Raw genomic sequence first — 144179 nt, forward strand, 5'->3', positions numbered from 1 at the left:
TTATCCTTTTAAATCGCGCGTTCTCCGAACCGACTACACGTCTAGTGGCAAAATCAGCAAATATCAGCCCTCTTCGGCTATCCACGTTGTCGTGGCTTCCCAGTTATTTAAAGTCTCTTCGCCTCCGGACCAACGTAGCTGGAGATCACCGTGTTAGTTGGACCAGTTCGCTCCGGCTAACGCGGCACATCCGAGATTACTTTGAGCTCCAAGCCAGCGCCAAAACCCGGGATATCCCCTCCTTCTTTAATCTATCGCGGCAGATTAGCAACGAGTCTGGTCGAATTACTCCTGTCGCTGCCTTCTACACCCCTATCGCTACCTCGGTTTGCCCCAACACCTACCTGGTAAATGGCGCTCCAGCTCCCGGACTCATCGATTTCCCGAAACTCGGCTTCCACTGCCGTGCTCATGCCGCCCTCTCTCCCAGCTCCCTCCCGGTAAAAAAGATTAAATTGACAGCCGATGCCTAACTAATTACAAACCCCGATCGCTCCTTTTTCTTGTCCAGCCTATAGATTTAATGTATTCTTTTCAGTTGTTTCCTGGCCTGTTCTAACCGGAAACACGCCGCTTGCGCCTCCCCGCACCGAGACTGTCCCTCCGCATTCACGGGACACGCCCACACCGCCGCTACATGGCCAATCGTGTCGCAGGAAGCGCGGAACTGTGAGGGGGGGAGCCAATCAGCGTTTCCCGGAGGGGCGGGGTTCCCAACGGGCCAAACAGGAGGCGAGGAGTGAGGGCTCTAGTTTTTCTGGGACTTGTAGTTCATATATAAGAAACAATACGGATTTGCAGCTACAATAAACTGTTGTAGCTGTCAAGTTGGTGGAAACATCACAGAAACGGAGATGATACTCCTAGGACCTTACCGACGATCTTTAAGGTCTTGATAATATTGCAGGACACCGATATATTATATACAGCACTCGCATACTTTGTTTTATTCAAACACGTTGAGTATATATATATACACGTAACATAGCGTATAGCGTAGACACCAAATGCTGTTAAAGTTCTTCAAAAATAAAAAAAAGTTAAAAGGTAGCAATATTTGACTACTAGGCTAATCCGGCAATTGTCAACTCGTGCCTGATTCTTTACCCATCGTCTTTAAAATGTCCAGAAAGAATATTAGCTTTTATTAGGTTTTAATTATTTTGTGACACTGGATGGGTGTTTTTACGAGTTTTAAAAACATCCGTGCAGCCCAGACCACGTGACTGACTCCGACCCGCTGTGAGGGTTGTAGTATACTGGTATGCTAGTAGGTTGTAGTATAAAATAATGCCGAGCTTCAAAATTTTTTTTTACAAAATATGTTCTCCTAAAGTAAAAATAACACTTAAAACAATTTCAGTTTCATTTTAATTAAAGTTAGTCTTTATTCGCTTTATAATGCGACACTACTACTACTGTTTCTGATCCGCATCCGATCATTCTAAAATCAAATTAGCATCGGTCTTGTTGGACCTGTTGTTGAGAATAATATTTGTAAACGTCTAGATTAAATCCAGTTTCCCGTCCCTCATTCGCTCGCTTAATGTTTAATCCCTTTCGCAACGATTAGAAAAAAATGAAACTCGTACAAACAAAAGGATTTTGACACCTGAAGAAGGCTCCACGGCCGAAACGTTGTGTTCTCTTTCTTCTTTTTTTCAGCATGGAATAAACCTATTACTTGTTCCTTTGCAAACAAAAGGATATTGCCTTAAGCAAAAGGGATTTGTCATCTATTTCAAACGTCCTTTTTCATGTTGATTTATGTCCCCTGGAGCAAAATGAACGGGCTTTTATAGTGTGAAATAATAAGAAAAGGGAAAATACCTTTAAAGATTCTACAACGAGGGATCTCATTTGTCAAAACTACAGTCTGGTCCAGGCAGTTTATAATGAATAATATATATCCTGCAGGCTTGTGACTCTCAGGGCTGGAAAGCCTGGGACTCGAGCAAAGGCAGTCGACCGAGAAGAGTGCAATCTTTAGCAAGATGACATGACCTCCTGCAGACCCTCCAGCTCGATTGATTGAACTGGAACCAGCTCCTTAATTATTGTATTGACAATCGTCAGGATCACTCAAGTAATTAAGGAGCCTGATTGCATCAAGCCCCGATTTAGTAAAATAGAGAGCAAATCTGGGGCAGTGGGATCAACATAGCTGAAATACTACCCAAATGTCCTCACGTAGACTCAAGTAAAATGGCAAAGGGAACCTTTTTAGAATGACTGAGGTCAAGTGGACCTGAAACATGAAGTGTGTAGTTTTTTTTTACTTTGACCAATGTAAAATAAAGTTGCTTTCAATACCTTCTTTGGACAGTGTCAGATATGATATTTCCTGTTTTAACTTACAAAGATGAAAATTGCAGAAGGTACTATCATTTTTTAAAAAGCCAAATTGTTGCAAACGCACAGTAATTTATTGCAGATCTCAAGATTACAACATAAAGTGGCATTTACTTTATTGTAGAGAAAAAAAAAACAATTAGCCATTACATTGATATAAAAGTAGTCTTCATTTTAAAATGCTTATTATTCTCTGCAAAGAAATGCAATTGGTTAAAATGAGTTGCTTGTCTGCATGTTGTTTTTTTTAAATGAGTACAGCTACACATGCTATAAAATATATTGGAAGCAAAAGTGTGACGGGCTTGTTGCTGATGCTACTGTGCACAAACACAAAGCTCAGGCACAGTGCCACTGGATAAGGACGACATGACCCCCAACCATAAGGAAGGTCATTTTAAGGGAATGCACAATAGGTTTTCAGCACAGAAATGTGATATTAAATAGGGTTATAAACTTAACTTGGTTATTCGAATAATTGTGCACTGTGGATTAGTGAATCAATTAAATCTGGTAAACACTACCTTCAGAGGTGACTACCAATAGATGTGCAAGCCATCAAAGATGCAAATGGTTGGAAAAGCTGACATAGTGCCCTCTGGTGTTTTATACTATGAACACATTCGTTTGTATATCAAATTGTATCTGTTAACAATGTATAGTTAACATAGTACAGGTGTTCAAAAAGGCCACATAATTTAAAATCTGCACAGCTCCATTAGAAGTCAGTTTACGGACTATACTTGCTTTTCAGAACCGTATCTAATGCCACAGAAAGGAATTTGTACACAGTAGTAAACTCCCAGTGCAAAATGCCTGCTGCATGCCACCACAGAGATGGATATGAAGTTCCCTCTTATCTGTGGAGTACTTAGTAATCTATTGGGCTGAAAAGCATTGTTTATATGCAAGACATTCTTGTTGAAAGTATTACACGTTGTTGATAATATCTCACCCAAACACCAGTTCATTCCTGTTCACTGGGATAAGTCTCTTCCAGTAACCATTATTTCTCCAAGACAAAACATTGTACCATCATAGTTTCCTTTAGGAAAAAAAGAGCAATAACGATATTGCAGCAGTGGCAAAATACATTGGTATATTAAATCATGATCTTAACATGATGTCAAGTTCAGTTTTAATTAACAGGAAAAGTAATAAAAATTTGCCTGCTTGACCAGATCCACAATAACTCTCTTTACTGTGTGCAGGACACACATACTGCCAGACTTTTATTTGATTCCCATATCTATATAATAATACATTATTCATGTAGTAAATGATTTACTGAAAAATGTGGCATGATTGTGCCGTGGGTAGCATTGCTGTTTCACAGCACTGGGTTCAATGCCAGATCCAAAGTGCTATTTGAGTGGAGTTTGCTTGTTCTCTCTCTGTGCAAGATTGCTTGACTGCTATGGTTTCCTCCCAGAATCCAGCAACATGCTGGTGGGTTAACTGGCTCCTGTAAAATAGGCTGAACCTGGTGTGAGTGTGTGCATCTTTGTGTAGGCTCTGCAACATATTTGCGTTCTGTGGATAGGCTCTCAGGATAGTAATCGATGAAACAGTGGTGTTTTATCAATTTTTCTTGAACTCTGCTTTATCCTTAGTTACTCCTTATGAGTTAACTAATTTTAGAGACGTGGTTCCAATAGTTGTTCAACAGTGCTGTTCATTGATATAAGCCTATCTAGTTCTGCCTGGACTGAGAAACGGCGCAGCTAGGCTTCAGCACAAGCCAGACGCTGTTGTAACCTGCTCTGCCTATCGCACTCTGTCCGAATTCAGCAAGTGGACACATAAGCTGCCCACGTGCTCAGTGAATTTAGGAGGGTCCCACCTTCGAACTGGAAGCCAACGTGCTGGGCTCCTGTAGATGACACTTGGGATTTTCGCCGTGCAGATAATTTGATCCGACAGCCAGCATGAAAAGAAAAAAGCCTAAGCCGAAAGGCAAAGCACATTTCTTCCCCTTTTCCTTATGATAAGTATTTCTGTCGCCATTGCAATTTGGAGGGAATAGATTGCAGTAAAATTGGATGTAAATTCGTAGCCTGAAGGCTCACCTAGCCTAGTTCATCGATTTCTTTCTCAGTTTTAGAAAAAGTGCCCGTCAAAAACACAACCTGTCTTTAGAAAGACAAAGACAAAGAATCTAATCACATCTTTAAATTTATTGCTATAATGTGTGTTTTCTCTTAACAATATGACCGGTCTTAGAGGTGTTACTGCTTGAGTTCTCTACGGGGCAGTACAGTGGTAGCACATGTAAATTAGAGCCCTACATTTACTACAAGACAATGCATGACTGAACCTGTAAAGTGTTTCAAGATACGTTACTGTAATTATGCTGGAAGCCTAGAATACGGATGATTAACATATTTGAGGAAGACATGCCAAAAATCAACTTTTATGTATCTCTTAGCATACACTTTCTCTGTGGCCTGTGTAAGATTTTAAATGATCATGCATACAAAACCAATAAGACTTTGAGCTTAAATAAAAAAATATAGGACAACCACCTTTCTCGAAAACCGCCTTTATGAAAAAGGTGATTGTTTAAAAAAAGTCTTCCTCACTCACAATTTCCACAGTTGTCAATGAGAATATCAAGACTTGCAATACATTAATAATCATGGCCCTATCCAACAGTGATTATAAAATACAGGAGAATTTCTGCTAAACGTGCTCCAGAAAGTATAGAGGCATCTTGTTTGTGGATTTCTCCAGATGTGAATTAAAACAGATCAGTGAAACACCCAGCTCTCACACACACATGCACATACAGATTCAAATGAGGATCTTAAAATGTATTGGAAAACAGTAAATATTTCCTCTCCAGCTATTTAAGGGAAACCCAAATCCTATAGATTAACTAAGAAAGCAAATTAGGTAGGATAGTTGAGTCAATCCTGCAGAAAATCTTAAAAGGATTTTTTGACATGGGTATCAGTGGAGGGATTGCTCTCAGATGCCTATGTATTTATAATAAAGTTGGGCCAGAAGGCTCAAAAGGTCTGGCTGAAGGCCTTTGTTATGAGAGAGAATAAAGACTCCAAGGCATGAGGGCACTGCTTGCCAGGAAATAACACCTATTTTAAGAACCTGATTTACAGCGAGAGGCTTGAAAAGCTCTCAGGATAAAATATAAAGAGAAAGAAACCCATCAGAAAATAGATGTACAACCATTATGATATTCTTATTCATCAAAATCTGTCAAAAAATAATTTAGTGAACCTTTTCTCAAGACATACCGAATAACAGATTATTGTCCTGAAAGATCAGGATGATGAGGTTAAGAGGGAGAAGACCTATTTTAGTTGAAAACCATAAGTAGCAGGCTTCCTAACATTTCTACCATCAGCTTTCTGGTCTAACACTGCTCAAAATTATTTCCTGAATGTTTATTCAAAAGGTCTCATTTACCCTTGGTCTGTGTTGTATTAAAGAATCTATAATCATTCTCAGACATTAAAATGACAAGTTGTCCGATGAGACCTGGTCATCTTCCCCCACAATTTAATTGTCTTTCACATCTTAGGAGACCTTTCAGAGTTTAGCCCTTCAGCATGTGTTTGTTTTGAGATCTGGATATCCATCCATCCATTTTCTAACTACTTCTCCAAATCAGGGTCATGGGTCCTATCCCAGCAAGCAATGGGTAGGGTACACCCTGGCCAGGACGACAGTCCATCGCAGGACAGACACAGTCACAAACACTCACACCAGGGCCAGTTTTCCCAGAAGCCAATTCATCTACTTGTATGTCTTTGGACTATGGGAGGAAACCCATACAAACGTGGGAAGAACATACAAACTCCACACAGATACCACCCAGGTCCAGAATTGTGCCACTGTGCCACCTACATCTATATATTCTTAGCTGATGTTAAATGTGATTATGAGATTTAAAAGGTACTATACAAGTAATTGCAGTGTTTTTCAGCCTATGACTTTGGTGATCTCTTTGGGGATCTGTCACGCAAGAATAATGAATAACAAAGAAAAGAATAATGAAACATAAAATGTTAATGAAACATAAAATTCCCATATATGTGTTTTCCCAAAGAGTTGCTTATCAGCCACTCAGTACACAGTACCCAGATGAGATGTTAGTTTTAGGGGCTCAAAACAGCAGTTAGAATTCTGATAATAACCTTCAACTATTTCACATTAAAGTATGAAAAGTATTTTAATTCATTTGCCAGGGAGCCGAGAATGAGGGCACAACAATTGATTGATACAATGGAAACAGAGTCGACATTAACAATTAAAAGTGTCTTGAAAACAAAAATCATTACATACATAACTTCCTGCCTTATTCATTCAAGCTAATGGGATCCGTTCATGCTCTTACCTGCCCACAGACAAGCCTTTCAGAAAGAGGCTTAGCTGCATAGAACACTGAATCCAAAACTCTTAAGAAGGAAAATCTGAGCAGCTCTTCTTTAGGCAAAACGTATTCCTGATAGGCATTTGCTACAAAGATGACAATTTAACAGGCCACTGTGTCTAAGTGATGCATTACAGCTGCAGACATAAGTACATGTACTGTACAGGAGCCCTGTATCTTGAATCTCACTCATAAGAATGAGTCTTCTATATGAGGTCTTACTGATAAAAAGAAAGAGATACACGTTTATAACTGATGAACATACAAAAAGGAAGTGAATAACCTGGGCTCTTATGACTGCCACTCCATGTGTAGAAGTTTTATGTCGCAGTGTGTGAGGGGTCAGAGACTTATGCAATGGCTTTGTATGGCACATGTGTTAATGAGACAGACTCCTGCTGAAACGCCAGCTCCCCAGGCAGCACTCCACATAAAACCTGCACGAAGAGTGTAAATACGGCATTAAAACAAACAGGCTCAAGAGTAGGTTTGCTGCCCTATTAACAGTATTTGCAAAATACAGATTTGCAACTGTAAAAGTCACCCCCCCCTCAAAAAATGGAAAGCTTTAATTAAGCAGAGTTCTGTGGTGGTTCTTTTGCATAATGTTTACAAAAAAGAAAGAAAAACTTGTCTTAGCAGGGCCACTTCCTGGCATTCATTGGCATTTATAATTCGTACCATGGAGGGTGAACTAGTCTACACCCTAATCTGAGAGTACCAGTAAGTCCACCAGAGTGACCTCTGACCCCAACTTACTGGGTGCCCCCAGAAGAAACTAACAATATCTTTACATTGAACATAACTAGAACCTCCTCTCAGTGTCGCCTAGTGAACGAGGCTGTAAGAAAGTCAAGAGTAATAAAAATACACTATATACACTGACAACAGTACAAAAAAAATTTTTCATTGGCAAAAGAAAAAGAATGCAGCAGGTTCCTGGTCTCAGGAGAGACGGTGATCAGTAGTTTTCGAACCGTTCGAGAAGACACCACATGTGTAGACAGAGCCGGAGATTCTGATTCTCTCTCTCGTAGGTTATTGCAGTCCTTAGACTCGCTCTGCATTGTGGAATTGCTCTTTTTTTCCCCGCACAGTACTCTCCTCCCTGCCAGCCTGCTTTCTCCACGACACTCACTCCAAAATACAGGCGTACCCCTCCAGTTAGCTGTAATAACGGCAGCTCAGTTCTTTATCTCTGCTGCAAGTGCACAAATACAGCATCCTAGGTTTCGGCGTGTTAAATTCCAGTTGATCCAGGTAAAAATATACATATATCTGAAAAAACTGGGTAACAAACTCCCAGTTCAAAACAATAATATCCCCCAAATTAGTCGGTTTATGAGTCTTTCCTGCAAAGAAAAGAAATAGGCTGGACCCCTAACATGGCCATATTTCTCAACCTAAAAAACCCCATTAAATCACAAGTTTGGAACCCAGGCGTACAAATTTCCCATTGCTGGAAGCTCTCTAAATTCCAAACCACATAAAAAAACACAGTCCTATTTGCCTTCCATGAATTCTGTCCTTTTGGAAGGGACAGAGATAAACAACCAGATCCAAGTCTATCCCCTTCGCTACCAGAGGAGTACTTTTGTACTGATCTGTGCCCTTTCCCAAGGAAAGATCATGGAAATGGCACCTTTTTTTGGGAGCCCCCTTCCTCCTCCCACACCCTAGGTAGGGGGCTGCTGTCTCCCTTGAACATCCAATATGGTAGAAGTGAGTGAAGAAGGGCGATTTGTCTTGGAAGACGTGGGCCTTAGGAAACTCTACAAGATCAACAAGATCAATGACCTTCTCAGGCTGCCCAGAGAAACTAAAAGGAGTTCAGTATTTCTTAGCCTCCAGGGAGCAAATCCTGGTTTAAAAGTGTGGTGAACTACAGAAGTGGACTATGGTTCACATTTTATTTGAAAGGGTTAAAAGCGAACAATGTCTTAAGAGTGGAATATGGCTCCTCTTGATAAACTTCCAAAGGGCACATAGCCAGCGGCACAGAATGGCCTTGAAAATTCAAAATACTATAGCGTAATAATAATAATAATAATAATAATAATAATAATAATAATAATAATAATAATAATGATGATGATGAACTGTTGTAGGCCCAGGTGAGTAAGATATTAATTGACCCTTGAACTGGACATGCAGTAGGAGATATTGGGGTACAGCAGCTGTTGGGGTTGGCGAGGGGGAAGGCTGACACTTTGGCAGCTCCAGCCTGCGCGGGGGCTGAGGCTCGCTGAAAGAGCAGTCCCTGACTGAGGGGGTACCGGGAGTCCACCCCGAGCCCCACCATAGGCCCTTCTATAGGTTCTCCCCAGGCTGGTACTGAGGCTCGGTGGAGGTGAAGTAGTCCTCCAGGAAGCTCTGCAGGTACTCGAAGGTGGGCCGCTCCTCCGGCTCCTTGCGCCAGCAGGTGAGCATCAGCTCGTGCAGGGACTCGGGGCACTCCGCCGGGCACGGCATCCGATATCCCCGCTCCACCTGGTCCAGAACCTCCCGATTCACCATCCCTGCAGAGGCGAGAGAGGGTGACACGCTGGTACAAGGGGGAATGAACACTAAGCACAGGGCCACGCTCGGAAGAGTTCCCCTACATCTAAGCTCGAGTAATTCAAGTAGGGAGCTGCGTCGGCATGTGTAGGCTGCAAAGGAACAAGTAAAGGTTTATTCCAGGCTGAAAAGAGAAGAAAAGAAACACAACGTTTCGGCTGTGGATTCCGAGGCTCCACAGCCTAAACATTGTTTTTGTTTTCTTCTCTTTTCAGCATGGAATAAATCATTACTTGTTCCTTTACATCTAAGCTTGTCTTCTTGTATGCAGTGATCGTAATGCTAAAGGAATGCGCAATTTGTCATGCTTGAGGGACCTGGAGCAGTCATAATACAACAACTACAACAAGAACAATAATTTGTTCTAGGCCCAGGTGTGTAAGATGCTACTGGAGCTGCGAAAATGTCCACATGGAGTGAAAGATACAATCTAGAAGAGTCTGACTTCTCCAGTATTCAAACCAGCAGTGAGACATGATACTGTAGAAATAATTCTAGTCAAATGTTGACTGATGATGGATGGCACAGCAGTTTAAAACAAGCAGCATCTAGGTCTCGGGAGAAAAGGAAATCCAGAGGAAATGAAAGAGAAAACAACCCCTACATCATGCCGACACTTAATTTCCTGAGCGTCCAGCAGTGTGCCTTGCTCCCGCAGAGTCACAACGGAGATGAATCCCAAACATGTCATCACTGACAGCATTTGAGATCCTCATTATCCACGACAGCAAGGAAGGCATCGCCCTCTAGTGTTCAGTCTACCTGGGTAGGGCACTCTGCCCTTTGTGGCCAGTTCTGTCAGCAGGATGCCGAACGACCAGACATCTGATTTGATTGTGAAGCGACCGTACAGCGCAGCCTCTGGCGCTGTCCATTTGATGGGAAACTTGGCACCTGTGGGGGAACAAGAGATGTCACCTTTCAACCAAGACTGCTGCCAGCCCTGTTCTCCTTGAGTCCTCCAGCTGCCATTCCAGTTTCACTAGAAACAGCACATCTGCACTGGACTGGGTTTTACCATAATCATGACTTCATTTCTCTATTGGTGCTGAAATTATTTCCTTTTTTTAAGCCTGGACTGGCCTTAGTGAAGAGAAATTTGACTCTGGCTCTCTTGAGAGGCTCTTTTGAAATCTAAACTTAAAACTCACCTTTTTACTACGGTCTCTGTTTGATTGTCTTACGGTTTGTCCATGCATGTTCTTCGTGCATTTTAATTTCTTTTTCTTTATTTTTTCCCCCATTATCATTATGTACAACATCCTTTGGTTGGGAAGGCACTTTATAACCGAAATTATGACTTTTTAACATTCAGAGACGGAAAGTCCAGGAGTCAGATACTTCCAACAGATACTTCCACACAGTCATTAGCTGACCCTGTTAAGCATTGGTTCACCATCTTTTCCATGTTTTCAGGAGCAGAATACTCTGTACATTAGCCATTGCTAGGTACAAAACCCCAGTAACCTTTACTGATCGAATGAAATGGCACTTCCACACTGAGGCGTCCAAACAGATATCAGCCTTTTGGAAGCTCACTTGCAGCGGACGATGCAATCTAGAAAACTCTGACGTCGCCCGTATGCAATCTGGGGCATGGTGTTGGAGGAAGAACCGCAGTAATGGCCTTGCAAAACCACAGGCCAGCTGCACCCCTGCAATGCTCACCCTGCCTGGCTGTGTACTCGTTGTCCTCGATGAGACGTGCTAATCCGAAGTCAGCCACCTTGCAGACCAGATTGTCGCCCACCAGAATGTTAGCGGCCCTCAGGTCTCGATGCACGTAGTTCATCCTCTCCACATAGGCCATCCCAGCTGCAATCTGCAGAAGGGAAACCGGTTGAAAGTCCAGGGCTAACCGCATCGAACATTATGTATTATGACACTAGTATGACAATGGGTGCCACTTCCTTTAAGTAAAGCTGTGCCTTAAATTTGCCCAACAGCTTTAAACAACGCCCTTAAACTGAAAGGAGAAAAACAGAAGACTTTTAGGAGGAGCTGAGTTACAGTGAAGTCCTCGATTCTGGGCATTTTGGATGTTGCTGCAGTACCAACCTGTTTTAATGCACTGCACATAACATAAGACAGAGCAGATAACTTTCACAAGACAACTTTTTAAGTATTTTGCTCCAGTGCAACAAAAACGGTTTGTTTCTTGTGGCAAACTAAATCGTTTTCACCTCTCTGCCTAAAGATGCTTTGTTCTTGAACAAAAAATAACAATGAAATGCCTGCAAAGGTCTTTTGTGATTCGTTTAATCCGACTAAGTCTTCAGTTGAAAATGTTCAGTTGAAAATTATTATACATTGTGACAGTGTTGTGGGGGAGGTGCAGCGGCCAGCACACCGGAAAACGTCAACGCCCCGGGTGAGGGGATGGGAGCACCGCTGTGAGGCTAGCAGGGACCAAAAATAACACAAACAGGGGTGAAAAAATAAACAAAAGGCAAAAAGAAAGTGTACCGCTGTGTCTCGTGACCTCCAGGCTGGAGTTACCCTATTTAACGGGGTCCAGTATGGTAGAGCAGGGTGCGTAAGGCCAAAAATAAAATACAAACTTGTGGAAAAAGAGCAGCCTGCCCCCGTGGTACTACACAGTAGGACAGGCAATGTGAAAATGGAAGAGCCTGCCCCAGTAATAATAATAATAATAATAATAATAATAATAATAATAATAATAATAATAATAACAATAATAATAGCTTACACTTATATAGCGCTTTTCTGGACACTCCACTCAAAGCACTTTACAGGTAATGGGGATCCCCTCCACCACCACCAGTGTGCAGCCCCACCTGGATGATGCGACGGCAGCCATAGTGCGCCAGAACGCTCACCACACATCAGCTATTAGTGGGGAGGAGAGCAGAGAGTAATGAAGCCAATTCATAGATGGGGATTATTAGGAGGCCATGATTGGTAAGGACCAATGGGAAATTTGGCCAGGGCACCGGGGTAACACCCCTACTCTTTTCGAGAAACACCCTGGGATTTTTAATGACCACAGAGAGTCAGGACCTTGGTTTTAAGTCTCATCCGAATGACGGCGCCTGTTTACAGTATAGTGTCCCCATCACTATACTGGGGCATTAGGACCCACATGGACCGCAGGGTGAGCGCCCCCAGCTGGCCCCACTAACACCTCTTCCAGCAGCAACCAGTGGTACTGCACAGCAGGTCAGGTGGAAAAAAAAAGACGGTCCTCTGGGACTGTCGGTGTAAACTCCCACTTCCAGGGGGGTTCCCTGCTCATCCCATTGGAGGATGCCTTTATAGGACCTGCCCAGGTGTGGCTCATCATCTAGAAGCCGGGACAGCTGGGACTACAAAGGCGAGGCTCTGCCCTTCTACCAGGGCTCTGCCTCCCCACTGGACACGCCCCAGCGTCATGCCACAATATTCATATTCAGATAAAGGGCGATAATACACAAGTCTACAACTGCAAGCAGAAAATAAAGAACTGAGTAGGGGACCTAGTAAAATGTAACATAAAAATCTAAGGAAAAGGTAAAATAAATTAGAAGTCAATATTTCAGTCTCTGGGGGAGTGTATAAGCACAAGCATGCATGAGCAAATCTCTCGATGTGCCCCATACTCTACACTAAGGAAGGGTCAAAAGGGCACAACAGCCAATCTTGACAAGGAAAGGAAGGAGCTGAGTTATCCTGCTCCCTGAATCAAAGTCTGGGAAGGACAATTTAACACAGCCAAACCCGACCTGCATGTCTTTGAGAAGAAAGCCGAGTACCCAGAAAACACTACTGTAAACTCGGGAAGGAAAAGCCATCTCCACATGGGTGCCCCAAGTCTCGAGTCGAACCCAGAACCCGCGGCCCAATCATAACCACTCTGGGCCACTTGTACTGTATATCGCGCCACCGTGAATCAGCGATTCTTGACGTCACCCATCTGCTCACCTGGGAGGCCATGTCCACGAGCTGAGGGAGGCGTAGTATTTTGCCCATGTCGCCCTTGAGGAAGTCCAGCAGACTGCCTGTAGAGGAAAGAATATCAGCACTACATTGTCTCCTATCCCCTTCCCGCTCCTCCTTACGTTCTTGCCTGCTGCAATGCTCTGCTGCTGCTCCGTAACACTGTCCTGGCATACACAACTGCAGGCTCTTTTAAACTTCATCCGCTGCAGTTGTGCAAAGTGTCCTGCATCGTTTGAACTATTGCACCTTCTATACCCTACAAAATGTATTACATTCTTCAGGCTAGCAAAGTTTAGCAATATAGCAGGTGTAAAATGCATTGCATTATCAATATAGGGAGTTGTTTGTATTGATCTGGTCTGTTCAGCAATGAACACAGGTGAGAGAATCACTGTAATTATAATATGGTGGTCTTTAAAGAATACTTTGAAACTGTCCAGACCGAGTTAAAATCAATTATAGAACTGCAGAAGGGAGACAGAACTTATAAGAATATATATTTAATACATTATACATAAGTACACATTAAGGAATGAATATACATGGAACTGGTATGAATGAATAGCAACAGTATAAAACAATTCCACTTGAACCACAAAACTGATTTATAACAAGTGAGAAAAAAAAGCAGCCCCTGGTGCTATCTCTCATAGCCACGCTAAAGATTCAATCAGAAAAGCCTGTTGCAGATGTGAGCCCAGGAAGCTGTGAAACTCCTAAGGTTTGCTCATCAATCAAAACGAAACAGGTTTTGGTCTCAAGTTCCTCTCTAGGTTGAGTGTGTTTCAGAGTGCAAGGCAGTGAACTAATTTCAGGAGGAAGTCTCTACAGTGAGAGGGACAGAAACGAAAGTCAGTGAGATGGAGGCAGGTGTTCAAAAGAGATGAAGTGGAAGGAAACCAGGTACCACAAGTCCAGTCTACACTAGTCTTGTACTAGAATGTACTTCAGGAGGGTGTTGAGAAGAGACAAAACAAGGACTTGCTGTTAACCCTAAACATCGACTTTGGAAATGTTTTCAAGAACAACGGGCTTACTTTTCCTCATGGCCATTCAAGTATAAATGCAGGAAATTAACTCTTCCTTCCAACGGAGTGGTGGATAGCTTCAGCCTCGTAATCAGCACAAGGCTATCGGACACCCGTGTTGGAAAGAACGTTAATTACTGGACAGTAGTTGTGGCGTTTCTGTCAGGAACTCTGTTTGACATGGTGACATATTCTGACAGGAAACCTGTACCACCTGCAAGCAATTATACCATGGCAACTGCAGGTAACACTTAAGATATGCTCTCTGACTACTTGGGAAGTCTGCTTTTTGGCGTGTGCTTTGAATCTCGGCTATCTAGCCATGCATTCCCTTCTCAGATATCACCCTGATTTATCCCGACTGTGACTCTTGGACTTCTCAAGTGCTCTGCTTCTAGTTACGAACTTAGCTTGTTTCTAGACCTCAGCTTGGATTCTCTCGGTGCTTCACTGCAGTGTCTTCCCAGTTAAGACTTTCACTAGTTAGAATAATAACCCTGGACTGTATTGGTCTTCTCCACGCCCGGCCTATATTTTCCGCCTGCAACCACAACACTTCTGACTGCATACTCAGCACAGCTCAGACCCTCTCACTGTGCTGCCTGCAGCTTCCCTGTTCTGTCTCTCTCTCCCAGCGCGTGGTTTCGCCTTGCGTCTCACAGCCGCTGCTCAGTTCCACTTTAAGCAGTGGAACACGACAGTTTCCCTGTGAATCTGAATGTTTTTTGTGGACACTTCGGGTTACCGAATTACCCAAGGAACCACTGCTCAAGGTTATACTACAATCTACATGAACTGTGCACCTAACGTAATGGCATAGAGCAATTAATTATGACAGACATGGTGATATGTTCAGCGCCGTTGTTAAGGAGCACTACTCTGAATAAGTACACCAGCAGTGCCCCCTGGAGGCAATCTGCAGTGTGACTGGTGCCTGACCTTGGCCCATAAACTCCGTCACGATGTAGATGGGCTCCTCTGAGACGACCGCATACAGCTGGACCAGCTTCTCGTGTCGCAGCTTCTTCATCACCTGGGCCTCCTGGAGGAAGGCTTCCGTAGACATGGTTCCTGGCTTCAGGGTCTTGATCGCCACCCGTGTTGTTCCGTTCCATGTTCCTGAGAGGGAAAGGGACGCAGGACCATGAGGAAGTGGAAGCAAGACTGAACTTGGTCCTTGCGGAATGCAGAATTTTTGGGAGGAACCTCACCAGGCAACAATTCTCTCGTCTCCTGAGTGCATTTAATAGTTACCATCTCTATTCCTGCCAGGCTGGCTCGAGTTCCAAGGACTTCACATCCTACATTAGGGGACTGAGCCTTTTCTCTCTTTCTCACCATATTACTAACACGCCCTCTGCTGCGGTTTTCAAATCTCGCCTCCAAGCTTACTTCTTTTAGACGCCTTTCAATTCTTAACCTATTTCTTTCTTTTAATTTCACATATATCCCTGTATATTTATTGTACTTGTACTTATTACCATTCTTTCCCATTAACTCTAATTCTTTTTTTTAGATTTATGTACATAGCTTTGAGAATGCACTGGAATGAAAGGCGCCACATGGAAATAAAATATTAGTTGATTAATTGATCGATAAGATGCTCTGATGCTCTGATGTTTTCAGTATGCTTTAAAGCATGTCACGCTACAGATGAAGAACTGGAGTATCATCACAGTGCAGTTTTAAACAAGATTATTCACCAATTTAATAAGTACATTAAATCTCACAATCAACGGTGAAACACAAACCAGAGGGACATGCATTTTCAACTGAGAATAGGAAGCACTTCTTTACCCAGAGGACTATGCGTGTCTGGAACACGTTTAACATCCAGGAAACCTATACTTAGGTCTGTAAATATATTTGTTTCCACCCAGTTTATTTTAGTTCTCAGCATATTTTAGGGCTGAGAGACTGAATTAAAGAGTGAAAGTCTTTAATTCTGCTTTATCTGTGCCTGTTGTTCACAGAGAAAGCCCACATTACAAGTTATAGTACAGTACAATGCTAGAAGGTTGTATGCAGAGGACAGAGAAAGGGGGAAGAACACGGAAGATTTTAATGAGCATAAGAGCAGCACAGAGTGTTTGTTTTGAGGTGGATAACAACTGGAAATGGAAAGCGAAGTGCAGCTGAGAGAGCCACTGTAATCATAATATGATGTGCTTTAAAGAATACTTAGAAAACTGTTCAGATGCTTTGAAGAAATGAGACATGGCTTAAGAGAAGTAAAATGGGATTTAATATACATGGGTGAGTGGATGGCAGCACTATAAAACGATTCTGCTTGAGTGAGTGGGATTTTCCTTCAGCTACCAGAGGATAATTGAGGTTTCATCATAGAAAATATTTATGTAATTGATCATCACTGTACTGCTGTAGAACTGTGTGAATATAACAATGACCCCCAGCCAGCCACAAAAGAAAGCTTCAGTAATCATAATATGGTTTCACAACCCTTTGTGTAAAATCTGACACACAAAATAACCCAATAAGAGAAACCCAGACATGAAACAATACAACATCCAAGTTAAAATGTTCAAGCGGGGAACTGTACCTTTGTGCATCGACTGCAAAGAAACAAATGTTAACTCTATACTGCAAAACAGAAAGAAGAAACACCACATTTCGACTGTAGAGCCTTCTTCAGGTGTCACACCAGTGTAGAATAACCTTTACCTGCTCCAAGTTAAAATGTGCCACCTTGAGCAAAAAAGGATTGGTCAGTTTCATACATTCTTAAAAATAAACAGCACTTTGTGCTTTCAACAGTGACAGAAAAAAGAAACCTTGAAGAAATCTAACATTTGCGGACATAACTGTAATATTCCCTTTGCCTTCGATTACTCTATACCTAACCTAAAACCAGCTGTGGATGCGTCTTGTTTTCTAAAGGAAATTGGTAGATACAGCAATGTCTTACCCATCCAGACCTCCCCGAAACAGCCCTGGCCCAGCTTGACGTCTAGTCTCAGAGACTCCCGGGGGATCTCCCAGGCGTCCCGGGCCAGCCCCTGCGTCTGCGGCTTGATAACGGGGCACACCTCGGTCAGAGGGTGACACAGGCCGTCCGCGTGCTCTGCACGGGCAGGAACAGGGAGAGAGAGGGAAATGGGTTAGCAGAGGCAGGGACGCTGCTCTCCGGCTGGCTGCTCAACGCTTCAATCTCGCTTCCACTCTTGTGTTGTAATACAGCGGCCTCTTTTAAAAACAAGCCACTTCTGACTCGATTCATCCATCCATTTTCTAACTGCTGCATCCGGTTTAGGGTTACGGGGGGGGGGGAGTTGAAGCTAGGAACAGGCACAAGGCAGGATAAATTCTGCACAGGATGCCAGTCCATCACAGGGCAGACACACAGACTCACACCAGGGCTAATTTTCCCAGAAGTCAATGACCCTACTAGCATGCCTTTGGACTGTGGGAGGAAACTGGAGCACCCAGAGGAAACCCATATGAACACAGGGAAAACATATAAACCCCATGCAGATAAGAGCTGTAGGGCTGAAATTGCACCCAGGGCCCCAGCACTGTAAGGCAGCAATGCTAACCCCTGTGCCACCCCTCTTCTGACTCATTTAGCATAATTTCTGTTGAGTTTTTCCACTGCGCATTCCCTCATGTGCTCCTCCTTTTTTGCCTAAAGCAAAACCTATCCACAGAACTCTTTAACTCACAAAAGACAGAGATGTTTGAGTACGGAAAAATGTAAAGTGGAAGAGCTGCCTTTCAAAGCTTTTCAGAACGACACATTCGATGAGCCCCTTCACAAAAAACACTGGAGGCAGGAAGAGGAAAAATAAATTGCCAAAAAATGCTGTGGTCTAAATTAAACGGATTGAAGTCTTAATGGAAATGCAGCTCTATCGGGAGCTTCTCTCCGGTCTCTCTACTCACTGCGGTAGTGGCTGACGAGCTGCTGCAGATTGCTGAACTGCGTGCGGGATGTGATGTAGAAGCCTCCGCTGTCCAGCTTGCGGATTTTGTAGTGTTTGACGTTGAGGCCTTTTGTGTTGTCGTAGTCGAGGACTGACAGGCAGTAGGCACCTTTACAAAGAGAAGAAAGAAGTCTGTTGTTAAGGTATTCTCACAATGAGCCAAATCACCAGGGCCTGCACTACAGCAGAGGACCATGGAGACTAAGATATTGTACAGAAAACAACTTACATGAGATAGTGGGGAGACCCATGTCAGCGTTAGTTTTGATAGATGACTGCTGTGTTATAATGGGGCGCTTGGAAGTGTATCATTCAATAATGGTATTCGCTGGCAATTCAGACTGAGCTCTCTGGCTAATTTAAACCTGGGTCACGTTACTATCGGCCTTAAACGGGGATTTCTCAAGCAGGCAGAGTGCTACAAGGGTTGGAGTAAGGTTGGAGTAAGGTTGGATTTAGTCAGTGAGAGTCCTCCCTGCTCTTGGTCATACAGTAAGTCTATTGGAAGCCTTAAAACAGAATAATTATAAGAAGTGAGATGTTCATAAGATGAGATCCCAGATAAGATGCCCCTACTGAACTACAAAAAAGCACATGGACACCGATGGTGCTTTCAGTTCTTAAAGCCACAGCGACTCGTGTGACAGGCTGACCACCTGCAGGTTTATACTCTTGGTTTATACTCTACTAGCCTTACTGCAGAAAAGCCTGCGTCTGAATTGTGTCTCACTCTCCTCCTATCAGTCAGGTACTAGAATCGCTGCCGGAGAGTGTGTTTTAAATAACTGATGAATCCAGATAGGGTGGCTATAAAATAGAAACATAATTAGCAAAACCAATTTAAAAAATGATTTCGGATTTTAAAGGATTAAAGGGAAAAAAACTGACTGTGACTCTGATAAAAGAGTTTATGGGTTTTTACTAAATTCTTTAGCTTTGTACGCATTTGATAACAGTGACGTTCAGGACCGCAAGCTGCCAGTATTTTCATCTCTTATCCATTTTTTTCCCCTCTGCTCTCAGCAAGTGCTTCAGTGAGTTTATTTCTCATCCTGCTTGGCAGACGCTCGTCTTATCAGAGAACGATCTTTTCTTTCTGAGCATATTCCAATGAAGAAAGACATCCAATTGGGTTGCCAAGGAAGGTCGGTTAATGTGTTTTCTTCACTAATTAAAAGGAAATTGTTATTGGGGAGTATAGCCTTCTCGAATTGAAAAGAAACTTGGATTTGTCCACAACTGTAAAAGAATTGCACACAATTCTAAAAATAAAATATTCATAATCTCATACGTCCAGAGTGATATACAAAAGTATACAACACTGAACCACTAAAAGCTTTGTTAAAGGACATCACAGCCCTTTTATAGAGTTAGAAAATGAGTGTTCTGTCCAATAAACAAAACAAATAATTAAGACGGATACTAAATCTAAAGACAGGGTGAGCAGAGCTCTTTCAAAAGCGAATGATCCACACTAACAGCTAGTGTGATTCCTGAAGCTCGGAGCATTCTCTTCAATTTTTTACTGCTAAGAAGCTCCTGCTGAAATCAACACCTGCGTCACCAGGGGGCGCTGCTGGCAGCTGATTTCAGGACCGCCTCCCTCTCCTCCATCCCCCCACGACCACCACCACCACCATCCCTGAAACAGTGAGATGCAGCCTCTGGTTATCCGGCACAGGCTACGCAGTGACCTACATTTGTCTGTTTCCTTTACCCACTGTCCCTCAGCCCCACATCCCCTGCTTTGCCACAGCACTGTCTCCACCGATTTCCAAATTCCCTTCTCTCCGATCATCCTTCTGGCCTTCACGGAGCACAAAGAAGGGAAAACAAAATAATACACTTGTGTCCCAAAAAACACACAGAGCCACTGCACAGCTGAAGCCTGGTCTCTCTCCAAGCCAGCTGGAGTGATCTCCCCTGTTTTCATCTTCCTTTCACTTTATCATTGCCCCTCCCTACTTTCCCTAAGGAACTGACATCACCCCATTGCCCTCTGAGCTTCACTGCGAACCAGATTACTGGTTACAGATTGACGAGAGAAACACAACTGTGAGATGGTTGTAGGTGATTGGATTTGCGTGCGTTTTCCTTTCTAAGGAGATAAAGAGACTGAAGCAGTATTTAACAGCAAGGAGGCATTAAGAAGCCAGCAAGGAGGCATAAACAACTGTTCCTGCTTAAATGAAAAAAAAAAAGCAGAGTGGTCCTCTGTTCTGTGAATAATTTTTAGCTCGCACCTGAAGAAGGCTCCACGGCCGAAACGTTGTGTTTTCTTTCTTCTTTTTGACAGCAAGGAATAAACCTATTACTTGATCCTTTGCAGCCTACGCATGCTGACGCAGCTACCCACCTGAATATTTTTTATTGTTTTGCTTGAAAATCTTGGGTTTGCAGTAGGTCCAATACCAGCAAGAAGCAGGGTACGAGTTACACATGGCTACTGAGGGCAGCTTAGATCTTATATCAACCATTCCGCCTCAGTCTTTATCTCAAAACAGCTCTATCCATACAGTAGGTTTTAGATGCAGGCTACACTTCTGCTTATGACCAATCAAGATTGCCAAGACCGTGCAACTTCATCCGCCCATTTGAACATGAATTGACGTGTTTGCTCCGGAACTGCCTTCTATAAAATATTTTTCTGCATTTCAAAACATATTTTTCTTCCATATCATTTAATATTTAGTTCCTGAGTTTCAAAGGCCATACCGCGTCTAAACCCTTTCAAAATGCAAATCATCCCTCCCACCATTTTCGAACTGCCTCCTCCAGTTCAGGGTCCAGTTCAGCTCCAGTTCATGGGGGAGCTAGACTAGCTAACATGCAATCATAAGCCATTCCTTTTTTTTGGTGGAATTTCCAGTTATTTTTTTTTGTTATACCCTCAAATTCAGACCGCCCGATGTGTTTCGCTTCTCGCAGCTCACGGCTTCAACCGCGCGTGGGGGGGCGAATGAGGAAGTGTGGGCGGATTCCTCTGGGCCTCGCAACTTCAAGCCACAGGCAGCTGGGCCCTGTACTGGAGGTTTGGCATGATTGGAGGAGAGGTACGTCCCTCACTGACAGCGCCCAGGAGGTCGCAGTGTTGCCAGGAGCTGAGAGAGCACCAGGCACATTTATCTCTTAGCTCTACTCTCAGCAGAGCTCTGTCAGTTGTGCATCACCGCTTGAGGAATCCTGGTCACAGTGGGCTAGTAACATGACCCAGGCTCAAACCTGCAGCACCTAGATCACTGTGCTTCCTGCAGTGCAACACGGCACTAGGCACCAGCCCTCCTCTCTACAGTATGCAGTTCCAGGATCACTCACCCTTGGTTGTCTCGCTCTCCCTGACCAGGAAAGTTCCTCTCCTGTTCTCCAGGTTTAGCAGGAGCCTCTCGGAGTCCCGTCGCGTGATCTTCCCAAAGTACCACCTGTGGCGCATGAGAGATTTATTAGGGGACAGAGCAGCTGGAGGTGAGAGAGGCTAGTGGTGGGATGGAGCTTTGACAGATGACGGGGTGGAGGCTGTAATGGGCTAACCCATTCAGGGAGAGAATGCAGTATTGTTGTGCCTCAGTCAAAGCACAGTACAAATTACATAGGAGCAAGTTAAAGGTTTATTCCAGGCTGAAAAGGGAGGAAAAGCAACACAACGTTTCTGCTATGGAGCCTTCTTCAGATGTGAAAACCTGAAGAAGGCTCCACAGCCAAAAAGTTGGGTTTCTTTTCTTCTCCTTTCAGCCTGGAATAAACCTCTCCTTGTTCCTTTGCAGCCTACGCACTCTGACGCAGCTTGTACATATTACATGCTGTGTCTGGTCAGCATGAAACTGGATTCTTCTGACTGGTAATCCCTCTACACTGCAGACAGGCAGTGCACCAACCTAGACTGGCACAAGAAGGAGAGAGGGGGCAGAGGAGGAGGGAATGGGGGACAGACAAGCAAAAAACGACGGCACAAACAAAAGGAATGATTTACTCTTCAGCCTGGATGGAGTCCGAAGGGGCAACATAATTGCTGGGAATGTAACCGCTCTCGCCAGTCGTCAGGGAGCGTGCCAGCCACCAGTCCCCCTCTCTGCAACACACACAGAACAATCCAGGGCAAACCGTCACAGAGCGCACCTCTGTGAAAATCACCAAAGGAAAAAACAGACCAACACTTAAAGGTCCTTTTTTTTGTTGCCTTGTTTGGTTTCCCCTGCGCTGACAGATTGTTTTTTTGTATTATTCTGCATTTTCAAATCAGGAAATAGACGCTAAATGACAGCTTCAGGTGACCTGCTTTCGAGAGACGAGAAATCTACTCGACGAGCTGGAGAACACCCAGGAACAAAAATGACTCCTATAAGGAGAGCTGGAGCTTGGCATGTCTCTGCCAGATATTCCAGGCTACATTCACTATACCCGGCGAAACAGCTGTATTTTTTCCCCACACATTTATAATTTAAGTGCCCACCTCTTCACTTACCACATTCTAAGACAGTGAACAAAACAAGCGAAGCAGTTTTTGTTCCCTCACTGCCATGAGCCTGTGGCATAATTATCAGTATCAGAAAGATGCTTGCTTAATGAAGTTAAATGTCCAACCCCAATTCCATACTAATTAATGCCACTCTTACAGTACATCTAATTTGCTGTCTCCTCATAATGAGGTTTTCATCACATTAACTCTTTTAATCCAGGGGTCTCTACAAAGCCTTGGTCATAAATTAAGCAGCTGTTTCATTTTATGAACAAACAATAACCTAAATTCTATTTTCAGGTATACAGCAAACATACCAGACTTATTTTCATTAAAAACAAAGTGGAGAGTCAAGTCAACACATTTAACTACAGACAAGTCCTAAAAAACAGCAAGTCTTGAATAATTATACAAAAACAAACATTTTCACAAAACTTATCTTTGGTAGTTGTGATTTGCTATATGCAAGACAATTACTTTTGAAACTGAAAACACAGAAAATTTATAAAATAGGTAAACTGTCAGTCTACTTAACTGTATTATTGTCTTTAACAGGACACACAAGCATTCTTTTAAAAGCAAAAGGAACGTGTATCAATAAACAGTAAAAATGTGCAAGACGTTTCACAAGAAACAGAAATCAGACTGCACCATAGATTGTGAGGAAGTACATAGATTTGGTGATGGAAAAGACAGACCCGTGAAATATTAGAATGAAAATCTATTGACATGCATTTTTAAAAATCACCAAAGCTTTGTTTTTTCTGCTCCTCAATATAGAATAGTTCATTCATGGCAACAAACTTCAAGAGGAGTGAACATACAGTATAGTTTGTGTGATATGTACAGTCCTCTGCTTTTGTTTTTTCAGAACGCAGTTCACAGGACATCAGCTGGAAGACCTAAGCAGCTCTCTCATCACGCTGCCACCTCACAGGTGCTGGATGAATGGAATCCACCTGATCTTGACCTCAACTGGTCACTTCAAAGATCACAGTAGAGCCACAGTCCCAGGTTCTGACCAGTAATGGCTACTCTCTAGAACACAGCCTATACTTCAAATGGGAGCCTCGATAAATTGAGCCACTCATTTCTCTTACTCTTCTGGTCGACCAATATTATAACTTTTTTTTTGTGCATCATCTCAGGCACAGTCTTAAATTGCTTGTGGCAGAGCAGAGTCTGAATCTGGTGCTGATCTGACAAAAATCCGCCTGAGACAGCAAGCGCCCATATTTAAGTTACATACAACGGGCACCTTCCCCAGACTGCGAATGCTACATCTGGAGGAGGCTTATAATCTGACTCCAGATTCAGAGAAGCAATGCCTGCAACCAAAGCATCATCGATTCTGACAAAGTGCATATCAATATGCATGCATGCGCAGTGATCATGCCATAGTAAAGCTACTGTGTCTATGCAACACGTTACTATGCAAAGAAAAAAAAACAAGCCAAGCAGAATATTCAATACCCAATGCAACTTCAAGACTAAAGTCTCTATAACAGAGAGAAAGCTTTTTTTGCAGCAGATTAGAAGCAGGTTAAGAGCTTATGTTGTAGGACATAAAGTGAAGCATAAAGTCAATGTGTTGAAAAAACAAAGACAATGTGCTCCTGAGAATAGTTCTAACACAAAGTGTAGGTCAACTAGGACAGTGATCTTTTTTGAAGCATCTGTATGTGTTTAGGGGTGATGTAAACACTAGGCAAACAAATCATTTTCATAGTGGTGCGCCGCAGCACTCAAGAAACTGATACACTTAATTTGCTATAAGCCATGTGGCAATTACATGGTTACACCCTTTCTTTATGTCTTTCTGATACAACAGAACAATGTGATTCACGGATGATTCAGAATATCATCATTCCTTAATTAAAAAGTAATTCATCACTAAAAGCCAATGGCTCTTAATTTACATATTTACAAAGACATTAACACCTCTGTACATGTTTAAATATACGATTGGCAGATTTTGCACACGTACAAAAAACCTAAAGAGACATTTATCTTATTGTATTCTACCCTGACCTCTCAAGTTGAAGCTGGAGAACAAAAACAAAAAATAAAGAAGAAAGTCTAAATAGTGAAATGAGAATCAGGGCAATATTGTTCCTAATGCTCTGAGGCATCTGGAAGAAGTAAAGACAATTACATAAATTGGATATTGTATCAAACTATTTAGAAAGCTGAAACAATACAGTCAGAAAGTAAATGAAAAGTTACTTTCCGGACATAAAAAACTCACGCAGCCTTAGGGTCTGTCAAAGCAAAGCCAAAAGGAAGAAGAAGAGATGACTGTTTCTAGTCTAAAAAAAGCTCCGGCTCTGCGCGGGCCTTAGTCTATTCATGTTTGGACATCAACCAACTTCTGCAGTGTTTCCCAGCCTGTTTTTTTTTTTGTTTTTTCCACACACAGAACACAACACCGGACAATAAGGAAATTGAAAAGTTGTTTTACTAACCTGCAGTTCAACTTTCTCCTAAAATTAAATTATGAAGCATGTGGAGGGGGGGGGGGGGGGGGAGGAGGGAGGGGGGGGGTGTTGGGTTCAGAAAACACAAACAGCAAGCATTAGAGCACAAGCACAGACATCCAGAGACTATCAGATCATCAGGACAAGCTGCCATTTGAAGGAAGCAGAGACGAATCAATTCAAATGCTGCCCCCAGCGAACAGAAGCAGTACAGTCACCTTTTCAAAGCAGCTATGCAGCCGTTATCTATATATTACCAGCTTACATCTGTCACCAGAAAAATCCCCTTCGAATTCTCACTAAAGACAGGAGAGCAGTGTTTTCAGAACTGCAAACACTAAAGGTTCAGATTTGTGTTCCTGTGGTTTGGGCACGATAAAAAAAGGCTTTACTCTGCACTGACAAAGATGTGTCTTAGAAGAAGAATGCCTTAATCGAGAATGCCTTGTGGCCAGGAGGAGAAAATGGGATGAAACGGGATGACAAAAAAAAAAACGCTTAGTAGCCTGAAATAAAAAGATGTGTGGCTTGGACAACCTAAAACTGGGGAAGATAATCACTTTCCATTAAGATCAGACACACAATCTTAGCAGAGCTACTGTAGGTCACAAATAAAGTTGGGTGAGCTATTAGCTGATGTATTCCCTTCAATAAATTATAAGGGATGAGTGTTTGAGATAACGAGGGATAGCTGAAGCTCTTTTGTGCCACGAGCATTCAAGAAAAGAGACTTACATCATTGGACACTGCTGTAGAAAGATCTGCAGAGGGAACAGCAGTAACTGGTGCAAGAGAAAGCCAGGTTGTGGGTTTCAGATGAAACCTGGTTCTTTTGAATGTCATACCATTTTAGTGCCCTTCTTGATATACTTCATAAAGTGGACCTGAACTGGGTAGATTGTGTAATTGCTTGTATTCTGTAGCATGCAAATTTATCATATGCATTGCACACAAAGGTAAACTTATCATATGCATTGCACACAAAGGTAATTTTTTAATAGTTTTTAGGAGGTGGAAGTGGTCTTTAACAGAACAGGGAGCAAAAATAACCTAAGCAGGTGTTCAGCTGCTTCGTTCTTGAGCTCAACTATATAAAAAAGAAAATGTTCAACACTTCTGTATTAGTTTTGGTACAATACAAATACTGTACCTTTAGGTTTGCAGTTTTCTAGATAGCAAATGCATGTGCTGGCAGTGCCACCTTTTCACAAACACCCATGCTCTGTAACAAACATGCATTTCATTCTGAATGTGTAGGCATGCGCAAAAGGGTCTTGCAAATGTATGCTCAAGTGCTAGCACTTGGGCTAGCACGAAAAACCAAAAAAGGTTTGGTATCCCATAAGTCCCATGAAAACAACTGGCATTTTTCATTGTGGAAAACACGTTCCTATGGTTACGACTTTTCAGCAAGCGGCTCAGGAACTCTATGTGAGAGACAGTTTGATTGGAGAGCTTGGAATGCCAGAGGGAAAGCAGGCCAGAGACTGTGACTGGCACGGCTAATTAGTGAGATGTGGAATGTTAGCCGGTGCATGTGTAGGTGTGTCACTGTGTGTGCGTTTGTGAGAAAGAGAGAGTGAGCAAGCCCCTCCTTACGTGTTGTTGACGATCTGCAGTCGCTCGCCCTTCTTGAAAGACAGGTCTGAAGCCGTCCGTGATTCATAGTCGTAAAGTGCTACAAATGTGGTAACACCTCCTGTGACAGAGAAAAGGAAAATTAAAACTGGGGGGAGGACTTGATACATTCCATAGACTTTTTTCCAAACGTATCGGATCTGAAACTTTTCCTTTTCATTTATCCAACTATTTTGTAACTGCTTCTTCCCATTCAGGGTCACGGGGGAGTTGGAGCCTATCCCATCAAGCCGTGGGTGCAAGGCAGGGTACATCCTACTCAGGAAGGCCAGTCAGCCAGGCAGAAACACACACCCTCACTCACACTCACACTTACAGGTGGGGCCACTTTTCCCAGAAGCCCCTTTTCATTTGACACAAAAGAAAAGTTCTAAAAATACCCAACAAAATGGGCAAACTGCCCCTTTCTCTGACAGGACGGAATGCCTTTAACCTTTAACCTTTGACCTTTGCACTGGCTCCCTCGTACCTCTTTGCGGGGAGGTGATGCCGATGGAGGAGTCCACCCCGCCGAAGAGCACAAGCTCTGCGTTGCTGGTCAGGGAGTGGTTGCCACGCCGGGAGCCCTCTGCAGCGGGGCTGCGATTGGGCGTGAGCGTCTGCTGGACAGGGCTGTGGCTGGGGTGGTAGGAGCCTACGATGCCTATAGTACCATCCAGACTCCGGGACCGCTGGCCAGGGTCCTTGGGCTTGCTCTTCGTCGCCCCCATCACTGGGCCTGCCACACAAAGAGGAGCGTCAGTCTAGCACCCTGAAAAACGCATTCGATCGCGAGGTAGCTCTCTTCACGAAATAGGCCCAATTGAAAACAATGCTCCATGTGAACTGTTCCTAGAACCGCCTTTCTTTGAGCTTTTGACTGGACGTGCATCTCAGTGCGTGAGGAGGCGCCAAGATACGAACGCAATTTTGAGACCGACTCGGCACAAAGGCCAAGAGAACGGCGGAGAGTGGAATTTCAAGTGCTTTGCACTGCGCTCAAACCGAAAGCAGCGTCGCCACGCTGAAGGCAACCTTGCTCACTGGGCAGCAAGGGTCCGTCAGAACACAAGCTATTCCAGTGCAGGATCTGAGCACAACCGGCTCTTTTAATAGTCGGATTAGCATACCCACGTATTCGCTTCCTATAATTAGACCGCTGGTCGTATCAAAGTGCTGTACCGGGATGGGAGGGCTGGTGTTTGACTTCCACTGTTCTAAGCTGAGAGAATGACAGCCAACAAAATAAAACAAAGATCCTCAACTTTGGACACTTTCATACCTCAATCAGGGCTTTCTGTGCTGCTTCTGTCCACCTGGAGATACAACCCAGACACCTGAACTCTGAAATTCACTCACAATATTTCAATTACTGCAACCAGGATTCTGCTACAGTCAGTCTGCCCTGTCAGCCCAGCCACTCCCTGCATTTTATTTAAAATATTTTTTTCTGTAGGTATTAGGCATACCGTCTCCACCTTTTGTCACTAATTATGATGTATTCTCTCATTACGTGTAATTTACAGACTGTACTAAAAGGTGTGTGTTTTTTAGCTCAAGAGGACTTCTCACAGACTAACCCTGTTATTTCATGCATTTCACCAGTTTTGTTTCAGCTGACTTTGGCTCTGCAGCGTGGGGCACAATCCTTTTGCTCCTTCTTAAAAGCAACTTGGCGTTTGTTCTCTTTAAGCGCCGTTTCCACAAAGCCTTGCTTTTTTGGCCTGTGAGAAGTTGAGGCAGCGAGAGAAAAATCAATGAAGGGTTTTAAAATAAACGATGTAAATCTAGCCTAGAAGGCCTAAAGACTAGAAAAGCTGATGCTCACAGATTTAAGCCCTCAGGTTATATGATCTTCTCGCACATTGTGCTGCTAGAAAATCAGTGAGCTCATGTTTACACAACAAAGTATTATACCCCCAGATTAAAAAAATCACTTGAAGTCGGAACCAGTGTCTCCATGACAACAGTGGTCCAGTCTGTGTGCCGCCCCCCTGTTTTAAGAAGCTTCCTGTACTTCTACCTTCTGTGATGGAACTTTCAACAAGAGACAGGTGAGGAGACCGATGCCTGACCCTCAAAATGAGAACCCAATCAGAGTGTTTCCCCCTCTGCTCTCACATCATCTTTCTATCAACTCCGAAACAGGCATCAGGCTCCTCTGTGGCCGACAACCATTTTAAAACCAGCACACAGGTGAAGAACAGACAGTGGTGTGGGGCAGGAGGGGCTAGCAGCTTTGTCGACTGACAATTGTTTAAAAGTGAAAGAGCAGGTGAAGAAGTGAGAAATACCATGTTCGCTACTCCGCGAGCTATTAATGGCTCAGCCTCCAAGAAGGAAAAAAAAAAGCACCAAAACGAGAAACAAAATAAAAGAACTATAGCAGCAAAAGTGAACTTCAACTTGATACTGTAGATGCATGTTTTGCCCACCTCAGTACCAGCTGGACACCCCTGTGCCGGACAACACAGGCGTATCAGCTTATCATTGTAAGCAAAAAAGGCCAAGCTCATCCTAACTGGGGTACTGCAGCTGTACAATTACAGTATTATTATTTCGGTGGTGTCCTCCCTTCCATATAAGTGCCACTTTCATGCGAGAAGACGAGCTAAACAACTCATGCAGCACCTAGGCATTACATCAATTAGGGGTTACTGTTCGAGTGTACACAACAAAAATCCCACCCACTCGCCTACTGTCAAAACCTGAAAAACCCATTACTTTCTAAAGATTTCTACCAGCAATTTCCCCTCGATATAAAATGTCTTATACGAGACATCTGACTGTTTATTGCCACAGTGACGTTTAAAGGGTTTTCATCTGCATTTTGCATGTGTATAGACAGCATCTCCCATCGATGCACTATGTACTGTGACATACGGTCCTGCACAAGGCAATGCAACTAGATATCACAGCTCTATTTTATGCTAGATATTTTGTTACTACGTTGTGAAGCTGGAGATATCCCTGTGGTGGGCAGTATCACTAGACTTTGGATTCCCAGTATATTGATCTTGGGGTCCTGTTGCTCCCCCTCTGCTCCTTCCCAGAGTCATGGATACATGGATACATGGATACATGGATACATGGATACAGTAGCACTTTCCCATTAGAGCTGCTTAGCACTGATTGGAAGAGGATACAGCTGAGAGAACTGGGCAGGACTCCCTGCCCTGTTCCTGTGCCTGGGCCACTGGATTTTCATTCAGGATGTGTCAGCCCGCTGCACTTAAAAAAACCCGTTTCACTTCTTAGTACTTGTACAGCTGACCTATTTTTGTCCTGATCATTTAGGTCACACAGCTGTGGTTATCTTTCCACTTTTTGTTTCCCTGTGGATAACCTGGGGGTTTCTAACAAATGCACAACCCATCTCTCTGGCTGTATTGATAATTCCGTTTTTTTTCCCCTTTACATCATTTCAGCCTTTTCAGCATCTTGGCTGGAACAGGCTGTGTTTGCCCACTGTGAATGTTTGACATCTCATCTGCAACCCCAAATGGATGCCTGGAGGCCTGGAAGTCACTGGACATCCACTGATTCACAGCTCCCCGCCTACTGCAATGTTATATTCATTGAGTGAGGGGAAAACTCAACACTGTTTTGCAGTGTGATGCATTGCAGGTTTTTGAAACTGCAAGTAGTGGTGGAAATTGTACCGATGAAGCAGAAAACCTATTTAATGCTGGTTTTTGATTGTGCTTTTGCCTCAGCAAAGCTATAAAGCTTGAATTTTTCTGCACCCAAAACTGGCTTATATAAAATCTGGAGGCTCTCAAACCCTGATAGGAACCATTGAGCAATGCTGATCTTCTCTGTTTCTTTGACATAAGTCAGGGACAGTGCTGAGTTAGCATCAACACAAAATGTACCAAATTACTGCTGTTAAAAATGTAGAAAAAAAATGCATGAATACATTAGCTACTCATGTGTTTCTTTGCAAATGTGTGATTAAAGTGAACTGATCAAATTCCACTAGGTTATGCAGACTCCAAATGACAGAACAGATTTTATCTCAAGAAGAGTCATTCAATCAAACTTTATGGTTGCGGGAAACTGTACTCAAACATTCTTCTTCCTGAAAACCATTACACTGAAAAAACAAATTGCAGTGTTGACGATCTGCAGTGATAAAATGGCAATATATTAACAGACTGATACTATAGACCTGTAGCAGTATTATTCAGCCAATGCAGTCTGCCACAGTAACCACAAGCTCTTCCTTTGCATTTTATTTGCTGTGGGACAGGGATAATGTTGGCTCATGCTGGGCTCTGAATGCACATAAGGGGAATATGACAAGTTAACACCTGTACAGGCAAAACTCAGTTCCATTCAGAATCAAGTCCCCCAGGAAGCATTCCTTTGGAATTCTAAAAGGCTTGTTGGCAATTTAATCAAAAATGATCCATACAGATGTGTCGTGCTGAAGGAGGATTTTCTAGATTACCCACATAAGGCCAGTCTATTGCACAAGATATCCAGCCGGCTAACTGACTAAAAGTCTTGCAACACATTGTTTCCTCTTTAGTCATTCTGTGCTGCTGTACATCCACAACTCAAATGCCACCCTCCTCCTGGTGTTAAACACTGTAACAGATCCCACACCACTGCCAAACCACATTTTAAATTACACAATGAAAAGGTTTTTCAGCGTTCCTGCTTTTTTTTGCTAAACGTAATCTCATAATTATCAAGTAGCTTCCTTTCGGTTGACTCTTCAAGCAGGGAATCATGGACTGCTGATCAATTCGGCTTGCCAGTCACACTTTCACTGCGTAGTGAAGGTAATGACAAATCTTCAAATCTCCTGGGACTTGCACTGTTACACCATCTGCTTCTTTTTGGACTGTGAGCCCAGAGTCCCAGAGCAGAATTAAAATATTGATGGTGGTCTCACTGATGCTACAGCTAGCTGGGATGAGAAAGCTAGCAGGCAGCAAAGCTAAGAAATCCCATCTTGAGGGCACTTAACCTGAGTTGCACCAGGCCAGTAGTGTGTCACTTCATCAACGCATTCTGCAGCCCAGACTCGCAACAGTGATCTCTAGAAAACATGACCTAGGTTGCACTGCAAAAGAAGCCTTCCAGATCTCTAACGGTTTAGAGTTTCAGATGCCCAACACACTTTAAGGATGTTCTCTCTGATAGACCCTTCCTTTGATGGACCCTGGTAAGGATAAGGGTAGAGAAACAAAACAAATTCCATATATTAAATTCCCAAAACCAATGTGGAAAAACACCTTTGCTTATCTGCCTCAACTAAGCTGGGCTCTCAATGTAACACTGGTACCTAGAGATAGAGCTTGAGTAAAGTGTTGGAACTAGAGCACATACGGGATTATTTACATCCAGAAGAGTTCTCAGAAATGAGAATCAAATACAAAGTTCAAAATAAAAATCAATGCCATTAACTCCAGTGCATCCTACCTCAGTTAGTAACTCAAAGGCTTAGAAAGTTGCAGCCGTCATGAACTTGCCTATAACTCCAGTGAATTAAATAAATTAAATTAACATGTTGAATGCGAGAACTGGTATCAGTTCCCAGGCTTTAATGATTAGTAGGGGTGATTTGCACAAGCTGCATTGTGATATGCCTCCAGTTTGAATGGAGTGATCCTGCAGGTATCAAAGGTCGCTTCAAATGATCAGTGAGCAGAGAATTAAGCACCTGATCTGATTAAATCTGATTTAGAGCTCAGCTGGCTGGAATGAAAACCAGGATAGGTTGCTGACCACTGCTCTAGAACCTGCTCCAGACTTGCTGAAATGTACTGAAAAGTCTTTCAAGATGAAATCTCAGCCAGAGGTTACACAGTCACGGAAAATCATTATTTTCTCATAAGCATAGCTTTGGAAAAATTGCTGGACGTCTATTAAATTGTAGAAAATATGGAGCTAATTTAGTACTGGATAAGAAAACACTTTGAGAGCAGTCGGCAAAATAACTACAACCTACTCCTTTTGGCAGTTTGTACGGATATGAGGTACACCATCAGAGCTGACAGAGATCCAGAGGCAATAATGGTGTCTGCTGGTGTGGTTCCTCACTGCAGTGTCATTAGACCTCCGTCTGTGAAGGCCAAATAATTCTTGAAGTGACAAACAGTCACTTAAACAAAAATGGGTATCTCAGCATCTGGCACTCACGCAAGGAAAATTAAAATTCCAAAAATTCATCACGAGAAATCTTTGGAAAAAACACAGGTTTTGAGCTCATCAGCAATTCCGGCTGTCAAACACACCGGCTCTGCGCTGCACGTGGCAGCCTGCCAGATGAGTCAAAACAGCTTCTCTTATCAAGCAGCTGAAGGCATTCCTGCAGTTTGACCTGGGCGGCTCCTGTCAGCCAGAACCCTCACTCTGTGTACTGAAGAGGACTGGGGACTCAAAGTCTCTGTGGCTAGAATCCATGGGGTCCTAATTTATCGTACATGTGAGATCATCATGCTTGGACAGGCAAGGAGAGGCAGAGGGCAGATGGGTTAATTAGGAGGGACGCTCAATATTGCCCAGAGGGCTGCTGACAGCGTGGCAGCTGTATCTGTAGCTCTTCCAGCTATACCGTTGTAACTACTTAACAAGAAGTGCTTCAAAAGCCTGTCAGAAGTGAAACAGGTCTGACACTTCACCTACACGTTCCCTGTGTAGTTCATTTTCTAAATCCAAACTCCTACAGCATTTAATTGGCTACTGTATGCTTCGCTCCTTGGGTTTGATTCCTGGTCCCCATGTTAAATGAAGAGCTGTGCTGACTCACTGATCAAGCCTTGGAAACAAACAGGGTTGTGCTGATTACACATGCAAGTTAATTATAGAGGATGTATTTTATACTTATTTAGTGCAATGGACTGATCCACAATATAAACAAAATTACAGGAAGTGAGAACAAAAACACCAGCCAGATTATTAGTATTTAGGATGACAGACTGCAAAAAAAAAATCGAAGGGGAAGATTGATATGACTTCACTAAGGATTAACATAACATTGGTGGTGTTGATGTATAGACCTAATCAGCCTCTGGACAGACTGCTGTGGGGTGATCCACCCCTCTCCCCATTAAGTTGTGGGCAGGTGGCGAAGGTTGGCAGGTCATAATTTTGTAGGTGGCACTGGAAAGGAGGTGCAACAGAAGATCAGGTCGGTAAAAAAAGTTGGACATGGTGTTTCCATGTTGTTCTGATTAGAATCGCAGTACTGTGTGGTCTTGCGTTGTCCTGATGGAAAAACAGCACTTCTGTACCTGCTCTCAGGAACAACTGTTAGCTTGATGACTTTGTTAAGGTAACGCTGAGCAGTGGCCTTTAGTATAAACCAAAGGTGTTCTTGTGTTAATGGTGGCTCCTCCCCAAAATACTCCCCCACCACATCTTCCAGCAAGTCTGCCAAGGACTCAACGGTATTCCTCTCCGAAGAAAACGCTCCACCACTCTCTGTCTCAACCTCAGATGTCCTCCAGCCTGCTGAAGATGGTGATGGAGTCTCTCAGCTATCAGCATTACTCCTAAAATGCCTTTGAATATGCATATCCTTTTCATAGTCCTTCAAGCACCTGTTTTCTTGCATTACAATAGATTCAATGGATGGATGGATCTGGGATAGTGTGGCCTGCCCATCATAAAGAGCCAGTTTTGCTTTTCTTTTGAGTAGGCAGCTGACTGATAACGCAAAACGTCTTATTCTGCAGGCATTCTTTCTTATAGGCAGGCCACCTTTGTACATTCTGATAACAACCATACACTAATTGTTACTCATGCAGGGAGTGGTTATATCTTTCACTGTTCTTAAATTAGAATGCTGTCTATAGAATGGGTATTTATACAGGTTCTTAACTCATTTTGCTAATTTTAAAGTAAGTCAATGCAAATATCAAACCTGGTGTTTTTAAGAAATCACATGAGCTGAGCTCAGCCTTTTGTTATAACAATAAGAATTACTTTTTAATTAATCATCAGAACCATCTGTCATTATTTAAAGACATTAAGTAAATGGTCAAGGAGCTACTGATGCAAGACAGAAGGCTGCAGCAATTTTAATTGTGCATTCTATCTACGGCGATTTCAAACAGAGAAAGTTGGGCAAAGAGAAAAGAATACATAACTGTGCTTTGAGCAAACTGCAATTTTCAGCTAAGAACAAAAGAAAAAACAGAAGCTTTTTCTCACTTTTACCAGCGCAGATACTGCCATTCATTTGTGGTAGAAAATGTGAGGCAGTTTGGTTCACCAACTCATTAAACCTAATAAGCTCAAGACCTTGCTTGCAATGAGGCCCAAATGTCTGATAATTCCCTCTGTGTTGGTAATTTGCAATTACACAAGAAAAAAGCAGACAAATTCTCAAACCTTTCTCTCTAGGGCCTGTTTGGATAAGAAGCACAGTTAATATTGTTTTTTTCCCCACCAAATACACACAGTCCCAAAGCTGCTTTCATTACCAAGGTGCCAAACACAACACAAAGAGCAAAAAAAATACTTAAGGCTCTTTTGACCGTACAGGATCATCCCTGTCCCTGGTTTAACAAGATGGGCTTCTTCATAACTCAAGGAAGCAGCCAGAGGCAGGATGAAACTGAGAGAAACGACTAGTTGTGTTTATTTTTTGCTTTTTGCCGTCATTTTCTCACACCGATTGAGGCTCATCTGAAACTTTATCCAGTGCCGTTGGGCTCGTTTTGGGGTTTTGTTTATTCATATGGGCAACAAGGCTTTTATGAACTGCGTCCAGTTGAAAGCTAACACCGTCTGACAATGTGTGTGGTCCCATTGAAACACAGAGCTCATTAAAACCCTGTCCTAGAAAAACAAATACAGCTTTGGATAAATCAGAAGCTAAACATTGCATCCCGGGGCCCTATGCAGACGTGCAACTTTAGAGGAGACATTCTTCAAAAGAAAGCAGCAGATACTAACAAACACCTTGCAGCCATTTCAGATAATATTCAGTACAGTAGAGCACTGACTTGCAATGGATGATGGGAACAATGCAAACTAAAAATAACATTTAACACCCAGAGTCTGAAAGGAGTTGTCCACAGTGCGGCCGTTTCAAAATCATAACCCAAAGACAAATTGCTTCTTGCACAGTGTCACTCCTCCAGCACAGGGGAAGTACCACCTGACACTCAGCTCCACATTAAGCAATAAGGTGATGTTCTCCTCTGCAGCGTAGAAATGATGCTCTTGCACAGGAGATGTCTGGAAAACAGATTTCGAAACAAAACCAGAACACAGACTGTAAATCCACTCCCAGACAGTGATTTCTGGCTCTGCCAGTTCAGGCAATGGTGTAGAATCACCCTTTAGGCACGTTTCTCCTGTAAGTAAATGAGTGTGGAAGCTGACCGACCAAGAAAGGAAACAATTACCTTTCTGCAAACTTCCAAGCCTTTGGTTTGCACTGGCAGAGACAAAGAAAATGACTCTGCAAAACACAAAGTATCCAGACTAGGAGAAGAGAGCGTCCACATTTCTTTTGAGTTCACTGTGCTTCGTCAGGTCTGGACTAGCTTTCCTTAGGTCATGCCAGAAGATTGGGTTTCATCTTTCTGTGGCTGTGGGCTAACAGCACTATAATTTCCATATGGGATTTCTTTCCCCAGATATCATCAGTAATTTACTACACGCCCCAGGCACTGAACCCAGAGGGTTCCTAGGTTTCTAACATACTCGGTAGTTATATAAAAATTAAAATGCGTCTTACTTTAAAAAGTAATGTACATTCAGAAACCTGATATAATTAGGATAAAACTCTACCTACACAGCAGTTTCCTCCATTTGCAGATTTTGAAGCAAAGCAGGCTTTCACATACTGTATGACAGATATCTGTTTTTTCAGCTTGTCACATTACTTTCAGCAAAACTGCATCGAAAGACATGCAAGCTCAATCTGTGTGAACTGAACAAGAGCCTGCAGCTCGTTAAACTTGAAATGAACTACTGTATAGGACTAGGCTACAAAAGAAGTGGCAAATTCTCCCCCTGTGCAAAGTTCTCGCATTTATTTCTGATGCCTGCAGACTCTTCTAGCTGAAATCATTCCTCAAGTTAAAGGTACAAAAACAGGTTGGGAAAACGAATTGCCATATCCCCAATGTGTGTTTAGAACAATTTAGATAATTGTACAGCACGCATGTGATTCCTGACTGCCTATTTAAGAGGCAGAAATAAATAACTAGTCAGGATGACAAATATAAAACCAAATAGATCTGAAACTTAGAGAACATGCTCAACAGAAAATAATAATAACTTTTATTTACGAAGACCCTTTCCATACCCAAGAATGTGTATTGATAAAGAAAAAGAGAAAAAAAGACAATAAAGAATAAAAAATGAGGTGAGAATTTAAGAATTGGTCTCTTGAAAAAGCACGGTCACCAAAAGTCCAAAATTTAGCCCTGGGTACAGTAAAATAACAAACAAAATAATGAACACATAGTGATGGACACACAGTTGCACTGGATCAGGACACACCAAATAACTTTTTTGAAGAAATCAAGCCAACACTGCTTAAGCTGAGATTTAGTTAAGTCACAGAGGAACTGCTGACACAGCTTGAAGAGGTAAGTCAAGGAGGGTAGTCCTCTGTGGTTTTAATTCTTTCCAGTTACTCGGGGAGACAAGCTGTTTTACCAGGGGTGGAGCAATTACTACTGCAATCCGCAGAGTAATATTTCAGCTGGATGAATAACATCCATTCAGTAATCAAGTACACACCTGAAGAAGGCTCCACGGCCGAAACTTTGTTTTTCCATTCTTTTCTTTTCAGCATGGAATAAACCCTTTACCTGTTCCTTGACAATTTCTCATGATGAAATTCTACGTCTACAGCTTTACATTCAATTCTCCTGAAGCCTGGATATTTGAAACACACCCAGCAACGACAGGTGGTATTCAAGTGTATCCTGTGCCTAAGCAAATTGACACAAGAGCAGCACACCTTCTCATATTGTAGAAAATAACCTCCCATTAAGATTTTCTAGTATATCGCCAGTGGGTTTCTTCACAACAAATACTGAAACATGGACAAGGAGACACAAATGGAAGCTACAGTTTGCATTTAAAACCACGAACAAGAGGCACTTCTTTACTCCAAGAGCTGTGGAGGTATGGACCAGGATACTCAGCCATGTGGTTGAAGCTGATAGCCTGGCTTCTTTCAAGAAAATGCCAGATCTTTGTATTTGAACTTACTACTAACTACACACTACACAACAGCAAGAGGGGCTGAATGGCCTCCTTTCATTTGTACCCCGTCTAATGTTCTTAAACGTCTCTTGAAAGTAAATGGGTGAGAAACGTTACCTTTCCACAACCTTCTATGATGCTTCTTATTAGATGCTGATGAAAGAATTCAGTAACAAAGAGAAGAGATCCTTTAGGCTTTGGGTACTTTGCATTAAACAATGTATTTAACAGCAGCCAAAAACTGCTGGCATTCAATCATCCACTCCACTGCTCACTCCACTTCCAACGGTTAAAAGCCATTAACATACCAACTGATAAAAAACAAACACTGAAGACTTTATATTTAAATCTCCTGTAAAGCCAAAAGGAAATGACATATGTACTTCAGGTGGGGCGTACATTCTTGCTTGAGGTGTGACCAAAGTGTCTACAATAACATCGGGCAGCTAGCTATGAAAACATGGGTTTTCTCTAAGTAGCACTTTTCTGTGAATTGAGTTTAAGTGCACAGTCTTAGCCAAGAGGTCTTTAGGACCCTCCAACCCTAATTGTTAAAAAAACAGCAGTCTGCATTAAAGCTTTCTTTGTAACTTTATGCCCTTTGCGGAAGGCCTGAGCATATCTATAATCATCTGCACCATAAATATACCAATTCTGGGAAACGCTTTAAAACCCCGCTTAGTTTAAATATATTCACAGCCATGTAGCCACTACACCTGTAAATCTCTATGCTGACAAATTAGGAACCCTTGCTTAGGAATATTCCTTGCACCTACAGCTGTTCGTTTCGACTGCAGCCTGCCTCTTCCTCTGACATTCAGTCGACACTCCTGTCGATCCCTTTCTGCAGTCGCTCCCTGTGGGAAGATGTTTTATGGTTTAGGAGCTGCGCAGTATGCACCCTTACAGACAATGCTATTTGTCTTTCCAGACAGCTTCACAATCTATAAGGATTGACATTTCTGCTAGCTGAGCCCCAGCAACGGCAGTACTTTCAGAGGCACTCCAATCATTAGCCTTTTCCATTCCAATATCATTCCATCCCAGTTGGTGGTGTTCCCCACACGCATCTATGTCGAATATAGTCTTGTGACACACTTGCATTGCCTGCAGATAAGCATAGGAGATTTCATTCTATCTCATGGGGAGGGGAGCTCTTAATATATTTGCCTGTCAGTCTGCTCTGTAGGAAAGGGATAGCTACAGTGCCAGTGATTAGTTGTCCCCTTTGACTATCAACATCAGCACATTATTTTAATTTACCCAATGCATTTTATCAGTAGCTGGTTATTTATTTTTAAATCCTAGCCGTACTGGGCCAAGTAGCTTGGGGAGGCAGAGAATACCAAAGATCTGTTAGGTGAAGCAAATTTGTATTCCTTAACTTCAGATGTCCACGTTGACATGGCACAATGCCTGCATCCTTAACATTTTAACATATGAAGCACAAACGCAACCAAAATAGTTTGGATTCTTCCGTTGCTAATAAATTGTTTCCATTTATTATGGAAAAAGCCACAAGATCATTCCACATGAACGCCGGAAAACTTCACAACAAATTTCCAAAGAAATGGACTGCAGTAGATCGAACAAGGTTTTGCGGCTATCTTGAGTAATAAACAGGGCAATTACAGAAACCTTTTTCCTTAACAGCATTACTAACATGAACGCAGTCATAGCAGCTTTGTGCAACTTGTGTATTTTCAGTTGAGGGGGGACATAATGGGTAAGTTAAGTTGGTCTCTTCAACTGTATTTATGATACAGTGCAGGGCGCATTTTGTTCTTAAAAAATGATATGCCTGACTAATAGGGCTGAGAAGGCCTTTCAGCCACAACAGAGCTTAGTCAGGAAGACAACAGAGTGCAGAGAGCTATGATGAGGCTGGGGACTGGGCTCATATATAATCCCAGACATGTTCAATCATGTTCTTGTGACTTCAAACTACAGTACAAAGCAATCATTCAAGCTGCTATCTCAGCTTAAGACATATGGATACTATAGTTTTCGATTACTTCAAGAATCTGGGAGTTTAAAAACACTAAACTCTCACAAAACAAAAACAGCATTTGACACCAAATAAGCAATTTTTATTTTCATAGCTGACAGAATGTTATGTTTTGGAATCTTCAATTACATATATACCATGAGGGAAATGGATACTTATGTTTTGTTTTTATATTTACGACTTTGGGGAATTTCAAATGACATGTTATGTAGTTTCTGAGCATGACTGTGAATAATTTTCTTTTGAACTAAAGATATGCCCCCATTGTCTATGTGGTAAAACACATGAAGGAATGTCCTTTGTAAGGATACAAAAGTACAGACCTCTTTCTACAGCCTTTGAGTGTGGAAGCCAAAGTTAACAATACAACTACATGACACAAGAGGGCTCTTGCCCCCTAGCTGTACCAAAAAAACATCCTTCAGACTCCTCCACCTTTCCAGACCAAAAGAACACCCACCACTGACGCAAGCTCCAAGCCTCCGAATCCCACACAGTCAGGCTAAACCTCCAGTTCACTCAACAGCTGAGTCAGAGTGGAGTGGGAGTAAATATTTACTGTGTAAGGGAGTAATTGGCTTTTGGTTGCCATGGGAGCGATTCTTCAGATGCCTGTAATGTTCAGAGACACTGTAGAACTGCAGGGCCTCTCTACAGGCTTGTACAGAAACTTTATTCCAAAAACTATCATCACCATATCATGGACTGAGGTCAACTGAAGGCACAGAGCGTCTGAGCCAGTTTAAAGTTGGAGTCTGCAAACATCTTGGTAGGACAGGATTCAGATGTGGTTATCTGAAGGATCAGGTGGCTTTGTGAGCAGAACTGAGATGGTGAAGTGACACTTTGACCAGTATGTTTAAAAGAGCTTTCATTTGTCTTTTTGTTATTGTCTACCCCAATACCACAGCTGAGACACCTGGTACTTTCCACACCTCAATCATTCCCTGGACATTTTCTCCAGAAAATGAAAAAAGGAACTTTCTGAAAAGACGCAGCAGCGGCAGGAAGTACAGAGGGGAAGCAAACCAGCACAACACACATTGGTAAAGCAGTGTACATTGGAGAGTGCAGTACTGATATGGCACTTACCATCTTTTTTCAAGTTTGAAGTACAAATCTGTTATCGTGGGAATTAGCTCAACTAAAAAAAACACCTTTTCCCAATGTCTTAACCAAGAGACAAATTTAAAACCAGTGACGCTGAATCTGAACCTACTGTATGCTGACATTCTGTATTTCATTCTTTACCATATCGGTAAGAAACTTTGTCCATGTAAGCCACTGGCTGAAGACTTTTATTAAAGTATCTGGGATCTACAAGGTACAGGGCATAGCTGTCAATCAACACTGGTTAAGCACTGTTAAATCTAAACCAGCGTAGAATCATGGAAAGCTCAAATATACCGCCACCAAATCACAAACGGAGAAAAACAAATTAGGCAATGAAATATGCAAAAATAAGTTGTACAATAATTTTAGAAAATGTACTCCTTTACACAAAGCAATTCCTGGCCTCACAGAGGACATACTTCATCAATATTGCTTTCATAAATAACATAACAGCATAATATTGTTTCCATAATCATAACAACACACACAATGATATAAACATCATATCTGTCTCACAACATACTGACCAGCCTCACCCTCAAGTGAGTGCACTGAACTGCAATGGGACTGTACAGGTTTCCTACTACTCAGACAATCCTTTCTGAATGAGTCTTTTGTACAAGTGTCTGTGCTGTACCCTATATTGTGCATCACAAGGAAGGGGTTTATTATTTGAGACCTGCTAATAGCTGCCAAGATGGGATCTAATCAGAAGTAATTTGTGAAGCCACATCTCAGCTAACATTATCAAAGCTGTGACTGCTAAAAACCCCAAGCAAAAAAACACTTCTGACTGCTATGAGTGAAAAAGAAAAATAATCTCCCGATGTTATGATACAAACAGCGCTGCTGGAAAGTTCATCACTTCCCAGGAGCTTCAGCAGATTTAAATTTCACGTTTGGCTCCTGGCCCAAGAGCTGTATGGCTTGTGTAGACTGCAGTCGTCATGGATATTTTTCTGTTTTGTATCCCCCTTCAAGAGCTGGGACAGTTCTCTCTCTGGGGAGTAGAGAGAGGGGGCTACTGTATCCTGGGCAGGGGTACTTTGTAATGCCATTCTGTGCTTCAGCCATCTTTCTGGGTCATGTTAGTGCTGACATTTTGAACCAAACCTCAGCCGGGGCTGAACAGCCTCTGAAGAGCTGCATGCTTGCTCCCCTCGTTTTGATGGAGGAATTAAATTCAAAGAACGCCTAGAGAAGGGCCTTGAAGCTCTGAGAGAAGAGACACTACTGACAACTCTGGCTGTAAACGATTTCCACATTCTCTAAAGGGGGGGGGGGGGCAAAAGTCCCAAATCCCTGCTGATTAATTAAAATCATGTGCAATCCCTTCATTTTTGAATCTGTCAGAGAGAGAGAGATGGGTCTCAACAGCAGGATTATTCAAATCAGGAACAGGCTGTGATGAACTTTCCAGCATTACTAAAACATTATAATATCTGATGACGTTGGCATCTTTGGTTCTTATTTTCCCCTCTTTCCTTTCAGGATTAGTGCATCTGACATAGCTGGCCCTTCAGTTCTTAAAAATATGCAAATAATAAATATATCAAATAATTGACACTTCCTTACTTACGCCAAGATTAGTCGTATAATTGTCACAAGGTAAAACAGAGCCACTGCAGGGAGAGTGAAGTGTGATGGTCAGGATAAAGGATTAAATTAAAAAGCCTGTTACTGAACTTCACAGTTTGCTTCCACAGGGTATAAAGACTTTTGAAACCTTCGGTTCCGTGATGTAAGCGTTGTGCGTCGTGAAGATTCGAAGAAAACGTGGAAAGAAGCAAGGCGCCACTCGTACAACTCAGACATCATCCAGCAAAACCAAGATTTGAGGCCTGAAAACCCTTATTCGCCAGAGAAGCTCAGTTATTGCCCTCACGTTAAAAAAGGGCAAAAACAAAGAAAGCCCTCATGTTAGCACAAATGTATGGTACAGTACATGGGAAGAGGAACTACAGCTAGCAAGCCCCTGCTCTTGGAATGAAATCAGTGGGTAATCCCTGCCTTGGCAGAGCACTTCTCTAATGAGCAGGAGCTGCCACAGCTCAGGACCAGCTCAGTGAGCCGCTGCCGGGATTAATTAACTTGCCAGCAAGCAGCAATCTGCTTGGACTGTTCTTGTCCCGAGAGTTCAAAAAGAGAAAAGAGGGAAATTAAGGAGGAAAAGAGGATGAGTGCCTCTTTTGTCAATCTCCACTGAGGGGCCTGTAGGCCTCGCTCAGGCCTGGTGCGCGTCTGCGCTCGGAGGCAGCCTGAAACACACCGCGCCCGGGTTCGAGCGGGATGCACTGGAACACCCACTATAATTCAGGGCCCTGCTGAAGCCTGGGGCTGTGCTTTGTGGGAACAGCAGACGATTACACCAAAGGATCTAGAGACTTTCACTTTAAACACAGGACCATTCATAGATTTTTTTTTTGTCACCAGAACTACAAAAATGATGAGGACAATCTGGTTCAGAACAGTGCCTTTAAATCATGGGTATTCACTTCTGGCCTTGAAGGGCCAGGGTATCTTCCAGTTTTCATTTTATTTGAATGGCTTTATTTCAAGACTATATCACCACTGCTTGCAGGTCTGTAAAGATACTTGTGAAACCTGATGGATTTGTGCCCCCTGCCAAAAACATTAGCCCTTATTTTCCCAGTGGCTGAAATGCCCTCTCTGGACTACATTAATTCCAAAAGGTCAGCTGTCCTAAGTGAGAATTTATTTGCTTGTTAACTAAAGTAATGAGAGAGAAATATTATAATTGTAATAATAGTACAAAAAGAAACATACAACAGTAAAAGAAGAGCTACTGTTACAGGATTTATCCACACTTTATAGTGTGTACTTTACTACTCCAATACAGTGCAATGCATCAAAGAGCTTCTTTAAACTACAGAAAGCAGGAAGTCATAAGGCTTAAGTATTCTGATGCAAACAAAGATGGAGATAGAGCATGGGAACCAGTCAGGGCAGCGGTCTCTAAACAAGTCTGAGGATGCTAGATTTTTGTCTGTTTCACACTTGAAAAATAAAAAATTTCCTGTACTTTATCACACGCTAAGCAATTGTGATGGAATTTGAGTAATGCTAGTAGTACTTATTACACTTATGACTTATGGTAAAATGCCCCTTAAGTGCCAAGATAAAATCTTTCCAGTTGGCTGTAAACAATCAAAATGCTGCTGTTTCCTCTCAGTGTCTAAATATGGCCATGGTGTGCCAGAAGGCGCTGGTCCTGTGGTCATGTGACCCGTTCCCACAGCGTAAGAGAGACTGAGAAGAAGGCCTAATCCTCTTGGGTTTAGCTCTTTCACATTCGCTCCCAATCCATCAGCCTCCACAGATTTCCAGTACAGAGGAATGTGGGAAAACTGCAGGCAGCAGTCCCCTTCACAGCTCCCGTCTGCTAGTCCGCATCTCGGAAACACAGAATTCCCATCCTTTTTGCTGATCCTGAACGCTGTCAGAGAGACTGCAGTTCTGCTGTTTTATTTTTTTTTTGAGAAACAGGGAAACGCAAAGAGTCCCAATGTTTAAAAAGATGTGGTTTATTAAGTGGCTTGGGAATGAACAACCCTTGTTCGAGGCCTTTTCCTGCAGGTCAAGGACTGGACTCGCTCTTTGTCTGACCAGGCCGAAACAGCACCCTGGGTACTGACAGACTTGCACGGTGACCCTGCAATATGCCTGAGAGGACCTTGACTGGTCACCTTGTGCCATTCGCGGCCACTCCTTACATAACCAAATACAGCAACACATCCTTTAAAAAAAAAATCAAAACTCCTCAACGTTGGAGCACATTACAAAACCCAATTCACAACGCAATTAATCTGCACGGAATTAGTTTAAAAAAAACACCAACAGGCTTCCCGACATTTTAGGGTTTGGCCCCCTAACAATAAAACAATTTGAGAGCAGAGCCGCAACTTAATGGTAAAATACTGAAAATTAAAAATGAATGAGGAAAAATGATTAGATGATTAAGCTAAACCTCGAAGAATTAAGTATCCATAATCATACTCAGATTCTTTATGTGATGAGAAAGCAGCTGGGCTGAGGCAAAGTGAAGGCATTGGACCAAGATACAATGCATAGAATCCACAAACTCCAGGTGCAGATACAATTAGAAGAATCTAGGCCTACATCATGTGTGTGCATATATAATTGGTCATATTTGTGAATACACATAGAATTTCCTAAATTATGAAATCCATGTTACCTACGAAGCTACGTGAAATTGTTCAGCAGTTTGTTCTTTTCTTGGAGGTGGTGAAGCCAAAATTGTAAATAAGTGGAATGTAACACAAAGGCCTGTAGATCCTTAAAAATTCTTATCAGCTTTGACAGAAAAAAAAACAACAGCGCAAAATTATCCAAGTGAACCTCATTTTCTCTCTTCTTCTCAGACGTCACTCTGAGAAGGCTACGTTTCACAGCAGGGCCAGAGACCGCTGAATGGAGGCTGGGGAGGTTATCTGGTTTGATAAGCACACTTTGTTTGCAGATATGTCTGCACTTCAGCAGGAGCCGATGCGTAAGGCTGTGGATTGAAAAGCGAAGGCCAGCGAAGCCGCTGGAATGCAGGATAAGAGAAGAGACATGTCGGGACTGTTCCCTGGACAGCGCGAGGAGCTTGCAGTGGATAACAACCATCTCCTGACGTAGATGTAAACAGTCCTGCGGGCCTCGCATTCCACAAAGCGCATGAAATTCTCTCTGGTTCGTTTATTTTTAACCAAAAGTCAACTGTTGAAAACCAGGCCTCGGAGCTTCATGAGTGTACGCAGGTCTGCTCTCGCTTTTATAAAAGACGTTTTAATACGAAACATAGCCAGCAGGTCGCCTATGTAAACGTTATAATAATTACAGAGGGGCTAGCCAATTATTTTACCTGCAGTAAGTAAATATCCATTCAGCCCAGTTCAGGTTCATGAAGAGGCTTGTACTGTATGTCACTGTGTAAGTGAACAGCAGCATATCGCAAAAGGTGATTTTCAGCACTGTTTTTAGCTGTTTGGCACTGATTTGCAGGGAAAGCATTGCATAGGACATCAAAAATCATCATCAGAAATTCTAATAAAAAAAAATCAGTAATAATCTAAAGACAACTGTCACAACATGTATGATTCAAAGTAAAATCCCCTGGTTTGTTAACACATGACAAGCGATCTTGTTCTCCTGCAGCAAGAGGAACTTCATACTATTTCAGGGACACACAATAATATTCCCAAAGGGGCTAAGTGTACTCAGGCTTTTATTTCACTTCTGTTCATCACTTGGAAAGAAATCTATGGATCAGAAGTTCAGTTGCTTTGCATTGCCAGTCAACTGAAAAACACCCTGTTCAGAAAAAACAGGTAAAAAATGTCCAAGTTTCTCTCTCTCTTTGCTCTGTTTTTCTCTGACAATATTGCGTTAAACTGAACCTGCCACAGTTAGCCCAGACTTTATCATATGGTTTTGACAAATTATTACAGGAAAAAAAAGGTCCCCTGTAACTGACCTGCAGTCTTACGTCCCGGAGAGCACAGGCAACCTGGAACAGAAAACACTGATGTTAATGTTGGTATGTAGACACTTGTCCAGTCAGTTGGTCCACCGGTTACTTTAATATCAGCTAGGTTCAGCTTTCTGAAACACAGGTGTCCCAATAGATTCAGGTTTCCCGAATACTTGAGTAAATGGAAAACGGGGGCTTAGTGTTCTGTGGTCCATGTTACACTCATCAAGGAATGATGTAACTTTTCCATTTCTCCCATAAAAATGACAAATAAAAAGTTCCATGAATTAGAATTCAACACAGGATCATGTGATCAAATATGAGTGATTGTAAAATGTAATGTTATTCAACTTGAAGACCTTGATACCGACTTTGAAGACATTCAGGTAGGTCCACCTGCAACTATTGCCCTGACTGACTCCACACTTGTGACCTACTGCCCTTATAGTTGACTCCTTTAACTACCCCCACAGGCTCAAGATGCAAGGAGGATGCATGAGGGAGGCAAGACAACACAGTCATAAGTTGGTGGAGAAGCACAGAAACTTTTAAAAGTTTTCAGTGGGCAGCACCGTGCTTGAGCAAGGATCTTCCTGCAGTTAGGAAATCTAAGACTCAATATGGAACCTGTACAACATACTTTAAGATTTGAGGCACATGATTCAATCCAGCCAGCTATTTTCTAATCGCTTCTTCCAACTCAGGGTCACGAGGAGACGGAACCTATCCCGGCAAGCAACAGGCACAAGGCAGGGTACTCCCTGGATCGGACGCCAGTCCATCGCAGGGCGCACACACACACACACTTAGACCAGGGCCAATTTTCCCAGAAGCCAAATAACCTACCAGTATGTCTTTGGACTGTGGGAGGATACTGGAGCATCTAGAGGAAACCCCCAAGAACATGCGGAGAACATACAAACTCCACACAATGCTGCACATCACAGAGTCCTTCAGAGCTGTAGTTCTGGAGCTTCTGTAGTTAATGCAATCTATTTGATATACCTGCTTTGTTATATATTGTTCTAAGACATCTCTATGTTATTTAAAATAGTTTATTGCTACCGAATCCCCTAATTACCTAAATTGATTTGACCTTTGTGTGCTGTATTAATGTACATTCAGAATTCACATGCAATACAGTACTGAATAAAGGTAATGATCAACAACATGCGCAGGTAAACAACTGCTCTTCTGGCTTCTGTGTCTTCACAGAGACTCCAGTTGGCCAATGGCGATGTCACAGAAAACTGATCCAAAGAATAAACAGATAGGTCATTAAGTTATGGCTGGGAAACAAAATGCCAAAAGAGCTTTGTTTTTAACCTGCATCAAACTGTTGCATGACTACAGAAGAGAGATTATGATATCACAACTTTTAAAAATTGAACTTTAATGGTCTCGTCAGATAGAAACGGATATCTAACACCACGGCCACACAGTGAGGAGAAAATACACAGCAGAAGATTGTTCAGCACAATCCTGTCCAAAACAGAAGAACATTTGGCAGCAAGGAGACACTAACAAGACCCACTTCATCCTGACTCAGATACACAGGAACCTCAAACTGAGAAGCAGCTGAGAGCCAGGTGATCAGTCAGTTGGTAACATGTCATTTTCCAAAAATGAAAATAAAGTTTCCATCGCCAATTCCTCTTTCAGTGTTGAGAGCCACACTTCCTTAAGAGAGGCCAATTCAAACCACATCCAAGACAGCAAAACTTCAGCTGGAGAGCACCGGCAGAAAGTGGGTAGGAAAAGTGATTGGTGGGGAAAACAAGGGAAGAAATGATAGAATTTTATGTTTCGAATGTATAAATTGGAGAGGAACATCACACAACAACATTGTCTGCCAATTTATAATGTGCTCATACGCTGATATACTGTATAGTGTATTAACAGAGCTTCACACGTGCAAACACTACTTGTGGATATATGAAATAAACTGAATCAAAAATGAGACATCTTGACAGAAAGGGGAGAAAACCTTTTCTTCAAAAAGAAGAACATTTTGTTACTAATCATATGAGTTATGAAACACATCCAGTATGGCGAGACAGTGACAAAACATGTTTTGGAGTATGAGACAGAACCAGCTTAAGGCTGATTCACAATTACTTCCTAAAAATGTACCACAGAAAACAGCCGATTTCCTGAAATTGACTCGGTGAACCACCACTGGAGGAGTTCTCTCCTCTTGCAGTCAAAAAAAGTTCATGCTCCTGATTGTACCTTGGATTTAACAGCCTTGATGATAATAAAACGACTTGAGTCACCAAACCTAACCCAGAATAATAGAATAGTAGACACATCCTGAGCCCGGCATATCGGGACGAAAAAATAAAATCCATCACCTTGTCAGCCCAGATAATCAACAATTAAACGCTCCAACCTCTCAATTTCCTTAACAGATCCCGGACAAAAGACACAAAAGGTTATTACTTTCCTTTAAAACCTCATACAGCCCTTTGTTCATGACACAGGAATTTAAATATTCAAAGTGGCTCCCAAAGAATAGGTGGTTTTGTAGCTTATAGTTGGAAAATGTCCACAAATTCACGGCTACAATCTGATGCTCCATTAACATTCAATTGCCAGCTGTTATGATAAACCAAGGCTTTATTTTTTTTTTAAATCTAACACTGGGACAAATATATTTTTTCTCAATTTCTGTTACCTTGAAATGGATCAACGTTGCTTATTAAACTAGAACGCTATGAATTTCTACCCTAATTTTTTCTTGCTTCCAAAATACACACAGATCACAACTCCAGTAACTCTGTGTCAAAGCTTAAGCATTCAAAAATAAGCGATTGAAAAAAATGGCCATTTGGGGGCGAGCCTTGTACAAAGGGCTGTTTTTTTCCCAGAAGCCATTTAAGCTGCCAGTATGTCTTTTAAGCGGTGGGAGGGAACCGGAACACAAAGGGAGAACATACTTCCCCTACAAAGATAGCACCCCAGTTCATAACTGAACCCAGGGCCTCAGAGCTGTGAGGCAGCAATGCTAACCACTGGGCTACTGAACTGGGCCAACGAACTTGATCGGAACTTCGAAGCAATAGCTCTTCCCAAAATGAGCCAAACCCCAAAACTATGATTTATACTCTGAGCTAACTGAACTGGCAATTTAAAAAAGGTCAAGTGGAGAGGAACTATAAAAATAAAAGGACTTTATTTAACCAAAACTGGACTACAGTACGTACTTCTTTGAAGCTGGACCGGGTGTGCATGCTTTTGTTGACCTAAAGCTGCTAAAGATACAGCTTAGCAAAAAGGTAAGGACAGAGTAGATGACTGCAGTAAAGCACGGGAATTCATTACGAATCAAAATTGCATATACGTATTTGCATTCAATCACCATGTTTTGTTGAATGACTCTACATGTTTGTCTAGTTTTCTAATTTAGAGACTCCCACACAAAAAATATCAGTATGTCTGGGAGGGAATCCACATAATGCAAACTGATGTAATTAACAATTATAACTGATTAACAGCTACAAGAGTCTGGACTGAATAATGGACACTATGGGGGTAGAACAGACAGAAAAGCACCTGGCCAGGTGGAACAGCAGTTGTTTACACCAGACCTGTGCATGTTTGTTCATTTTAGCATTTTAGTTTTTTTCCCATTTAACAGGAAAAAAAAAACCTGTGAAAGTGACTTGCTAGCATGAATGGACAGCTAATCCACACAACAAAATGGAGGCATAAATTTCCTGCTAACCTCAGTCTGAATAACTGAATAATTGTTTCACATAGCTCTGTAAAATTCCAAAATGAATATCCAGTCACAAGGCCAAAACTCTATTCAGGACACATTGATTCCCGGGATAAATGGGTATTTAAAGAAAAACAATCAGCCTATTGATTTGCTAGGATATTCCTGAAAACAGACCCCAAATCACCCTCTTATAAGTCTCTCAACTCTGCCAAAACAAGAAAGAAGCAGAGCAACAAAAATGCTATTGTTTTCTGTAACATGCAGATTTGCCTATAGGATCAGTCCATAAGCCGAGGTTAATATTCCTAGCTGCCCATATGCTCTCTCACAGCGTACACGTCGAATACGCCAATTCTATTTCAAACAGTTGAGAGAAAGCTGAACACATACATGTGCCATGGCTCAGACTCCACTTTCACTACCGCTACTTCAATGAATCAGTTTCAGTTACCGAACAATCAAATCCTCTTTGTGTGGGTGAGCCAAGAGTCAACATCTACCAGGATTAAAAACTTCAACTCTGTGGTCATTTCTCTAACAAGTCCATTACTTTCCTTATTCCTTATATGAATACCAGGTGTCACAACAGCATCCAATTGGCCAAGGAATACCTGATACCAGTCCTGCTTGGTTTCATATATTTCATTTCAGTTTATGTTGTGCATTTCCAAATGAACAGAGAAGTCTAACATTTCCCCAAAGCTTTCATTTTCACTTACAAGTCTTTTAGTGTTATACAGCACCATCACAGCTAAGACTTAATGGGATATCCGCAAAACACTGACTTTTAATGGTACTGTAAACATGACAGACTACTGCAGTATTTATTATCACCCTCTTGTCAGATCTCAGGAGCTGGTGAAGTCAGGTCAGTGCTAGCCTGGGAATGCCCTGCAGAAAACTAGGCTTCTGCTTAAAGTGCTGTTGATTTGACCTGTAGGGGACATTCTTCCCTCTGGGATGATCCCAAGTCTTGTATATATCCCATGGCACTGTTCATAGAAGAAGGGGTGTTAGAAAAGGGACAGATTGATGTTTTCACACAGTGTTTGTCAAAAAGAGGCATCTCACTTTTCACTACCAATCTTACGTATGGGAATGTTTTTAAAACGATCACCCCTTTTCAACCCCAACAAGCAGCCTGACTATCATCTGTAAGACAGTCACTGACCACCTCTTATCTCATTTTGTTGCAGTGTGAATTGAGGCCTATTGAGTCACTTGTGCCTGTAACAATACTCTTCTATGAAACGGCTGTTTGAACAGTCACACACTCTGCAAAGATGCATAGAGGGGTTGGCATTAATCTGCATCTAAACAGACACAGAGGCTACACAGATATTTAAGAGTCTCATTAACAGTAACAGCTTCATATGCTACAGCTGTGAGCAAGGAGTTCATAGCCTTTGTCATTAAAGCAGACTGCAGGAAAAGGCACTGCATTTGTACAGCAGCTTGATGCATTTCAGGTTCTGCACATACAGTACAGCAGAGAAACTTATTTAGCGCCACACATCTGTATGTGCAACTTTCCACGGGGTAACCTGAAATACACTTTCAGTAGATTAAACTGCTTTTTCATTTGAAATATAATTTGTTCCCCTGGAGTTGCACTGCAAGCTGGTTTCTCGACTTGCCCTAGCTTATTTTAGTAAATGCATGACCTTCCTTTGCAACACCCCATGCACAAGCTTGTCACCCGTCAGAATGGTTGTTTTGCTGTAAATGCAAAGGGTGTGCATCTCAAAAGAAGAAAATTTCCCGCACCTTACGGGACTTCCTTAAAGAGGGAGCACCTTACAGTACAGGACACGTCCGATTACAAGCTAGAGTGATTGTGAGGGAGGAAAAATAAAGACGATCTCTGCTCAAGAAGGCTATTGCCTCAGCCAACTGGCATGCTATAAAACACTAGGATTCTATCTGGACCCCTTGAATGAAAAAAAAAATTGAAGAAAAAAGCTTTTCAGAGATAGCACTCCCACCAACAGAGGATGAATTGAGAAGTGGACCCTGGGTTCGGCTGCACTTCTCCCAGGAAATGCTGGCAGGCACAAGAAGCTACCTCTGTGGACACAGTAGCCCCTCTGTTAGAATGGATGAATCATAGAGGAACCCCCACAGCTTCAAAAAAAAAAGTATCAGATGCTCCATTCTTATCTCCCTAGACATGGCGTGCGCTGAGGGGACGCCAGCTGATAGCAGCAGAGTGGCGAGAGCCAGCTGATAAACTGCACACAGGCTCGACTTCCCTGTCCGTCAAAGGCCCTTGTCTCACACATCCAGGCATACCCCACTCTGCCAAGGGAGCGGAGAGGAAGCGGTGGGCCGCTTGATAAAGTCCCTTAACCCTCTTTCCCCAAACCTCACCGGCATCCCTCGGGGCCGGAACGTCAAGTCTCTGCGGCAGCGGGGACAATTAGGCTTGGGGACAAAAGTTTGCTGGTGGCAGCTCTACTTAGCAAACCAGTGCCCTTGAAAGTCAGAAGCAGACGATTTTTGTTGGCCGGCGTGGCCCAGATTTAAACCGAGACAGACGTCCGGTGTCGGCTGCATGCAAAATTAATGAGTTCAGTGGGAAGCTGTCACACTTTCGCTGTATCTGGCCAAAAGTTATTTTTTTGATTAAGGTTTCACGGCAATAAACTAAAACCATATATACACAGGCCTACAGCACATGAAACTGATACAAAAATAGTGATTTGATCAAATGGGTGGATGACCATCTTATTGATTAACCCTTTGGGTATCTTAAACCAGCTTTTTTTACTGTTCAGTTTTCTCCAGGCACCAGTGAATTACTACTGTGTTCCATTGCCCTGTTCAACCATTTTGGAACAAACAACATCCTCATCTTCACCACAGACCTTTGAGACCTGTGTGACCTTTCAGATTGTCTGAGCTACAATACCATGTACAAACTGTACTGATGATGCAGATAAGCAAATTTTTTTATGTCTCTATTTTAATGCATCTAATGTCATGTGGCCTTTTATGCAAAGGTTTATAAGATACTGAAACAAGCATGAACTATACATATTAGCCTGTAGCATGTAAAAGTGCATCAAACCACAACGTATTGTATGACAACACTGACCAGGGTTCACCACAACATGCGGAATGAAGTCCGAGATTCTCCTTTTCTCAGATAACACTACAATCATCTGCAGTGGACATGGAATTGGAGTTTCATTTAGACCAATGAAACAGCACCCAAGAAGCCTCACACTATTTTACAGACACTTAAAGAGAGACTGCTGAAAGTCCATTTTATGTTAGGCTTCACTAACTAAAGTCACTTATCCTGGTAAAAGGAGGGCTATAATCTATCCATCCCATCCATTTCCTAACAGCTTCATCCAACTCAGGGAATCAGAACCTATCCTGGCAAGTAACGGGCACAAGGCAGGATACACCCTGGGCGGGATACAAAACTCACACCAGGGCCAGTTTTCCCAGAAGCCAATTACACTAAAAGTATGTTCTTGGACTGAAGGAGGAAACCACAGCACCTGGAGAAAACCCACACAAACACATACAGAACATACCACTCCACGTAATAGCACTCAGGTGCAGAACTTAACCTAGGGTTAACCTTCAATCTGTACGACTATAACTACCATTTGTGCCTTTTCACTAGGGTTACAATAAACATCCCTTTACAAATTGTGATCTGAAAAGCGTGAAGATAGCTGTTCAGAAAGTCTTAAGAGGCTTCATAACAACAAACCCTTTCATGACTACAGCTGAGTGTGTTACTCAGACACATGGACCGGATCTGGAGCATGAGAAGGACAAAGACATCAGTACAGAGCCATAGGACCAATTAAGACGAATTACAGCTTCAAGAGCTGCTTTCCAGTGACCTTATTAGGAGCCACTTTTAACGTTGGTTCTTACTGTAAAAGTTCACTGAGTCCCAAACAACATTAAACCCTGTGTTTGTTAAGGAATCAGTCGTTCCCTGTACCAGAGGACAGGTGGAATAATGGAGAAGGCTTGCATATTTTAAGGCTAATCTCCTCAAGCAACAGGGAAAGTCCTAGGTTTTAAAGCCACTATAGAGACGTAAACATTCTCAAAACCATTTTGGGACATAGCAAACCAGTAGATCTCTTCAGACTCAACAGTGAAACATGAACTAGTGTGGCCAAATGAAAACATGGAGCTGCATTTATTAGCTTTACCCAGAGGGTTGTGGGAGTAGGGGTCAAGTTACCCTAGCATGTTATTGGGTCGATACCAGGCCTCTCTCAAATAAAGACAATACGAGATCCTCAGATCAAGAAGCAACCAACTACCACACGGGCTGAAGTGCCTCCTCCTGACTGCAATCTTTCTTACTGTCCTTAAGACACAAGAGAGTATTATTAATGCACAAACTGTTGCTCTAATGCTGCTCTTGCCAAGACAGCACAAACACTAACACCATACTATTATGACAACAGGTTTGGTACTACTGGAATGCCTGCGCGCCAAAGAACATAACCACGCCAAGTACTTGGTATTCATAGGGATATATCACAATTGCTAGGATTCTGCTGTGTGGAACAATTTGTCTTTACTGCAAGCCAAGAGCTTTTCATGCACAGGGAGGGACTGGGATTGCATTATAAACAGCATCTTTTTTGTTTATAAAGCTTTGATATAATAGTAAGAACACAAAGTACTTTGATTCACTATGAGAACCAACAGGATTTCAACCTTTAGGATGCAACCCTAAAGAAAACATGATGGGATGCCACTAGCAGAAGCTACTAAATGTTATTATTCTTACATGAAAGATAAAATTTCCCTTTGTGTAGGTTAGCTGATCAATCAGTGGCTTATAACCAATTCATTCCTTTGTAGTTTTACTATTTAAACACGTATAAAAGTCAGGCTCACTGGCAACTGCTAGACTTCGAGCACAGACCCTCTTATACGATTTGGTTCACACACCTTAGATTCATGACATTTTCACCTAAGAGGAAGAGGCATTATTACATATTATTACATTATTACATAAAAGATAAAACTTAATTTACAAGCTCCCACAACAGCTCATGTTTGCCTATTTTTTATTAGAGCTTTAAAAATGACTACAACTTCCTCACAGAACCTTTGAATCATGTCTCTGCAGTATACAGAGAGCTCAGGCTGTTCACAATCATGGACAAAACATGTCAGATACACTGACTCAAGGCCCCCTCTCCCTCTGTTTGAGAATCAAGGCAATCAGCGAAGTTGCAAGAACACAGATCTGGGTGACAGAGCAAGGCTTTTGACAGTACCTTTGTAAAATTTCCCTTGGAATTGTGCGGTCAGATTTCTGGTGTATTATTCCATTGGAAACTGATGATAAAAAGTCCCCTCAAAAAATCATTTCAAAATTCCCTAGCTGGTTTTCTAAAGACAGAATTGCAAAAATCAAAGCCTTTTTGAATTTAAATGTGGGTCTGACTTTTGATTTGGTAAATTCGTGGGACCAGAATCACACAGTGTACAGTAACATGCTTAAAAGTCCAAATTTCCTAGTCAAACAAATAAGGTAACGGAAGCCCTTTGATGTGTGACAAAAGCTCTGTAGATTTTCACTGGAATGCAACCAATCTCCACAGAGGTAAAGTACTTTCCAAAGAGCACTTTCTGCACATTCACCTGAACAGTACTTCCATTGTTCATCCCTCTTGCAGGAAAACACAGTATAATAAGGTGAACATTCCCAACAATTCAGATACTACACTTCTTTCCTGATCACACTGGCATCTCACTTTTGAAATAGTAAGTACATTGACCTCACCTACTGTGCAATGTTATTCTTGTTTAGATTTAGGTTTGTCATATTCCTATGGCTGTGAGAAGACCTTGTGCCACAGAGTCAATCTGTTCCTATAGCACTGAAAGCTTGGAAGTACATGGTAAGTAAAGCTCTGTAAAACCTCAGCACTGGATCACAGCTAAGCTTATCAATCAACCAGAGAATAAGGATGAAAACTCCATCACTTCAATATGCTACTTTTCACAGCAAAATGAGTTTAAATAAAGCAGCGACCATCTCCCCCTGTTCGGGTGGTGTACAGTGGTGCAGAGTGACAGCAGCTGAAGAAAAGTCCAATTAATATCTCTCTCACAACAAGTGCCGAAGGCTTTCAATACGAATTCCCACCAGAATGACGTTCAATTAAAAGATGCCTTTTCCAACAAAGCAAACAGGTTAACAGTCAAATTACCTGTGAGAAACCCACCGTCACCCCAGTACAGCAGGAGTTAATTGAGTGCTGGCCGGCCAAATTCATCTCACCAGCAGGTACACTGATGTAGAACCAGCCAGCCCTGCTCAAAATGGGGAGTGTCGCGATTCAGGTTCTGTTGAAAAGCGGGTAGAGGGACAAAATAAAAATAAATGGAAACCTAAATCATAAAACCCTACTGTATGTATGTTTACTGGATTTTGTTACGGGAAAGAAGACTTCAACTTTAGGACCCTAACACAACCCGGTGAAAAAAAAATGTTTATTTGCTTTATCTTAGTGGCCAAAGGAAACTGCTCCAATGATGAACAAAGCTGATAAACTTGGACTTCAAAATCAGGTTTCAGCAAGGTCTCAATTCCTTGTAAGACGAGCATATCTTTACATATTTTGCCCCCGGAGGGGGAAAAAAAGCACAAAATAAAAAAATATTCAAGAATCAGAAAGAGCAGTGTCTCCCCTCGGCCACACGGATGAGATAAACCATCAAAGGGAGATGTTGTAAACAAGGATGTGAGCTGGGATACATGTGCAGGTGTGAGTTCACAACAAGAGAGCGCTGAGGGAGGCAGGCAGGCCTCTTCTACAGAGGCACGGTCTGCTGCCAGGGAATAGATCCTCCAGGGTATAACCTGCTGCATCCTGTTTCATAACGAGGTAGCCTGCCAACACAAAGCAAGCCACTGGCCTCCAGAGGGGAGGTTTAACATTTACAACACTTCACTGGAGTGTGAAATTACATGTAACGTGTAACAGAATCAATGGGTGGCACTAAGAACCTTCTTGCACACTCTTTATTATGCACAGGTGATAAAACATCCCTGTTAAGTCTGAAACCATCACATTTTTGCTTCTTTGGTTTTGTTCGGGTTGGGCAGTACGTTTTTAGCATTGTGGTCACCCCACTTGAGGCCCTGGTTTCAATTCCTGGGCTGCTATCTGTGTGGAGTTTGTATGTTCTCCCCACGTTCATTTGGGTTTCCTCCCATAGTCCAAAGACACAGTGTACTAGTAGGTTAATAGGCTTCTGGAACTGCCCTGGTGTGATTTTTGTGAGCGTCTGTATCTGTGCCTGCGGTGTCCAGCGATAGACTGGCATCCCATCCAGAGAGTATCCTGCCTTGTGCCTGCTGCTTGCTGGGATAGGCTCCGACTCCTCTGCCACCCTGAACTGCATGAAGTGGTTAGAAAATGGGATCAAAGTAACAGAATCAGTGCAGGAGGGGTCGCTCAAGTCAAAGTAAAATGTGAGTGGTACACAAAGCCTCAATGACACAAAGACCACACAGAAAGACCAATCCTTATTCATTATTGCCTCTCAGGGACAGCAGCCAGTTTATGTCATGTCTACATCCAATTCAGAATGGTGGACTTGAGATTCTCTTTTGCCTCGTAATCCTGATACCTTGGTAGAGGCCGTCTACTTCAGTCTACTAGGAGATACCTCAGCAATGAAAAGCAGTGTCGTTTTCAAGAGCAGTAACCTGAAGCAGACTTGGGGTCAAATGCATTAAATGAAAAAGCCAACAGCTTCCTGCTGTTGGAATTCTGAAAATGAAAATAAGTACTACAGTAAATACAATAATACAATACTAAATACTAAATACATCACTTAAACCAAACAGGACATTCCTCAATGTAAGACATTCACCCCCTGACAAACACAAACACCAGTGTAAAAAATAGCGTATCATCATTAATTTGGCTGATGCCTTTATCATCATTTTCCAAAACCACAATAAGAATGCAAAAATGGGATAATGTTTCTACACGGTTTGTTTTGATAGAAATGACTCACTTCTTACAAAACTGAAATTGCACCTTTTGTCTGTACTTTAAAGGTTCACGAACATGTGCTGGTTTAGGGCTGAGCTCATGACAGCTGGTACAGATGTGATCCGCAGGCTTCAGCATGAACGGGAGCTACATACAGAGGGGAATTTAACTCGAACATTATCGAAGCTTTCCAACAACGTACTGTTTTTCAAAAGAGTTTAGAACAGCCTATGAATTTAACAGACAAATTCAAATACTTCCGATTCAAAAGAAAAGCTGGTCTCAGTATTTAGCTGCATTTGAATGAAAACGCACTGGCAGTTGACCCCAAGTCTGCCTGAAAGAACTGATTTTCCCATTGCGGCTCAGTAAAGCACAATGCCTCCAGGCAAGACTGGAGCACAGCAAGACCAGGTTTTCCAAACTGGAGTCCTCTAATGATAGTGCGCACCAGCCGAGAGGCTTTACTGCAAAATACAATGGACTACTATCACCAGCTCGTCTACGACAGATTTAAAAAAAAAACACAACTTGAAAAAGGTTTTTTTACAGCCAAGATGCGAGCCCTGGATTTAACCTCCTGTCCAAAACCTGAACGTTTTAAGAACATAAGAAAGGTTACAAACAAGAGGACATCATTAGTCCCATTTTTAGCAGCTGATTGATCCAAAGGTCTCATCCAGCCATTTCTTGACCGAAACCAAGGTACAGTACTGTATTTAACAACATGGCTGGGTAGCAGTAACAGTTAAATGCCCTTTCAATAATGTCCACTAGTGTTCTTTGGTTTGTGTGTCACTGTTGAAGTCCACTGCATTGACTTTGTTGCCCCTTTGAGGATTCTGAAGGCTTAGATCACATTCTCTTGCAATTTTCTCTGTTCAAGACTAAAAGGGGTCTGATCCTTTAACCCGTCAGTTTAGGACATTCTAAGCCCTGGAATCAAATCTGGTTGCTGTTCTGGAATTGGCCTCCGGACTGAGTTCAGGGCAGCATTATTTTTTAGAAGGTGGTCACCAAAATTCTACTCAGTATTCTGAATAAGGTGCATTTTGTTTCTAGTGCATTACACAATGTTAATATCTCATCCCCTGCTTTAAATACAATACTTCTAACTATATATTCTATGACTGTTTGCCTTTTTATTTCTTCCTCACACTGTCTAAAAGACACTAGTTATGTGACAACATAAAACAGTCTTTAACCATATGTGCTCATAAAGCTCTTAATGCTCATTTCCTATTTCCTTTTAATGGTGTATATTTTTGCTACCTGCATGTACTGTAATACTGTGCATTTGTCTAAATTAAATGTCATCTGAGATACTCATTTGGCACATCAACCTTTTCCCTTTTCATTGACTGGAGGTTTCTCATTATCGTGTACATTTTACTTCAGCCTTTATGGCTATTTTCCTGTTGTAGTTCTTGAACATTTTATCATTTATTTGAGTCTCCACTGAAATATCTTGAAATGGAAGTTCTTTACATCTGTCTCTTGGATAACAGGCTTTTTAACTGCGCTTGAAATTCATTGTGCTCATTTTCCTTAACTGAATGCTGCTGCTTTTTTATTCATTTTATAAAGTGCTTTCTTCTCCCTTATACTGGTCCAGACGGATTTGTTAAACCACATGGGATAGTCTTGTTTTGCTTTTGATTTACTCTTAGAAATTGATTTTGTGGTTCAAGCAGAATCACGTTATCTCCTGATATCTACAGTAACCCTGTGAATACTGTGAACCCTGTGAATACTGTATCAGATTTATAGTCACTTTCTCCTGCATGGCATGACATGCAGAATCTGACCCAGTGCTGTTACCATAGTGATAAACTAATACTACCACTGCTTACCTCAGCTTGGAACACCTGGGCCAACAATTTTGAAAAAGAACAACACTTGTTCAATATTAGATGAAATCAGTTATTGTGAGGGCTTTATATATTGTAGCTATGATGGCATGATAAATTTGGATTTAACTTAAGGTCCCAGTTTCTCAGAATGACATTTTTGAAGCAAGCCTGCCAAATGTCACTCACAAATGATTTTTTTGTTGTACTGAAACTTTACACAGGTACCTAACAGTGCCATTTCAAATCTTACATTTAAAACCGACAGGTAGTGTCAGAATTTATGGAGACGACCAAGCAGCAAACAACTTTGAAGAACAACATTCATAAAATATAAAACACCACACACATAAACTTCAATTTATGTGCATTACACAGTATCCTTCTGTGTAAGGAATGCAAGTTACTTCTGTTAAACTCCATGTTAAACTGATGCTCCTATTTAAATGCCATCTGTAGAAAAACCTTCCTTAGTTCCATTCAAAAGTAGTCTTCTGTTATTCTTTACAACATACAAGCAAAGCAAAGAAAATTGAACAACTTAATATTGCACCCACGTTTCCAAAGTTCAAAATGATTTCTGCCTGTAAAAACAGGCAAATAAAGATTAAAGCATCTACAGATCTTGTTACTTGTTGATGGTGAATTACAGATTCAGTAAACCAAAATTGCAGGAGGTTAGTAAACTCCTAGTCTAGAAAACCAGGGAGTGGTACAGTATGTTAGTCACATTCTGTATCAGAGTTTCATTCTGTCAAGTGTGGAAAAGTACAAGCAAGCAGAACTGAAAAAGGACAAAATGTGTGAATGAGTGTTTGGTCATCTGGCTGGCACCCGCCTGAGCTCAGCCAAGCGTCTGTGCCGGTAGACAAACTGAGACAGAGTGTGATGATCAAGTGACAAGCTGCAGTCAGAAGGAAACCCCCAAGTATTTTTTTTTTCATTTTTAAGTGGGAAGACACTCCAAACTTTAATCCCTTTCACTATTTCTGACAATCTGAAGTAAGCAGGGGGAATTCCATGCACTTTAGAGAAAGATCCCCTTGCTCTGCAAAGGCAATAAATTCAACAGGGATATGTCTTCCTAGGCTTGACAATTTCAGACACCTTGGGAGCCCTGAATAGTACTGATGCTTACCGGGATAGGCTCCAGCTCCCCCACGACCCTGAACTGGATAAATTGGTTAGAAAATGAATGAATGGATGGACGATCAAGCCTTCTACTCAAGTCCACTGTTTCATGGGAAACAGACTTCCGGTGTTATTAATCTTAGGAACAAACAGTATCTTTATTCTGAATAGAGGGATTTACAATGATATCATTTCTGGCTTCGCACCAGCTTTCCAAATTCACGGCCCACTTTTCAGAATTACTCTCCAGTATTATCATGCTCCTTTTTGCTAACATGTCGAACTCAGGGGGCTAAATGGTTCTCACACCTACAAAATGGCATTTGGAGTGAAGTCATTGCCGTCATTTCTTATCCTGTATAGCAATTAAGGTTATAAATAAAAACGTGGCTGGAGGCGATACAGAATTTCCACTAATTTCTGCTACATTCTGGCGAGTACTATTCTCAATCGAAGGGAAAATAATGGCTAATTTTCTGACGAACATTTGGAATACTTGGAACAACATATACAATATGAATTATCCTGTATAAAGAAGGTATGAAAAGAGGAGTACTGGCGTCATACACAAGGTTTAAATTATCAGAAAACACTTTGTTGCAGCATATTCATTGCAGACAAAAGTCCCTTTTCGGCTGGGTAGAAAATATGCATACCTCTTCTAACAAAATAATTTAAAAACATTTAGGGGCAATTTTTGCTTGCACAACATGCATGATGGAAAAAGAAGAAGTATTTGTACACTACAGTCCAACCTACTCTAAAAAGTCTATGCAACTACGACACTTCCTGCAAGTCGCTTGACAGTACTCTTGGCGTGAGTATTAGGTTTAAGGTCCTGGTAGTGGACCACATTACTTGGGACACACGGACACTGCTTATAATACATCAGCCTGTCTTTTGGGTGAAGAAAAATATTTCAACTTGAAGTTAAAACAAAACCAGAAAGTATTAGGCAGACGGACACAGAGTTATACATCATGCTATGTTATGAATTCCACAAATACTATTTGGCATACATGGCATATGGAATTTGGCAGCTATGGCAAGAAACTGCAGTTATCTACAATATAGTGGCAAGCAATGATTTATACAGTTTAAAAACGTCTTCAATAGGCAGGCCCTTTTATAGCTTCATTGCCATGATCATGTGACGATATTTAACCAATGAAAGGCCTTTATCATTTTGTATGATTAATAGGGTGTACCTGTACTTTATTACCAACCACAATGCAACTCAAGATTTAATGAATGCCATGGCCTCCAGTCATGTATCACAGTAATGAAGGTAAAAACCTGAATGAAAACAGGCCAGATGCAATATTAATAACCCAAACAAGGGAAACTGGGAAACTTATAATAAGACAAAAGGCAAATGCAGAGGGTTGTACAGTATGTGCTCCAGTGTTTACATAACGTGATGTTCTAATTAGTCTTTTGTGACAAATACAGTAGGTAGAAAAAGCTTCTGGTGGGCATCGTCACATAGCAGATGCTGTTACTTTATCAGGAGCTCAAATCTTCTACTTCCAGTCCAGTCATCTTGCATGAATGGAAAAATACTGAAAATGTAAAGGATTATTAGACTTTTAATGGAATTTTATACTAGATGGTTACCTTACAATAATTTCCAGCTGGATACATATCCTGCTGTACAACACACCTGACACTGTTGCAGGTTTTGCTTAGATCCGTATCAGCCCTGCGTGTGGACGTTTCCTACTAAAATGTTGTAACACCGCACTTGTGAAATTTTGTGAAGTTGCTTCAAAACAAATCTCGGGGTTGGCATTAATTATCCAATCCCCACACACAAATAAACGCTTGCAACTAGTTTAGAGGGAAGCAAATTAATGTTGCACACTGCCTGTTAAGTTCCTGCTTTTGAAATTTTTGCTTTTGAAATTGGTTTTGATGGAACTGTCAGAAAGCATAATAAAAACCCTAGAAAAGTATAACATTTCAAGGAGTATTTATTGGGTGTGAAATAAGTCAGAGACAGCATTAAAATTAATATACAGTATATGTATACTATTCTTCAGTACTCACTAGAAAGTCAAAGCTTTTAGGAATTCCTGAAAAAAATATGTGTTTTATCACGGTACAGGAATTCTATAGCGGACTCAACGATCACAGAATATAGATCACAGTACTGTAGTCCTAGAAGTTTTCTACTTCTGCTGTGACTGGAGACTTTGAAATGACTTCTGAGACAGTTTGCTGCTACGGCCACATTCTCTCGAAATAATTTCAAACAATGATCTCGGGTGTCTACAGTACGTCTCACTCCACTCAGTGTCCCGACAGAAATCCAGACTGCAGTATTTCTCAACACACGTGATGAGCAAGGATAAATGTCAAAACCTGTGTATTGTCTTGCAAAAAAAAAAAACTACAGCTGGTGTGTCATGAATTCTAAAAACACAACCCTTAACTATGCTTTGGGCAAAAAGAATGAAAAATTACTCGTTCGAACTACACATTTTGACAACTGTCCTGATGTGTTTATGACAAATTTGATGTTTTTCATTGGAGCAAACGCAGGCCAAACATCATGGAAATTCAAGTCATGCCGTCTTACATTTCTTTTAAAGAGATCATTCTGACCCAGCTCACTTTTGTGTTATCTAAGGTGTTAAGAACAAAGGGATTGTTGCAATTCTTTCCCTTAAACATAGTTACCGACATTTGCATTACGTTTATGCTAACTTAATGGACAAGACAGATTCCAACAAGGTGAGTCATACCCGTATTTATCTTGCTTTAAAAAAGAAATGTTATGGGTGTGAAAAACCATAAAAGGACGCAGTAATTTAACTGTTCGTCTCTTAAATCAACTTTAATTTTAAAATAAGAAGCAGCTAAAAACAAACAAAAAACTATCGTTTAGGTCGCACGCAAACTGGACAAATAGCAGAAAACAGCAAAGGTAATTTAGCCATTCGCGTTGTAGTCATCATTTTATTTACAGGCTTGATCGATGTCGTTTACTTTAGGCTAGAAAAGCCTAAGAAACTACAAAATATACATTATAGGCTTAACTGACACATACTAACCGGTCCTTCAGCGGATGCCTCTCTGTTAAGAGAATCATAAACCGTAGGGAATTGTTATCTGCTTCAGACAATGACAGCAATATAATAAGAATTTTTAAAAACGACTTGGGAAAATGAGAATCAATGAGAAACCCACTGAGACGTGGTCGGCTAGTCCCAGATTAACATTTGGTTTACAAGATGATTTCTCACGCTGAAGAGAAAACTATACACTGTATCTTTCTGCCTTTTTCAGCAATGCAGGGCTACCACAGACTGTCATTGATCCTGTTCTAAATGCCAAGTATCCGGATCGGTTTAGGCAAGACAGAAGAGAATAAGTTACTCACCTATTCGGGTTCTTTATATCCTTTTGGTAGCCTTGGTCTCAAATGCGACGTGTTCCTTTTGAATGAAGTCCGAGGTGTTACTGTTACTCCGTCATCCAAAGAAACACACACACACAAAAAGACAACCGATACGGCACGCAGGGCTCAGAGCAGAAACGAAATGCTAGGAGTGATCTGAAATCCCATTCAAGAGATCGGAGGGCTGCAGCGAGGTCATTGCGGGGATTGCCTGGGGGAAAAAAAGCCAGCACCGATTTTGAGTGCTGAATTAAACTTTTATAAAATCCAAGGGATTACAAAAGGCAAGGAGATATCCACCTCCCGAATGCCTTGCCTAATAAACACATGGATCTGGGGGAAAATGGAAAAAAAAAGAAAATAGTTTATTACGGGAGATCAATCTTTTGCGCAGCAGCGCAGTGCGCTGCCTAATCACATATGGTGAAAAACAGACCTTGGCTGAAGGAGGCAGACAGCGAGACCATTCGCAAGGCTGGGAGCGAAAGGGGAGGTAGGATCGGGCGAAGGGCGCTACGGAATCCGCGTAAAAGGCTCCCAGCTGGTGTGGCTGGGCGGCTATCCCACTGCTGCCTGCGTACGATCTTTTAAGAATCGGAAGAAGCCAATGGATTTTAGAAGGAGGGGGTTTGGGAATTTACATATAAAAGAACCCCGCCTAGTGGACACCAAAGGGGAACGCTGCTTCCCAGAAAGGATGGCCTTGCTGGTGCCCATATATGAACACCTTGATGTGACACGTTATATATAGGCTGGGGGAACGCCTGTGCATGACACTATAGCGCTGCCAGAAAAAAAAGACAGATTTTTCGAAGTTCGTGTTTCTGATGACACAGGATGGTGGGTGACTGGCTTTCAGGGGTTTGGACTGTACAGTTGTAGGCGAGAGACTGAACATAAAAATAAATCAGGAGCACTGACAGAACTTGGATGGATCGTGGCTAGTGGATTTTATACATTCCAAAGCAATCTGAGCCGCTGGCCCTGTAATTGACCATTTCTGGACAAACAGAGTACTGCGCACATAGCTTTGCCATGCACACAGGCACAAAATGTATTTTTAGGAAGAATGAGACAGTAATTAATCAGCAGTAAGGTTCTGTTAAATACCAAAGTTCCTGCTGTGAATCTGTGGACTTCATACAACAACAATAAAAATCTGATTCTGATACACTCACCAAATGTCCAAAAAATGTTTCCAGAGTGAAGAGAATGCAAAGTTAAGCCAACTGAATGAATTTATGTGTTCATTTTTAGAACAGAGAGGAGGAAGCGTTCTGGGCCCAGGTTCAGTGTTACTGTGTAACAGTGCTTCAGTGTAAGTGAATGTCAAAATGAAATAGGAAGGAGAGGTGTGACACTCCTGTAGGTTTTATCCCAAATCAGGAATGACAGAATGAGTCAGCTACAAATCAGCAGAGTATGAACAAAAGATTACCTGATGTACAGCAGCCTTCCATTAAGAAATATCTTGCCATTGAGAAATGTATAACACTTAGATCATTCTTTAATAGATACCTTTATCCACAGTTACTTATGTACAATACATGTATGATTGTGGCCCAGTTGTTTAGGGCAGTAATGAAAATGACTGCTTTGGAACTGACCACTCAGTTGGAGGTATGATACCCAGCCACCTTGTCAATGGTGATACCATCACTCCTTTCAGGCAACTGGACAAGATACTTTGATACAGAAAAAAACACAAGAGTAACAGAATGGGCCACATGGCCTCCCCTTGTTTGTAACCCTTATTTCCTGATGACTCTGCTCTTGGAGGTGACAGCAGCCATCCAGCCATCTTCTTATCCAGCACAGGGGCACGCTGGGAGCTGGAGCCAAATCCGGCAAGCAGTGGGCACGAGGCAGCATCATTCCTGGAAGGAACGTGCTAGTCGTTCTCAGGGCACACACACCAGGGCCAGGTTTTATAGAAGCCAATCAATCGGCTGGCATGTCTTTGGACGGTGAGAGGAAACCGGAACACCTGGAGGAAATCCATGTGAACCCAGGACCCCAGCACTGTGAGACAGCAATGCGAAACACTGGTCCACTCCTGACTGTGACCACTTTTGAAGATTGGAATGTAACACCATAAAAATGCTATTTGTTCAAAGGGCACAAAACTGAGCCAAAGTAAACACGCTTCAGTAACCTTTAACACCTGCCTATGCATTGATAATGCACAGACTGATTAACAGGACCATTTTATTACATAGATAATACAGTTCCTCTCTTCTGGCAGTAATATGTTTGATCTAAATTGTACCTAAACAAGCATCACTCTAAAGGTGAATACTTGTACTGTGCAAGTTTTATTCAGCCTTTCCATAAATTACAGAACTGTGCAGAGATTTATTATCATTTCTCATATGGGTGTTAGATGGTTATGGGGGTTAGATTATGTTAGTAATAGTTCATTTGCATTATTCTAGTATAAAGACATTCTAGTCTAGATGAGTTCCGTAACCAACAGACTCTATTAACACAGTAATATCATCATGTCCATTTAGACAAATGACAACGGAAGTATTTTAACAGAAAAGGCCTTTTCCATTCCAAAGGGGATGATGATGCAAATTCCAAAAGATCAGTGGCCCTGTAAATAAACCTTAGAGAAACTGACAATGTAAATTAGTTACGCATGTATACTGTATGTATACGAACACCTACAAGTTACCTGGTGTATCCACCTTTCTAAAATTTTGTAAGCAGAATCCGCACATGGTATATAACTGTGGACCTCATGTTAATGTTTAGCTTCCATATTTTAAGATTTCCAAGTTGAGACATGTAGTTTAAAAATACCAACTACTCCAGAATCCCCCTTCTGTTTGACAGGGTGTTTTTTTTTTTGAAGCTATGGATGTGAATGTCACGTTCACATAGGAAAGAATGTTCTTAAATCACTTGGAGCTACATATTGTCAAGAGTGACACTGGACTGTGAAAAAGCATAGCAATAAATTGTTTGTGCAGTGGCATTTGAGCAGTCTCAAACCAGGCTTCCTCCCCGCATGCAGACAGGACAGATTCTAAATCCATGTGAAATTACAATTACACAGACTCATGCTCTAGAAACCAGAAGTGTAAACGCTGCTGCAAGATACCAACCCCCATCGGAACTGTGTGCCTTCGCTTTTTAAAACTGAGCTCCTCTCGGATACGGTTCCAGATCTGCAATGACTAAGTTTTGCTCACCCTTCCCGGCTACATCGTTTGGCTCTCAAAATAAAAGTGAAAAAACCTGCACGAGTCTAAAAGCACAAAACAAAGCTTTGCCAGACTTTAATAAGGAGAAACACAAAAATGGGTAGAAAAATTCTCAAGGTGGAATTTATTTCCTTAGTGTTCCATACATTTATAGGAAAACATCTCAGCTTGTACCGCACATCAGACACTAAGGAAGCGAGTTCAGTCTTGCCTCAGTTTCTTTAGCGCTTTTGTGCACAGACATGATGCCACAAGAAAATAAAAGGAAACCAAAATGTGAAGAGATTCACTCTAGGAACAAGGCATGCGATGGCGGATGTTAATATTACATACATTTTTTTTAAAAAGGGAGTAAATGCCGGCACACAAAAAACATCAAGCCCCAGACAGAGCAAAAAGTGTTTTGCAATATGTAAAAAAACAATGCCGTGACACATTCTGAAGGAGAAATGTAACAAACAAGACTAAGTTTAGGAGAGCATAAACAAAGCCCACGTTAAACACGGTGATTTTCTTACAGCTGTGCACACAACAAGAACGGTAGTAAAATAAACTGTTCCAAACCTTTTCAAAGAGGTTTTACACCAGTGTTCAAGAGCTTAAAATGCATTGTCTGGAGATTTCACAGAGTTTAAGTCAAGTGTAGATAGTACTGTACCTAAACATTACTTGTGAATGATAATACAAGGACAAGTAGTGGCTCCAATGGGTATTTGTCAACCAAATGTAAAAATACCTATTAGAAAAACCGTACGTGCACTTTGCGTACTATTTTGAGTCGCAAGATTACTTGTGCTTGGACGCTGCATTCCTAAGTATGCAATATTCAGTTATCATTCTCATGCATCTCCTATATATGGACAGGTGTAGTGAAAATGCTGGTTGGGGCCACTATATTTAAAGCACCCGATTAAAAATATATTATGTGAAAGGCCTGCCCAAGCACAACGTACTAAACCTAGGGAAGCACACAAAAGCTTTCAGAAGGAAATGCTTTTGCTTCAAGTCTCTTCCATGTCCAGAATGCTTGGGAATGGACTGTTCCAACAAAGGGTCCAAATATTTGGTTTGAAACAACTACTGAAGCCAACAACGAAAAACAATGCCCACGTGCATAGGCCACAGTTAGTGAGAGCATGTGGTATGTCAATACCAGGAAGTTTCAGCTGGTCAGAGTCAAGGCTGCTATACAGTGGTAAACAGATGACGATTGGCTTTAGTAGCATGAGAAAGTCTGAAACAGGTCTGTAACAGGTTCACGTGATAAAAAGCGAAAACGGCGTGCACAGGCCAGGGCTGCCTTCTGCAGATTCTTGGAATTTCACAGAAGCACTCCACTTCACCCCTTTCCTTGTGTGCTTCAGCTCATTCTTTACCTCTGGAATTTCCTTTCACACTGCAAGCCAAAGCCCTAAGTGAGGTGCTGCAGAGCACAGGCAAAACATGACACCTAGGACTCAGCTCCTCCCCCACAGAGACTGTGGGCTTTCTGGAGACCACCCCCTTCACAGCCGGAGGAAACAGAGGTGTCCAACTCCACCCTGTCCTTGGCCTCAATATTAACCCCCTGTGCATGAAAAGGATTTCACTTTTTATCTATTTGAGATCGCTCAGCCGCCCTGTCACAAATCTGTCTCCTTGGCCTGACACAGCCACTTCCGATGCTCCTCCTAACTGCGCTCTCACACGCGGGCACAGCCCCTGCGCCAGGTCATCTCTTTTTCTTGCTCTCCTTCTTCAGCTTCTGTCGCAGCTGGGGGGCGGGTCCTTTGGGTTTCTTGCTCTGCTCCGCACTGCGTGCATCATGGGGCTCAGCGTCCTGCAGGGGCAAAAGCACAGGCATTGAAGGACAGACCACGGACATGAAGGGGTAGAAAAGCCACCTGTAACCCATACGAGCTTCTCTTAGAACCTCTGAAGGTCAACCTTCACTTTTTCAGGTTTTTAGTGCAGGTGGTAGACAGCTCAAAAGAACAATAAGATCTGCTAGCGTGTTTAAGTTTCAAACAACGGTCTTGGCTCTGGTGTTTCAGGACGTTCGTAGGTAATACACATCAGCAGATGGGCTTGCACTCCTGCCTCCTTTCATGAGCTGGGAGATGGGCTAGCGACGGGCTCATAACAGCACACCAGTATACGATATGATACGCATGTTTTACACGTCACTTTTAACCAGATAATCTTGAATACAAAAAGTGTGAAGGGTTTATTATCTTCACCTTTATAAACAATACACAAACACACAAAAAAAGTTGTTAATTACGGGCTCATTTAAATGTGTTCAAACAAGGCTTAAAGGGAGCGTAAAAGGAAAAAATGTTACACATCAGACATCCAACAGCAGGTGAAGCAATTCCTTTGCTCTGTGAATGTTTACAGTGATGATAATTGAGGGAAAAATCTGTACACAACTGCGACCATTAGATTATTATTAGCAAAAATCATAATATGGCTCAGCTATATTGTTGAAAGTGATTCTCTGGCGTCCTCAAAGTGCAAAATGCACCAATGCCATAAAACAAACAGAACCTGTACCGTTGACCGATACCTCCCATTCTGGATGTGTAACAACATGATGCCGGATAAACTATTGACTTTGGGGATGTCGAACCGATGGGGACTCAAATATATATATACAATATATATATTGAAACAGCTTCACTGACCGTCATCATACAAAACATTAAAACACAATCTGGAAATTCATTTCAAAAGGAGCTGGCCATACATCATATGGTCAATGTGAGCATAACATTATGTGCAAAAACAATCGGTTTATTTGGGGGGGGGGGGGGTACTCAAGGCATTTTCCTTTTACTAATTAAGATCCTTAATTTTAAGGATTAATCTTATTATTTGATCTATTACCAACATAACTGTTAAAACACTATTTACTTCATATTTGATCCTTCTTAAATACTGCCCTCTAGTGGGTTTTGTGTGTAATCTCTAACAATGCAGTTTCAGCCCAGTCCTCGGGAGAAACAAAAGCAGCTTTTACTTTCCCTCAAGATACAATGAACATCGAGCAATATGAGAATGCCATCAAAGCAGCAATGTAACAAGTGTGTTCATGCAGCTGTTATTAACAACATCTGCTAAATACACCTGTTAAAGACATCAAGTAACTCCATACTATCACAGCTTGAGCTTAACATACTCGTAATGATTCCTTGAAAAAATTGCAGTCTTTTGTCACATTTTTCTCAGCTGGAATTCAGTTGCACTGGTAAAATAAAGGGGGCATTATCTCCCTGTTGCCATCGTGTTTCATTCTCTGCCCCTTGTCTTGTAGGGCATTATTACTGATGTAGTGACTTTTAGCTCCCGAAGACTGACATCTTTTGTTTTTCACTGCTTTTCGCTTTTTTTTCCCCACAATTGATCATTTTGCTCTACTGATTTTTCAAATTTGGCATTCAGATTCCTTGCTGAGCTTGTTGCATGATGAGTGATGTCTCTTCAATTTAACTATTATGGGTAACAGACACTCATTATGATGTATTCATGTTTTTTTATCCTATTTTAAAAAGATCAATAATAGAAAATCATCCATAATAACCCATGAGTAGTAGTAGCAGAATTAATAAAATCATACAGTAAATTAAACAATTATAAACTAACATATAAAAGCAAGATTTAAGACAGAATCTGAAATTGACAAATGACTTGTGAAAAAATATCTAATACGGGCTGGGAGATCACCCATTTGAAATCAAACATTAGCATTTCAGGACAAAAGTTGTTGCTTTACATCAACTAAGGTGCACTGATGTTCAGGTTAGACAACAACATGAAATTAAGATGGAAAAGATTTTTGGCAAACTAGTTTTTAATGTTCACTCTGTTTTGGGAATGAAAATTTTTCACAAAAAGGTGTCTTAATAAAAATACTTTGAACTACTGATACTGGAGTACCATTGAGCAACACAATGAATAATCCAGGTGAAAACCCTACATAGCCTTATTTCAGGCAGTTGCTCGGACGGAGGTGGGGTCTTACCTGATCGTGCCCCTTGGACAAAGGGATTATTATAGCGAGAATGCAGACCAGCTGGAACAGGGCGCCCAGAAAAAGGCCGTAGCGCAGCAGGCTCTCCAGGAGAGTGGGCTCGGGGACCTCGGGGGCAGAGAGGTCTAGTTCTGCAGCCATGGCAGCTGTGGCTGAGGAGCAGGGCCAGTCTTCCCAGAGGAGGTGACCTGGGGGCCTTTTCCAACTCACCAGACCTGCGGCACAACACACCACCAGTCTCAGAATCAAGTACAAGTCAGCATCACAAATGACAGTGGTTTTAGGGTTAATAATAATATTTTGACTTATATAGTGTTTTTAAGGAACACAAAATAAATGTGTTTTAGTAAGACAGTGCTTTTCACCTCAAAGTATCTCATAACACTTTGCATACAGGAGGGGGCCCATGTCTATCACCACTGAAGTGATGCAGTGCACCTGTTATGTATCGCCAGGAGCGCCTGCAGCAGTGACCTGGTTTTCCTTAGAGCTCTCCCATCCCAGTGCTGACCAGAACCCACCTTTCATAACATCTGAGAACTGATGAGATCAGGCTACAAGCCAGCAAGGCTTCTGACAAAGTGCTTTACAGCTTTACATCACATAATAATAATAAGTAAATTCAGTTATTTAGGGATTTTCTGGACACTCCACTCAAAGCACTTTACAGGCAATGGGGACTCCCCTCCACCACCACCAGTGTGTAGCTCCACCTTGATGATGCAACGGCAGCCAGAGTACACCAATACTCTCACCACACATCAGCTATTAGTGGGGAGGAGAACAGAGTGATGAAGCCAGTTCAGAGATGGGGATTATTAAATGGCATGATTGGTAAAGGCCAGAGGGGGTAATCTGGCCAGGATACCCAGGTGACACCTCTACTCTTTTCGAGAAACGCCCTGGGATTTTTAATGACCACAGAGAGTCAGGACCTCAATTTTATGTCTCGTCCAAAGGACGGCGCCTTTTTACAGTATAGTGTCCCCGTCACTATACTGGGGCATTAGGACCCACACAGACCGCAGGGTGAGTGCCCCCTGCTGGCCCCACTAACACCTCTTCCAGCAGGAACCTTAGTTTTTCCCCGGAGGTCTCCCATCCAGGTACTGATCACTTTCAATAACCGCTTATCCAGTCCAGTCACAGAGGCTCGGGAAATACTTTGCATCTAGAAGGGCATTTACTTTAAGCCCCAGAGCCCCAGAATTCACCAGAAGATGAAGGAGAGAGACTTCAGGATTAAGCTACACTGTTTTAAGTCTGCGGTTGCGGTAATGACCAGTCCCAACCTTGCAGAGCTTTGAGATGAGGCTAAGACTGTAGCAGGTGGGAGTGTTTCCATCAACAACCTTTTCTTTATACACTAATAATAATAATAATAATAATAATAATAATAATAATAATAATAATATTTGCTTACACTTATATAGCGCTTTTCTGGACACTCCACTCAAAGCGCTTTACAGGTAATGGGGACTCCCCTCCGCCACCACCAGTGTGCAGCCCCACCTGGATGATGCGACAGCAGCCATAGTGCGCCAGTACACTCTCCACACATCAGCTCTCAGTGGGGAGGAGAGCAGAGCCAGTTCATAGATGGGGATTATTAGGAGGCCATGATTGGTAAGGGCCAATGGGAAATTTGGCCAGGACGTCGGGGTTACACCCCTACACTAGCAGTCCATTTTACCCCAATCTACATTAACCGCAAGTGTGGACATAACTGTCTAAAACTTCCACCACTTTAAATCTTGTATTATATCCACAATTGTAGGCGCTCAGCTCATCGCTATCTTTATTTTCCTGTAGAGGTTAAAAAAGGGGTTTTCCACAATATTACGGAAGTGTAAAGTGTATTCATTCACATAAGAATAGAACAAACAAAAAAAAATGCAATTTCATGCTTCAGCTCCGGTTGCAGTTATTAATCCGAAAGATACACAAAAAATATTTAAGACATGAACTTCATAGTCAAATCTTTTTCATTTTCACTCGGGGATAACGCGTCTCAGTCTCAGAATGGAACTTCATCTAACAAAGGAAGAAAGGACGGGTTACAGAAAACAAACTATCAAGAACTAATGTATTGAAGGAACAAATGCAATTAACTATGTATTTAATTATTTTAAAACTATTGCATTTGATATAGTGTAAAGATACACACCTGAATAACAAAACCAGCTTGCAGCAGAAAACCCCACCGGAAATTGGCTGCGCTCTATAAACATCCGGTTGATTTCTACGACCAGAAAAAGAGGTAAAACATTTGGAAACACCGCCCTCTAGAGACTGGAAGAGTATAAAGTAACAAACTTTATACTGTTTTGATACAAATCGTGCACTACCGTTGTAATTCAAGTGTTTAATTTCCGATAACCACCACCACCACGAATAATAATAATAATAATAATAATAATAATAATAATAATAACAACAACAGATGCTGGTATACTGTTTTTTCCTCCGAAGCTAAGGATAAAATACAACGGCAATTTGATTTCATTTTCCGCCTATCAGACAAACCTGTCATTCAAGGTTCTTCGAAGGTCGGATGTTTTATTGGTGCTGAGGAAAGAATAAGAAAAATATGTTTTTCTAAGATTTTTTTCTAAGATGTTCAGATAGAGAAGACCTCATTGCGTTATTAATATTGTTGAGTATACTGTAAGGTATTTTTGTGCCTTCATACAGATAAACTACAATACAAAAGAGACGAGTTTGGTAAGAGATGTATTGATAATTCAGTGTGATTGACAAAAGTACTTCAACTTCTAGTTTTTTATGATCCTTCGAGTTTTCTACTTGTTTTCTCCAAGGAAATTTACATTCAAACTAAGAATGAACTAAAAAACATCTACACATATTGAAATGTGCAATCAGCCCATATCTGTAATAAAATGATAATTGATTTGGCTGGCTTACCAAAACCCATCCTTCCACCCATTTATTAACCATTTCAGTCAATTCAGGAGCCGGAGTCTATCTCATGAAGCACTGGAGTACACTATGGACTGGAGAGGAAACTAATTCACATACCAGTATGTCTTTGAACTGTGCTAGGAAACAGGATCACCTGAAGTGCTGAGAGGTGTTATTATACTGGTCCAATTAAACTAGTAAATTCCTTACACTTATATGGAGCATTTCTGGACACTCCACTCAAAGCGCTTTAGAGGTAATGGGGACTCCCCTCCATCACCACCAGTGTGCAGCACCACCTGGCTGATGCGATGGCAGCCATAGTGCACCAGAACGCTCAGTACACACCAGTAATCAGTGGGAAGGAGAGCAGAGTGATGAAGCCAGTTCATAGATGGGGATTATTAGAAGGCCATGATTGGTAAAGGATGCTGGGGTTACACCCCTACTCTTTTTGAGAAATGCCCCGGGATTTTTAATGACCTCAGAAAGTCAGGACCTCGGTTTTACGTGTCATCCGAAGGAAAGCGCCTTTTTACAGTATAGTGTCCCCATCACTATACCGGGGCATTAGGACCCACACAGACCGCAGGGTGAGCGCCCCCTGCTGGCCCCACTAACACCTCTTCCAGCTACAATCTTAGCTTTCCCAGGAGGTCTCCCCTCCAGGTACTGATCAGGTTCACACCTGCTGAGCTTCTGTGGGGTGTCAGTTTTGAGTTGCAGGACAACATGGCTGCTGGCAAAAGAGCAGGTTAAGAGGTTAAGGTTCATTCCACATTGAAAGGCAAAGAAAAGAAAATATTTTAACTGTGCAGCCTTCTTCTGGCCTGTGGAGTCTTCTTCATAGTCAAATCATAGTGTTTCTTTTCTTTACCTTTCTGTATGTGATGACCTCTTACCTGTTCTTTTGTGGCCTATGCATGCTGACAAAGCTCCCTACTTGAACCAATTAATCTAGTAGCCAACCGATTTAGACTGTTAAGAGCCCGTGTTGTAATGAGAACCTGCAGATGCACTGATACCTCAGGAGCAGGAATGGACAGCTCTGCTTACACAGCAAGCATCCCTGGTTCATACCTGGGCTAAGGCGTTAGCCAGCTGTGATCTGGATTCCCAAAGTGGCACTGGGAATGGCTGGGTTTGAGTATGTGGTGTCCTCACCTTGGTCCGCCGGAGAGACCCCCAGGGACCTCTCAGGCACTCAGGAGTCGGACAGTCTGGCAGCAAGAAGTACACCCCTCCTCCCTGACGTGAAATAAACCAGTGGTGCCAGTGGCTGTAGGGCAGAGATTCTCAATCCTGGTCCCTGAGCTTTCCACATGTTGGTTCGTGGTCAAGCCAAGCTCTCTGTTATATAATTAAACTATTAACGAACCTCATCACAACGTTCATTTCAATTCTTTGTTTTTACCTCTCAAACAATTTGGATGTTGCCCTTTAACTGTAGTATTAGATAAATAACTTACAACCTCCCAATTTCAACTCAGAAAAAGGTTTGATTATGTGAAGAACTCTGCAGAGCTCATAGCGTGTCCGACAGCAAGAGGCTGAGACAGTGAATGCACACGGATGTGAGTACAAAAGGACTTTCTCCACCGTGCTAGTTCACAAACTGCAGCAGAAAATTGTCTATCATCACCTGCCAATTCCAGTTTGGGTGAAATAGTAAAACCATTCGATGTTTTGAAAAGGGAGGATTTAAAAGAACACTGATACACAAGAGAGGTAAGGCTTCATTGCTGCATCGCGGGAAGGCCCAGATCAGAGCTAAGTGTTGATTGGTTGCTGCATGGTTATCTACACCTGCACTGGAGGGCATGCAATTGCAGTGTACTTTGAAAAGTTTCACTCTAAATCGACATATATGTCTTCATTGTCTGTTTTGTGCCGCTTCCACACGGAGAGACAACAAAGTGGATTGAATTCTCACTGTTCGGGTATAGAAGAGTTCATTCCTGTGAAAGGAGCAGGGATATGTCAGACCTATTTCAATATGCTCTCAGTGAAGGTGACAAAATGGCTCACAGCTCAAAAATTGTCAGTGACAAACTCTTCCTGTAACAAGGAGTGAGAGTCGCAGATATCACACAGTGGGAATTTAATTTCAGATTCAATTTGTCAGAACATCAGAGTCTTCTGCTTGGCCCAACTGCTAAAGGTCTTCAATTTCCCAGTTCTTGAATGTTTTGAGATCAAAATGAAGGACGTTCTTAAGAAAAAACTTTTTCTTCAGTAGTGTAATGAGAATGTTCTGCATAACAATGCTTCAGGAATCCAGTTCCATGTTGGGTGCTTTTGTCCAGTGATCACTGTTTTGAATCTTGCATTTTTATCATGGAAACTTGACCAGTATACAAGGGCCTGCACACAAATACCCAAGTACATGGGTTTAACTAGGTTTGAAATTGGTTATCTCTGGGGATGATGCAAGATAAGAGAGACCAGTGGCTCAATGGATTACAAAGGGGCATCTACGAACTTGTAATGTTCTGAGTGGAAACTATTTCAGTCCTCCAGCTCATGTTCAAATCTGCTGATTTTGTAGGCTACTGTGTCCTGTCATCACTTTTGATTTCCAGTTGAGTATGTGAAAATGCTCAACAATTTCATCACATCAGCTTCTTCTAGGACTGAAAATGAAATCAGGAGCAAACAAAGACAGCCCTATAATCATATCAGCAGGTGCCCTAAGGATTAACGCTATTCATTTTATAGGCCTTCAGGATGTCCATGGCAAAAACAGCGAGGGGATCTCAAAAGCATCAGATTTTTGGATTCAATCTCAATCTCATTTCTCAACCTTGCAAATATTGCTCCAACACCTACAGCAACCAAAAACGTAAACAACGTCATATCAGCCATTTTAGTCTAAAGTTGGACAAATTAAGCAGATCATCATATACAGTACAAGCCCACAATCAGTTGTTGGGCCTCATCCAGCACATCCAGAAGCCACCCACCCAGGTAGTTTTAACATCCACCACACACAATCTGACCCTATTTGAATTTTGGGGAGGCTGATGAATATATCAGTATTGCTCATCAGCTGAAGTCATGTGTCTACTCTTTGACCCCACACAGCCATGCATGTTGCATTCTTCCCAGTGGCCTGGAGGCCCTGACGCAGACCTTTGATCTCTTCTGAAAGACAGATACAGCATGCCAGTAGCTCTCTCAAGGATGGTAAAAGATCAGTTCCAGCAATTTAGAAATTAAACAGAAGTAAGTGAGAAAAAAATTTGGAAATCCTGTACCATCTGTGGCAGATGAGGCCACATTTGATGAAATTATACATTGTCATAACCCACAGGGGGTATGTTGTAACTAATTCTTTAAAGTCGTTGAACTCAGGACAACAAACACACACAAACACAGCCACAGGGTTCAAAAACACTGCTCTTTTATTTAAAGTGAGGAAAATCAATACCCCAAAACCAAACAAGACATGGAAACAAAAGCCTTCTGTCGGACCTCTTTAGTTCCTCTCTATTATGCTGCTCAACTAAGATGCTTACCAGCTTCCAGACAAACAACTCAAAACACTGTAGTCACACTCTGAGAATCACCAAGACTTTATCTAGAAACACTCTCCCAGAAATACCTAAATGTCAAAACTCACAGTTCCCAAGTTCCAAAAGTTTTGTCCTTCCCCATCTTTCTCTGGTGGTTTTGCTACAGATGTTACTCCATCTGAGACAGAGGGCATATACCATTCACTGAACCAGAAAGCCACCTCGTTCTTCATTTTAAAATGTCACCTGACCAACTGTCTTCCTACAACTGGTGAGGTAACACGGGCAGTAGCAGTTCATTTCCCAATGGCTTCTGGGGAGTGTGGTTCAGACAAGGCTGCCATTTTGTCCGAACCGGCTGTGCCTTTACAGCACATACACAGCCAGTGCTCTACTGGAGTGACCAAACCACTTCTGATGCAATAGTGTTAAAAATAATGGAAAACCTGCACTCTACATGTTCAAGATGAAAAGCAGGAGAACCCTCTGTCTAGTTGTAGGATAATAATGAACAGACCCGATATTGTGGGCAGATACATTCTTACCTGTTCTAAGATGCCAAACTGATAAGTTCATCAAGAACCTGATCCTAATTGTCTTCTTACAACTTTTGTTGCATGGAATGTGCCCATGACTGTTCCCTACTGGAGCTCCCTCTTACAAATTCTGGACCAGTCCTACTGAATTCATCTGTACAGTTTGTAATTGTGGTGCACCCTCTTTCTGATATACTGACATTCTGTTTTGTCAATGTATTTTGAGACAGTCCTTTGCCTTTCCCTAGTTTCTGTCCTTCAGAATGCTATGTGACCATTGCTTTTTAAATCGTCACCCAGCCAATTGTCTTGCATCAGCTGGCCAGGGGCCTGAGGGGAGGAAGTCATTCCCTACAGCATTCTGGGGAATGTGGTCCGGACAAGAATCTCCATATTTTTTCTGAAGTGTCTTCTCACACTTGGATTCCCCAAGTGGCTGCACACAATTAGCTGAGTGCTGGGTGTAGGGTGGTCTGATCTGGTCAGGGTGCTTGCTGACATGCTGGGTGAAAGTTGTGTCACCTTGAACTGAACCACCAGCGCAGAGCTGTGTTGGCGGTGATGTGCTAAAAAGAATTGATTTTAAATTTATACATAAAAAGGAAAAATCCAGACGATGTTGCACTACAGTCATCATTACTGAAGTACAGTTTGATAAAATAAATTACTTTTTAAAATTGGTTCTGTGGTATGAATACAAAACAGATCATGTTACTGTATTTCCATGCAACCAGGTAAGACGAACAATCAAAATTCCAGTGAAGTACAGATATTGAAATCTCCAAAGAAATGTCTGTTCATTGAGTGAATATGTAAAATGGATAAGGCACATGTTTTCATTGCATATTAATGCAAAATGGATGAACTCACAGGTATAATAGAACAGCTCCTGAATATGTGAAGGAATGTAATGCTTAATAACTTGTTTCCTTGCAAAATTGCTTTAAATGATTTATGCAAATACAAAAATGTAATTCAGTTATTCACAATACTTCCCATGTGGAATGTTCTAGAAACTCAGGGGGGAAAATGTTTTCATATTTACAATATTTTAATAGACTCTTAATCTTTTTGATTATTAACATCATCGAGGTCCTACTGTTGTAATGAATTTAATGTTATATTGGGCAATTCAACAACAGGCCTGACGGTTGAACACTAGGAGATGGGTGACCATACAATGTAGATATGTTTAGATATCTCTTCATGTGTATATTATGGCTACAGCAGTGCGAACACATTAGGGTGCGAGTAATAGGAGAAAATTACCTTGAAATAAGAATTTATTGACACATTGTAAGACACAGTTTGAATTGCACAGTACAGAAACTGCAGCAGAAGGAGAAGTAGATAACATTGTCTGCACACTCTCTGTCAGCTCCTAGCTTGCTGAATATGTCCCATTGTTGAGTTTTGTGTGATTCTCTGTTGCAGATTCTCTTTTGCTGTTTATTGGTTAGTGCTAACCGAATTTACAAACAAAATAAGCTTCCTGGAAAGACTTCTTGAAGCTGGATGGAGGAACAGCAAGAGGTCAATAAATGTGTTGCATGAAGCACATGAAAGCCCTGATGAAGAGCTGCTAAATGAAGCCTTTTTCATGTCTGGGTATAACACACGAACCAGTAAGAACCTTTTACTCTCCTTCAAAACTCTCCAAAGCTCTAACTATCCTTCCTGCTTCAATTTACATCGTCCTTTAACAAACGCTTTGGAATACCATTTTTGCTCTCTCTGTATTTATACGTTTCCTCCTACTTTTCCACACGTTTTCCCCTCAGGAAATCTTTTCCCTGTAAGCTGTTTGTGCTAAGAAAAGAAGCAGAGTGTCTTGAAGGTCACCCAACCGAGAAACATAACAAAATAGGGTGGGTAAAAAGTAACAAAAAAAAAACCCACCCTCCTGGGAGGTACTTCACTCGTCATTGTCCTGTGGTTCTGAAGACATGCTGGGAAAGAGAGCGTCGCTCTCCAGCGACAAGTTGCTGAGGCCCGCGGCCTTGTTCTTGAGCAGGAACTGTGTCCGTCGGTGCAGGAGGCGCTGCTGCTCCTGCTTGAGCTCCACGTAGGAGCGGGAGAAGGTGTGGAAGATGGATGTGACAGGGAAGGCCATGAGCAGGATGCCGCTCAAGATGCTGCTGAGGGCCACCACCTGGCCGGGGATGCTCCTGGGAACCATGTCGCCATAGCCCACGGTCGTCATGGTGATCACAGCCCACCAGTAAGTGGCCGGGATGCTGGTGAAGTCCTGGGAGCCGGCCATCTCGTTCTCGATAAGGTACAGGAGAGGGGAGAAGAGCGCGATGGCCACACACAGGAACAGAAGCAGCAGCCCGAATTCCCGGGTGCAGCGTCGCGCCGTGAGGCCCAGAGTCTGTAGGCCTAGGGAGTGCCTGGCTAGCCGCATTACATACAAGATACGTAGGGCCCGCAGAACACGGAGGACCAGCCCCACTTTGTCCAAGTAGCTGCTGCCTGAGCCCAGTTTCTTCTCCCCAGTAGAGGTGGTGTCCACAAGTAGGGTGATGTAATAGGGCAGGATGGCCACGATATCGATCAGGTTGAGCGGCCTCCTCAAGAAAGCCAGCTTCCTGCGGTCCTGGATGAAGCGCAGGGAGAACTCCAAGGAGAACCAGGCCACGCACACCGTCTCCACAATGAAGATGTTGTAGCACATCTGGGAGCACTTGCCCTTAACAAGACAAGCACAGGCAAACTAGAGTCAGCCAGGCTTTTGGAGTTTCACTGATGTACAACAATTCAGAACATTTAACAAAAAAACTCAACACTCTTAAGAGCACCTAATTACACAATAATCACAAGAGAAGCAAGGAGAATGTGGACGATATAACATCTCTCAGCCACTCTTTACTGAGGGGTAAATGGCTGGTCTAATCTGCCTGCAGGCTTTCTTAAATTGGTTGGCATTATTACAGACTGTACATGTTTTCTAAATTCTGAGTTTTTTCTTCTAGTGAGATTTATATCTTCCAAGAATCTTTCACTCATTCAGTTAAGGCATCTCTTTACTAAAAGAGAGTGGAAGGACTTGATCGCATGGTTGACCACATTTTCTTCTTTAACCTCTCGAAAGATGTGTTTTATCATCATGGCTTTATTATTCAAATATTCCTATTTATGCTTTTCAAAGACCAGAATATTTTGTAATCCTGTTTCCTAATTTTTGTGACCTATTGTAGTGTTCCATGCAATACGTCCATTTAAACATTAGAGGGAACTAGTGTGACACAAAAGCTAATAGCTACTGTAAGTCCATTTGCTCCCAAGTGTTTTCTGTTTTCTGATTTAATGTGCTATATTATAATATACATTGATAAGATTAATTAAATGTAATGCTTATTTTTTACTGTTGTACAGCATTGAAAGTCTGCTGCTGTCGTTCATTTTATTTTACCTGTAACCGAAAGTGTACAGTAATTTCTCTTTTCAAAGCAATACAGGATAAGGAATAAACTTACAATGTAAGCAGCCAATAAATTTCTAAAATATCTTAATAAAATCTGCAATTCATTTATGGGGAGAGCAAGCATTAAAAAACAACATATTATGGATGTTAAAAAATGAAGTATTATGGATGTTTTATTCTGCTTTTCAGAGGTATCTTATCTGCAATTCTTTTACGTATCTGAGCCCCTGCAATGCTGATATCGGCTTCAATCAGCTTGTGTGAGATAGCAGCGTAACCAATGAAAGTGTAAAGAATATAATAAACGCAGATAACTTCAGTTGACCATTTCCCCAGCAATCTTAGTGCATCCATTGTAAACAATAATTTAAAAATTCCAGCTGGGAAAAAAGTGATGTGGGGAAATCCTCTTGGCTTGATATCTACCAGTTATTCTTCTTCTCAGTGTGAAATTTCACTCGGAGGCTTCAAAACGCCTGGTGCACTTAGCTACAGAAGGAAGGACAAACTGCAGAGAAGAACAGACTGCAGCCGTAATTGTGATGTGTTGCGACTGTGACTAACATTTGATATATTCCTGGTTCTAATATAATAAACATGGGACATAAAATTCTGTTTCACACAACTGAATTACGGCTAATTCTTTATCCACGTTTTTTGGGTTAGTTAGCAAAAATAATCTTCTATAGAACACAGGAACCACAATGGTCAAATGTTTTGGCCCAAATAAGATACACACAATGTGCCAATAGTAGGTTTCATTAAGATTGTGCCCCTATTCAAATTTCCAGACATCCCCTTTTGATGTGCTACTGCTTCTAGCAGGGGACGAATCTAAAGTAAGCACTTATTGTAAGATTAGAATCCATGAATTTTCCCTGATTTTGCCTTTAATCCTTTTTTTCTGCAATAATAATGGAGCGAAGCCCAACAGCTTGAACAAGGACAGAGATCACTACACATTTTGCACAAGCACCCCTGCTGACTGGGGCTGGAGTTCTTTCTGATGGCTTTGCAGATGCATACGATTACAGGAAGAAGATGTAACTGATGCGCACTGATTTATTGCTGCAAACATGGTGTGGACACGTATTTCTGCAGAAATGCATTATAAAATTTAGTACTTATGCAAGTGATCTTTGTAAAATGCAAAGATAAGCAGCGTAATTTGGTCTGTGGGAAGCATGTACTTAACATATAATAAGGCTGCTTTGGCGAATACGGATATCACTGTGCTACATAATAATGAAATTTGAAGACAAAATATTGCTCACATATTTCATTATAAATACATTTTATTGGGAGGCTGTTTGGTGAAATGGTGCTGGTCATTGTTGCACTGTCAGTGGGAACTATCCATGGTACTGAAGTCTGCTCTAACCAGGAATTATGTTGTTGGTCTGACTAGTAAACCCCACATGAATTTTAATAACATGAGTTTGAATAAACTTTACACATCGCTTTAATTGAAGATTATCTGTATTTCTGATAAATAATTGTTACAGACATTACAAATTGTAACATTTTCTATCTAGTAGTCTTTAGACAGGGAGTTTAAGTGTTCTGTTACTGCATATGTATGGATTGTGTAGGCACTCCCTAAACTCTCTAAACTCAGATAGTTCACCTGGAATTGTGACCATCAGGTGCTAGCATGAACTAGTGTTTGAGGAACTCATATCATTGATGTTTTAAGTATACATTAACAACATTTTTTTTGTTGAAATAAATTTCCCCGCACCTGTGTCTTTCTAAAGCTTTTAACGGAATATTTGTTTTCATTGAGAGCTTTGTATATGTACTGGTATATAAATTCAGTCTTGTCCTTACCATGACAACCATTATCTGCCCAGACTTCTACCTTCTATTTTTGAAATACAGTACACAGTGATCTTCACTTCTTTGCGTGTGTCTAAAATTGACTTAAAATATGCATGCCTGTTCCAGTCTAGTCTATTTTTGTCCCCACTGCCACCACTTGCAATTTAATTACAACACAAATTGAGGTCATCTGTAATAATGAGTATGTAAATTCAATTAGCCAGTGGAGCTCTTAAAATTTGTGAGATATTCAAACTTTGCCAAATTACTCTACAACTGGCCTGATACTTTGGGAGTGTGTACAGAACGAACTGCTCATTGTGCATGAACACACTCTGTGCAGCATGTAGACATGTGGTGGTTTTCTGATTAGAATACTATCACAAAACACCACCATTCCTTCATGGTGAGTAACACATACATTGCCCACAAAAATAATGCAATGTAATGCAGACTTGAAGATTTTGATTAGAAGTAAGAGCTATTTTCTTGGGAGATCCAGAAATATCAATTGGACTTCTTATAAGTTCTAATCTTACCTTTACCATGCTAAACATTTCATAGGAATCTGTTAAAAGCTAAATACTACTGTTGAATACAGTAGGAATCTGTGGAATACTAAATAATACTGGGGAATATCATAGGAAACTGCAGAATACTAAAAGCAGCTGAGATTTGGATCCATCTCAAGTTTCAGAAGTAACACCAGAGAGCACAGATGGCAGGCATTTCCTCAGTTTGTTATATTCTTTTAATGCTTCAGAAATGTGCCTACCTAAGACACTTCTTTTTTATTTTAAGGGTTTCTTCTTGAATGAAGCTTGGTAATTGCTTTGTAATTAAAATTGCTGGAGTGGAGCAAAACAAAATATTTCAGATAGGCTCTTAGATTTGTATGTAGATTTCTTTTGCACGTCAAAAAATGGCTAAGACTGTGGAAAACAAAATGAAGCCTCTGTTTCAAAGTCTAGAAGAAGCACCTTTTGTTGGTTCATTTAAGATGATAACAAAAGTGATTTTTGTTTCAAACAAAAAACATATTAAGATCTTTAAATATTAATAAAATCATGGAAACTGAATAGTATCTTATACTTTTCCAGTTCTTAACTAAATGGATCTTTCTTTTTCGTTCTGAGATCTGAGGCCCCCAAAATAAAATTAGTTAGAAATATTAATTCCTGTATTCATTAGCATAACTGCATATTTTAATTATTCTTCTCCTTTTTAAGGGTATAGAATGGTCACAATCTGTATCTTTAATTTCCCGAAAATGCTATACCTGGAATCCAGATGCTAACGCAATAATCTGAAAACCAGATCTGTATAACATTCTTTGGCGTAAGTGCCAGATAGGCATTCTTGCACGTTTGGCATTTAAAACTTGTTTCCTAAATCACTCCCATTTCTGTACTGTACATTACTTTACATTCCATTTTAACTTCCTTTCAGAGTGCCATCTGTCAGAACTTTTTCACTTAAAATAGGACAGTGTAAATGATGGGCAGTAGGTAAATGGGCCAACCACATCAAATATCTACTGTATCATCCATTTTCTAAACTGCTTTAGAGGGAGCCAGAGCCCATCCTGGCAAGCAACAGACTCAAGGCGGGACACACCAGGAATGGGATGCCAGTCCATCACAGGGCAGACACTGACACACACTGAGAATCACACCAGGGCCAGTTTTCCCAGAAACAATTTAACCTACCAGTATGTTTTTTGGGAGAGAATTGTACAAGCCCCCTGTGCAGATAGCACCCCAGGTTCAGAGTTGATCCCAGGGCCCCAGTGCTGGGAGGCAGCAATGCTAAACACTGCACCTGTGTGCCACTCATGAATCATTGATTAATAATTTCAATCCTTTTCAATTTTCAATGGTCGCTGATTGATGTCACATGCACGCCTGTCCTCTCTGAGCAGAAACACTTACTGTCTCCTCCTCTTCCCGCAAGCCAGGCATGGTGCTGATGGACAGGTTGACGGCAGTGATGGTGACAAACAGGACCGAGAGGCACGCGAAAATCTTCCCAGGCAGCCCCGAGTGAGGTCTTTCCACCATGTCCCTGAGCTTGCCCATGCACAGGCCCAGCCGCGACTCGGTCGGCAGGGTCTCGCAGGGGCTGCTGTCGGTCTCCAGCAGCTCCTCGCCCTGGTCCAGGTCGCCGTACTCCTCGATCCTCTGGAGGAACTTGCGCTTGCAGCACCACTCCATGCTCTCCTCCTCGATGCCCCAGTACAGCAGCTCCTCCCGGAAGGAGAGGGCGCACATCTCCCTCAGCATGCGCAGCTTGCCCACCCTCAGGAAAGTCAGGATGGTCCGGAACGCCCCCGGGTTGCGGTCAAAGAAGAACTCGTTGCAGGTCACGTCGTAGTCGTCGCACACACTCATGATCTCGTCGAAGTTGGTGCAGAACTTCAGCTGGCCCAGCCTTGTGAGGGGAAAGTTCTCCAGGGTGGTCCACGGGAGCAGGTACCTCATCCCGCCTACGTTGATGATGGCGTGGTGCTTGCGGGCGCCGGGGTGTGCCCAGGCGTAGCTGTCCTGCCCTGGAGGGAGGAGCTGGGCCCGCTTGTAGAAGGCCCCTTTGATGACGTCGTGCTCCAAGAAGGAGGGGTGGTTGAGCGAGGAGTCGGAGGCGCAGCTGAGGGCACTGTAGTCGTAGTCTGAGCCATCTCCAGTGAGAAGAGTCATCTTGAGCCCTGAGCAGTTACATCCCTGGGGTCACGCTCGCTGCTACGACATCCTTCTCTGCTGGAGCGAAGGGAGAAGTTACTGAGCTGCCCCTCTGCACTGAGCAAAACACATCTGCTGTGTGAAGCACAGAATCTCAGCCTTTCCTGGCTGCAGATGTTGCCTGGGACATCCTGCCAGAGTCGTCACAAATTTGAAATTCCCCAAATGTGGCCAGGAATTGGGTTTTGAAGACCAAAATAAGAAAATGAGCGAGAGGCATCCGGTATATAAGCAATTAAAATCAAATATACCGTTAAGTTTGTTAAAAACATTCTATATTTTACTGCTCAAACATAAAAGTAGTTACAGTATAATGTGCAACTAGAAATGTTTGTAGAAATGTTTGTTTGCCTGTGTTGCTCATTTTTCAGGCTTTTGATTTGTAAGTTTTGTGTGTGAAAGACTTCTGAAATTCGTAAGGACACCATTCTAATGCTATATAAAGTTTGGGAACATAGATTAAACAGAAAACAAAGATAAACAAATAAACCAAAGAGTGAACAAGTGAAAACAACAATACTGCAGCCAGACAGATGATTTAAATTTCTTTTTTAAAACATACAACTTGACAAGAACCATAAGAAGGTAAAAAGCAAAAGGTTTTGAACCACAAGGGTGAAAAATATTATGAATAACACTCTTCCAGCTTCTAATTTTAATCTGAAGGCATTATCTAATTACAGTTAAAAATGTAGCGCCTTTAAAAATTCCTCTTGAGGGATGAGTTGGTGTGCAGAGTGATTTTGTTGTTCAGAAAGCCAAAGATGAACCATTTTACCTTAAAAGGGACTAAAACAATAAAACCAAAGGGGGCAGAAATAGTGCTTTAGCTGGAGCAGAAGGGCTAGAAATTGCTTTTCAATTCATGCTTTAGTGCGGCAATCATTTGTGCCAAAGACTTAATATACAGTACTGTACGTCTTCAACTGTGCTTTGCCGAACAAAAAGAAAAAAAAATAAACAAAGAAAATGAATTCTTTTGTCTCTGCATTTGGAGCACAGTTCAGATGGAGACAAAGACATTTCTTTACAATGAAAGAAATTCAATCTCTGTGACTAACACAACCACTTGAATGGGTGTTGTTAGCAATGAAAAAGGATGCATCTAGATGTTGGTGTCTTCATCTTTACTCCGTTGTTTGGGTTCTAAAGTAAATAAAAGCTGCAAGCAGACTGAAATGTTAGGATGTTATCACAACTGTGTTTCCCTGAAACAAAACTGTCCTTTGTTGCACTTCTTGGTCACTTCAACTGCTTCCTCAACTGGCAGAGGAAAAAGAAGTTAGAAGAATTTCTCATACTTCATGGAAGTTTATATTATCATGCCTGGGTCTGTCAGAGGGAGCTTACAAATTAATGAGGTAAGAAGCCTATAAATGAAACATCTGTCCCAGACATCATTTTGTCAGACTTTATTTCAGCCTTACCAGGTTTCCAAATTTTTTTCCATTACTTCGGTTGAACCCGAGGGTAAAAACTAAAGGAAGTGGTTTTAATTGGTTGATCCAGATGCTAAAAGGAAAAAAAAATGTAAGAGTTAAATGAGGTACTTATTTAAAAAGTAAGGCAGGAGTATCTAATACGACACAAAGGAGACCATTTGTTTAAGGTAGAACCAGGCGCTGATTTCTTTACTACATTTATGTAAATTGGCAAGAGGATCTGTAAAGGGTGGGAATCCTGTTGCGATGGGGATTGAGATCTTCTTGCAAACTGTTGCTATTTCAGGAGCACTTCACAGCACTCCACACACAGCACTGCTCCATAGTAATTACTGTATGCATAGCACTGAGCCTTTAAGGCACACATAATGAGCTGGAAAAGGTTTCGTTTCTTTAAATGGCTCATTTCAGACCACAATTCTGGCGCCATTTCTATTTACTCTCCATGTAAAATTGTGCATATCCCAACAGATAGGAGCTAATGATACAAATGATTTTGCAGAAATTGCTCACGAACTGTACAGATCAGATTCTGAACAATGCACATTGCCGAAATCAATGAGAGAAAATAATATGCAATGATTTTGATAAAGCCAGCATAAAAATTGCATAAATGGCAAACAGGGGTAGCTAGAGACACTCCAGAACATTCTACAACCATGGGTCTCAAATAGTGATTGCAACCATCAGACTCTTGCATTATTCTTGGTTTTTTTAAGCTCAAGTCAAGCAAGTTGAGAACGAAACACTGAATTCTATAAACAAACAAAAATGGTAAATGGATAAAAACATATATGAGCTGAAGGGATAATATACAGTACATGGAACCACAGTACATATTAAACAGATTAAAAATGATTCCAAATTTAGGTATAAAAGAGTTGAAATTTATTCTGGGTATTGTAGTTAAGTCTTTTACATTCAAATAAATTCCTGTAAATACTATTCCAGGAGAAATTGTTTCCACCACTACAAGCTGCCTGAGCATGTTTCAATACATTTATTATTCCAGCACTATCCCTCACTCTAATGCCAAGCCCAGTTCCCAAATTTATTTTACAGATCATACTCAATCCAAGTTACGAAGGGTTACTCTGCAAACAGAAACACCACAAACAGCAAAATCTCTTCTATGAATGGAAAAATGGAAAATCTGACCATTTAAAACAATAAGAAAGAGAGGTTTACAGGTCTCAATTATGACTGGAATCTACCCTTTATATTCAGTTATCAATGTCTACATATCAAAGAGATAATTTTACAGACAAGTGTTCCATATTTATCTGGCCTTCCTGTACCATGACATTACTGTCAGCTCATCTCAGATTTTTTGTATGCTTTCCATTTGCCTGCTTTCCAGTGTGTTCCCATCAGCTCCCATGTGCTGTTCCCCATGCTTGTTTATGAACAGCTGTAGTCACTCTGGAGAACATTTATTTTTAGAAAATCAGAACATGTTGCAGAGGACACAACTGTGGCCTGCTCAACCAAAACAGTGTGATCCAGTAATTCTTTTCCAGGCTGGTATGGAAAAGATGCTAGACTTTACTACTGTAAGACACCAAACACCCTGGGCCACTTAACTTCTTACTAAGAGAGAATCGGTGTGTGAGATAACCCCAGTTCATGGAAACACAAGGGGACTTGTCACTTAAAATGTAACAGTGGTTGCCTGCTGTTTATTCACACTCTGCAAGATAGTAGCTTTCCAAACACAACAAGAAAAGGTATCTCAAGCTGGGAGCCTCACAACTCCCAAGTTCAAAAATAAACTAAAAGAAATATTCAAAATAACTAACAGACACTTCATGATGGGGGAAAACTCGGCTTTGCAGCACTTTCCATTATTTTGGTCCCAGTGACATTGTACTCCTAGTTGTAGGCCCAGTGATAGCTGTGGCTGCTGTACTCAACACCTCCCTACTAGGACTGGAAAAGACATGTTAGTTCTTACTAATGAGATGCCACACAAATGGCGTTAGCTCACTTTTTTGTTGGTAGTAAAAATTGACTGCAAGCACATTTCTTTGCTGCATCAATTTTATTTTCCCTATTTATTTTATTTCCCATATTTTATTTATCAGAGGAAATGGATAGCTTTGCTGTCAATAGTATTGACTTTTCAACAAATTAGGTAATTAATGAAACATATGAACCCCCAAAATTATAGTAAACGCTAGAGTATCTGGCCTTGGACTTTTGGAGAATAGGAAATCCTCACGCCTTACTTGAATGTGTCATCTGCAGAGAGAAGCTGGTAAACGTGGTGATGGTGCCGAGAAAGTTAAAATACCATTTTGGACAAAAATCTCTGGCGATCAATGACATTCATTACTTCAAGCACTTGAAAGAACAAAACATGAAACCTCAACATGTGATAGAGTCTGCATGGGTGTTAAACAGAACTCATCAACGAAGTCCCAAAACTTTGCCAAAACTGCAATCTGGCCTGTATGTAAAAAAACATTGTAGATGCGAAGTTAGGAGCTGATGGTGCCATTGAGATGGACAAAATTCCACTCTCTGATAACACAGTTAAATGGCAAATTGACTGCATGTCAGCTGATTTTGGACAGGTGCTGCATGAGAAGTTGAAGACTAAAGAGGAGGGTGGATTGGCAAGTCCACTGATCGATCTAGATCTAGCCAGCACCTGCCCCAGGTTTGGAATGACGACGGAGACTCCTTTCAGGAGAGTTTTTATTTACTTTGTAAAGAGTTACCAAGGAAATATTTCTGGTAGTAGGAGAACAGAAGCTTTTCATAAGGAAAACGGACTTACGTGGGCCTCAGTGATCAGGAAAATCAAAGGATTTGTCTTTTAGGTGAAGGCAAAATCCTGACAACCAGATAAATTATTGCATGTTCTGTTGTGAAGCCAAACCAATTCCGACAGAGTTAACTGCAGTATTAGACAGAGCCATAAAGATCATGAATTATATCAAATCATGGCCATTGCCAACATGTTTCTTCATTATTTTGTGTTCAGACATGGAAGTCAAGCATCAGAGTTTACCGTTACACACCAAGGTGCCAGTGGAAGGGAGGTTCCCTCCTGTGTTCATGAACTCTGAAGACAACTACTACAGGGCTACTATCTGTATATCACTGGTGGGCTATGCTACATTATCTCACAGACATTTTCAGCTGTGTGAGTGTGTAGAAAATTCAAATGCAGGGGAAGAAAGAGACAATCCTCACCATCACAGATACACCTCAAGGTTTCAGGTCAGAACTGGGGCTCTGGTGAGAGAGAGAGAGGGGCAGGGGGTTGACTTGAGATGTTTCCTCTGGATTCTTTGGCAGAACACGGACATATCCCAACATCTCAAAATGCCGAAAGGCACATCTAAATGTTTCGCTTCTATAAAGGTGGAGGAGTATTGCCACTTTCTTCTGATTTGTCACAAAAGCTTACATAAGAAGGATAATAGGAACGCACATACAGTAGCAACAGATGGATTGCACTGTAAAGCTGACCGAAGTGACTGAATAACTGACGATCTCTGACCATTTCAATGTAGTATTGCCATTTCTGACAACACACCCCCGTGAGCGGGCATGTTCAACACTGGCAGACAGAAGCAACAAGAGAAGGCAGCGCTTGTCAGAGGAGACAGATTTGATGGTGGCTCTGGGCATACTAGGCCCAGGCTTCCCGCTAAACTGGTCAGATGCCGTTTACTCTGCTTTGAGTTTTGCTGGGATTTAGTGATTCCCAGTTACTGTATGTATCTGTTAAATTAATTCAATACAATTATATTCTGTATATTCTGTAATGTATAAATATACTATCAAATGTGTCTGTGCTTGCTGTTGAATATGTGTACTGTGTGGGGGATTTGAGATTCATGCATTTGGTCCTTGTTAACTTCATGTATGCACTAGGTTGTAAATCTTTAATAGAATAACCATTGCAAATGTAAGTAAATGTGACATCGTTGAGCAATCAATTCCGCTGAAAAAGGGGTGTGTGTCATGGATTTGTCTCATTCAAGTATGCTGTTTTACTGTGTTGGGGTCCTACTCCCAAATCAGCCCCATCTGTCTGTTCCCTGGTTACCCTGATGACCCCACTCTCGCTGGCCTTGTCTCCCCAGCTCCTCTGCCTGGTCCCTCTCACTGGGCATTCATCAGCCACTGTAAAGGTGTTCCTCTCTAAAAAAAAAAGTGGAGTCATTTTAAAATAGGGCAAAGCAGTGCACAGGGATTTTTTTCTGTCAGGCAGTCCACCATCTGGCCTGGTGAGGCTGTTTTGAATTGCTAGCTTTGAGCCCATGAGAGACCGCACACATCCTCAAGCTTGGGGAGAACTCTCAGTTGACTAATTGACAGCTCACTATTTTGATGGACTCTCTTGAGTCACACCAAACAAAAAATGGTACTATCCTGAATGTGATGATTATCTTTGGCTACAAGCTCCTCATTTCTTATTTTCCATTTCTGACTAGTAAAATATTCTTTAAAGAAGTAATGGATGCAGCTACAGTTTGTTCACTAAAGCACTGGTAAGTGAAAAAGACAAGTTGACTCAGAATATTTTCCTTGTTGTGCCATTCAAACTGATAAAACTACTTTATTAAAGGAAGATGTTGAATCTGCTTCATAATTAAAAGAAAGCTCACTAAGGGTGCATATCACTGTATAAACTGAGTGAATTAATTACATACAGTACATGTATAATATGGTGACATTTATTTAAAAGTGTAGGATTTTTTTAATGTCTCACTCAAGGACATTTCTAAAATAATCAGGCTGAATTAGTACAACAACTCTTTCAGCAAAAGTAACAGCAAATATCCAGCACCGCTAATTCACATAAAAGAAAATAGAAAAAACATATTTCAAATAGTTGAAGTAATTCATACAAATCCTACCAGGAAACTGGTATTTCTTGTCCTTTGGTAACATATATTAAAATATAATTAAAATACCAAACCATCAATTTACCATTGAAAAATTACCATTATTCAGTTAAGCCCCACATTGAATACCTTTTTATTTAGCTAGCTTTCTTCCTGCATCTGATTTTTGTTTTAGAATAGTTTTATAGCTTATAAGCAAATAACAGTCAATGAAAAACGAGAACCACCAGTTTAAACTGCAGTCGGTCATTAATCCTGTCTTGGTATACAAAACATGACAATAGTAAAATGTTCTTTTTCCTAGTCTTTCTCAGCAAAAAGAAAAAAGCAAAGAGTTACAAAAAATATGTTTTGTGTTGGTTTCAGAGAACGAGGCAGCTCAGGATGAATGATACTGTAAAAATGAAAAATTGACTTCTTCTAGTCAACTTTTAGAATTACCTTTAACCTAATATGTTATGCTAAACCTTTTTTTGTAATTGACAATTTTTTTAAATTTACGCTTTAATACTTTTTACAAGCTGTAGTGTAAAGATTTTAAATACAAATTAAAATAAACGTATTAAAAAAAGACCTGCTTTCCTCTTTTCCTCTTTGTTTTAACTAAAACGTGATGCTCGTTTAAGAGGATGCCTTAAACATTACTTAAGGTAGCACTTCATTATAATTATAGAAAGGTGAAAAAATGCATATTCCAACTCCATATTAGAAGTCTTCATCCGATACAATAGAAAAATCCAGAAACCTCCAAAAGCACACCTTTAACGTACTGAATTCTATCAACAGATGGTGTTTGAATATTTATTACAAAAACATGAAATACAATATTTCCCAGTTAGCAGAGTATTTGCGTATTGTTCTGAAACACCTTGGTTGAAAAACTGCCTCGCAGCCTCTTATAACAGCACAGTCTGCCAGGGAGCGATTCCCAGCAGGCTGTCCTTAGTTCTGTCTTTTCCCCATCTTAATGCTCTGACTACACGGTCCAGGTCTGTCTCCTCCAGATTTCCTGTGAGTCACTGACAGAAAATCTGTCTTCAGTATCACTTGCCATTTATTTCATACATCAGCCTCACTCCGGCTAAAGCTTATGTATAAAGCTGCAGGCTCACGAACCTTCATGAATGTGCACTGAAAGAACTTTGGTTGTTGGTCTTTAGACAAAAAAATAGGTTTCTGTAGATCCACATTTCGATGAATTAAGTCATAGATTGTTTGTGTAACCTTCCACTTCATAAAACCAACAGATCATCTACCAAAATTAAGAGACAGCCACAGCAGATCAGTTGAATAAACAAAATGCAATATGTTGAATTTAGCAAAATGCAGAACATTTGTTTTTGTACCACATCAACTTATTTAATTAAGTCAGGAGTTAGCTCCCCATTTCTGCCTCTCTCTTTCTCTATTCTGAAACTTCATTGTCATGGTAACTAACACCACCTACATCATGGCTATACACAGAAACAGATATGAGGACTTTAAAATAAGAAATGAGGAGAACAAATGTCCAAGACTTAAACAATAATAAAATCAGAGAATTTCCAGTTAGATAATTTCCCTTGTTTTCAGACACTCAGTGACTTCAAAACCCATTGAGATTTGATGGAATTGTTGCCAAAAACTCTTTGTAGCATCAACAGGAGTTTGACAGGGTCACTATTAATCAATAGGAATCTCAAGGTAGAACTGAAGCCAGTAATACATGTAGTTCTAGATGCCCTCATGATGAGAAGGATTAATTTTACTTTGTGCTTTCACAGGAGTTGACATATTCCTTATGAAATTGTACTTTCGTTAGAAAGAGTTATCAAATGAAAAACATAACTATAAAGATGCAAATTTAATACTTTACAATATCCACATCCACATTTTCAAGGACCAGACCACATAAAATATGTGCTTAGCCTTAAGTTTCTATTAATTGCTTGAAAAATCACTTCCTGAACAGGCACCCCGTGAATCATAATTCTCGTGTCATTAAGAAGTTTTTTGGGGAAAAAAAAAGTCTCCAAAGACTTTTGTTAAAGAAACAAAGACAACACAGCAGAAAATATGGCATGTTAAGCACAAGGCAAAAATGATCAATCCTTTTTAAACATGACATTACCATCTGGATCCCAGCGTCTCAGCACACCACACTTCCTCCAGAACAAGACCACAAAATGAATACAAATTTTAGCAGCAAACTACTGAAAAGCTGATTTTGTATTACCTGTATGATGAACATGCCAGCTACTGTTACAGACATTAGGTACTAGCTTGTGCTCAATCAAACATAAGAGCAATGCACAGTGACGAATCTTCAATATTCATGTTTTTCCTTGTTGTGACCACAGCAGCACAGATCACATGCTTGTGGACTCATGACTAGCATTTGGGAATTCCAAAACATCCACTGTTGCAGCTTCGACACATTGTCTACAGAGCTTTTGATCCCAGTCTCTTTGGATTTACTTCCAGATGAGTATTGAATGATGTCATCGGATTGCTTTCTGTATTAGCACAATGATTGTTTATCTAAGTTTATCTATGCAACAAGCACTACCATAGTGTTCCATGACCCTTTCCAGGGAATAACAATACTATATATGTTACACATGTAGTTTGCCCCTTTTCAGGAGCTTTTGAATCACAGAATCAATATATGTTTTAAAGGGATTGTTAAAGCTGACTGTGACACCTGTCAATTGTGGCATCAGGATGGATGTCTATGTCAGGATGGCTATTCTCCCAGCTATTGAAGATTATTAAATCCTGCACTGATCACTATTATCCATCCATCCATATTCTACTGGCTTCTTTCAATTCAGGGTCACAGGTCAGCCGGGCCCATCCTGGCAAACAACATGCGCAAGGCAGGGTACACCCTGGAAGGGACGCTAGTCTACTGTATCTAAACACAGATACACACACACACTCACCACACCAGGGTCAATTTTCTCAGCAATAAATGAATGTTTTTGGACTGTGGGATGAAACTGGAGCACCTGGAGAAAACCCACACGAACACAGAGAGAACAGACAAACTCCACACAGACAGCACCCCAGGTTAATAATAGAGCCCAGGGCCCCGATGCTACCAGGTTGCAATGCTAGCCACTGTGCCACCATACCGCCCTACCACAATTATACATCACTTTATTTAGACAATAAAGGAGATGGGTCCATTTTTATAGTCTTCCATCAGACCAAAAACAGAGATGGTTCTTAAACCTAATGCTCACACTTATTTGTTTTGCAGGAGCCTTCGCTCTTCACAGCAGTGCTGTGAGCTTCTCAGGAGGTGAAAATTGTGAAGCACTTACAGGTTTTACTTCATCAAGAGGTGAAAACGAGCATCTTAAAGAGCAAAACTTCAGATGAAAAGGCTGCTGGTCTGTGAAGTTCATATCTGCATATCTAAATGAAATGCGCTGAAAAGGGCAGGCAGAATCACATGCAAAGTAAATATCAGAATACTATTCCAGGCGATGACCCCAGTCAGGGACGATCACAGGGTGCTGAACAGGGGGTGGAATTGAACAGGTGCTGCAAGGCTGACGGGGTTGAGTGATTTCTGCAGGGCAGATAATTGTCAGCCAAATGCTGAGGTCAATAAATTAATTTTTAGGCTGTACGCGAGTCCAGTCTGGCCTTTCTGTTTTTTTCTTACGCTATGAATAAATTATTTTTGGCATATACCCACCTGATCATAAAGAAATGATTGCATGTTGTTCATCTTGCAGCTACAACCCCAACACCTTCACTCAAGGGAGAGTGAGCTTTCATAACCCTAACCTGCACACCAGGGAGTGGGTAGTCCGACTCCACCTTTGTGCCACTCATCGTTTAGCATCCTACATGCAAAAATACCTCATACTGTGTCACTGTAGGGTCAGGGAAAACCAGTTACAGTTTACTAGTGACATGACCCAGGCTCGAACCCCTGGTCACAGAGTTCAGCCTAGCGCATAGAAGTGTCCCGTTTTGTTCATTTTGGTCTAAAGGGTACGGAGCATTCTTTTAAGGAAAGGGTTAGCTCCCTCTCCATTTTAATTGATTTTATTTACATTGGAAATTGCTTAACAAAACTCCCCTCTCACTATCCAGACATTGAGTGAAGAATGCCCAAATGACACAATCGGGTATTTTTAAAACAAAAAGCTTCATGCACTTTTTGGACTTTTTTGACAAAACCATTGTGCATGTGACATTAGTGGCACACTGTGAGGGCAGACTGGTTTTCTGATGCGAGACCCAATACACAGCACCTTCCTGGTACACCAACTGGATCTGAAATCACTTCCTCTCTCAGCATTCTGTGATTTGCATTCCTACGCCTACCTAATCACCTTTTTCTTCCACTAATCTATGACCAATGTCCCCTGGGGCTTCTCAGTCTGTCTCATCAACACGGCTGTGCTGCCCTCCATTAGTACAGCAGGTTACAGCCAAATAACTTCGAAATATTAATCAAAACGCAAATGTACTAATTAACAACTGATTGCATCTTAGATGTCAGATTTTTTCGCTTAATCCTCTACACTAATTGTGCAAGAAATTATGTAGCAGCTTCACATGAAACAATTATATTTAACTGCATTTAAATAGTCAGACAAAAAGTGTACAGTATAGCTTCAGCCTAGCTCTCATGATAATTGTCCTGTTTATTTGAGTAAGATGATGCATTACACTAAAATGTTGCATCTTGCCTTTGGTGATCTCTATCTTTGCCTAATGCCTATAGATGTATAAATATCAACAGGTCTCGATTACAACAAGCCTGGAGCAATTCACAGATTGCATGACCAGAGCTTTCAGGAACTCCAGCAAGAGATTTTTTTATGTTGCTGTTTGTTTTATAAGTGGGTGGATTTAATAAATCACTGAATACATTTCTAGCTAGAAAGGATTTTCAAATTGTCTATGTATGTAGGGAACAAAAAAAAGTAAGAACTAATTTTGTATGGAAAATGTCATCACCTTTGTCTATTTTCCAACATTGGGAATATCAGGAATAAGGAAGACACCTTATGTACTGTCATATATTGAGTGTGGCACTAGACTCATTTCATATCTGACTGCACCAAGATATTGTTTTATAAATGTGTAAACAAAAGGAAATCAAAGAACATCCTGCTACAGTCATCACATTAAAAGCCATTTATGATATCATACATGGAACACCATACTATGAGAAATACAGCCTTATGTAATATAAACATACTTAGAGATACAAAAATTGGCACAGGAAATTCAATTGACTTTATATATGATAGAAAAAGCTCCCCATACCTGCAGATTAAAAATACCTTGAAGAAGGGTTTGGTATTTGCAAGAGAAGAAAAACTATTTTCAGAAATGAAGAATATCAACAGCACCATTTGCTGATTTCCCCTGTGAGAAACGTGCTTGATAAACATATAGCATTAACCTGATTCTAAATTTGACTCTAAAAATCAGATTCTTTTCAAGCTAATATTCAAAGTATTGGTACAAATGACCACACTTAGCTATTTTTTCTATTTGATTAATCTTTGCAAAAATAAAATGCAAAACAGAAGAAACAACCATTTAGAATCACACAACCTACTGTATAAAAAAGGATTCCAAAACAGTCAATATTTGCAGAAGATGTTGAATGGATAAATGTTAGAATGTCTTAATAAGACTTAAATTAAATGTCTTTCCTAACGTATAAGTCATCTTTGAAAGATTAGTTGTTTGGAGTTATTGGAAGTTTCTGTTTGTTTGGAAATGTATTGATTTTCTAGAACAAGGATAAGCACAAAAGGATACATCTTTGGTCAAAGTGCATACATCAAGTGTCATGAAAAATATAGTGCCCTGTACAAACATTTACTTTCTCATTGTCAGTAGACAACACACAAGCCCTTAAATTCAGATAATTGCACCTGTTTATGAATATTACATTTTTATAAGGCCCCTTTACAAAATAAAGTGAATGAAGTATATGGGTATGAAAAAGTAAAAAGTGTCACTTGTCCAAAACATTCCCCAGGAACATGCAGGATTTCCATTAGACTGACAGTCCAGCGAAGCTGGGAAAGAGACTGTCACAGCTTTTGAATAAAGAGCTGCCACTGCACCAAAGTAAGGAGTGGTCATTTGATTGCTTTTTGGGCACAAGCTATGGTAAGTGTTCACCTGTCAATCGATTCTGCAGTTGAGGAGGGACAGAGTATCAAAAAGGATAACTAACACTGTCTCAGGTTAGGCTTTAGTCTTCTGCACACAAAAGTCATGGAAGTGTATCATTCCTCATAAAAAACATTATTTTAGTGGTTTATCTCAGCTTTCACAAGTAAAAGGTGCTCAGTAGCCTAAATTTAGCTGCCAAAAACATACAAAGTAATCGCCCCCAGAATTCGTTCAATATAAATCAATTTAATGCTTAGAAAAAGCTCATGGTGGCAGCCAGACATAATTCAAAGCTTCCGAAGACTGACAGCACTTCTTATTGAGACCTTTGCCTTCTTCAAAAAGGCAGCTGCCTGCCAGTAGTTCATTTGACAGCAGCCAAAACCTGACACTGCCGGGATCAAAACATGGGCTATTTTTGTTCACCTGTTTTACTACCTTTGGTATTTCTTTCTGCCACCTTCTGTAAAACTTCTGGGTAAAAGAAAAAGTTCAAAACTTTGTGGAGAAAGCAGCATGTTTGCATCGCCTCAGCATTGTGTAGCATTGGGAACAAGAGTAAATCCAGCCCTCATACAACTCTGCATGAAAAGAATGCTAAGTTGACACTATTCTACACCCAAGTATGATATAAAAGTTTTATGCTTTCTCATCTCCAAGGTGTGTTGTCTCATCATAAAGCTTCTCTGTATTAGTTCAAGGCCTGAGACAGGACTTCGGCTGTATAGCACTTTAATCCGGCTCAAATTGTATATGACACAAACTTAAGTTCAAACTATAGTGCTCAACCAAAAAAGTGTCCATTTTTTCTCTCTAGTTTGGCCTATTCAAATAAACTTTAAATGAAAGCTGTGTATTTCCAGCACCTTCCATTTGATTATGCTGTTAATAAGCGTCTGCACCCTGTGAGGTCTGAAATGCTTCTAGCTGCTATACAATCGGTGTCTTGCTTTGAGCCTCTCTGTGACAGACTGAAAAGAAGGGCAACTGGTGTTTCTGTCACTGTCGGTCCAGACCCCTTAACAAGCAGCAACTACATTAAATAATTAAAAAAGAGAAAGAGTGTCAGTCCACCTGTTATAGAATGTCATTGGCAATGATTAAGACAGAATTTTGTGAGCAAATTCTTCCATGCTTAGAGTTTGCCAGGAGGGGCTAGGTTGAATGTCAATTAACTCTGAAAAACAACTGTTAAGTCCCATGTTGATTAATCAGCGCCGAGTGGTGAGACAGAGAATCACCTGGTGAGAAAGGAAAGAAATGCTTCACATTTTTTTGCTTTCAGCTTGCTTTGGTCCTAATCACACGGAAAACTCTCATCGATTAGATTTTTCGATCAATTAATTTTGACTTGACTTTATAATTGGGATGATCTGACAACCATTACTTAAGAAACTCCATGCATTTACTATCCACCTGTTGATCATTTTAACTCCTCTTAGTAACTAACTTTCCTGTCGAACAGTTGCTCTGTGCAGTTCTGGGCCCAACAGGCTTAGCCCTGCTCTCATGTTGGAAATGGAGTCCTCTGGGTAAAATAAAACATTTCTTCTTACCAAGCTGTGACAATCACAAGTAACAGTCTTCACCAGTTTTTCCCTGGTATGTGAGTAATCTAGCATTTTCTTTTTTTTTTCATCTGATCAAAGCCATCTGTTAAAACAGGAACACTGAATGGATAAGTCTAATTAAACTGTCCTTTAATTAACAGGATTGAATGCTAATTGGGTAGCTTTGGGAAAGTGCTTCAGACAGTTGGACATCATCATTTTCATTTTCTCAATCTCCTGCCACTTGAGATCAGATTGATTTACAGCCTTTATTTGTTACTCATTATGGGAAGGATATTATGTTTAGTATGTATGACTCACAGCCTTCTTTAAAAATGGCATCTGCAGTTTTAATAGCAGTACAAATCATACACAGTATTAGATGTTTCATTTGTACTTTGTGAATGTTCCGTTTCCTTAGTGAAAGAAAGAGTACTGTGATACATTATAGTAGAAGATTAATACTTCACTTCTGTCTTGCATAACAGGTAGAAATTCTTGTTTGGGAGGAAAAACAGTTTTAAGAAATACTCCACATGCTCATAAATATGCATATATACGGTATGTGCGTGTGTTTTTGTTTCAAGATGTCTAGATGCAGATGCAAAGACACACACACACACGAGTAAATAATGCTCCATCTGAAACTTGCAGTTACCTTAAGATTTTTCTTCTTCATTTTCATTCCTGCCATTTATGTGGGGAATGCAAATCATTAATATTAAGTGGCATTAATATTTATGAACCAAGAGCAAAGATAATCAATATTCAGTATCTTTAATATTAATGAACCTGGCAGAGCTGCATTCGGACTTTCTTCACAGTTCAAAAAGTAATAAAGAACGAGGGATCAAACTGAAACTTTATATCTTTTAACTCAGAGGTGTTGCATTCAGTTCTCTTTTATGTTTCTCTGTTTAAGTTCTGGAGAATCTATTGTTCACTGGCAGTGCCATGAGTCAGAGAAACCCAGGGTTCCTCAGTGCATTGAACAAGCTACCCAACAGGTATCGCCAGCAGCCATATCACCCTGCAACTCATAACTGGCAACCCACTGAAACTAAGCAGGTGTGAGCCTGGTCAGTACCTGGATGGGAGACCTCCTAGGAAAAACTAAGGTTGCTGCTAGAAGAGGTGTTAGTGGGGCCAGCAGGGGGCGCTCACCCTACAGCTCATGTGGGTCCTAATGCCCCAGTATACTGACGGGGACACTATACTGTAAACAGGCGCCGTCCTTCGGATGAGACGTAAAACTGAGGTCCTGACTCTCTGTGGTCATTAAAAATCCCAGGGTGTTTCTCGAAAAGAGTAGGGGTTGTGGTTAATGTAGATTGGGGTACAATGGACTGCTAGTGTAGGGGTGTAACCCTGGCATCTTGGCCAAATTTCCCCATCGGCCCTTACCAATCATGGCCTCCTAATAATCCCCCTCTATAAATTGGCTTCATTACTCTGCTCTCCTCCCCACTGAGAGCTGGTGTGTGGTGAGCATTCTGGCGCACAAGGCTGCCGTCGCATCATCCAGGTGGAGCTGCACATTGGTGGTGGTGGAGGGGAGTCCCCATTACCTCTAAAGCGCTTTGAGTGGAGTGTCCAGAAAAGCGCTATATAAGTGTAAGCAATTATTATTATTATTATAACAGTGCCAAACTGTGCCCAATTCATCCAGGCAGCTGGTGATAGTGAAGCCATGCCTTCTGAGCAAAGGCAATGGCCAGATCTCTCTGGCACATATCCTGGACCAAAACCCTCATATCTCCACACTTCACCATAGGAAGTAGCCACAGTAAAGGTAAGAAGAGAAGAACATGAAAATTCTCCCCCAAAGGGCATAAAGACCCCTGGGACTGAACCACAGTCATAAAAATCACCCCAACAAGTGTACATATTGTTTCAAATTATAAAGGCAAAGTTCTGTAAGAATTAGCCAAATAGGTTGCAAAGATGTATCTCATTCAACCAAAAGCCTGGATTTGAGGTGCTATGATAAAGTCAGGAATTAGGACTTAAATGTTCTAGATTTTTAGACTTATAACAACAGCCCCGTCCCAAGGAGTTTTAAAATGGGATTTTTTTTTTTGTTTTCTTAAAGACGTCATCAAGTTACTTACTGTATGAATACCTCTTACACGGCAGCATTAATACATGCTAGCTTGATATCATCAGCTATGAAAAAGTTAACCTAGGCTGATGCCGGTCAGTACTGGGACCAGAAAGGAAAACCGGGTTACTGCAACTGTACATATGGCACTGTTTGTAAAAATAGTAGCGTTAACTCCAGTGTCTTAACTACTGGTTTGCTGGGTCTGTCCTTCCTAAAGTTTCAATTTAATTTAACTGATAAAGCAATTTCTCACTTCTCCACAGGATCAGCTGTGTACTGGGGCTGCTGGCACATAGTGGTTATCAAGCATAACTTAGATGGGTTAGGAATTTCAATGTTGGACAAAGTGGGTCTCCTCTTACTATACAGTATATATGAAATAAAACTTTGGGATAGAAAATGCCATATAATTGTCAAAAATGATTACAGTCAGTGACTAGACTGTTTGCATTTTTTATACAATGTGAGGGAACTCATTGAAACAAGATTTTCCATCTCACTCGATGTGCTTCCACATTTACAAAATGTTTTTTAATGAAGAAAGACAGGCAGACATCTGTCCATCAGTCTTGTTCAATTCAGAATTTTTCACAACAGTGTAAAAATGCATGAAATACTTCTGTATTCCCTGCATGAACTATAAATGTACATGATGTAACTGTTTTATTATTTTGTCTTGAAAAACAGTGTATCTGAAATAATTAAGATTTAAAGCTCACGCCTTTCCAGACATCATAATAATGGATGACAACAGTTGAGCTTTATATTGCTCAACTGAGGCCATCCATTATCATTTCTTGGTAATATTAGATAGATAGAGTTTATTGATCCCGAAGGGAAACTGAGGTGTTACAGGAGCCCAGCCCAAGACAAGCAAAAACAGACATCAGAATAGGCTAAAAATTAAAATAAGTACAGCAATACAAAATAAAATAGAATTAGGTGTGTGCAAAATATGCTAATAGTCACTGTAAAACAATAAAATAAGTGTAAAATGCACATAGGTATATACAGATTGAAAGTACCACAGTATAAATGTATAAATAATTATAAATATTATTTATATATCTAAATAAACAATGTATAAATATTGTTTATCCCCTGTAGGTTATTAATACTGTTTTCTGTTTAGATCTATAATTAATTTGTCCCATATACCAATTTTCTTCTTCATTGATATGAGGTTCTGTAAAGATAGCAAAAGGTATTAACAAATCGAATTGAAACTACGGTTTACTTTTGATATTTCAACATATCGCAACATCAGGTACTGATAAAGTGACAAGCACAGTAGTGCATTTTTAAGGATATCACCATATCTCTAGGGAATGGGAGTTTCTTTCAGGATAAAAAGACTTAATGTTGCTGAGTTGGCAAAGAAGCTTTTCAAGTTTCAAGGCTCTGAGAAATCCAGAATTTAAATGAGAATACATAAATTCTGGGTCGTCAGTCATCCAAACGGAAGAGACAAGCTGCAAGGTGATGAATGTTTCATTTCTTGTTAATGTTTGTCACTTTATCATCCTCCTTAATGTAATGTAACAAGTGTGCAAAAAAGTACTGTAAGTAAATACCCTTCTGCAACCAGCATAGCATTCAAAATGAATTAATTGGTTTGTTCTATAAACATCTTCGTTAATCAAAATATACAATGTAATATACAATGGTTTACTGAATACATTATTTCTCAAAACTTAATTCCACCTGGGGATGATTTCAGTGCCTATTTGTTTCCCAACAGAGAAAAAGTTTGAAAGCTTCTCACCCTCAGAACATTCACAGCTTCTTCTATAGAAATTCCAGTTGTTCATTTTTTGTGTAAAAAATAACTCATTTTAGACAATTAAAACATTAAATAAAAAGCTTCATTGCACATAAAAAAATAAGGAAGGGATTTTTCTCTTGGCAGCCAGGAACAACAAATTCAAAATATCATTGTCAGGTGTCCTACTCAATTACAGGAGAGCCTTGTGAAGAAAAAAACAAAAGACATTTAAAGTCCCAATGAGCAGTGACAATAAACACCGTACTGTTCAGAAGCGTTTATCGTACACCACTTTTGGTTCATCATATACAAGTCTTTCCCTCAAGACCCAGAAGTGTTTTACAGTAAAGCATAACATCAGCTAAAGAGTTTTTTTTATGACCATCTCCTTCTGCAGGATTTTAAATGGTGAATTCCACAGTCTTCCTAACTATGCAAGGGTAATTGGTCAGCGCTATAAGATGCACTTCAGAAAACCACAGACGTGTTTACGCCATAGATGGTACTGTATTCTTCCCTAAAGGTAATGATGATCTGGCTCTGCTGCAATGCACTTTAAGCATATAAAGCAAAACACAGACATACAGATAAATAATTCATTAGCATCAATGTGGGAAGTGACTATTAGCTACCGCTTAATCATGCAAAGCAAATGTGACTGTATAATTTATTTTTTAATGAAGCATTTATTGATCTTCATTATCTCTTAATGTCTGGGATAAACTCCTTTGGACTGGGTTTTTGTGTATTCAAGAGAGCATGAGGGGTAAGTAGCTGCCTGCATACTTACTTTACCCAGGTCAAACTGCCTCAATAATTAATGATGGGTACTTGTCAAAAGTACCTGACAGCCCCTTTAGGTTAACTCCCAGACTTGACTTTAAATCAGAATAATCATGTTTTGCATAATTCTGACAGTGAGAACAGAGATTTGGAACAGTAACACATTCCGAAAAACAAATATCTGTGTTAAGGAGAGGCATTATATCAGAGGCACAGAGAGCTCATTCCTTAACAGATTGCTGAACACATTTAAATAATGCACCCTAGGTTTTTTGTTATTTAAAATGTGCGTCCAAGACATTTCTCCAATTCCTTGGTTTATTAAAAGCTATAGTGTTTCCTGTAAGTAACTACAGTTCATCTGCTTAATGCTCAATAATTGACTTCATCATCATCCATTAGGTTCAATTTCGAGTCTTCCTTGTGAAATGAGTAATTTCAGTTTTTGTACCTCAAGAATTTAGACTTAAGATATTGGATACAAGCACACACAGACACGTGCTTCATTGCTAAGTTAAAACTGTATATGTATATGCTCCAAGTTTTATTTCAGAGTTTCAGTGTCCTTCAAGGCTGGATAACATTCAACAAATAACAATAACAAATAAAGAAGAGACTGACAATACTGGAAAACTACAATTTAAGTGTCAGTCCCAAAGATGCACAAAAGGTCAATGGGGTAACAGACTTTTGCAGAATGTCATTCTAGCCTTTCATTTAAGGTTAAACTTATACATTTGTGGAATTATTACCATCAGCTTTGGATGCAAAGAAGGTTAACACAATCTTTAGTTTGTCAAACTAACCTACAGTACTAGTAGTACAGTGTGGTGTGTGAGAAAACATTTTTTAAAGGCACTTTATGCAAGTATGACCTCTGTGGGGCACGCTCAGAGGAAAGGAGGAAATGTATACTGTATGTAGATTGTTCTTCAGCCAGATAGAGCTACAATCACACCTTTCAAATCAGTGTTCCAACACTTTCTGTACCAGTGGAGGATAAAGGGAATGTGAGTGTCTTTTTTATAACCAAGAGATCTAAAGGAAATGCTGACTGTAAAAAGGGGTAAACTATCAGAGCCGCATGAAAATAAAATGTTATTTCTAGCATTAAAACAAACACAAAAATTGTATTTTTATTCTCGATAAAAATGTTAGTTGTTGTGTTTCTAACAAAGTGCAACAACAGCTATGTTGTCTTCAGCTCTACTGCTGCATTTCTTAAGAAATCACAAAGAAAAGGCAAAATACAGTATGTAAAAAATAAAGAGCACTTAAATATCACTTACAAGAACAAACAAACTGAAAAACATGTAAGATATTTATACAAAAATATACTAAGGAACAACTCAGATATTTATGTGTACCCAGTGGATAGTGTACACTGTATGACATAACATAATGAAATACACGGCTGCTAAACTTGTTTGAAGCAAATAAAATAAGAGCACATTTAAAGAAAAGCTGAAGGCTGTACTCACAGTGTGGAAATCAAATTCTTCAGGTGTTGCAGGTGAATCCTTGCAAAGGAGCGAGGAAAAATACCCAGGGAGGAAGACAGCTGAGGGTCCAAACCTTTCGCTCTGAGCGCTCGCTCTAGTTGATCTGTACAGCAGAGCAAGGTATCCGGAGTGTAAGTAGGTTATTTGATGATCATAAGCAACAGGCTACAGCCTAATCAACAGCTCTGAGCTCTGACATCACCGGTAGGATGTGCTATTATTCTGAGAGCTTTTGAGAGAAATCCATAGCAACCAGCAACCAGTGAGCAGAGGATTCCCTCTTAAAATAGGAATAATCACTCTCTTTTGACCGCTGAATCATTCAGTTTATATTTGTCCCCCAAGTTACTGAAAGGGGGCTAGCTGTGCCTTGTTTTCCACGCTGTTTGTGGAAATGGCCATAACCTTCATACGAGCATCGCGGACCATGAGGGGAGCTGGGTTTACCCTCATAGCAAAAGGCATGTCGATCGTGCTCTTTCAGCTTTTGAAGTTTTGCGTTTTTATGTGTACCGGTATTCCACACAAGGCAGTGTTAATTCTGTACTTTCTCAGCAAGCTCTGGGCAGCACTGCAAAGCCATTCCAACAGGGAACAGAATTCACTCACCAGCCACAAAGTAAAAAGAAATAAAAGACAGTAAAAAAAAGAAGAGCCAAGGAAGAAATATAAGCTAAATATCTTCCCTGTGTGATCCCTCCAGGGAAGTATTTTGGCTAATGTTGTTTTACAAAACAGGTTGAAAAACAAATAAATTAAGCAATCTTTAAGATCCCTATGTGCATATTTAGCACTGACACCAAAACCCATATTTCTTTTTCTTTACGTGATTGTATACCTTTGTGGAGGCTGTAAAAGGGATTTTGCTGCAGAGATTTTACATCTCTGAGATATAAGTCGCACAGAATTTAGCTGTAAGGTCACCAAAGAATACTGATAACAAACGCTGAATAAAAAAATGATTTATTAAACTAAGTATTTGATAAATACATTAGTGTTTAATAATATTCATCCTATTTAATATTCATAGTGTTTAATAAAACTAATCGTTTTAAAGTAGACATGTTCGTTTTTATTTTTTTCTTTACAGACATTACAGAATGAGGATATTTGCAAAACCAGTTTGATTGAATCACCCACAAACCTTATAGAGGCTGATTTGTGAGTGAGAGCAGGTCGCTTAGTTCTATAAACTCACTGCATTATTGGAAAGATAAGTGACCCGAAATAACAAAGCAATTAAAAAAAATATTCTCCTTTATAGTGCCAGCACAATTGACAATGGAAGAATAGAAAATCTGTAATCCAAACATTCTTCATGTATAAAGCGAGGATCAAACGATGAGAGGATTAGTGCTGAAGGCTCACCCTTCACAATGAAACAGCTGCCCTGTTGTGGAGGGGGGAGGCTTCTTTTTTTAAATCAGAGTGACCTGAACTCCTTTAACATTTTTCTGTGAAAATGCACAGCCCTTAAAATGTTTGGTGGTGAACTTGTGCCCTTTCTTCTTTTTTTGATTTTCTTGACTTTTCAATGGGAAGAATGGGTGAATATGTTTAAAAGTCATTGCATGGTTCCCTTCTCTGTGATTGCATTGTGAAGTGTTCTGGGATTGTGAGGCCTCTGAGCACAATATAAAGTGCAATTCTATGTTCTCTGTGCATTTTCACAGCAGTAGTTATACATTAACACAAACAAATAAAGTCCAGACATGTATGTCTCCCTTAACAACAGAACAAAGGTCATTCTTGCAGAGCAGAGAATAACCCGCAGATATACTCTGCTCTGCAAGTTTTGGACACTTAGCATTTGTCAACTCTCTTTTTAATCAAGGCTTTTCCTTCGCTATTAAGAAGCAGTGCTGATCCATCAAAATTTCAGTTATTTTAAGAGAACAGTTAACAGATGCCAGATAACAGCTAAACTATTTTTTCTCCTCAATTTCATTTTTCATATCTTTGCTTTTTTACAAATGGTAAAATTGTTTCCTTGAACTCCGTTTTTTTATTTTTATAATCTCTGTTATGTTCTTTTAGATGAAAGCTTCATTCAGAAGAACATACACTAGTAAAGCCATAATAACAATAACCTTATTCATACTTGTTTGTAATTAAAATCAAAGTAGTTTGTCCCATTTATTCTCTGCAATTTAATTTTTCTCTTTTGCATGTTTAGTAAATAAAGAGTCTCTTAATAAAGTCAGTGGTGACCAGACAGGAAATGAGGTGGAGAAGGTCATTGGTGCTACATTGTGTGAAACTAGAGTATATCTTTCCTATTTCTGCTTCATGGGTGTGCAAATGGTCATCTTTGGTCTTTGAGAGTAGCTTTTCAGTGGCTTTCAGAGGTCTCTTTAACCTCCAAACAGTGCAAGTCTTGGTGATAGGCAGTATTTTTTGTTCATCTCAGTTGAGCAAATAATTAGTCCAATTAGGAGCTTAGCTGAAATGAAATCCAAGATAAGCTTGTGATCCTTGAAGATTACAGATGGACACCCCAGCTTGATGAAGGCCTTGCATTAACTTCATGTGCGAACTGCTAATTAACAACAACAGAAAATGATATGCAACACAACAACCAATAATAAAAACACTTAAGAAGAGAGTAGGTCACGCAACTTCACCATACTGATTGGATTGTCAGTCTCCTGGTGTTTCATGTTTCTCATGAAGATGCTTCTTAAAGGAAACCAAAAATACGCCAGAGAATTTTGACAGTCAGTATACATCAGTTTGGCAGTCAGGAAACGCAAATCTGATTGAAGGGTTCAATAAGTTTTCCTGGCTGTTTTCAGAAAAGCAGTTTATTCACTAAAAGTAAAAGATTAAATCATAAATACATAGGTTTTATTCTCATAAATTCAGCTATTACGTGAATTTGAAAAAAATACTTTAGACACCAAAGAATGCAGTGTTTTACCATCAAACCTAAACCTGTAATCTGAAACTCCAGATACAGCTGCCCTGTTACACCGAGGTAGAAGGTCAAAGCTGCATTCATGTAGCCCTTTCACAGTTGAGTCATTTAGGAGGCCCCTAAAAAGGATGTTTTGACAATTGTGCCCCAAAACAGTTCTGAGGCTGGACACTGCATTAATTTCATTCAACGCCTTTAGCTTCTGTGCTCCACACCTTCAGACACTCACACCTCCCCTGCAATGTGCTGCGTCTTCGTATCCTGTCCATTTCTCACCGGTTGGGCTACTTTGATCCTGCTGAAAACAAGCCCTCCAGGACCAGAATTGCCCACCCCTACATTTCCATGGCAACATAGCCAACGGTACATGGAATATACACCAGACTTCTCAATGGGCAGTTCTCTAATCTGCTCTTCTCCGCTCCTTTAATAAAAACAGAGTCTTGTTATGACATGGGTGCTGCTAATGCGTGAAACAATGACGAAGCAGTCTGTAACAACTTTATATTACGACCTGGAAGGGCCTCAGGATGAGTTGTCTGTGGACTTTGAGGCATGAAAGAAGAACAATTGGTTAGAGCTCCTTTTCTGGGCATGAGCTGGAGTGCACCTTGGTTGTTCTGTCCAAGAGAATAGGCCCGTAGCCCGCTCTGCTTAACCCAAAGAGAAAACAGTTTGCCAGGATGAAGCATGTAAATACAACACTGCTGCCATTTGATTTTCCTGGAGGTTAGCACAGCCCCTAATACAAACAAAACTGGCCAACGATAAGGCTAAAATATCCACAGGTATGTGCAACTCCAGACACTGTACATATTGCTAGCAACTTTCAAGCAGACATTACTACTTTGTCACTATCGGATGTTCCACTCAACAGGAGTCAAATTAATGATGTAGATGTGCAGGTGCGACCTGCCAAGGTATTAACACCCCTGGGGTACGACTGACAGCCACATGAACAGCAGTGGAACGAGGACTGACTCTTCAAGCTATGGGCCCCTGGAGGTTTATTCAATTATTCTTAACCAGGGGGTGGATGGAGATTAAATAATATTCTGAGCCAGTGTTGTTCAACCTGCCTGCATCTTTGTGTTTATCCTCTTTCAAAGCATGGACGCTTACATACTTCATTTTCCTAACATCAGTCAAAATCCTTGTTTTATTTGAATGTCAGTGGTGTTTTCTTTTGTGAGATCTCTGGGCACTTTGTGAAGCACGTGTTTTATTGATTTTGAGTCACCAATTATTTTTGTTATACTGTACCCAATACTGAATAGCCAGTCGAGTGTTTTTACATGTCTTGGCAGCTGCATGTCCTGAGATTGCACATAGTGGAGGTGTAGGCAGACACTTCCATACTGCACACCTTTGAGTTGCTTGTATTTGAATCCATCACGGGCAACGCAGCCCCATAGCAGTGACTGGAGGAGAAGCACAGCCCTCAGTAGCAGCACCGCATGTCTGCAAGAACCAGGAGTTCCACAAGGGTGGCGATGTCACTGAGACTGGAGATAACCCTCACTGACTCATCCCACCGTACCCATGACAGTGCTTAGCCAATTGTACTCTTAAGAAGTCCTGGTTATAGTCGGCTAGTAACATGGCCATATGTACTGTAACAGATCCCCCATGGGTGGTAGCTGAGTTTGGGGGAATCTACAGACATTAACCTCCAATTTGCAGTAATCAAGGCAGCATCCAGACCAATAACGTGATTTGTAACCATTTTTTACCCTATATCAGTCCACGATCACTTGCCTTACTCAAACTTTTTGTATCTTAGCCATGAGTAGCAGTGAAAGTACCCTCAACCTCGTTGATGTCAGTCAGGCCAGTCCACTATATAACCATCTTTTTATTTAATAGCAGGCTGGTATGGAAATGATTGGGGCTGCTACTCTGTGAGAGCTTCCCTGCTCTCACAATCGTAACTTTACCCTTAACCGTGAGCATCCGCTACTAATTGCACTCACACAGCCCTGTTCTCTCTCTATAACAGGCTGTCTGTAGCCCCAGTTGTTTCTGAAGCCTTGTTTCTGAGTTTTTTCCTGTGAGCCTCTTTGTCTCACTGTGCCTTGAGCTGACTTTCAGGAGCCTCCCCCATGAGTCTCTATTACTCACTGCCACACCTGACAGCAACAGTCTAGCTCCCCATAAGCCAACCAGGACTGTTCACTTACTCAACCTTTAAATAGGTAGACTGGTTTCACACAGTTGATGCCAGTCCTCCAGCTGCCTTGTGGATATGCGTTTTTCCCTGTATTCCTGTGTTTCACCATCGAACCTGTAATCTGACACTCCAGATCCTGCTGCCGTGTTACACCAAGGTAGAAAGTCAAAGCTGCATTCATGTAAGTCCTTTCACTGTTGAGTCACCCAGGAGGCCCCTAAAAAGCATGTTTTGACAATTGTGCCCAAAACCAGTTCTGAGGCTGGACACTGCATTCATTTCATTCAACGCCTTTAGCTTCTGTGCTCCACACCTTCAGACACTCACACCTCCCCTGCCATGTGCTGTGTCTTCATATCCTGTCCATTTCTCACCAGTTGGGCTATTTTGATCCTGCTGAAAACAAAAGATGATGGTGATACTAGGAAAAGAGCCCCTGGAATTTATTTAGCAGGAACCTCTGGGAAATCAAAGCAAATAATGGCATAATTCTCTGAAGAAAGGACTAACATGGTTATGCAGCGTTCCTACCATAAATCAAAACATGAACAGAAAAAGTAGACCTCAGCTTCCGAGACGGGGAGAATCCTTAATGAACACGTCTCAAGTGTTGCCAGGATTTTTTTGCAGATCGATTTGTCTGAGAACGGTCACAATGAACCAGGGCTCAAAGCATTTTTACCTGAAGAAACTTCAAAAAAAAATAATAATCCATCTGCAGGATGTGACTGCATTGCTTAAGAGGGTCATTCTGACCAAATTTATACTCTTCAATCAAGAATATTGAGCTGTAACATTTGCTGCTATTTCTTATATAAACCTTCTTTTAGGATAAGATTTGTTAAAGTTTTGGATTTTTTTTCCTGTCATTTTTGCTTTTGTTTATAATTACAGCATTCCTGCTCATTATTTAAGCTGTAGTAAAGGAAGTTAAAATATTATTTGCAAGTCACAAGACAATATGTCAGTGCTACATGAGCCTTCAGTGAAACCCATTACCTGCACTACCTTTACAGATCAATATCTGGAGTAAATAGATAGCTAATTTCCTTTGCTAAGAACTATTCTATATTTCTATATTGTATATAGTAGCCTGCTCCATGCTTGTATGATGGGCTCCCACATTTGAACTGTCTGTAATGGGATGAGGACCTTACTATCCATTAATTACTCATTAAGAATACCATCGAGAACCAAGACTCTAAGTGGCTTTTGAACTGGCTCTTAAGAGCAAATCTTCCTTATTACACGATGGACATGATCATATAGTGTCACATAAAATAACTGAATTATTCTGAAGAAAAAACAAACAAACCATTAATAATCTCATGGTCTTGTGCAGATGGATCCCTGTGGTCCAGATGTTGTGATTTTGAGTCTGAATCATGCTCCTAGATCAATGTGGTCAGGAATCTCCCAATTGTGATAGACAATTGGAAGAGGAGAGTTGATGGACTAAGGATAGGCTTAAATAGATAGGGCTGGTCTTAGCTGTCTTGCAAATAGCAAGTCCTGCCACTTGTCAGGTGACTCCAGACGTGCAGTGAAATTAATGAGGGACAGGTCGCTCATTGGATGGCTCTGCAGAGAGCATGTTCACAAGTCTTGCTCTCTCAACCAGTGCAGGAGTTGTTTATTACATCCCAGAGTGCCATTGTCTTAAAACTGGAAGTTATTCCGAATTGAGTAGGTAGTGAATAAGAAATCAATAAAAATAGTCTCATGATCTTTTTGAAGGGAAAGAGATTTGTGTGTGACAATGAAGGAGGAGGATAGATTGTCTTATTCTCTGTGATGCAACAGTGAGAAGGCAATATTTTGCCCTGTTTATTTTACTTTAGGTGTATAAAAAGGTCTCACCAGTTTGGCGTGTCTGCATGTCATTTGCTTTTACTCATGCTGTTACAGAGTCTCTTGCATAGATTCAGTGACAGTGATTCAATGGAACCATCTGGTCATTTAAAATGGAAAAAAAAAAACAGCTGTGGGTACAGTATTGCTCCAAGCAAGCTATTTCTATGCCCCAGCTGAAGTATTGTTTTCAATGTTCAATTTTATTTCAGCAATCCCCTGAAAGAGTGTGCTGTAGACCAATAGGATTTCTAGCCAAGTAATTTGAGGTGGGTGGAGTGGAGGGGGTGGCCATTATTAATGAGATATTTTTAGAGGAGTGTCAAAATATGGTGAGGGGCAAAGGAAGTGACAAAGAAGATTGCACTTTTGTGTGACATCATTTGGGGGGGGGGGGATTAGATTTTGCATTATGTAATTATGCTTATGACACCCTGTGATCTACCATAACCAGTCTGCTTTTTCTACTTCAGTGAAGTAGATAATTTAATTTTAAGCAAAGACTTCCTAGAACATCACTGTGAGGGAACCCATTTGGAACTACCAGCCTTTTTTATTTGATTGTTGGCCTGAAAACCTCCTCCTTTCTCTCATGAACTTTCTATTCAGAGCAACCTTTTGGAGCTGCTGAAAGGGTTCACAGTGACCAAAGTCTCCATTACGACCTTTTTTCTCTCATCCTGCGGCCTGAAGATGACACAGATAGGATTTTAATTACATCTCCTTTCAAGAGGAAACTTGTGGAAACTCAAGCACATTGAGAAACTATATTACAGCTATGAGATTCATTATGAAATCAAATGCCTAACTACTTGAAATTGAATTAGGTTCTCATAAATCTGTGCACGTGGCAATCTTATATTTCACAAAGTAGCGGCAGTAAAAATATTTGGTCTAGAATGACACCAGGGTAATCAGCAAAGGAAGTCACTTAAAATAGTGCTCTGCATCGCTTGCATTTCCTCATTATTTGATTTTGTAGCTGCTGAGCATACAGTTATATCTGTTGTGAAGTGACCTTCTGTAACCATTTGTAAGTAGGGTGCTGTTTGCCATGCTAACTGAGCGGGCTGGGCCAAGAAAAGAAGAGAAAACTATCACAGGTGATTGTCAAGTGAGGATCTGGCTCCTTGTAAGATACTGGTCCATAATCGTAGTTCTGGAAAGCCAAGAGATCTCCTGGTTTTCATTCACCAGAATCCCTAACCCCTTAATCGAATGCATTATTGACTTACCTGCACCTGTTTCCAAGTCTTTAGTCATTGGAGCCTCTAGGGTAAAACACTTGCAGGGCTGCCTGCTTTAAACCAGGTCTAAAATATTCCTTCCAAATTCCAAATTTCAACTACATTCAAAGCAATTCCATCAATGGAGAATTCCCCAGAAATAATAATGGCATTCTGCACTGATGATCAAACCACGACTGCATGACAAGTAGAAAAACTGGCTACTATTATATGCCCTTCATTGGAATTGTACTAGATGGCCAACGTGCTACTGCATATTTACTATCTTGGCTGGAGCCTGTCTCCTTTGATTCGTCCCTCAGCAACCAAACAAGACACTTCCAGTTTCCAGTTTCTGACAGCAATGTAGAGCTAGAGGGGAAGGTAGTCTAGGAATTGAGTCTGGATCTCTGTGACAGTTCAAGCTTGTTACAGGGAACAGCCCTGGTCCAGCAATACCCCTGCTCCATCTTAATTAGTTAGACAATTGATCAAACTGAATTGCTTGTATGATCAGATCTTTCAAATCTGGATGCATTAAACAGTTCTTCCTCGTTGATCAATAGATGTTAAGCAGACACAGGTATGGAATGCCAGTGTTTCACACACTCACAAAATGAACATTTTTTCCTCCTGTGAATTTGCAGTTGGTAACGTTTCAGACAAGACACCCCATAAAAGGGCAGTTCTGAAACAAATCCCATTTGACCTGTTAAGATTCAGAAATTTACAGTGTGCACTCCACACAGAAAACTCCAATCAATTAGCCTTGGATTATGAACTCGACTGCAGCAAAAAGCAGGAGACACAGCATTATTACATGACCAAGGTTGGGAAAAAAATGGCACAGGGTTGGCCAGGGTCTTCCAGTGTTGTGGCAAAACACTTAGTCCTGTCACTTCCCAGAAGCCCACAGTCTTGAAGTGACATCTGTTTGAGTCTTGCCACTTTCCAATTGGCGCTAACCTTTCCCTCAAGCTCACTAGAGCCTGCATTGCGTCGGCTGGTGAATGTCTCAATGTTCTCAGGAAGCAGGCACCTGACAAGGATGTCTGCTTGTTATGATCTTTTATGAGGTGTTCAAGATTCACTGCAGGAGGGCCTTAAAACACTTAGCAATTTCAAATTGGGCGGGTATACAACAATACTAGTACAATAGGTAATTCAGCATGTTAAAAAATCCATTATTTCTCTTATTTGCTCTAAATTGTATTTGCCTCTCACTAGACTTGTACTTTACCATGATGTCAACGATTTAAAAAAAAACAAGGAGAAAACTGTAGTCCAGTAAAATGCCTTAATTTCCGTGCAGTCATGTCTATTATTCGATTTCAAATATTTTTTTATTTTGCGTAAAATGTAACCACGCCCAAACCACACTATCTCCTCAAAAAAACTGTGGAAAAATGCAGAAAAGAGGCTTCTGTGGTTGGTATTGTGTTTTGTTTTGTTTTTTAACAGTGACTACATGAGGAAATGAATTGAAAATAAAAATTTGAAAATTAAATTGAGATTTTCAGCTTTCCAGGATGTTGGTTATTTTTCGAATGATCAAAAGTAAAAAATCTGCCTCGTTTTGCTGCTGTAATTAGCTGTTTTTTGATGCCTGTATACTATTTATGTCTGACCCATGTTATTGAATTGGCTGCGCTACTGAATGCATGACGTCTGTTCAGTCTGTTCTCCAGCATTCGTCATCCACCCTCCTGTAACTCAGCCCTTTGAAGGTCTCTAAGTAAATAAGGAAACCCTATAAATATTACATATCTGAAAACTCACTGTATTATCTAACCTTGTTATAGATTGGAAAATCTATTGTGTTACGCAGAGCTCAGTATAATTAATCTCATTGGGTACTTTAATGAGTCAGGGTAGGGGATAGCATAGGCTGACAAATTCAACCTTTGCTAAACTGAAGGGAATGTGCAAACTACAGACATTGCAGGGAAGCAAATAGGAATCACATTGCATAGCAGTCAGATTAATTTCCTGTACAAGCATAGGGCTCCTGTACATAAGTCAGAACAAGGAACTGAGTATTTGATTCCTGAAGTATCCAATTTTGAAGAGTACACAGCTGGAACTGCTTTTTCTCTACAGTTGGTCCAAGATCCTGCGGCTCATAAAACATCAATTGGAACACATTGCTCTACAAGGGAATCTCAGTACTCAGCTGACCAGTTAGGGAAAGATTGAGAATAGTGCTTGTGATGAAAACAAAGCCATTTACCTGTAAACTAAGTAGTCTATTAATGCACTCAAGGACAAAGTCATGACCGCAATAACTGTAAATGAAAGCCATTTTAGAATGGTAGCGTCACTTTGTAAAAGAAGAAGCACTTCTTGTAAAATTTCTTGTATAACAGTTCATGAAAGGTTTACAGTACATAACCATGTAAGTTGTGTAACTGTAGATAATAAACTATTTTTCTTATCCTACGAAGGGGGCTTGAGAGCTGATGGTATTATTCTTAACCCATCTCCCTAAAGGAAACTAATTTTTGTCCTGTTGAGTCAGGGTTCCTCTGTTCTCCCTGTGTCCAAAAACCTTTTGCGCAATCGCTTAATTATATTAACCTATAAGGTCTGAAGCTCAGACCTGACCTCTCTACATTTCCTCATATCATCTTCTGCAATGGTAATGAGACGCATAACGATATGGAGAGTGTGGCTGTCTTTGTAATTGGGATTGTTATCCGTGAAGTTCAAACTCTTTATCTTGCTGCACCAGTTTATGAAAGTAAGGTGAGGACCTGCATAGCTGCATATGTGCTGCTATATAAAAGAAGTGAAATGTCAAATAGAGATTAAAAAGGGCATTTCATGTGGTGAAATTACACATTGCGGAGGGTTCAGTTAAAAGCTGAAAAAAGGCACCTGCAGGCTTGAAGCTGTATGACCCAGCTGTTGCTATTTCAAAGTTACTATCTGACCAAGACTGGATTTCCCCAGCCTGAACACACCACTGGCTAAACCATGCCAGTGAAGGGCTGCAATTATTTGGCTGCGTTTTCTCAGTCCTGAGGACAACAGACTGGATGTGAGGTCACTGGGGGAGAAGCCTCATCTCCAATCAAAACTAATTCTCCTGTCAGGAGCTATGGAGCCTGCAATGAACAAAAATGACATGTCTCCTTCCCTCCTGAGCAAGCATTGCCACAGAGATCTGAGAATCCACAAAATAGTTTTATCCCAAGTCAACATGATCCCAGAGCTGCATGGAACATCAATCACATTAGAAGAGCCAGTAAGAACTCAAATCAGGTCTAATCTATCAAAAGCCAGCTAAAGGTATTAATAAACATCATCCAACAAATTGCTCATAGAAGAAATCTGAATACTTCTAATAATAGATCCTATATAATGTCTCTTTAACTTAATACTTCAGGGGAACTGAGACTAAACGTCCACTCATTTTCTTTGAATTGATGAGCTGCTGACCCCTCCTTCAAATTGCTTGCTGCAGCTAGAGCAGTGTAGCACTGCACTACAATATGTTTGTAAAGGCTCATATAACATATAAATATTATTAACCCTTGTATGGCTGTCTACCAGCTGCGGAGATAATATATGGGATAATATTCAACGGCCCAGACAGCTGGAAGGAAAGTCAGCAAATTTTAAACAAAACAGAAAATGTATGTTTCCTAGAGTTTGCACACCAAATCTGTATTTGTCCTCAGTTCCATGGCTGCAATTCTTGGGAATTATACACATATAAAATAGAAATGATCAAACAAGAAAATACTATTTTGCAATGTTACTTGTATACCTTTATATAGAGCTCTATACATCAAACTCTACAATTAAATTATATATAAATTGCCGATTTAGAATGATATAAAGGGTATCTTTCAAAGTAATGCAATTGCATATTGCACATCCATTAGACAGCCGTTTATTCCAGATATGGGCTGTTGAAACCTGGACCGGAGGCCAAGAGTGTGGCTACATCCTGGACAGCAGTCCATTGGAAGATATATAATCTCACTTGGCCCAGGATGATCTACAGACCCTTAACCTGGCCAGCATTCCTTCTGAAGTCAGAACAAATCTGGAGCACACAGAGAAATCCCCTGTGATAAATGGGAGAGCATGCAAAGATGCAGAAAGCACCCCAGTCTGGAATCGAATGTGCTAATGGTCACATCACTCTACCGCCCTTTTATTATACCACTGCATAATTCCTTGGAGAAATATGTGAAGATCATTTTTTTTTTCAGTAACAGCAAACTCAGTGTGTGGGAACTGACACAGAACTTCAATTCACCATTGAATGCCATGCCATTAACTGGTACACAAAAAAAGATACAAAAACAAGAAAGGTGGCATAATACATACTGTAGTGTTTTTTCTTTTGAAAAGCACAATACTTTAAGTCAAAGCACATATTTCTCAAAATAATGCCACTGCAATTGTTGTATTCTTCAAATGTTTACTGTGCTTGGTGATCCATGATTCCAAATGGTACAGGGAAACTAAAAACCTGATAATGTGGTCATTAGATCTGAAATAAATATTTTTAAAACTGTGAATCTAACCACTGTGTTCTAACTTGATTTCTGCCATCATGATGTGCTCCGTTTGTTTAATTGAATATGGAAGAATAAAACACCATCTTGTTTTTTTTTCCCCTTCTCAAATTACCGTATATCAACATTCCGTGCAAATTTTAAAAATGCACAGGCTAAGCAAGCTTGCATTCCTGTTGAAAAACAACCCGAAGAAGAGGCAGATTACAGAAGATTGTGTGTCACAGTGCTCCATTGTTTGGATGAACTTTTTTGTGCTCAATGCTGACAGTTTCTGCTACTGATATGACTAAATGCTCAAATCACGAACAGATCCCTGTTGCTTTCTATTGCTTTCTGTCTGCGCTGACTGATGCTTGCCATCACAGTTCATTTTCACCACCGGCTATCACCTTCAGGTTCAAGACAGCTATCTCATCCCTAATATCTGAAAACGAACCCCTCCTGCCCAATACATACACATTACTCCCCCCCTTCAGCAAATAACATTAAGCAATATTACATTTCCTGCTATTGCCTATCTTTAACCATTAGGGCTTTCAAATCCCAGTTCACAACAACCACAAAGTTCTTTAACTTGAGAAAAGTCTTGAGAACTGATTTGAGAGAAGACCAGTGTATTGGAGTAACAAGTGATAACAGCTGTGTTTCTCGGTGTGCATGATCACACTTACACAACTGCAGTAACATTTTCTCACTCTAATGAATATGAACTGTACAAGCTTTGATAGCGACACATTAACAATAGTGCAGTCTGATTAAACGTGGTGTAAATACATGTCTATGGTACTCCATTACTGACATACAGTATCAGTTAAAGCAGGAGATTTATGATATGATGCTCTTGGTCGATTTTATACATGTAATACAGAATTTGAAAATACACTTCTTTGCAAGAGTTCTTAAAGTGGCTGGGAGCAAAAGCCCGATTCCATCATTAATTACACTATTGCTGTGATTGATGCTGTGAGGGCTAGTTGAATTCCTTTTGCTTGTGTTTGATAATCCTCCTCCTCCGTTATCATCTATGAATTCGATTAGTTTACTAACCATACTTGAATATAGACCTTTGATAACTAGGAAGAGCAGTGGGGTCCCAATACAGTCTCCTGTAGTACTCTTTTAATTACAGCATCCCAGTTTGAGCATTAACTCTCTGATTTCTATTGTTTTAAACCAGTTCTCAATCCAAATCTGCTAATTGAAAGCCTACTGCCTACAATTCATGAGTTAGTCTTGCATTAGGAACTTTGTCAAAGGCTTGTGAAAATCTGCATATAACCATATCATATGCTTTGTTTTAATCAATTACTGCTGTTGCTTGTTCAAAGAATTCTACATTTAGATAAAACCTACCTTATTTCAATCTTTCTTCTAGAATCCAACTGCCATAGAGACAAAGTTCTAGGTCTATTTATCATCTCCATAACCTAATGTGTAATAGAAGTAGCACTGATTAAAGTTGAATCAGTACTGAGTTCTTACAATTCTCCTCACATTCAAGCACATGGAAGTCATTTAGTTTGCGTATTTGTGTTTCACCCTTAATGTAACCAGATAAGTCAGTTTTGAACACATTCTCATGCATAATGATCACCCGGAGATGCATTCTTGCAGCGGGACACTGAGGTAATCTGAATGAAGTACTATCCTCAAGGGTACAGGGACTTTATCCATAGACCTCCAGTCAAGAGTCCTGACCCCTAAATCCCACTTCATGCAGCTGACCTGAATTCCAAAATACTAAAGCATAGTCCGGCATGATCATTTTCATAGTTTGTTCCCTTCACATTGTTGTAGAATGGAAATTGCATCACTTAAATGGAATAGCTAAACTTTGAGTGAGCATACATCTTAAGTAGAAGTGCTTTTTCTTTAGTGCTAGTTTAATAGTATACATTAACTCAAGACTTCTAATGCGATACTTGAATATTCTTTTTGGGGAGAGATAATAGGGGCATTTTTCCCTTGCGTATCATAGATATTTTATTCATATTGTTATCTGAGTTCTGCAGAAGCAGTGGGCATTTAATGATGCAACCACTTAACTGTAATTTTGTGAAAGTGTGAATTGACATTATTCTTTTTGAGGACCATTACTTTTGTCCCTAAACTGCATTTAAATCCATTGAATTCCAATACAGAGGCCGGAGGTGAAGTTATCAAATCCATTTTTGCTTGTAATGAAAAAAAAACCACTTGTTTCAGACCGGCTTTCTATGCAGTGTCCTGATTATCCCAAAAACAATGTAGTTGGAATTACTGCAGATATTATCCTACAAATAAAGTACTGTAAAACATCAGAGGTCTGGAAAGAGTTCTAGGAAACTGCTCCATTTTGAAGAGATGGAGTGAGAAACACAATGCTAAGACAGACAAAGAAGTTCAGCAGAGTTTTAAAGGCATACATTTTTGGGCAAATTTTCATCACCAGGTCCGTTCTCAAGGACCCCAGCCATCCCAGTCACAAACTGTTTTCCCTCCTACCGTCCGGTAAATGGTACCAAAGCATTCGGTCCAAGTCCAACAGACTACGGAACAGCTTCTACCTCCAGGCAATAAGACTGCTAAATATCCAACCTGCAGCTCCTTCAGCAGATCACCTGTAATGGCTACATGGACATACAGTTTTCACTGTATTCAGCATAACTGCACTTCTTGTATATATTGCATACACCATGGACACATAGCAGCTCTATCCATATTGAGTTTTATTCAATTTCTATTACATCTATTATTATGTAACCTTATTTTCGAAACCTTAATTTTGTGATTCTTGTGAGCTCGCAGAACAGACATTTCATTGCCAGCAACTACTGCTGCATGCTGTATTGTTGTGCATTTGATAAACGTTGATTTGATCCATCCATTTTCTCACCACTTTCTCCAACTTCCAATTCAGGGGGAAAATGTCTGCTGTTTCTCTGTTTCTCGTCTTTTCTGGGAAGAACAGTTATTCATGCAGTAATGCCAAGTCTTTAAATAGCCGCAGCTTCTGGATCGGAGTTTGTAATACCCGTCCATATTCTAGCCTGTTGTTCCATTTCAGGGTCAGGTGGACCAGGAGCCTATTTTGGCAAGCAACAGGCACACGTCCAGTCTCCCGTAGCACAGAAACTGTCACGAAGCGTTAATCTGGACCCTCTGCAGACGGTAGAATCCGGAAGGGAGTGAAACAGACACGGGGGAGAGAAGACTAGGAACTAGGCTGGTAGACGAACAGGGGGGCATGTCGACGGTGTATGGTACTTGTGAGGGGGGGGGGGGGAGGGGGGTGCGTGGTACAGACGAACAAGTCCAAAGGGAAATCCAGGGTAAAAGTAAGAGTCCAGAACCGGGTAATCCATCCACAACAGACAAGACGGAGTGGGATCCAGTGCAGGGATGGGGGAATAAAAAGGGGTAACGAGGCCTGAAAGCTGAGCCCAGAATGGTAGGAGCGTCTGGCTTATAAAGGGAGGGGGTCACGTGCACGAAATCAACAAAACGGGAAAGAGCCGGAGCGCCCTTAAGAGGAAGGATTTACAATCGGGACACAAACACAGGATCCAACACACACATTCACACCACAGACAATTTTCCCAGAAGCCATTTATTTACCTATCAGTACATTCAGTATTTGGACTGTGGGAGGATATCTGAAAACTCAGAGAAAACCCACACAAACAAGGGGAGGGCATACAAACTCCACAAAGATAGCACCCCAGGTCCAGAATTGAACCCAGGGCTGCAATGCCATTACCATACCACCCATACTTTGCAACCGTAACAGGCATTCACAAATTAACTTCAAAACTTCACAATAAAACAGCTCATTTACTCTAAATTTACTGTCAAAGCTTTGTCAAAATATCAGAGAAGTACAGATTCATGCTGCATATCTGTTCTGTTCTGTTTCACTTCTCTAATCAGTGATGCTGGGTGAGAGTCTCAGATTTATTATGTTTCTAATAATGCTAAATTTTTTGATGACTCTGACAGCATCTGCACACAATGAATAAAACGACACTAATTTTAATTTAGAAAGCAGTAGATTTATTTACTGCACATACTGTACAGTGGTGATGGGACACTACATGAGGGAATTCAAAAGAATTATGAAAGTTAACATTTTTCTTGCTCAAAGGGGCATGTTTTCCGAGACAGTTGTTTACAGGATTATTCATCCATGGCCTGTACTCAATCTTTAGAACGTCAATTATACAGCAATCAAAACACTCCGGCTTCTTCGGCTCTTGTGGGATTTGCATTTCTTTTTCTCTTAATTTTATTCTTGAGCAGACTTTATAAAAATTGCATTTTTTTTTTATTGAGGCCTCAGTCCCCATGTAGTCAGAGATTTTTTTCCAGTGATAAATGAGTTCCCTGAAATATTAAAACCTCAATTGGTTTCAAAGAGAGGAAATTTGTACACAAACAGTGTCATTAAACATAAATTTTATTGGTAATCATGGCTCAGTTTCAATCTCTAGATCGAATGACAGTTTTTATTTGGGCTAGAAATAAAACAGCGCTGTGTTGGTTTTCTCATGCTCTACACACTACCCTCTTGCACACTGTAAATATGAAACTCGCAGGACAAGTTCTGCTTCTGAAACTTTGACATCGTTAGAAGGGAGCACAGATACATTTTCTTGACAGGTGATTAGCAAGTTGGCTAAGTCTGCCAGAGAACTCTGCTGAAGTTCTTGGTCTGTCTTGGCTTTCTGTTTCTCTCTGTCCTTCTCTTCAAAATGATCTGGTTTCCTACAACGCTTCCTAGAACTCTGATTTTACACTGCCTATTGTTTGTAACAGGTTTGTTTTTAGGAAGTTACAGTAGAGGAGGTTGTGATGTCTGTCCACAGTAGAAGGTTTTATTTGCTGTCACTATTTGTATTGGTAAAATACTGTATATACAACAGATTCTGATGAAACAAACTGAAGCAAAGCAAATCATACTTAAGCAACAGGAAGAAAAGACACAGGCCAATTGAAATTGATTGAACTGCTTAAACCTTAACATGGACACCGAAGTTTGGAGCAATTAAATTTTGAACATATACAGGTACCAGTGGGATCATGACAAACACAATCCCATTTTCCTGGGATGGTTTTGGTGCAAGGTGGCATTGTGATGGGCATTGCTGCCTTACGGCGCTGTGGCCCTGGGTTCAACTCCTGGGGAGCTGTCTGTGCCGAGTTTGTGCGTTCTCCCCATGTTTGTGTGGATTTCTTCTAGGTCCTCTGGTTTCCTCCCACAGTCCAATGACATATTGGTAGGTCAACGGGCTTCTGGGAAAACTGGCTCTAGTGTGAGAGTGTGCATGTTTGTGTATGTGTGTGTTCTGTGTTGGACCGGTGTCCTGTCCAGGTTGTATCTTTCCATGTGCTCTCCTTCCCTAAGCTCTGAATTGGATAAAACATTTAGAAAATAGATGGATGGATGCACTCATTCCATTAAGAGGCTAATCGCTGCTTAGTGGTACTGGGACACCATCTTCACACTATGTTGCAATATTTCATTCCTTCTGATAGGTATTTCTTCCAGGATGACAATGCCCTCTTGTGTAGTTGTCCAGTGGTATGATTCAAACCTGACTGATTTTTTCTAAAATCAATAGGTCAATATGTCATCCTTAGATCTCGTCACCCAGCAGATCTAAGGTAGCATTTTTCACCTCCATCAGGCATGCATTGACTCACTTTTTTGTGGACGAATCCCTATTGCAGTATTTTAGACACTGATCAACCCTATTCGATGGTGTATACCAACTGTTCTGGGTTTGTGTGGAAGCCCGATATCTTATTTAATTACTCTACATTGGTGTTTCCATTATATGTGAACTGCCTGGAGTTTATGAGTTTCTTCTAGACTCCAGTAAGTGTTTGTGTATGTGATGCATCCAATTCACAGTTTTGCATGTATTTCATTGTGTCCTATGAACTGAATCTTACTGTTGATCCCTAAGGATTTTTAGAATAAGGTTACAAATGAGAGGAGATTATCTGGCTTATTTGTCCCACTTATTTGTCAGTAGCTTCTTCTTACTGTGCTGTCATCTCATTTTAGAAAAACCCTTAAGGAAGCATTACAGAAAAGAATAGAAAAGAAACCAAATATAGTACAGCGGTAATAAAGAATGTTTTTCATTAACTAGTATTCCTGTTTGTAATTGGAACTACTGCTCTAACATTTTTTTGCAGGGAAATGCATTTTCATAGTATTTAGGACTACAGTAATACATTCTAGTTTATTAAGAAAAAAATTAAACTGCCAAAAATACAGATTTTCTGCTGTATGTAGAAGTATAACACAAGATCAATTATATATTACTCTTTAACATTTATGCTTTGAATGACAAAGAGAATGAGGCTTTCATGTCAAAAGACAAAAATCACCTTTATACAGGATATGGCCCCAACTATCATTATCACACACTCACTACTACCCAGTGAATGAACTGTGAATGGGGATTGATTCTGGAGAACTCCGAAATGGTCTGCCAATCTATGGCATTACTCTCAGTATAAAAAAGGTAATTGGTACCTTTAACTCTCTGAAAAAAGAACCTTTAAATGTAATGATTTTATGTTCCTTCAAAGGAATCTGAACACTTTTTCCTGTCCTTTGGATTGCAGGGACAAAGCCGGAAATTATAGCTAATTAAGGCAGCTAAAAATAGGCTAGAGCTTGACCTTAGAGAGAGCAACAATGTGAGGAAAGAAAAATGACACGCATATAAATACACAGTATACTGACAAACTCACACAGCACTTGTGTACATTGTTTGCCCGCATAAGACTAATATAAAGGTGCATGTATACTTGTGAAATCTGCGTGTTCTTGGAAAAAAATCCGACTAATTGGATTCTATTCTGTACTCACAGGGCACAAGCTGAGACACAGAATGCAGAAACACAACAACAGGGTCAAATTAGAGACACAATTCAGAGTTACTGCAGCCAGCATGTATTTACAAAACAGGAACCTCCCGCCAGAAATGGTGCAAATTCTAAATAAAACTGAATCCAGGAACCAAAAGACAGGAGGCCATGGCCCCAACTACTACACCACTATGCCAGTTTCCATTAATCTCTGTTCCTTCCAAACAGTCTCCGAGTTAAGACATTATCCAGCTTTTTTTATTAACTTAAATGTATTCATTGTTTTTTAATTAAGCATTTAATCAGACAGTAAACAGAGCTGTTTTTAATCTGTTCTAGTAGATATCTGGAATTCTAAACTTTACTCATAAGAACGTCAATTAGTTCCTTCTTGGCAGTTTAACGTGATCTCGATACCTTACAACCTTAAATTTTGTTTATGTATTCGCAAAATAAAAAAGCTGGGTTAGAGAAATGACTTCACCATTTTTAGACAGTGTAAAACCTATGGTTGAAGGCCTGGTCTTTTTGCAGCTGTTATATTTTTGCTGTCTAGGGGTGACACTGTGTATGCTCAAAAGCCTGCAAGCCACCAGGATCGTATCCCAGCCGGGGCGAAGAGAGCCGAGTTTATCACAAAGTAATCACGATTTCCCTGTCTCTAGCCTGTGACATGTCACTAGCCGACTGTGACTGGTGCCCCTGAAGGAGTGGCATGGAACTAGCCGAGCAACACCAGGACAGGGCGAGCGTAACTCTGCCAGCATCATGTCCGGTTTCAGCGCAACACTGACTGGCAGGCCGCCTGCAGGCTTGCAAAGACAGCAGCGAGAGCTGCACCACTCCTTCTGTAAGGCACTGCAGGGTTTGCACTGCGCGAAAAGATCAATGACCTCAAAGGAAAATCTAGGCGGTTTCTCATCTTCCCTGGGAAGTACAGTTCATTCATGCCGGAATTCCAGGTCTTTAAAGAACTGCAGATTCTAGATCAGAGCTGGGCACGTAGCAAAAATCGTACTGCTGATTCCTTCCATCCATTGCTAAACTTCTTCTTCCAACTCAGGGTCTCGGAGGAGCCTATCCTGATAAGCAACAGGCACAAGCAGGCGAAATAAACCTAAGAGGGGATGCCTGTCCACCACACCACTCACACCAGGGTCAGTTTTCCCAGAAGCCCATTAACTTACTAGTATGTTTTTGGACTGTGGAAGGAAACCTGGAGCATTTATAGGAAGCCCACATGAGCACAGGGAGAACATTCAAACTGCATGCACACAGCATGCCCAGGTTTGGAAATGAACCAAGATCCTCAAAGCTGCAAGGTAGCAATGCCAACCACTGCACTTTATTAGCCATGTACAATTTCTAGTGTTAGTGATTTGTCTTTTCACATACCCCAGCTTGCTCTCCATGAGACACACAGACAGGGAGAGAAGCTTGGGGTCAGAGCACTGGGTCAGCCATTCATATGGTGCCCCTTGAGCAGTTGGGGTTAAGGGCCTTGCTCAGGGCTGCAGGATACGAACCGGCAACCTTCCAGCCCCAGGCGCAGATCCTTAGCCACAGAGCCACCACACTGTGCCAAGGAGGTCAATTTAAATGAGCACCTGTTCAGTTTTCTGTTTCAACATCAGTCAATCAGCCTCCTCAACTAACTGAGGGAAGTCTATGTTGAACTGGGATTGCCTGGTCCCAAGACCAGGAGTCTTGCCAAGAGTTTTGAAGAGAGGAAGGACAATTTCTTGAGGTTTACACAGTGTTCATTACTCACCTGCTGAAAGTTTGTGATCCCTGAGTTCAATAGCTTCAATAGCTGAGCCCTTACAGTGTTAGTGAGAAACATTTTTCATCTTACCATTTCTGTGTGTATTCCAACACGTTTGTGTGTGTGTGTGTGTGTGTTCACTTCCCTTTATGAATTGTTAAGCCATCCAACTGGAGAAGCTTAAAGACTATTTATTTCCGTCACAGGAAAGATTTTAGACTAAAGTTAAAAAGCATCCATCTGATACACAAAATCAGCACCCAGGGGAGAACCGTTCTTTTTCTTAAATTAGGCTTTACTTTAAACGTGCCCTGTTCAATTGCTGCATTTGTAAAGGAGATTATTTTTAAGTAAATACCACTTGCATGCATTCTGGTCTTCCATCCGTATCTGTTCCAGGTAAAGGGTATTAATATCAATATTAATTAATATTACATATTAGAAAATCTATTTAAGTATACAGTATAGTGTCCACAGCAATATTACTTTAATGAAACCACATTGGGGCCAAGCTCTATTTACAGGCAGCTAAGCAACAAAAGGCTAAAAAGAGACTAATATTTTGGTCGAGATATTTTTGGTGAATATTAGACAAGTGGGATTTACAGTGAAATGCACTTTGACTTGACTATAAAGGATTTTGCCATTCCTCTTCCAGGCAAATTGATCTTCTAAATGTGTGTAAAGCGTGAATGATAACCATTATGCACTACTGATTTCTAGCTGTGTCTGTGGATGAATTTCAACTTCTCTAACATTCCCCGAATACACAAAATTAAATCAGGAAGTACTTGCATGAAAGGAGCGTCAATTTATTGGACACAGTTATTCAAAACAAGCAGAATAAACATGCAGCTTTTTATGCTATTGTACTTGAAAAACTAAACTTTTTTTTATTTAGCCAAACTCCCAAAGCATAAAAATTCATCACACATGATAAACCTGTCTCCCTGTGAGTTATCCTCACTTTGGTTGCCTTTATCTTCTTTATTGCTATTTTTAACGACCCTTATCTGAGACCAGAGGAGGTCTCGGTAGCACGTTGTAGCCCAGAGGGAAGAGACAGAATTGCTTTTCATAAAGAACCGAGTTATGGGCAAGTAAAGAATGGAACCTACCAACACCCATGCAAAACTTGCTGTTTAGTATGGAGGTAATTGGCTGTCCTTGAGAGCTCCGATGCAACACGGAGCTCTGTTGTAATGGAACTATTAGGTTGCATTTCGATGTTCAGGAGAAAGAAAGCCTGTGATGGGTGACAGCAAGACTGCTTTTAAAAGCTCTGTAATGTGTCGACTTAATAATGGCATTTCCTTTGATCAATTTTACACCTTTCCCCTGCGGGTAGGGGAATGAATCATACCGGAGCTGCATTATTTTAATGCCACAACAAAGAAAGGTTCTCTTCAAATACATTTTTCCTTAAAAACAATCCACCGACTTCTCGGCATTCCAGAATGCTGACCCCTTTTCATCCGGAGCAGTGAAGATCACGTCTCAATTGCCGGATCTCATGGCTCCCATTCAGGTTCTGGCATTGGACAAAAGGAGATTGCTGCTTAGAAGAAAACTCTGTATTGAACAGAAGAGATTTAGGGGCACTTGATAGGGAAAAAAAATCAAAATTCTGCAAGCTGCAGTTCATCTGTAGGATACAACTGGAAATTAAGGGGTAGGGTAGTGTTAAAAAGGGTTCTAGGAGTTTTTAACAAGCTTCCCTGCCCTGCTTAATTCTCTCTTTTGCTCCCTGCTTTGTCTTCCTTTTCTCTCCCTTTCTATTCTCTTCCAAATAAGTTTCATCATAGCTCTTTATCTTTCAAATGAAACACTCCCTCATGCCATTTTGATTAGCTGGGACACAATTTAATAATCCTGCAGTCCTCCTTAAGGTATTCACACAATAATTAAATGGGTGAGCAGATTCCAGGTCATTTGCAATCAATAAAGTAAATTACGTTTGTTAATTAATAATCACTGCTCTAATTAATCTGCTTCTGTCTAATGTGAATAAGCAGGATTGTTCCTTTTCTATCTAGAAAAACAAAACGATCCATCACTACAAGAATAGGACAATAAAAATATAAGTTGTAAGTCTGGACACTGAACATGATATTTGTAATGTTGGCCTTTTGGATGGCTGAGTGTACTGCACAGCAACAGCTGAAAAAAGTGCAATGGTCAGAATTAGTTTCTGTGGCTCTTGCCTCCACTGTGTGCACATGTACACCTTCTCCATGGTCCTACTTATTATTCTGCTGTGTAAGAACCGCAGGATCTGGAATATGCATCGTTTTTACAACATTACCCTCTGGGTACACTCCAGTTCAAACGCCACTGCTCCTGTTGTAGCAGGGAGGAATGTGCAAGGTAATTTAATTGGTCCCAATCTGACTAGCACCTCATGTTTCATTCACCGTTGGTTTTAATTGTGGCTTCAGGGACTGCTATTAAAAATCAGGAAAGAGAATGACTGCGCTAGTATTAATGTGTTATAGTGTCTGGATGCCAGTCCTGAGGTGGTCGTTGGCGGCTCCTGCGGAGCTGGTCTAATCAGATGGCATCCAGTCTAAAAGTAAGGGCACTTTCTTCCTGTGTGGGCTTCAGTGGGATTTTTCCCCTTCATTTTATGTAATAGGACAAAATGAATGAGATGTTGACAACAAGGAGGAGTGTCACCTCCGACATTCAACAGTTTGCCTTGAAACATGACATCAGGCCTAAATTATCATTTCTTTTTGTGGGTGACAGATTTCTTTTCAACTAAAATAATGTGCAGTTTGCCATGAAAGAAAAGAAATAGGACTTGATTCAACACCGGGGTTGACTGAATTCTAATTGCTCAAAAATGACAGAAATAATGACTGGAAAAAAAAACATTTTTCTGTCAAATCTCCATAAGGTCTGGTTCATTAAACAAAATGCTTTGAGAGACAGGACTGATTGAGTGTGAATTTCCCTGACAAACTTCCTTCTCTACTGAACTTTCTCTCTTGCTAAGCAGATCAGTGTTTACACCACAATATAGTAGGCTCTGTTGTATCCATACGGTACCTTTCTGGTGCTCTGTAGAAAACACTTAATACAGCAAGTTCCTTTGAGACCCCTAATTTCACTTAGAGTGTCCAATTTAGTCTCAGATTGCATGGATAACTGTTTTCAAGTTGGAATTTATGCATATTTATAACTGTGAAATATCTTGAGCTTTGGTCAATACATGTGCAGTATATATACGGTAGGTATTGTAAATACCAAATGATAAAAGAACATCTTGTGCTCACAACTATATTCTGTTTTATAACCACCAAATTTCTCTTTCTCCCATCAGAGCCACTCATCACTTGACATGCTAAGGTTCGTCAATACCTTATAGAGGGGTTAGCTGCACAGCAGGCCCTTGGTTTTACTCTTTTAGATAAGAACATAAGCAAGGTTCCAAATGGTGCCCATATATGTTAATATATGGTGCCCACTATGTTAATAGTTAATTGATCGAAGGATCTCATCCAGCTGGATGGGTAAAGAGATGCCTCCTGTTCAAGGTTTTAAATACACTTTCACATAGTTTCCACTGTGCCATCTGGTTTCTGTTTTTCTGTTCATTGTGAAGAAATCCACAGGATTGTGTCACGTCCCCTTGCAATCTTCTTTTGAGACTAAAAAGGTTCAGTTCCTATAGCCTGTCAGTGTAAGATGTTCTCTTAAACAACAGAATGTTATCTGTTTGCTCTTCTCTGGATGGACTCCAGAACAAAACTATGCACAATATTCTAAATGAGGCATTACTAGTACAACTGCAATAACATCATATTATAACTTAATATCCCTTGATCGTTAAATATTAAATTATATTTACAAGGGAAATTTCAAGGCAAAACCAACAAACAAAAAAAATGTCTTGGCTGCTTGCCTCTGCTGAGCATGGACTGCAAGGAAGTTTTTTCTAGTTTCTCCTTCTGCAATGCACTCAAAACATCTAGAAACTCCCCTAGTGAAATTGTTCATTTTAATGTCCTTGCACCAGTAAAGGAAAAAAACAACAACAATAAGTAAATCAATAAAACACAATGACCCTCACTTCTTTCATATTTCATAATCATATTTAATATTCTCTTTCTTAAGCCGTTTGAGGCTCTGCAGAAGGAAAAGAGGTCACGTCACATGTGCAAAGAAGGCACAAGGGGAAGCAATAAAACTTCGAACAATGAAAGAATGACTGAAAGCAAGAGAGAAGCCTGCCAACCACTGCACACCTTCAATATCTCGGGCCAAAAGACAATGCTATAAATAGGAGAAAATATTACATATGCATTGAAGGCTTCAAGGTTGGAATCTGTAGTTTGCCTTTGAGTTTGTGCCTTTTCTACGAAATTGAAAAGACTATACCCGAACCAGGCTGCTCCATAGCTTTTGAAGGAACAGACGTTTTTATTGCCTGCCTTTTCTGATGATTGTAATCCTTCACTGGCGTCTCTTGCTATACACATTCTGTGTGATTCAGCTTTACAGTTTCAGCTCTGTTGACTATTTTTAAACTCTTCAAGCAAAAGCCGCCTCACTAAGACTAGCACTGAATCTGGAGGTTAAGAAGTGGGGAAAAAAAAGTAACTTAACACCAAAAGGTGGAGACCCTGTATTTGGTAGGAATGTGCAACACTGAAATACTGCCACCCATCTTACAGGCTTTTCTTTCAAAGCTGCAACACGACGAGGAAAAAAGCAACTGAAAACTTTTACGAATTTGCACAGTAAATGTTACCTGGACACTGGACCAAACTGTGGTGTGACTTTCAGACCTGTTTTGATGGATGTTGAAATGAACTCTTATTAGCCACCCAGGAAAAATGCTAATTATGGCAGGAAAAACAATTAGTTCAGTTTAGTTGGTAAAAGCACTGTTTGAAGCGTACCTAAAGAGAGATTGTGGTCTCACAGAACAAGACACAGTAATCCTCTCCCTTCTAATATTCACCTAATTAATCCCACCATTTGCCAAATTGTACAAAACCAAACAGTATAACAGCAAGAACTCATTTAACAGGAACAGCAGCTATTAGGTTTTAAGGCCCAGCAATCTACACTGGTCAACCACAAATGAATGTCTAGGTTTCCTGTGTCAACCAATTTGTCATTTTGTCACTAAGGCAGGTACCAATGCTTTCAATCAGCCATTATTATTCCACTGGCAGTGTAACTGGTGACATTTTCACAGATACTGTATGTCTGAGGCACATGAACAATGGCATTCTGACAAGGTTTCTAAGGATCCTGTACAACTGAGACTATGACCATTATTCTTGCTGAAGACCAGCGAACATCATAAAGCAATTTACTTTAAGCTGTGTCCTTCGTGTCAAGACAATCTAAGGTTTTTCCGTGAAGACAAATGCACCACTGCCTTATTCAGCCACAGACAGGCCAATGACAAAACGTGATGTTCGTTTGAAACCCCAAATTCCAAAACTGAAGAAAAATCAGGGACTACTTCAGAAAATCACAGAGGTGTATCAAATAGAAAAGCAGAATTTACAAACTTGGCTCAGTAATTCAAAACAGATCTTGTAGTTCCCATTACTCTGATGAACACTCAAAACGTTTCAAGTAGTCTCTTCAGGTTTTCAACAGTTAAGGCAAGTAAATCAATCACAATTACAGATTGGGCAGTACAGATCATAAACCAAGTAATTGCACGATTAAAACAAATAAATTATAGATCATATAAGGCTGCATTTAAGAATATAAAACTCCAGTGGAGGTATAACTGATAATTAGACACAAACTCTCTCTAAAATCAGACTATTGATCATTTGTTTTTTTTTTTATTCATCAAATGTTATGCAGCTCATATTCAAGTCAGGAAGCTCTTACTTGATCAATATATGGAGAGAACTATTTTTCTCAATCTGATTTCGCAATTACAATTGACAAAATCTAGATCATTACAGTTAACTTGTACCAACAATTCAAAATCTCTACACAAGTTCAAGCCAGGGAGCATTTTTAAATATTTTAAAATGCTGTGTAGTATCTATAAATACCTAAAAGACACTTTTACTGCAGATACAATGATGTAAAATCATGCTGTGCCTCTGAAGACCATTTTTAAAAAATCAATTCAGAAGTCAGTGAAATAGCTGTAGCAGAGGAGGGATGTGTTGGGAATGATGATTATGGATAAACATCCTACTGTATATTTCAGATCAAAAGCAAGAAACACCAATGTGTACTACAGTACAATGGATGTAATATAACCACCCTTGTGATCTCGTACTTACTCAAGTAAGCTGCTGAGTACTGTAGCTGTGATTTAGATTTGAATCAAATGGATATAAACCTGGATGACTTTTTAAATTTGTGCCATTATAGTCTTTAGTATCTGCATGTAAGCTCATCCCAGAAGAATGCCTGCAGAGAAATTCTGTTCTTGTGCGTGGCGGGAATGTTTCTGACCACATCTGAAGCAGTTAAATAAGCTGTTCCACGTTATCTACATAACACATCAAACTCTCTCGTCTGCTTCCCTATCTCTGTAGGGGAGGCTCCTCTGACTCTCTGGCTGAGTGTCTATGACTGAAAATAACCACATGCACCTTTACTCTTTGATAGTTACAGTGCATACTACAAATGACTGCAAAATGGTTATTTCTGTAAAGCTTTTTTTTCAGCACCATTTCAAATCAGATCACTCAACTAGTGGCAGCAAGTTTATTATATTCATTCTTTTAAGCCATATTTGTCTGCAGGAAATGGCTTTTATCTGAAGACCTTAGGAAACTGATTTTCTCTCAACATTTTCAGTATTTGCAGGGCTCAAAACAACTAAGCTAAAGGAAAAGCAACATCTAATCTATGATTTAATTAATAATGGGGAAACTACTATTTCTGCCAATATCAGAGTACAGAAAGCTTAAAAAAATACCAATTTAGCTCCATTGTCCAGATATCAATGGTCTGATGATCTATTAAAAACAGTCACTGACCAATTGTTAAAGGGGTTCTTTGAGGTGGCTGAGTAGAAGTCAATCAATACATCCCTGGATTGCTGTTAACCGGAGATCCTGGCTTTATTAAGAACCTGTGACCTGACAGTGACAGCAAGCATGACAGAGACGAGACCTCTGTCTGTTCCTTCAACTCTCTAGCTACATTATTGGGATTGTGGGATTATTAGCAGACATACTGTAACAGAAGAATGGCCCAGTGAACATTTTGGAGGATGTTTGCGTTCCACTGTGCTCACACAGGAGAAATGGTTTTAGATTGAGGAAAGCACATGAATCAGAATGGTGGTAAAAGATTGGAGTCAGACTGATGAAAATTGGGCAATCCCAAATTTCAAAGCCAAAATATCAGGAAGAAGGCTCTTGACACCTGAAAAAGGCTCCACGGCCAAAATGTTGTGTTTTCTTTTTTCTCTTTTCAGCAGGGAATAAACCTATGACTTGTTCCTTTGCAGCCTACACATGCTGACGCAGCTACCCACCTGAACCACATGTATAAAGACTGAGGTGTAAATTTGCACATACTGTACTGAATTTCCTGAACATAAGATAATACTGTACATATAAATAATATGGAAAGATAGAAATAATGAGGTTAATGATATCCACATATTGAAGTATTCACAAAGTCTTCTAGCTATAATTCGAATAGGGTGCTACTAACTTGTGCGCATGTTTGCACGGATCCAAAGCAGATGTAATGAACTGTTCTCCTTCTTATGGAAGGCTGCTATTCAGTGCAGTGGTTCATCTGAAATTGGCAGCACAGAGACAAAGGCATCATTATTACAGAGAAGTAGAAAGGTCCAATGTCCAAAGCACAGTGATACCCAGAATATCATTTTAAATATTTAATATAACATTCGATAAAGATTTCTGAAAATTCGATTCTCCAAAAAACAATGGCTTCCACACTCTCCGTCTCCCACATACCTCATTCATTCTCCTTTGTACAGTATCTGTATCTTGAAGGAGCCAGAATATCTAAGGAAAAGAGCTGTCATATTCAGATTCTCTCTTGTCACAATGTGCCTCTAAAGCTCTTAGCTCAGGTGCTTCATTTTGAGCTGTATTCCGCTCCAGAGCTACTAAGGGAAGTTCATTCTGTTTGATCAGGTTAAGCACAGCGATAACTTAGTTAGTCCTTAGTAGATGTCACATTTATGTAGGTCTGAGGCACGCTCTGGGAAACAAAGAAATATTAACTGCATACAGAAACATTTGAACTTAATACCTAGATATGAAATTTTGCGATTGTTCAAAATTGAACTTTGCCATTGCCACAAAGGTGCATAGCTCTGCAATAAAAGCCCATGTGTGAAGATTCAGAAATGAGTTTCTCAAGGATCGTTGCCACTAATACTGCAGACAACGCAATTCGACTGTGTACAAGTGAAAATTTGACATGCTACTGTATGTGAGCCATGTACGCATAAGGCTGGGGGTCTTTTCACGTAACTGTTGATTTCCAGGCCTCCACAAGGAATAATCAGTCAAACTGACAGGCGGAGAATAGAATGAAAATCAATTTATTTATCTTGTTCCTGACAGACCGATTGCCTCCTTTTTCTGTATCTGGCATGTAAAGATGGAATCTAATGGAGCAACGACAGATGAATTGCTGTGTCTCTTTTTACGCATTTGGAATCACATAATTCACAGGAAATTAATGTTGGCCTCCCAAAGCAAATGAGCAGTAACGCACAAAGAGATAGGAGCCAGCAACTCCCATCATGAGACTTCCAACAAAGTCTGTGCCAGAGGGTAGGAATGAGTGCATACTGTAAATGTTTGGGGTTTTACAGAAAAACAGTGGAGTTGCTGAGTAAACTCAAACACTTAAGTGTTTCAAGACAAATAAATAGTAATTGCGCTTGAAGATCAAAGGAATTGTATGATACACAATGAGAGTTGCTCAGAAAAAAAGCTATAAATATAGTAGCATATATATATTTACGTACTGAAAAGCTTTGAAAAAGCCCATGAAGTTAGGAGTCAATAGAATTTGTTGCATGTTTACTGGCTATTAATTGTGTTATTGTCTATAGTTTTTTTTTTAACGCTATCAAAATTTGAACCGGTAATTGTAATGCAACTCAAGCAGCACAAGTTGAGGAGGGTTGAGGACAGTGCATGCTCTGGAACATGTCCTGACAGTGCTGCCTACCAGTTTTCACTCTCCGGGTCTCACAGCACCCACATCAAAGTTAGTATCGATTGGAGCGATGTTTCTCTAACTGACAAAACTGCAAGTTCACAGGTTTCCAACAGCTCTCAGGGATAGCTTCAGAAAATTCAATAAGCAATTACCCAGTTTCTTAGGTATACTATGAGAATCCAGGTCAAAGAAAGTAAAAGGCAGAATCAAAACTCAAATTGGAGGTGTCTGGATTACAGGAAATTCTTTAAGTCACTTGATAATCGCCTCAATTGGTTTTTGATTGCATGCTCAGTTCATCAGTCTTTTTATCATTATCTGGTAGTGTCAAACCCACATCAGATTTTACACATTTTAGGAGCAGTTTCTACTGATAGTAGGCTTGAGAGACTTACCATATCAGTCTACTGTACTCATAAGGATTCACAGACCTCTTTAAATTCTCAACAGTTTTTCTGTTGTAGTAAACAAGTTAATAGCGCAATTAAACCTACACAGAGACAGATTTTGTTTTCCTGCACATGGTATTAACTGCTAAAATTAAACTGTCTGGGGTGCAAGGAACATTGCTTTTTATGTGTAAGCCTAGAGTAGGCTTAGGTGTAAATTGTGACATATGCGATGTCTAAGGTGGGTGGCACAGTAGCGCAGTGTTTAGCATTGCTGCCTTGCAGCACTTGGGCCCTGGATTCAATTCTGGACCTGGGGTGCTGTCTGTGTGGATTTTGCATGTTCTCCCCCTGTTCACGTGGGTTTCTTTTGGGTGCTCTGGTTTCCTCCCACAGTCTACTGTACTGGTAGGTTCATTATCTTCTGTAACATTGGCCCTGGTGTGAGTGTGTGCCCTGCGATGGGCTGGCATTCCCAGTGTATCCCTGTTTGCTGGGTTAGACTCAGGCTCACCTCAAGAACCTATGCCAGACAAGGAGGATTATAACCGGGATGGACAGATGAATGAATGTACTGTACGAGTAAGAGTTACACTTGAACTTGGGATAAAACCATAAACGTTAAATTGATGGTAGGGACATGTTTTAACATTATTTCTCCTTTGAGGTGTTGTAATGTGTCACTGCTGGGGACAATAAAGGCAGTTTACTACACTTTTTTGTTCAATATAGCACAATGCAGGCAGATAAGCACCAGCAAAGAAAGCTTCTGTGTCAGCACGCAGCACACTGCTTTCAGCAAGCAGCAGAGACAGACTGCGTACAGGCGTACAGGCAAACGCAGTCCAGAGCGATATTCAAAAACTGGTCCAAGCTGGATAAAGAGACGCACAGCGCCAAGGTAAATCCAAAACTCAGAGCCGAGTTCTCAGAGGGAAAAGAGCAGAGTCTGTCAACAAGAGACACAATACAAAGTTCAAGGCGGAAATCTGGTGAAACAAAGTCAGGGTGAAGCAAAGGCCCGCTAACCAGAAAATTGGACACAGAGAGAACTCGGAGCCAAGCTAGGAACGAAACGGACTCTACAACAGAGCAGCTGAGCACTGCCAGACCACAGCTGAAGCAGTCTTGAGCTACCTGAGACAGACATGGTGGTCCACAGCAACAAGCATAAGGATGTTTAGGCCACATGTTGAAATTACTAATGCCTGAGCTAGAGGTACTGTAGTGTTCTGAAGTACCATTATAAGATAAACTAATATGAATACTGGAGATTCAGATTGATCAGAATTTCCGTCTTTGAAAGGGGCTCGATTTCAAATTCTGGCAAATCCCTTATCTCAAATTAATACTGAAGGTCAGACAAATACAGTATACCATGTCGGTAATCTACTGTACTTCAGTAATTCAATGTCAACCATTACTCTGATGGAAGAGTACATTTATCTTAACTTTGCCTCAAGCATGTCTGATCTTGAGCTCCACAACACAGCTGAATATATTGTTTTAGTGGTCACTACATACTGTAGCTTATTTACTTCATTCCCAACTGTCAGTGCAGTCCCATTTTAATTTTACCAAGTTACCAATTCTTAATGTTAACCAATAACTGTCAACAAGTTATAAGATAAGATAACTGATCATTTGGATGAAAAGAAGAAAGCCCAAGCCCCACAAGGACCCACGTTCTCACTTTAACCAAGAAGCACTGACGAAGTAACTGGAGAGACAGGGTTTATTCCCAGTAATGGAATAAACTCATTACTGGGAAGGGGCCTTGTCTGTCTCTGTTTAATTCCCTGCTTATCCATCAACTGAAAGCAATGACTACAGTCCATGAGGACTTGATAGAGAAATGATTAATTCAGCAGAGCAGATTCCTTGTGCTTATCTGTAGTCTGGCTGGTCTCTGGAAGGCCCCAGAGAGACTATGCAAACATTGTCTGGCCAACAGAAATCATGCTAGCTTGTTCAGGTCCACACATTGCATCCTCTGCATTAGAGAGACACATTCTTCAACCGGTTTCGTCTTTCTGTCACACAGAACCTTTTTCTTCAAGATAAACTATCAAATTACCTTAAAAAGACAATTTCACAATGGCTACATTTGCTGTTGGTTAGTTTGTCCTACAAGATTGCATAAAACTATTTTGTAAACTGACTTTTTTTCATAGATTGAATATTTTGCTGTCTGCCAGCTGTGTCTGTTACTTCTAATTGGTGGTTTCCCAGATTTTACTTCTTCCATCCTGTTATATTCTGTGTTATCCAATACAGGGCTGTGAGGGAGCCAGAGTCTGTCCCGGCAAGGCACAGGTGCAAAGCAGGATACACTTCGGCTGGGACACCAGTCCATCACAGGGCAGACACTGACCCAGAAGTGCACACACTCACACCAGGGCCAATTTGCCCAGAAGCCACTTAAATAACCAGTATGTTTTTGGACTGTGGGAGGAAACTGAAGCACACTGAGGAAACAAAAGTGAACAAGGTGCGAATGTACAAACTCCACACAAATAGTACCCAGGTCCAGAATTGAACTCGGGGCCCCTGCACTGTGAGGCACCATGAAAAGCGCTGTGCCATTCTGCTGTCCTTTTCCTTTGTCCTAAGTTAAATGAAATTCTTCCCTGCCAGCACTTCTTTTATAGTATTTTTAAGGAGAAGTGATTCGTAAAGCAGGACAGTAGCAGAGAGTTGTGCAGTATACATTTTAAAATGAAGGGTTTTATGGTTTTGTGGGCTCTTTTGTGTTGAATAAAGATACAAAGAAAACCTGTAAACTCACACTTGAACAAAATCCTCATTCGTGTGGCATCTCTAGCTCTTTAATGACACATTCTGACACCTGTGAATTATCGGGGGATGCATGATATAATGCGCTAACTTTATTTTCGTTGCTGACAAAACGATACACGCTGGCTTCTCAAAGTAACACACGCACCACCTCACACATTTAAAAGAGAAATTTCTCTCCTGCTGTAGAGGTTGGCGTGATGACACATCCTAGGTATTAATCGGGAAACTGCACCAAAATTCCATTTGTTTCCTTTTTCTAGCAAATTAAAAGAAATACATGCATACAGATACAAAGTATTGTATTAACATTAATACGACACCCCAAAGATTTGCCCACAGTGACTCTGTACCCAATGAATGTACAGTATATCGCTGGCTGGTGGTTATTGTTTTTTAGTCTGATAGTTAATGTCTTTTGCATACCCATCTGCACAAAGAGCTTCAAGACCAAGATCTTAACAAGTCTAAAAGATTGAAGAGGTCAATCACTCTAGGGTAATTAATCTCCTAGCAGCAAGGACTAGTCATTCAGTGCAGCAAGATTATGCTCCTTTAAACTGTGACAAATGGGTGGTTGATGTTACTGTATGTGGGAAATGCTAGCAGGAACAAAGGTTTGATCACACAGAATAACCCTGTATATTGTGTGACTCTAAAACCTTGTCTTCTTTAATCCAAAATGAAGGAGAACGTCTTGTTGCTAAAATATTCACAATGATTTATTGATATCTGAATATTTATCAGGGAGTTGGGCATAACAAGCTTTGAAGAATTTCAATAGATAGCTGTGTCAGCATGCGTAGGCTGCAGAGGAACATGGACAGTTTTCTTCGCTTTTCAGCATGGAATAAAAGCAACAATGTTTTGGCTGTGGAGCCTTCTTCAGGTGTTACTGTTTACTATGAGGTGTGCACCTGAAGGAGGCTCCACAGCCAAAACGTGGTTCTTTTCTTCTCTTATCAGCATGGAATTAACCTTTACTTGTTCCATAACAAGCTTTGGCTTAACCCACTTGGCTGTAAGACACAGATGATAGGACCCCCCTACACAGAGAGGTGTAGTGGAAGAGGGATGCAGCTTGACGAATGTGAACAGTAATCTTACTGTGGTCTTTTTAGATTACTGGGAAGTGACGTCTTGGAGAATTATGACTTAAAGTAGCAGAGGTGAGGGAGACCTTGACTGGCTTCATCAAGCGTGTTTGAGGCGTTAGGCATAAGAAGCTGTGGCTTAAGCTGCATGACTGGGGCTCAACCACTTGGCCATAGGAGGAGGAAGTTGGGACCCCAAAAAAGAACCAAGCAGGACCCCAACACACAAATGCAGAACTAAGGAAGCAGTATTGGAGCTTTGACCTCTGTTCTTGGAGAAGTGTTAGGCATTTTCCTTTTGGAAATTATAGTGGATCGACAAATTAGGCAGATAACCAGTCATATGACCGACAACAATTGTGAATTGGTCACAGACGTAGAGGAGGTGTCCGAGAAGGCTCATAAATCTGTGAAGAATTAGAGTGTCCTTATTTAGTGCATATCATGAATGAGGTGTGGAGACCCCAGTTGGGTAATGATGACAATGTAGCAGAGGTCACACATGCACCAGAGCAATCTGAAAGGGGGAGGTGAGAGAATCCACGTGGCAGGATTCTACTAGTGGGGACCATGAGCATTTTTCACTGTAGGACACACAACCTACTGTAAAAGCAGATTGGGAGATCATGTTGGTTTCAGACCTCGGAAGAGACGGCAGAGATTAGATACAACAGGCATTAGTCATGTCAATTGGGCAATCTAGGAATTGCTACCATGATCAATTATATTGTGTGAGCAATGGTTGCACAATACAATAGCCACGTAAGTGGAGATGACTGACAACACAGATGACGGGAGCCAAGGGCACGTGGAATGTCTCCACAAAGACGGCATACTTTGGGAAGACTTGTGTAGCTTCTGCAACGAATGGAAATAAAGCTGATAGGGATTTAACTCCCCACGCAGACGATGATCTCAGACATGCTATGACTTTGGAACAGGAGAGAGAGACAGCGAGAGAGAAGGAGTATGGGGGCAATGGATGAGAAAGATTGAGAGAAATGAGGCAGAGAAATTGGAGAGCTGGTTCGGGCAGGCACACTGGGAAGCCAGTGTACGAGATGTCACACTAGGTGAAAAATGGGAGGCAGAGACTGGGAGAAGCTTGAAAGAGCAGGAGTTCAGAATGATAGAGATCCCACAGTGAATCTGCAATAAAGCATTTATGCTACACTGCTTACAGGTAGCAAAAAGTTTGTGTTTGTTCAAGACAAAAATTTGGAACTTTTTGGTTTAAATGCAAAGTTATTGTCTAACACAATCCCAACACAGTACATAACCCTTCTCATCAGCTGGTATAGACTGGCAGGAAAATGGATGTAGTAACATACAGACAAGTCTTAAAGGGAAACCTGATTCACTGTGCTAAAAACTGAAAACTAAGAAGCAATTTCACCTTTCAGTAGGATAATGACTAAAGTGCAGGGCCAAAGCTAAAGAGGAATTCATTGAAACTTCAAAATTCTTACATTTTACAAGACAAATGGATGATAATTGCATCTGTCTCTGTGTGCAAGGTTGGTACAACCTTATCTAAAAAAAACCCAGAAAAATAATGGCTCGATTTCAAATGTTCCAATTACAGTATTATTGCTTTTTTGACCCCATTTTGCCCTAATCTAAAATAAATTCACAGAATATCTTAAACTCTAAAAACCAATAATTGCATAAGACATAGTGGCAAAGTGGTTACATCCTTCAAATGGTGTCCATCATACTAAATCTGGCTTATAAACTCATGTCTTAAATGGCATTAATATCCAAATAATTATTTTTGTTAAAACAGCATTTGAAAGGTGTTAATGTACCATAAACCTACAAGTAAGTCATGTTAAATTGGTGTTCTTACTAAATGGCAGTACAGGGCCCAATTACAGTGGATCATTCCACAATTGTAATGATTGCATTTATGGTACAAATATGATTTTTGATCAAGTTAAATTTGCCATGACTGATCAATGATCCCACTGGACTCCTTTAGTGCCCTACTTTTTTCCCCATTTGTCAGACGTGCCTGCAGGAGTGGGTTGCACCCAGTTCCAGATTAGTTTGTGAGTGGAGCTTAAGACTGGTTTACTGTTCCAACAATGCTTGCATTTTAAAGCTAGTTTTCCTTAGCTGTCTCCTATTTCAGAGCTGAACAAGTCCAGCCTTGGTAGTTTCTGAGTTCTAATGGGATTGGGACTGAAAGTGGAAGCACTACAGTAAGGTTACAAGCATGAAAACAGAAGCAAGCCTCTAAAATTTACTTCCTTCTTTCTCAAATTTGTAATGTGTAAAAAAGTGCATCCTTTGTATAATGTGTAATCTTTTTCTTACAGACAAGCTGCTACCATTCAATAGCATTTCAAAATTGGAAGAAATCGGGATTTCATTTTGAAGAGTGGGAAAGCA

The 144179-nt window shown here is 40.8% G+C and overlaps 4 protein-coding genes across 18 annotated transcripts in view; all 4 read right to left on the minus strand.

Moving 5' to 3' along the window:
* ptpn1 (protein tyrosine phosphatase non-receptor type 1) overlaps window positions 1–603 on the minus strand; it is a 24800-nt gene extending 24197 nt beyond the window's left edge. Inside the window, exon 1 of the mRNA XM_088607513.1 lies at window positions 345–603. Within this exon, the coding sequence (XP_088463639.1) occupies window positions 345–413 (69 nt within the window). The 5' untranslated portion in view covers window positions 414–603. The remainder of the gene's footprint in view (window positions 1–344) is intronic.
* Window positions 604–6528: 5925 nt separating this feature from the next.
* Window positions 6529–65252, minus strand: src (SRC proto-oncogene, non-receptor tyrosine kinase). Of its 6 annotated transcripts, XM_088608391.1 has the most exons (15): window positions 64670–65251; window positions 56507–56642; window positions 46574–46606; window positions 27253–27501; window positions 26745–26844; window positions 25134–25151; window positions 22183–22281; window positions 21531–21634; window positions 18175–18324; window positions 17201–17356; window positions 15214–15393; window positions 13229–13305; window positions 10976–11129; window positions 10070–10201; window positions 6529–9267 (listed from the first exon to the last, which is right to left on the minus strand). In XM_088608391.1, the coding sequence occupies exons 4-15, from the start codon at window positions 27491–27493 to the stop codon at window positions 9059–9061; spliced, it is 1620 nt and encodes a 539-aa protein (XP_088464517.1). In that variant the 5' UTR covers window positions 27494–27501; window positions 46574–46606; window positions 56507–56642; window positions 64670–65251; the 3' UTR covers window positions 6529–9058. The 6 variants fall into 6 exon arrangements, with proteins under 6 accessions (XP_088464517.1, XP_088464516.1, XP_088464519.1 ...); XM_088608390.1 differs by lacking the exon at window positions 56507–56642; XM_088608393.1 differs by lacking the exons at window positions 46574–46606; window positions 56507–56642 and having other exon boundaries at window positions 64670–65252.
* Window positions 65253–67996: 2744 nt separating this feature from the next.
* On the minus strand, window positions 67997–74185 carry manbal (mannosidase beta like). The gene is made up of 3 exons (XM_088608047.1): window positions 74079–74185; window positions 71903–72126; window positions 67997–69718 (listed from the first exon to the last, which is right to left on the minus strand). The coding sequence occupies exons 1-3, from the start codon at window positions 74140–74142 to the stop codon at window positions 69611–69613; spliced, it is 396 nt and encodes a 131-aa protein (XP_088464173.1). The 5' UTR covers window positions 74143–74185; the 3' UTR covers window positions 67997–69610.
* Window positions 74186–78214: 4029 nt separating this feature from the next.
* Window positions 78215–107193, minus strand: kcng1 (potassium voltage-gated channel, subfamily G, member 1). Of its 10 annotated transcripts, none has more exons than XM_088608035.1 (5): window positions 95390–95674; window positions 91511–92467; window positions 88295–88379; window positions 86064–86882; window positions 78215–81576 (listed from the first exon to the last, which is right to left on the minus strand). In XM_088608035.1, the coding sequence occupies exons 4-5, from the start codon at window positions 86823–86825 to the stop codon at window positions 80800–80802; spliced, it is 1539 nt and encodes a 512-aa protein (XP_088464161.1). In that variant the 5' UTR covers window positions 86826–86882; window positions 88295–88379; window positions 91511–92467; window positions 95390–95674; the 3' UTR covers window positions 78215–80799. The 10 variants fall into 10 exon arrangements, with proteins under 10 accessions (XP_088464161.1, XP_088464158.1, XP_088464160.1 ...); XM_088608032.1 differs by having other exon boundaries at window positions 86064–86885; XM_088608034.1 differs by lacking the exons at window positions 91511–92467; window positions 95390–95674 and adding an exon at window positions 107002–107193 and having other exon boundaries at window positions 86064–86885.
* Between the last annotated feature and the right edge of the window lie 36986 nt (window positions 107194–144179).

This window comes from Lepisosteus platostomus, chromosome 15, assembly GCF_059453375.1.
Source record: "Lepisosteus platostomus isolate fLepPlt1 chromosome 15, fLepPlt1.hap1, whole genome shotgun sequence".
In the NCBI taxonomy this organism is placed as follows: domain Eukaryota; kingdom Metazoa; phylum Chordata; class Actinopteri; order Semionotiformes; family Lepisosteidae; genus Lepisosteus; species Lepisosteus platostomus.

Excerpts from the sequence above, each read along its gene's own strand:
- src (XM_088608393.1), bottom strand. The coding sequence starts at position 27,493 with ATGGGGGCGACGAAGAGCAAGCCCAAGGACCCTGGCCAGCGGTCCCGG. Across the intron at positions 10,202-10,975 it reads CGAGTACACAGCCAGGCAGG|GTGCCAAGTTTCCCATCAAA; the intron begins GTGAGCATTGCA and ends GTTCCCCCACAG. Across the intron at positions 9,268-10,069 it reads GGGCAGAGTGCCCTACCCAG|GGATGGTGAATCGGGAGGTT; the intron begins GTAGACTGAACA and ends TCGCCTCTGCAG.
- manbal (XM_088608047.1), bottom strand. The coding sequence starts at position 74,142 with ATGTTTATAGAGCGCAGCCAATTTCCGGTGGGGTTTTCTGCTGCAAGC. Across the intron at positions 72,127-74,078 it reads AAGCTGGTTTTGTTATTCAG|GTCTGGTGAGTTGGAAAAGG; the intron begins GTGTGTATCTTT and ends GTTGTGCCGCAG. Across the intron at positions 69,719-71,902 it reads TGTCCAAGGGGCACGATCAG|GACGCTGAGCCCCATGATGC; the intron begins GTAAGACCCCAC and ends TTGCCCCTGCAG.
- kcng1 (XM_088608028.1), bottom strand. The coding sequence starts at position 86,825 with ATGACTCTTCTCACTGGAGATGGCTCAGACTACGACTACAGTGCCCTC. Across the intron at positions 81,577-86,063 it reads TGCGGGAAGAGGAGGAGACA|GGCAAGTGCTCCCAGATGTG; the intron begins GTAAGTGTTTCT and ends TGTCTTGTTAAG.